The following is a 141,351-nucleotide window of genomic DNA, read 5'->3' on the forward strand; positions in this document are numbered from 1 at the left end:
CCAGGTCATGTGGCCAGCATGACAAAGCTGCTTCTGGCGAACCAGAGCAGCACATGGAAATGCCATTTACCTTCTCGCTGTAGTGGTACCTATTTATCTACTTGCACTTTGACGTGCTTTCGAACTGCTAGGTTGGCAGGAGCTGGGACCGAGCAATGGGAGTTCACCCCGTCACCGGGTTTTGAACCACCAACCTTCTGATCGGCAAGCCCTAGGCTCTGTGGTTTAACCCACAGCGCCATCCACGTCCCATGGGTGACCTTTAGGCTGGGGAAACTCAGGCACTGGTCCCTTTGGATGAGAAAGAATTAAGGTACTTCATTATCATTTTTATTTCCAATTGTGAAATGGTTTATAGGTGTGAGTGTGTTCATTTTTTTGTGTGTGTGGGTGTTTGTAACATAATGCTTACATCTTAGCACAGAGTTCTGTGTAATCTAGAATCAGGCACATGTTTTCTTCTTGCAAAACAAAAACACTGGTACTTTTTGTGCCAGCAGAATGAAGCCCGACTGATTCCTGGGCAAAACACTCTGTTGGAAGCATTAGTTGGTTGCTGGGGTGACCCCACCAGAGTCCAATTAGTATCTCTACTCATTTGGGATACACGAAGCCCCAGCGATGGAGTGTGCATCTCTCTCTGGGTTACTTTTTCTTTTTAAAATTATCTGGTGTGTTTATAAAAAGTTTCTCCCTAGCCCTGAGAGTGTCATTTGTCTTTATTTAAGACTTCTGTGAACTAAAATATAATTGTCTTTAACACAGGAGACAAAGGAAATGTGTGTGTGTGTGTGAGAGAGAGAGAGAGAGAGAGAGAGAATTGTATCCTAGAGATTATCAGAATGGCAGTGGTGTTTAGGGGCTTCTGTTGGGGTCAAGATTTTATTTAGAAGTGCATTATTTTCACTGTTACTGGGACTGTTTGCATTTTATTATTATACCTTATGAATTACAAGGGGATTGCTTAATTTTATTGTATATTTCTTAAGGAGCTGTTTTTGTTAACTTGTTTTTTATTGTTTACATTTTGTTATATTTTGTAACAGTGAATTATGTCATTTTTTCATGGTGTGGAAAGGCTGCACACAAATTATGATAGCCAATGCTAGTTGATGGACAGTAGATTATTATTAATAATAAGTAACTTTGTTGCTTTGCCCAGGGAAACCCAAAGATGAATTCATTTCAGTGGGTTTACTCTTAGTACAACTAGTTAGATACAACCCTGGGAGATTTAAGCTTCAACATGCCATACTCAAATCCCATGCATTATCTAGCTGCTGTCCTTACAACAGCTTTGTAAAGTAGGCTGTTGTTGTGCCCATATTGCAGATGGGGAACACTGAGGCTGAGTGTGTTTTGCTTAATGCCACCTCGTGAATCCTTGAACTTGATACCTCCTCTTGAGTCACACAGACACAGGTAGCTCTGAGCATTTTAAATTCTGATGTCTTATCAATCATGTTGTTGTTGTTGTTGTTGTTGTTGTTGTTGTTGTTGTTGTTTAGTCGTGTCCGACTCTTTGTGACCCCATGGACCAGAGCACGCCAGGCACTCCTGTCTTCCATTGCCTCCCACAGTTTGGTCAAACTCATGTTAGTAGTTTCGAGAACACTGTCCAACCATTTTGTCCTCTGTTGTCCCCTTCTCCTTGTGTCCTCAATCTTTCCCAGCATCAGGGTCTTCTCCAGGGAGTCTTCTCTTCTCATGAGGCGGCCAAAGTCTTGGAGCCTCAGCTTCAGGATCTGTCCTTCCAGTGAGCACTCAGGGCTGATTTCCTTCATAATGGATAGGTTTGATCTTCTTGCAGTCCATGGGACTCTCAAGAGTCTCCTCCAGCACCATAATTCAAAAGCATCAATTCTTCGGCGATCAGCCTTCTTTATTGTCCAGCTCTCACCTCCATACATCACTACTGGGAAAAACCATAGCTTTAACTATACGGACCTTTGTGAACGGGTAGTTCTGAGTATTTTAAATTCTGATGTCCATCAATCACTTATAAAAGCGCCCCAGGCCCCGCCCACCAGGCGGTGCGTGTAAGTAGGAATCGTTACAGAATGCTCAACGTTCCACTCGCCCCGCCTCCCCTTCCCTTGCAGCCGAGTCGTCCGAACTCTTACGTCATTGTCCCTATTAGCCAATCCTGGGCGGAGGGGAGGAGCCCTTAGCTCAGCTGCGGGGGACGAGAAGGAGAAAAAAAAAGAGGGGAGTGGATGCAACGTGCAGCCGTCAGAGTAAAGGGGCCGGACGTCGCCCGAAGACTAGGGGTGGGTGGTACACGTGTGTTTTGCGCTGGTGCGTTCGTGTGAACGCAGCCAGAGAGTGGAGTAGAGGACATATTGGTGTAGGAGGAGTCAATCGCTGTAAAACGAGGTGGGTCGGTCTGGAGTGTGTGTTTATTAGAGAGAAGAGCGAAATTATATCGATGGCAACTAAAGGAGGCCTCGATCTAGGTTTAAGGGGTGCGTTGTAGAACCGGTTGTGGGGTAACAGGAGGGCGAATTGAGTAAATTGTTCCAAGGGTAAGATATCGTGGGGGGGGGGTGCACGTTACAGACAGGAAGAGAAAAGTCATCAGATGACGGGTTGGGAGGCATACAGGTGAAACTCGGAAAATTTGAATATTGTTGAAAAGTGCATTTATTTCAGTAATGCAACTTAAAAGGTGAAACCAATGTATGAGATAGATGCATGACATGCAAAGCAAGATATGTCGAGCCTTTGTAATTACTTTGTAATTATTTGTCGTTAGGCGGGTCAATTATAAATGGAATGTAATTAATGAAATGTAATAGAGATGTTTATTTTTGCATTATTGTAACTATTTGTTTTATTACTGTGGAATTTCCAAAAGAATGCATTTGTAAAAAATAAAAGAAAAATTAAAAATAATAAGTTGCATTACTGAAATAAATGCACTTTTTGACGATATTCTAATTTTCCGAGTTCCACCTGTATTTGCTGGGGAGGTTCTGGGGCAGTTGGGAAGAGTTTCTGTGATGCATTTTACTCACCAATTACTGCATTTATATCCTCCAAGGAGCTGAAGTATGGTGTTCATGTTAAACTCGCAACAACCCTGCGAATTTTGTGGCAGAGTGGGGATTTGAACCCTGGACTCCCGGGTCATAGTCCAATACTTTAACCACTATGCCACTCAAGGCTTTCATTGTGATCACAAATAATCCCTGGTCTTTACAGGGGGCACTGGAGTGGGTGAGGTTGGCTAGGTGCAAATAATGCAGTAAAGTGAATGGGGGGAGGGAAGAGAGCAATCTCCAAATTAGGCAGGTGTGGTTGGTGGGGTGACCAGACAGGAGAATTGTGTGATCACTTGAACTCACCTTATATAGACTGCATGCAAACCATCCATTTAAAGCACACGCACATACACACACACACACACGCCAAAGAAATCGTGGGAACTGTAGTTTGATAATGTTGTTGAGAATTGTAGTTCTGTGAGAAGGCATACTAAATTTCCCAGGATTTTTTGGCTGAGTAAATGTGCTTTAAATATATTGTGTAGTCACAACCCCATTAAATGTTGGCTACTTTGCTGAGCGCCTCAGGTTGTGCAACAATTGGTTAGCAAGCCGCATTCATGAAGGCTTCCAGGCTGCGTTGTGTGGGCTGAAAAATGTATTATCATCTGTGTTAGTAATGGCAACCATGAAACCGGAAGTGGCTGCAGAGACTCATTTGGGAATGGGAAACTTTCAATTACAAGTAAATATATGAGCTGGGGAGGTATTTTGTGGGGACAACAATTTCAAGTGCAAGTAGATAAATAGCGGGAAGGTAAATGGCGTTTCCGAGGGCTGCTCTGGTTCTCCAGAAGCGGCTTTGTCATGCTGGCTACATGACCTGGAAGCTGTACGCCGGCTCCCTTGGCCAATAACGCGAGATGAGCGCCGCAACCCCAGAGTCGGTCACAACTGGACCTAATAGTCAGGGGTCCCTTTACCTTTACCTATTTATTATTTATTATATTTATATTAAATAAATCTAATTTATTTATTACACACACACGCCTCCCATCTTTTCTCTGAGGCGCTCAAAGTGTACACATTTCCCTCTCCAGTTTGACTGGGGTCACATCCATGCCTTGCCTTTAAAGAATCCTGGGAACTGTAGTTTATTAAGGATGCTGGGAATTGTAGCTCTGTGACGGGTAAACTACACTTCCTGGGATTCTCTTGGGGGAAGCCAAGTGCTTTAAATGTATGGGTGTTGGAGGTGCCATGGACTTGCTATCTTTTGGCCCAGCCAACCTCACAGGGTTGTTGTGAGAACTGAAGGAGGCTGTCATTATGGATGCCACTTGTGAGCTCCTTGGAGGAAGAGATGTAAACCGCTTTGAGGTTTTCATTGCAGCCAAGCAGTATATGAATGTTGTGGGATAATAAATGTAAAAATAATAATTTGGGGGGGGCATGGTGTTGTGGGTGACCCCCTGTACGTAATCGGATCCTTTGCCCCACTCTCTCTAGGATCCCAATGCAGAGGACCGTGGCTGTCCTTGGTGGGGGGGTGAGCGGCCTTGCAACCTGCTACTACCTCGCCAGAAGCCCCCAGGCACCCAAGGTGAGTGTGGGACTCTCTGTGAGGTACTGTTGCTTGCTGGAGGGTGAGGCCCGGAGGGAAACAGCACTGCATTTGCCGCTTAAGTTGGCTATTTTGTGTGTGCGGGGGACCAAGGCTACAGCTTTAGACAGGGGTAACGGATTGACACGGTTTTGAAATATTTTTTCCTGCCTGGCTGGAAAAGAGTTAATCTATCTCCAGCCTGACTGACATAACATTCTGGTGGGGGCGGGACTGTTCCCAGTTTAAAAGGAGGGAGCAGTGGGTTTTGTCAGTTGAGGAGAGGGAGTGGGTAGGTGTGAAGAAGAAAGTTGAGAGGCCAGGATAGTGGTGATGTAGATGAGGTTCAGGAAGGCTCGATGTTAAATGTTTGACAGAGATTATCTACAACCGAAACATAGCTTATAAACACATGAAATGTTAAAGAAACAACTATGTTCTAAGGTGAATAAAATTCTTCTCTTTTGTGCCGAGAAGTATTATTTTTCCAGCAAGGTATCGGGACTCACAGTAACTCATTAGAGGACAAAACTTACCTCAGGAAAAGAGGCGAAAGTTTGTGTCTTAGAGTAACACTGAGGAGGCTTAGAAAGATGACCTGGGGTGTCAACAAGTTGGGGTGTCATCAAGCCGAGTGAGACCCTTTACTGGTGGCAGGAGGTTATTCTATCAAACAGCCTCAAGTTTTGTTTTGTTTTTTATACCAGGCCACGTGAGCTGGAAGGAGAGTCTCTTTACTTATAAACCCACAAGAATAAAGGGGTTTATTTGGAGGCGGCGGGAGAAGAGGGTGGGTGGCTTCACCTCTGGATTCCTGTGTCGCATTTTAGTAATAGAGAGGGGGACATTCGTCGCAACAGGCATGGCTTCCCCCCAAAGGATTCTGGGAGCTGCCATTTGTTAAGAGTGCTGAGAGTTGTTAGGAGCTACAGTTCCCTAGCAAGAAGGGCTGAGCATTGAACTCAGAACTGCAGCTCTGTGAGGGGAATTGGGGATGTGCTAATAGTACCCTTAACAAACTCTCCTCCCCCTGGGTGCTGTTCTGGACTTTCTCTCAACACCTAATTTGGGGGATTCAAGGGGAGCAGAGCAGGGGGGGGAGCCCCATTGTACATTTCCGAGCACAATTCAAAGTGTTGGCGTGGACCTTTAAAGCCCTAAACAGCCTCAGCGCTGTATATCTGAAGGAGCGTCTCCACTCCCATCGTCCAGCCCGGACACTGAAGTCCATCTCCGAGGGACTTCCACCGGTTCCCTCACTGTGAGAAGGGAAGGGAAGCAGGCAGAGGGCCTTCTTGGTTGTGGCGCCCGCCCTGTGGAACGCCCTCCCGTCAGATGTCAAGGAAATAAAGAACTGTGTGACTTTTAGAAGACATCTGAAGGCAGCCCTGTGTCAGGAGGTTTTTAATAGTTAACGTTTTATTACGTTTTGGTATATGCTGGAAGCTGCCCAGGGTGGCCGGGGCAGCCCAGTCCGATGGGCAGGGTACAAATAATAAAATTGTTGTTGTTGTTGTTGTGGAAGCTCTTGTATGGGTTTTTATAGCAGAACCCATTTGTTGGATCTGGCCTATAGGAAACAAGGAAGATGGTTCCTGATTGCAAGGAATTGGAAAAACAAAAACTTACCCAGTACGACAGATTGGCAAGTTTTAATGAAGGAATACTCGCAGCTAGCAAAATTTACTGGAAGAATTAGAGGACAAATGAAACAAAAAATAAAAAAGGAATGGAGGATATTTATAGAGTACATAAAGAATGATGGTATATCTAAATTCTAATGGCAGACTAAGATTGAACCTAAATGGAATTTAAGGAGAGATTATAATAAATGGAAGATAAAAGTTGTGCGATACGATACAATAAGGTGAATATACATAGATTACAGAGAGAATAATTGGAAGTCAGTTAAAAGAAGATATAAATGAATGATTTTACTTTTTCTAATTTTTGTTTTTTGTTTGTTTGTTTTTTATTCTTTTTTGTGATTGCATTTTTGGTTATATGATTAGATCTTCAGAATGTATTGTTCTTTTTGTCTGTAAAAGTGTGTGCGTAAGTTGAGTGTTTATGTTTTTAAAGAGAGAAATTAATAAGGTTCATATTAAAAAACAAAAGGAAATAAGGAAGATGGTTCTGATAATAGTCAGCCCAGCATCCTGATAAACATGGGTCCCATTTGATGCTATTCGGTCACATTCTCATGCACACACTAGTGTTCAAAATTCCCCAAGCGCATTTTGCGACTGCGAACAGTCCACTTGCGACCAAATGGAGATGTCCTGTTGCCAACTTGGTGCCTGACATCTCCATCTTCTGGCTGGCACGTAGAAAAGTTTTCTGCTACCATACCACCTGCGCAGCAGCAAAATTGGTGAGAAAGTTGCTTTCCAGGGCAGAAGCAACAACAATAATGATAATAATAATGATAATAATGATTACATTGTAAAAATAATTGTGGTGACCGTAACCTAGATTTAAGGTGCCATTTGGCAATTAGCTTATATATCTGAGTTTTTTTAAAACACTGACACACACCCCACCCTTTCTCTGTCCAGGTAATCCTTTTAGAAAGCAGCAGCCGTCTCGGAGGATGGATCCATTCCACACGTACAGAAGACGGGGCAGTTTTTGAACATGGGCCCAGAGGGATCCGCCCTGCTGGGGCAGTGGGAAAGAACACCCTCCTTATGGTACGTATTTTGTAAATCAGGAGCCCTTTACAATCAAGCAGTATATCAGTTGTATGAAATAAAATAAATTGGTAAATTGAGGCCCTTGATAGCTCAGTCGGTAGAGCATGAGACTCTTAATTTCAGGGTCATCGGTTCCTGCATTGCAGGGGGTTGGAGTAGATGACCCTCGGGGTTCCCCTCCAACTCCACAATTCTATGATATATCCCTGGCAAGATCCTCCCAGCTATGCTAACCTGTCACTGAAAACGTGGCCACGACCCAGAGACAGATCATACTTAAATCCAGTGGACTACTACTGAAATCACCTGCTTGCCAATTCTCTCTTATTACTGGTTTTCCAAATTATTACAAATCAGTCCAAATTACTTTAATTTAATACAATTGCTTTTTTTAAAAAAAAAAAGGTTTCCCACTCCTGTTTCAAACATCTGTCCATTGCTTTCCCCCATGCAGCCAATTCATTCTTCTTTAATCTCCTCTTAATCCTTCTCTTGAATTCTCTTCCATTTTGAGAACTGGCAAGAGAAGAACCTGCTTGCCAATTCTCATAACAGAATTGGTTTGCCTCAAGCCATAAATCAGGTGCCAGAACCTTTTGGCTTTCCAGATGTTGCTGAACTACAGTTCCCATCAGCCCCCAGCAAGCATGGTGGAAATTGGGAGGCCACCGGGGTTTGGACCTGGGAGTGGATGCTCTGCTACTCAGCGATGACACTTCCCCAAAAGCATCTCCTGATCTGGACCACATTGGCTGCCCTGATGGATCCATGCATCATCGTCTACAAATGGTCATGGGTCGTTTTATCTTTAGAAAGTTCTGCGTCAACTTTCTAAGCCGAATGCTGTAGTGAAATCCCACAGATCTACTCTATTTATGTGTTGGAAATTTGTATCTCTGTTTTTTACGTCTGATTTATTTTTGTGGTGTCGGCTTATAGCCGAATAAAGATTTATCTATCTATCTATCAACTTTCTAAGCCCCACAGACTGCAAATCATTTCAGATCCACATTGCTCTGGGAGCGGAACAGACCCCCTAAGCAATCATGTTTGCTATAATATGCTATTTTGAAATCGAGCATCTGCACTGGGGTTAAGGGGGTTGTGATTCCTTTCTAGGTCTCTGAACTCGGCCTTGACGCAGATGTCCTTCCTGTCCCTGGGGACCACCCAGCAGCCAAGAACCGCTTCCTCTACGTCCGCGGAGCCCTCCATAAACTCCCTTCGAGTATCAGGTACTTTCCGGAAACCCTGGGGATGGCTCTCGGGAGCCCTGAGATCAACCCGTCCCTCCTATCTAAGCATGGAAGGTGATCATTTCTCTGCTGTGTTTTGTGGGTGGCGATTTCCAGTGGCGTCATGCGGACGGTTCCTCCTTTCACCCGTCCTCTGGTCTGGAGTGGCCTGAAAGAGCTCATGTCCCCCCGCGGCTCCGAAACAGACGAGACCATCCACGCCTTCGTGAGGCGTCGCTTTGGCCAGGAGGTACGTGCCCAGAGAGGAAATGTGGCAACGCTCATTTGGGGGAGTGAGCCAGGAAGGTTTTCTTATGGAGGGGCGTTTTGTTTTGGCTAGCACAGGGCAGGGGGGAAAGAAGAAGCGGACCAAGGGTGGGGCGGGGGCCGTCTATCTTATCAGCTCCACACAGGGCCCAAGAGAAGGGTGGGTCCCACTGCTCTCCCCTGCCCTGCCTATTTCTCTCACACAAAGCCTCCCAACAGGGTCAGGGTAAGCTGTTCTCAAAGATATCCTGTCCATAAAAGAACAGGGCTACTGTCTCCCACCACCCTTCAGGCAAAGGGCTACATTTGCTTCAGGAGAACCTTCTGGAGGCCACATGCCAGGGTTGAGCCAGGGCCAGAGGCAAAAGTGTGCAGAGCAGTAAATGTGAACTTTACCGTTGCGCAGAGAACTAGTTTGTACATAACACTCATTCCCCCCCTCTCTGTCCTGTATCGGGAAGTTTTTAATGTTTGCTGTTTCATTATGTTTTATATGTGTTGGAAGCCGCCCAAATGGGTGGGGTATTCTTATTATTCTTATTATTCTTATTATCATCAACCTCCATCCAGGCAAATAAGAGGCCTGATCCAAGTTGGAAGACACATTCCAGCCAGGCAAAAACACCCAAGGACCAGCGAGAGGGATGTGGCCTGTGGGAGATTCCAGAGGGCCAGATAGAAAGGTTTAGGGGGGCACATTTAGCCCCAGGGTCTGAGATACCCCACCCTTGATTTTAAAAAGCGCCGCACCCAACATCAGGGCGGGTGGCCGCTTTCTTGCTTTGAGTGCTGTGTCCTTGATCTCCACAGCTGGCCGACATCATCATTGACAGCCTTTGCCGGGGGGTGTTTGCCGGAGACTGCCGGACCCTCAGCGTGCGCTCCTGCTTCCCGGCGCTGTTCCAGGCCGAGCGGAGGCACCGTTCTGTCATCTTGGGCATGGCCCTTGGTGGAGGTGAGGTGCCAAGGGGAACCAGAGAAAAAGAAAGGAGCCTTTGGGGTTGCATGTTTTGCAGTTTCAGAAGGGAAGGAAACACAGAGAAGTTTCTGATATCAAACTTCCGTATCTTTTAGGGAAAGGCCCCCCTGTGGATTCTCCTCTGATCCGCAGAGCCCAGGACGAGCGATGGAGCCAGTGGTCGCTGCGTGGCGGCATGGAGACTCTCCCCGAAGCCTTGGAGGGTTTCGTGAAGCAGCGTGGGGTGGAGATTCACTGCGGTGCCCGTGTGAAGCATCTGGAGAGGGCGGCGTCTGGCTCCTGGAAGGTAAGAAAAGTGCCAGTGCGGAGTGAGAAAGGAGCATAGGGTAGCTTCCTCTCTAGAAATCTCCCCTCAGCCGCTCTGGAGGAATTTCGCCCCACTCCTCTTGCGATATTTCCGCAGAGTCCTGTTCAAGTCACGTGCGGCGCTGTGGTTAAAGTGTTGGGCTCAAAGACCTGGGAGATGTGGGTTCATATCCCTTTCTCAGCCATGAAGCTCACTGTGGGCCACTACCTTTCAGCTTAACCTGCCTCGCAAGGTTGTTGTGAGGAGGGCAAGATCCATGTGCTCCACTTTGAGAGACTTGGAAGAAAGGAGGGACTGAAGTGGGATGATGAACGATAATAAATCACAGTGATATGAATAAACCAGGCGCCATCTCCTTGCGGGAGCACCTGTAACCATGTGTAGGCCTTAGGCCAGGCATCCCCAAACTTCGGCCCTCCAGATGTTTTGGACTACAATTCCCATCTTCCCCGACCACTGGTCCTGTTAGCTAGGGATCATGGGAGTTGTAGGCCAAAACATCTGGAGGGCCACAGTTTGGGGATGCCTGAACTAAAGCATACTCAAGAGTCGACCTACTTTTTTATTATTGCATTTTATCTCGCCACTTCCACCAAGGAGCTCATGGAGGGTGGGGCATGCATGGCCCTCCCCTTCCATTTTAACCTCACAACAACCCTGTGAGGTAGGTCAGGCTGAGAGACAATGGTTGGCCAGAGATCACCCAGTGATCTTCGTGACCGAGTGGGGATTTGAACCCCAGTCTCCCAGGTCCTAGTCCAACGTGTTGGGTACTGCAGTAACCAGCGCTGGGCTAGGTGCCAAGGCTAAACTTGGGGACATCACCCACAGTTTTCTGAGTGGTCATTTGTAGTGGTGGTAGGAGGGTTGGACTTTCTGGCTGACCATACAGTAGATCGCTGCCCTTGTGTTAGAGACCCTTCTGCGGCTGGCGCAATGTTGACTGAGGCTGGCTCTACGCTTCTCCCTTAGATAGCGCTTGAAGATGGCATTGTGGAGGCAGATCACATCGTCAGCGCTTTGCCTGCCCAAGGTAGGAGAATCCTCTGTCCTGGAACAGGGACCCATTTTTGCCTAAGGACCATATTGCATCCTAGGCAACCTTAAATAGACTCAATCTGCCTCTTCTCTCTCTCCAGCGCTTGCTGAGTCGCTCCCCGGCTGGGCCGAACCGCTTGCCCGAGAGCTACTGGCCATCCGGGCTGTTTCTGTGGGGGTGGTGAACCTACAGTATAGAGATGTGCATCTCCCCGTCACGGTAAGAGGCTTTTTCAATGCCCCATGCTCAAAACGTGAAGCTTGCCGGTTCCCATTGCGAGAAGCTTTAAGGGGTAATGCAGGCAGGAATAATGTCTCTCATTTCTCTGGGGGGGGGGGTTCCCTGTTGTGTCGTACAGGAGAAAACCCGTACATGCCCATAGTAAAATCTATTGCTTTGGGAACTGGGAAGCTTTACCAGGTGAATTTCTACGTGTCACAGAGCGCAACAGCTTTGAAACCAAAGAAAAGGGGGAAATGTGGCAAAAATCTTCACATGCAGTTGGAGAAGGGGGTGGGGAGACCTTGCCAGCTAGAAATTCAGCAGGTAAAGTTGCCAGGGCGCTGTCACAGGAAAGATTTCTATATGTCCACAGAGAAATGAAGTGATGTGAGGGGCTTAAGTTTAGAATTAAGCCTTACATTTTGAGAACTCCTGAGTGTACGTTTGTAATGTTAACTTCAACTACAGCCAGTGGTCCTTGCATGTCCTTGCAAAAGGCTGTGATCAGCCCTCCCCCTATTTTCTCAAGGGGGTTTGCCCACCCATGTGCCCGCCTGCCCCTTGATCTGGTGAGATTGGCCAGGAACCCCAAGCAGGGCCTTCTTCAGAGTGGCCCTAACCATTAGGAATACGTTTAAATACTCTGTGTGTTTGTTTGAATGGGTTTCATTTGTGTTTTTGTTTTGTTTTTGAACAGTTCTTCTTCCCAGAACCTTTAGGGCAGAGTTGAAGTAGAAATCAAGAAACCTGCACTTTGTGTGATTGTGTGTATTTTCTGCCAATCTCTTTCTCCCAGGGATTTGGGCACTTGGTACCCTCCTTTGAGGACAGCTCATTGCTGGGCATCGTCTACGATTCTGTCGCCTTCCCCGGGCAGGATGGATCCAGCGGTCCTTGCGTGCGCCTGACAGTAAGAGCCGGTGGGATGCGAGGGGCTAACCTCCCACCCACACTGTAGGATCATGTTCTAAATACGGCTTAATGCAGGCTTCGTCATCCTGGTGCCCTTAGAGGCTACTCCATTAGGGCAGATGGGGCACTGCCCCACTAACCTCTGCTGGCTCTGAGCCAGCCCCTATTTCCTGGCTGTCTTACAAACAGTCCAGGGGGTGGCACTGCTTGGCAGCTTCCTCCTCCTTAGGCTCTGTGTTGCCCCTGTAATCGTGCTCATCGGGGGGGGGGGGAGCTCTAGGATGCTGGACGTGGGAACTGTCCTGCAGAAATTGACCCACCCTGGCCACTAAACCACCATCCAGCCTTCCCTCAGCCCAGCCAACACAGCCCTTTTGGACACTCCAGCTTCCATCAGCCTCAGGTACGCTGGGAGTTGCAGTTCAAAATGGGTGCTGTACCAATGAGCCACGGGTCCCAGAAGTCAGTGCAGCTTTCAGGATGGGAAACAAGCTTTTTAACGTTCCACTCCTTTTGCCCAGGTGATGCTGGGCGGTGCGTGGTTTACATCGGGGCTCGGAGATCCGGACACCGTGCCCCACGCTGTGCTGCTGAGCCGTGCCAAGGCAGCTGTTAAAGAACACCTGGGGGTCTCAGCCGAGCCCTTTCGCAGCATCGTCAAGGTGCAGAAGGTACAGACTCTGGAGCTGAGAGACAGAGAGATGGGGGGGGGAGTGTGTCAGTCTTAATTCCACAAATTAATTCTTCTATGTTCCAGCTGGATGCACAGCTCCCATTAAGTTCAAGAATCACAGAATCGGAAAGGGACCCTGAGGACATCTAGTCCAACCCCTTGCAATGCAGGAATATGCAGCTGTCATAATAATTATATTTATTTATTTATTTATTTATTTATTTATTTATTTATTTATTTATTTATACCCTGCCCATCTGGCTGGGTTTCCCCAGCCACTCTGGGCGGCTTCCAACAAATTATTAAAATACAATGGTCTGTTAAAGATTAAAAGCTTCCCTAAACGGGGCTGCCTTCAGATGTCTTCTAAAAGTCTGGCAGATGTTTTTCTCTTTGACATCTGGTGGGAGGGCGTTCCACAGGGCGGGTGCCACTACCGAGAAGGCCCTCTGCCTGGTTCCCTGTAGCTTTGCTTCTCGCACCGAGGGAACCGCCAGAAGGCCCTTGGCGCTGGACCTCAGTGTCCGGGCAGAACGATGGGGGTGGAGACGCTCCTTCAGGCATGATCCCATGCGGGGATCAAACCTGCAACCTTGACATTTTTCAGCACCATGCTCTAACCAGCTGAGAAAAGTGAACTGATTTATTACGATGACGTTGATTTCCTTTATTTCACAAAATGTATGCCCTGCTTGCAAAGAAGAAACCCTCAAAATGGTTGACAAACAGAATGAAAATGAAATTATCAGTGTGTGTGTTTTTTTAAAAAGTTAAAAACAACTATTTTTTTTAAATCATGAAAACCAACAACAAGGTTACATTCACTTTTCTGGTGGTGAATGGGCTGGGGAGCCTTAGACAAAGCTGCTGTTCTTTTTTGCTTCTGCAATTTGGGGAGGGTAGTGTTCCACCTCCCTTGCAGGGTCGTTGTGAGGATTGCCAAGATGGTGTGCACTACAGCATGATGTAAATGGAGAGCTTTAAAAAGGCAGAATTTGGGCAGAGGTTAAGACCCAGGGTGCTTTGATCCATCGTCCATGTTGCTTTCATAATGACACGGTTGCTGTGCTGGTTATTCCCATGGTTCAGATGGAGAATTGGTGGCTTGAGGAGGCTGTGAGGATTTGAACTCAGCTCTTTGCTGTCCAAGCCTCAATTTCTGTGTCTTGTGTGTGGAAGAAGCAGAGGAGAGGGCACTGCATTGGGTGGCAGAGAGACAAAGAGTCGGGGAGGGGTATTGAAGGGGAGAAGATAAAGGGGTACAGGATCTCTTTTTTATATATAACTCCAATTTGTTTGAAAACATTTTGAGTTGCTTAAGACCAGCTGCAAACCCCTTTGCCTCTTCCTATCTCTGTAGGCCTGCATTCCTCAGTATACACTCGGCCACTGGAAACACATAGGTAGGCCTTTCTTTTTTAACTATCAGAACAATTTAATTCAGCTATTTTCATGTTATGCAGCCTTCCAATATGTGTGTGTGTGAGTGTGAGAGAGAAAGCAGGAAAGAGAGTTAGGCGTCAGCTACATTGGTCAAAAAATAATGTTTTGAATTCGTTATTAAAAAATGCAACACCAGATGGCGCCAGAGAGCAAAAGAAATTCTAAGCGATTTTTGCATAGTGGTTTTTTCTTTCTTTCGTTAGAACGATTTAATTACTGTCTTATTTATGGCGTTTCCCCCCCTGTGTGTAGTTCCACAGAGAGAGAGAGAGAGCAGATACACAAACAGCCCAGCGCAGCAACACCTTTCATTTCTATGTATATAGGAGCACAGGTCTTCAGCCAGGGGGTCAGGACCCCCAGGTGGGTCGCAGCACAGCTCTTTCTGCTTGCCATGTTGAACTCCAGCTACAGCTGACCAAACCAAAGGAGCAGGGCATGCGGTGTCTGGGCCAGGATGCATCCTTCTGATGACACACACATTTTTGCCATTTCCACAGGTGATGCAAATTGAAAGGCTAGAGCCTTTTTCCATAAGAAGGATACTTCTGGCAAGCTGTATAGGCTCCCTGTAGTGAGGGAGCTCTCTGTGGAGCTGTGACGCTGTTCGCTTTCTGATCTCTGTGTGTGGCTCTCTCGACTTCTCCCAGAATAGTTGAATGATGGCGGAATAGTTGAATGCAGGAGGGTGGTAACTCAGCGGAAGGGATGGCATGCACCTGGCTGCAAGAAATGAGCTGGCAGAGGCTCCCACCTGGAACCCTGGACAACCGCTGCCAGTCAGTGCAGGCAGTACTGAGCTAGATGGACCAATGGCCTGACTTGGTATAAGAAGGCAGCGACATATGTTCCTTGCTAACCCTTTGCCCCTTCCTTTAGAGAGTGCAGCGGCTTACCTGGAGCAGCAGAAGCTGCCTCTCAGCCTGGTCGGGGCTTCCTACGAGGGTGTCTCAGTCAACGACTGCATCTCCAGCGCCCACACTGCCGCAGCCAAGCTTCTCGGCCATGTCTCCTGAGAAAGGCAGAGGGGACTTCGTCTTTCCTCGGCTTGTGGGACTCCTGCCCCAAAGTGCTGCTCTCCGCTGGCAGCCTTGGTTCTTACCCTGCTAACTGCCTGGAAGTGGGGTTGACGAATCTCTTGGCACAAGATCCAGGTCTCTTGCGTTGAAACACAGAAGGGGGCGATTGTGTTGGTTCAGCGTGGAATGGACTTGCTCCTCTGTGCTTATATCTATCTGGTCTGCAAGCACCACACACTCTGTGCTGAGCACCATCTAGAGAAGGCCTCACTGAGGACTAGGAGCATGCGCTGCTGCGATTGGAAAAGCAGGTGTCTAGCCCCTGGCCTTCCTCCTTCCTGTGCAATTTGAGGTTTCCCCTGGTGCTTGGAAGTGTTCCCTGCTTTGTCTGAAGATTATGGGGAAGGTGTCTGAGATGCTCTGTAGGCTGGCTTGGTCCTGCTGTTGGATGGTGGGGTTTGTGTCCCCTGCCTGCTTCCTTCCCACCACCCTTCAGTTCTTCATATAACTATTTCATAGATGTCTGCTAATAATAAAAAATATATCTATCAGCCCTACTGCTGGGGGTGGCTGGGCTTATTTCTCGCTCCCATTATTTGGGTACATAAAAGTGCAAAGCTTGAGGACTCAGGCCTGATTCAGGCAGTTGTGAAATCTACGTAGGTCTCCTCCTGTGCAGGAGATAAATATCAGGCATTCATTAGAATTCACTGTGCATTAAGACTGCCACTTACATGGGAGTTACGTTCTTGGGATCATGCCTGAAGCCTAAATCTCTGTGGTGGCCATACTTGGCCCTCTAGCTGTTTTTGGACAACAACTTCCATCATCCCTAGCTAACAGGACCAGTGGTCAAGGATTATGGGAATTGTAGTCCCAAAACAGCTGGAGGGCCAATTGCCAAAGTCACTTTTCCTTGAATCCTGCCCTCTCTTTAATTTTTTTAAAAATTGTTGCCATATGCATAAAGCTGAATGTGCACTAGTTAAATGTGTGTTAAGTTGTGGGTTTAACTTGCAATGCAATGGTATACATGTGCCTGCTCAGAAGTAGGTGTCCGTTTGCAACAGGGCTTCTAGGTACGGGACTGCGACATAAATTATTCTAGCAAATAAGATCAGCATCGGCTGCTGTTGCTGCTTTGTTTGCGAATGACACGTAGCTAGTTATCTCCCCCTGGATTGTGCTTCCTTTGCAATGAAATAAATGGACGAACTACTAACATAATGAATATGGAATTCAATATGTAAACTAAGACCACATGCAAACTTCCACTTAAAAGCGATATGGTGCGACTTTGAACAGTTGCGGCTTCCTTCAAAGAATGCTGGGAGATGTAGTTTGCGATCATAATAGGACACTAGTACTGGGAATTATTAGCCTTCCAAAGGACATAGGCATTCCACAACCAACTCTGTGCCCTTGCTTCTTTGGTGCAGGTAGAGGTTCACCAGGTGATTTCTGGCCCCTGGGGGGGTGGGAGCCACACCTATTCTACCTGTCCCACAGCTGATCTTTTTATTGGCTGAAGCCCACATTCCCTCATTGCAGCCTTCCAGGGGCTGCATATTGGGGGATTTGGTGTGGGGCAGAGGCATAAGTGGCTGAATTTGGAGGTTATATTCCAGCCACGCAAAAGCCAGAGGATTCTACCCCTACCCACACATCTCTCCACCCTCCTAGCAACATTGTTCAAGGGCAAGGGCACACAAGGAGAGTGGGCCTGGAAGAGACAGTCCCCAAGGGCCAACTAGAGGCGGCCTGGGGGGCACATGAGGGCTTTGGCCCGGAGGTTGGCCACTCCCTGCCTGCAGAGGGCCAGGGCAGCCGCTCTTAACCAGGGAAGACAGCTCACTCTTTTCCTCTTTAATCCACAGACCATGTTTTTATTTCATTAAAAAAATCGGTTTATCAAAAACTGAGGCAAGGGACAGCAGCTACAGCAAGAGAGAGAACGAGGACTCCATAAATAGAATAAATAACTACACACCACTGCCAACAGCTAGAGCGATTGTGAGACGCACACCTGCGGAGAGGGAGAGGAAAGGGCCTTTTCTGAGGCTGGGGGGGGCAGGGGGGGCGGGCACAGGTTGCAGGCTGGGACCAGCCCTGAGAAAAATGTGTGTGTGAGTGTGTAGAGCTGGAAGAGGGCATTGTGTAATGTCAACTATATCGCTATAACTTCCATTCACGTGAAGTTTTACGATCTATCCCCTTTCCAGCTTATTTTGATTTTAAAAACCACCATGATTCAGCAGCTACAGAAAGTACAGGGCTGATCAAACCCCATTTCTAATGGTCCACATAGGCCTTTTTTTCAGGCAAGGAAGGGGAGCCAAGGTGCTAGAAACAGCCTGGGAGGGCAGGCATCCAGCGGGCACCTCAGCCTATTTGGGGTGGGGATTAGGGTACCAAAATGGCACTACGCCATTAAAAGGGAACCCCTTGGGAAGGAATATATTGCACAACAGCCCAAAGTTGAGAAGAAGCTCCACTTTTGATCCAAAAATGAACCTAGGCCACCTTCACGCCATACATTTAAAGACCTATCGTACCATTTTAAACAGCTTCCCCCAAATAATCATGGGAACTATTAAGGTGCCGAGAGTTGTTGGGAGATGACCACCTGACCTTCCCCCTCACGGAGCTGAAATCCAGAGTTCCCTGTGAGGAGGGATTGAATGTTAAACCCCTTGTGAGGTGAACTAGGGACCCCACAGCAACCCTCAACACGCCAAACGAACCACAGCTCCTAGAATTCCAAAAGTGGCATTGTAATGCTTTCAATGCGTGGTGTGAACGTGGCCCTAATCCTTGGACATAAAAAACAGGATTTGTTGCTTGGCTCAGAATGAATAAATAGGTTCCAGCGTCCAGCTGTGTCCAGCTCCAGAAGACGTGAGAGGGGTTGGTTCAGAGAACTGCAGAGAGACTTCCAATTCCCTGCTAGGAGGTGGTTTGACTGGAGGGATGGACGGACGACGGACAGATCTCTCTCCTACCAAATGTTAGATTCACCACCAGCACCTCGAAAGCCTGGCTAAGCAGGAGATCCCCGCCTTTGCCAGCCTTTTGAAGAAGCCACTCAGCAGCGCCAGGCTGTGGAGTGCCCTCTTCTTCAAACCAGGCAGGGAAGAGGCCCCCATCTTTCCACCGGGACAACATGAGCCCAAGGGCTTTGGCAGGAACTGCCTTTGCTTCCGAGAGAGCCTGGCATCAGCGACAGGATGGAGCTCAGTGGATGTGCCCTCCTTCACTTCAACCATAGGCAGCCGCCTCTTCCCCCTGTTCTGTCGACTGCCTCCGACAAAATCCATTAGCACGCAAATGTCACATCACCTTAATGACCTCCTTTAACGGTACAGCACACCCCCGGGCCCCATAGAGCCAGCCCCAAAGCCAAGGGGGTGTGGCTGCGCAGCAGCAAGGCCTAACTCTTCTGCAGAAGGTGGGTGGCACCTCTGAGGTAGGGCCAAAGTCTTCGGGAGGAGACGACACCGCAGGTGGAACCAGGAGTCAAATCGCTAAGGGATCAGAATGTGGAGTGTATTCCCCCTCCCCAGTGGAAATTTAACTACCATTTCTTGCCCCTCTCAGGTCTCTCTCCATTGTCCAGTCCGGGTTTGTTGGGCCCTGCTGACCCAGCAGACACAGAGAAGGCAGCCCAATGGGCTCTAGGCCACAGCCTTATTATTATTGCAACTCCTACGATTGGTTCTAGAGGCTTGAGGCTTGGCTGTGGTGCCCACCGGCTTGGACTGCACCCGCCCTAGCCAGCGCTTCCTGGGCCAGTGTGATTGCTCATGGGCTTCTGGACCGGGGAGGCAGGGGTCTTGGAAGACTCTGCCTCCGCTTGCCCGGGTAGATGCTTCCCAGCATCCTCTGCTTCTCGCTTCGCAGCTTCCACGCTGGGTGCCTCTGCCAGGACGGCCGTTCTGAGGATTCCTGGCCTGGCGCTGCCAGCCACTGCATGGGGGGCTCCCACCTCCCGCTCCACTTTCCCCGCTGTGGGGCTGGTTTTCGTCTTCTCCAGTTTGGGAGCCCCCCGCTCTCCCGTGGCCGAATCCAGCAGGGCCTGGATGGTCCCAAAGGGCACTTCCCCCCAACCCATGGCCCGGGAGAGTTTGGCAAACGGAGTCTTGCGCAGCATCTCCTGGCGGAAGTCGTGGTTGCTGCCGCTCGGATAGTTCCTGCCGCCGAGGCTGGGGATCGAGCCCTTCCCGCCCCGGGTGGCCCGAGGGTTGGTGCCGATGTCGGCCGTGATGTTGGTGTAGAGAGGCTGCAGCTCCTTGGAAAGGAGCGTGTACGAGAGGGAGTTCATCCCGTCCTGCGTCCAAGCCCGGTGCGTCCTGATCAGCAGGTCAAACCTACAGGGTTGGGGAGAGAGAGAGTGAGTGTGTGCGCAAGGTCACATTTGTGCCATCCATTTAAAGCACTATTCTGCCCCCGGTCCTGAAAGACCTACGATGGCTCCCAGGACCATTTCTGAACGCAATTCAAATTGTCACTGCTGATGTTTGAAGTCCTAAACTGGCTCAGCACAGTATACCTGAAAGACCATCTCCCCTCCCATCGTTACAGAGAACCAGGCAGAGGGCCTTCTCGGTAGTGGCCCCCCCTACCTGTGGAAAGCCCTCCCATCAGATGTCAAGGAGATAAACAACTACAGAACATTTAGAAGACATCTGAAGGCATCCCTGTACAGGGAAGTTTTTGAAGTTTTATTATGTTTTTGTATATGATAGAAGCCGCCTAGAGTGGCTGGGCTCTAACTGCAGGGAATTGGGGGGGGGGGAGAGGAAGCAGCACACCTGTGTGGATTCTCTTCGTTGCCTTTATCTCCCTTATGCTTCACCATCTTGTAGTGGCCGACAGAGACAGGAGGGCGTGAGATCTTCATGCCGGCCAGGCGCACCCTGGAGACACAGAAGCAAGAAGGCCAAATCAGGATTTGCTAGCCCGGCCCTATCAATAGCCACAGCGGAGCAGGTGCCTCAGGCAACATGTTTAGGAGTGCGGGGAGTGGTGGCGACAACAGCATGTCCACCGCCAACCCCCCTTTGTTGGAGACCAGAGCTAGGTCTGCCTCAGGCCTGTCACACAGCAAGCCAAACTGCTCCCTGGGACAGACTGTCACTAACATGTTACACTATTGCTGGAAGCATGGGAGAGGCTGTCCATTAACTACCAACTACCCTGTCCACACCACACATTGAAAGCACCACGGCAACCCTTTCAGCAGCCATGGCTTCCCCCAAAGAATTATGGGAGCTGTAGTTTGTTAAGAGTGCTAAGCTCCCCCGGCAGAGCTACAGTTCTCAGGAGTTCCTTGTGAAGCGGGATTGGCTATTAAATCACTCTGGGAATTGTAGCAGTGGTCTCTTAACAACTCTCAGCACCCTTAACAAACTGCCGTTCGCAAGATCCTTTGTCAGGAGGGAAGCCATGACGGTTGACGTGGTATAAGAATGCTTGAAATTTATGGTCCAAGGTGCAGATGTGGCCAAATAAATGCACAGACAACATGCTGCCTTAGGAACAGTGGGTGATGCTGTCCCACTGACAATGTTTGATAAGAAGAGTCAACTGCTAGGCCTGCCAGATTCTGTACACAGAATGGGGAGTGCGAGAAGGAAGAGAAGGGGACACCATTTTGGTTTTTTGCCTCAGGGAGCAAAATATCTTGAACCAGCGCTGGGGATTTATAGTCAGATAGATTGGGCCTCTCCACAGAGACGTCAAACCTGCTGTGAGGTCATGGACTCCTGACCAATCAGGAGGTGGGTAATGTGCATTGCTGCGCTAAACATCCTCCCTCTCTTTTAATGCCAACACTTTTGTGCAGGGAATTTTCCAGAAGCAGAGCGTAGGCACGCCCTCACAGCCAATTCCCTCCTACCCCTACCCACTCGGGTCTCTCTCAAGCTTTTCCTTTATCTTCGCCCAAGGTTAAGCATTCCACTGCCGTTCCCTCGCAGCAGGAGGTGGAACAGTTGCCATGGCGACGCACAGTCCTAGTCAAATCCTTTGAAGAGAGGCACAATTTGGGAGCCAAAATGCTTCCCTGGGCGAGCCTGTTGGAACCAAGCACCAATTTTATTGATCCTTTGTTATCCATGTCTCTTAGTTCCACCTCCACCTCCTCCTTCTTGCCACCCCTCACTGGCAAATCTTAAGATTGTAACCTCTCTGGGGCTGGGATCCTGCCTCTTTCCCAGGGCTCAGGTGTTGTTGTTTTTGCAAAGCGCTGATAGCAAACCTCTGGCCCAGGGTGGTTGTGAATGTGGCCCTCCAGGCGTCTCTATTTGGCCCTCAGAACTCTCTCCACAGGTCGTACCTTGGCTGCAGTTACACTCTCTGAAGGAATAGGCCGTCAAGGCTCAAGTGGCCTTAGTGGCGCTGAGTGCCTTCTATTAGCTTCAGCTACTGGAATCTGTCTCTGGACAGGGACAGCCTAATTGGATAATTCTGTTGCCTGTGCTCTGGTAACCTCAGAGCTGGACTACTGCAATGTGTTACACATGGGGCTGCCTTTGAAGACCATTCGGAAACAGCAGCTGGTGCGGAATTCGGAGGCCAAAGTGCTGACTGGGGCAGGACAGTCTGAACAGATAGCGCCAGTTCTGGCACGATCGTCCTGGCTGCCAATTGGTTTCCATGCAAAATTGAAAGTGCAGGTTTTGACCTATAAAGACTTCTGTAGCTCAGGACCCCAATACCTCAAGGACCGCCTCTCTCTTCCCACGTGAACTGACCCGGACCCTGTGAACATCATCTGCAGTCCTTCTTCGTATGCCCCCTCCACAGGAGGTTCAGAAGATGGCAACACAATACTGAGCCTTTTTTGTGGTGGCCCCCTGCTTGCAGAATGCTCTTTCCAGAGAGGCATGGGTGCCAGGTACCCTGGCTTTTGGCCCTTAATTTGAAGAAGAGCATTGTGGCCTCTTTGCGTGAGGTGGGATCGCTAAGTCGTGGTCTGCTTTATCCATTTAATGGTACTTTTTGGATTTTTATTGGATGTTCCTAATCGGTTTTAATGTAAGTTGCTTTGGGTCCCCCTGTGATAAAAGCCACTAACAAATGAAATAAAGACTACACCTCATTGCCCTGCGCTACACCCTCCTTGAATGGAAAGCCACAATTTCCAAAGTTATTTTTAGCCATCCATCCGTCTTCTCAGGGAACTCTGGGAACTGTAGTTCTCTGAGAACAGGGCTCTCCTAACAACTCTCAGCTCCCTTAACAAACTACACTTCCCAGGATCCTTTGGGAATTGAATGTTTAAAGTGGTGTCATAGTGCTTTAAATGTATGGAGTGGATGTGGCTCAATTCCTAGTAAGTAGCTCACCAGGTTGGTGAGGTGTTAGGTACTCAGATTCTAATGTTTGCAGGGATAGATTAAGTTTATATTCTGGTGCCTCATTAGATAATTCTTTTAAAGGTAAAGGTAAAGGGACCCCTGACCATTAGGTCCAGTCGTGACCGACTCTGGGGCTGTGGCGCTCATCTCGCATTATTGGCCAAGGGAGCCGGCGTACAGCTTCCAGGTCATGTGGCCAGCATGACAAAGCCACTTCTGGCGAACCAGAGCAGCACACGGAAACACCGTTTACCTTCCCACTGGAGCAGTACCTATTTATCTACTTGCATTTTGACGTGCTTTCGAACTGCTAGGTTGGCAGGAGCTGGGACCAAGCAACGGGAGCTCACCCCGTCACAGGGATTCGAACCGCCGACCTTCTGATCAGCAAGCCCTAGGCTCAGTGGTTTAACCACAGCGCCTCAAAAATTCTGGACATGCATTCTTTGGGATCAAATACACAAAATTAAAGCTTCACATCTGTTCCGTACAAGAGCACAGATCTTTGGATTATAACCAAAGCTAGTTCTATTCAGAATAGCTCCATTGAAGTTTAAAAAATATGGATAATATGGGCACAACCCTCACAAAACATTTATAGCCCCCACCTTTCCATTTAAAACCTCATTGTTCTGTGCAGTTCCCCTTTCCACCTTCTCTCACCGTTGCTGAGCTGACCCAACAACATCTCACAAGAGGACCACCCCCCCCCAAGTGTTGGAGCATTTGTGAGCATCCCATGGCATCACAGACGTTCAATTTGCCAACAAGTTCAAACCCTAATGCGACAAACACATGGGATTACTGAGCTGGGCGCGTCAGCAGGCTTGCTGCAATTTCTCACCTTACCTGTCTGCTGCAGCCCAAACCGCCACAGCCTGCGTGGGAAAAATGAGCATGCAGGGATCCGACAGCGTGCACAAGGCGGGGTGGAAGAAAGAGATAAAAAAGAGATGATAATGAAGGCGATGAGAAGGAAAACAGCACTCCAGTTGCTGTTTGGGAAGTAGGGAGCGGAACAAACAGGGGCTGGGTGGGAAAATCAGTGCTCCAAACACCAGTCTTGCAACAGGCAGGGAAAACTACAATGCCAAAGAGTGCAAACCTATCAGCTGCAGCTACTCTTCCCACCGACCATTTTTAGCCTAAAAACCATGGCTACACTTATGCCACAGTTCTACACAATCGCAGGAAGAAAAAAAAGCACAAAGAATGATTATCTGGCCCGGAATTTAAGAATCTGAACTGCTTCTACCGCTTTTTATTTATTTCGCTTTCTCTCTCTCTCTCTTTTTTTTAAAAAAAGCCAACAAGTTTCTAGTCCTTTTTAAGTTTGGTAGAGTTGCCTCTGAAAAAATGCACAGGTCAATGCTTTCTTCACAGGCACTGTAAGATTGCCAAGAGGATAATCTGCCCATCTAGTCCAGCATCCTGTTCTCCCAGCAGCCAACCAATGCCAACAGGAAGCCTGCAAGCAGGAGCCGAGTACAACAGCAACTTTCCCTTTCCAGCAACTGGGATTCAGAAGCATTACTGCCTCCAACTGTGGAGGCAGAGCCTAGCCATCCTGGTTAGTAGCCATTGATAAGTCTTAACCCTTCCCCCCCCAATTAATTTTGTCCAATCCTATTTTGAAGCCACCGAGTTGGTGCTCATCACTGCCTCCTGCAGGAGAGAGCTCCATCATTTAACCATGCACTCCTGCGGTTTCCGGAGATTGGCGTGCAAGGTTACCAACAGGGTTTGAACCACAGAATCCTAGAATTGTAGAGTTGGGACCCTGAGGATCATCCAGTCTGACCCCCAGCAATGCCGAAATATATAGCGGTCCCATACAGGGGTCGAACCTGCAAACCTTGGCGTTATCAGCACCATGCTCTAAACAACTGAACGAACCACCGCCAACCCCTCAGCTACAGTTCCCGCTGAGTCAGGTGCCCAAAACAAAAAAGAGCAATGCATGTTCTAAGCGAGTGGGAGAAATGGTTGCAGGGCGGAAAGCAGAGGGAGAAGAGACAATGGCCACCACGGAAAGAGAGGGGTGAACGAGGGACACTCACCTAGTGGCGATGTCGTCGTCCTCGCCTCCCCAGCCCCAGTACTCGTTGGGGAAGCCATTGATCTTTAGGTACTGGTCCGGGGTAAGGGCCGACACACCACCAAAGTACTGCGAATATGGGAGGCTGGAGTGGGAAAGGGGCAGAAGAGGAAATGGAGAGAAAGGGCAGCATTGTTAGTAGTTTTAAGCGACACTATGAAACCCCTGCACTAGGTATTTCACAGACACAGGATGGGGGTGGGAAAGGATCTTGACAAAAATTTGCAAAGCATTTGCTGTTTCGCATGTGCTAGTGTACTGCATATAGATGGAAAGTCCTACCCCAAATCAAACTTAATTCATATTTGGTCCACTTGACAACGATGGTATTTAAGTTTTCGGGTGTTACCATCGAGCAGAGTATGACCTGGAGCGCAAATACCAGTGCTCTGGTGAAGAAGGCCCAGCAGAGAATATATTTCCTCAGACTTTTAAAAAAACAAGCTGAGTGAGAACAAGTTGGTGTCCTTCTACCGAGGCTCCATAGAGCGCGTTCTTACATACTGTATCTGTGCTTGGTTTTCCAGCTGCACAGTCATGGATAGGAAAGTGCTCCAGAAGGTCATAACCACAGCCCAAAAGATTATCAGTCATCCCCTCCCATCTCTGGAAGAACTATACAGTTCCCGTTGCCTCAAAAAAAGCAAATAATATTTTTCAGGATTCATCTCACCCTGGATATAGTCTTTTTGCACCATTGCCTTCGGGCAAGAGATACAGAACAATTAAATCAAGAACAAATGGATTTAAAACAGTTTTTATCCAAGAGCTATAGCCATCTTAAATGCTGCAACTAAATAATATGATCTTGGGGAGTTGTGATGGGTGTGTGTGTGTGTGTGTGTGTGTGTGGTTGTAATTGTGTTTTTTTTTGTTTTTTATGTGATGGCATTCAATTTCGTTGTAGTATGAACAATGACAATAAAGTATTCTATTCTATTCTATTCTGTTCTGTTCTGTTCTGTTCTATTCTATTCGAAATTACTTTTGGGTGTAGTTTGGATATTATTATTTTTAACTGATTCTATTAATTTAATGAAACGGAGTGAGCGCCCTCCAAGTGCTACCCTCAAAACACAAGAGCTTTTTGAGGAGGAGTGTCAGGACCTGATTATGTTTTCTGCTCATGTTTTGAAATAGCCCAGAAATGGTGAAAGCTAGAGCACTGAACATTTGGCACAGATTTCGGACAATTTCATTGTCTGGAAAAACCAGCCAGTGTGGTTAAAAAGACTCAAGGAAAGTCAAGGCAAGGATCATTTCCTTATTGATTGGTTTCCCTTTATTCAAAATATGTTAATAGTTCTAACAAGGAAACCACCTCACAAACATGGCCAGCTCTGAAGAGACAATAATTTCAGTATTTGGCATTCACTTTTTTTCTCTTTTTCTTTGGAAACCTGTTGGATTCTGCACTTGTTTTTTTACATTTTCTAATGTTGATACATTCGTTCTGCTCTTGGTTGTTATGTGATGTATAAAAATTAATACATATATTTTTTTCAAAAAATAGTAACACCACGGAGCCAGCCCTGAAGACAACCACCCATGGTGCTATCAGGGAAGTCCTGCCCTCCCCTATCCCTGCCTTCTCACTTGTAGCCAAACTTGTTCATGGCGACAGAGACGTGCTTGGGACTCCACGGGTCGCAGACGTAGAGATTGTGGTCGTTCTCCGGAATGAGGTCAACATCGTGGAGGAAGAGGCAGTTCCACTCCTCATCCTTTAGGGCTTCCTTCACGCCCACATTCAGCAGTTTGGCCCGGTTGAAAGTCGCATTCCCAGCCTACGGAGAAAGAAGCAGGGTTGAGCGGGAAGAGTTGGTGACAGGGCAAGGAGCAAGACTCATGAGGCCCTGCCCTGTCACAAGGCGGCTGCCTCAGTTGTCAGCAGTGCTAGAAACTCAAGAGATATGAGCTCAGTGCCAAATGGCTCCTTACGACAAGGTTACAGTCGCCAGAACAGGAGGTCTAGTTGCCATTTTGTGGGGGGAGACGGCTCTAAAGTCTTATTTTTCAAATGATGGACTGACTGTGTTTGATTCTCAGTTAAACATGTGGCTAGTTCAGACAGCAACCTTGAGCTAGGTTAAGAGCTCTGAGAACTTAAAGAAGAAAAGAAGTCCACGTATATATTGGCCTCTTCCGACCTTTTCTTAATGGTGACTGCTCCTGCTCAGGCTGCCCAGAAGAAGCATCTTGGTTCCCGAAATTCATTCCGATTGTGCAGATAAAATGTACAGTGGTGCCTCGCTTTATGAATGCCTCGCACAACGAAAAACTCGCTAGACGAAAGAGTTTTGCATTGCGCAAGGCATTCGTAAGACGACAAAATTTTCTATGACCGCCGCTTCGTCTTACGAAGCGCGGCCATAGAAAGCGGCAAAGGAAGATCAGCTGTCAGCGAGGGAAGCTGACAGCTAATCTTCCTTTGCCAGGGGGGACGGAGCCGAAACGCGGCGGTGCGGCGGCTGCCCCTGCCTGTCTTCCCCTCTTGCCTGCCTCCCCCGACACGGAACTCAACTTCGGAGGTCTCCGAAGTTGCACTCCGTGCCGGGGGTGCGGGGCGAGAGGCGGCAGCGGGGGAAGACCTTCTGGGGTGCGGGGCGAGGTGCGGGCCTGGGGTGCGGGGCGAGAGGTGGGGGCGGGGGAAGACCTATCTATCTATATCATATGATATTTTAGGGAGCAGGCTAGCAGGCGGGGCCCATTGCTTACATCATAGGAGCCTATACAACACAAAACACTGTTGCTGTACAGGTGAAACTCGGAAAATTATAATATCGTCAAAAAGTGCATTTATTTAAAAAAAACTTGTTTTTTATTTTTATTTTTATTTTTACAAATGCTTTCTTTTGGAAATTCCACAGTAATAAAACAAATAGTTACAATAATACAAAAATAAACATTGCTATTGCATTTCATTAATTCCATTCCATTTATACAGCAATTGGAATTTATAACAATTTATAACATTTATAACAATTACAACAAATAAAGGCTTGCCATATCTTGCTTTGCATGTCATGCATCTATCTCATATATTGGTTTCACCTTCCGTGTTTCTCATATTATAAGACACGTCTTATATTTATTTTTTCCTCAAAAAAACACACTATGGCTTATTTTCAAGGGATGTCTTATATTTTTCCTCCTCCTCCTGCCGCGGCCAGCATTGCTGCTGCGCCTATCACTATGTCTTATTTTCGGGGTATGGCTTATATTCCTTGAATGCTTAAAAATCCTGCTATGGCTTATTTTATGGGTATGTCTTAAAATATGAGAAACAGGGTTTTAAATTGCGTTCCTGAAATAAATGCACTTTTCGACGATATTCTAATTTTCCGAGTTTCACCTGTATGTAGGTTTTATTTTATTTGCTTTTTATCTTATATTTTGGAAATGTACATCCAGGTTTTCTTCCTTAATTTTTTTTGGGGGGCCCCAAGAGAGTGGGGCTCTAAGCTATAGCTTGTTTAGGTTATACGTAAATCCGGCACTTCCCCCACCCCTGGGTTGCATTGAATCCATCTCTCTTTCACACGCACACAAATCCCAAACAAACGCACGCACCTGATGAACCACATAGATCCCATATTGCAGCTGCTGGCGCTGGAGGAAGGGGTGCAAGTAGTAGAGCAAGTGGCGCAGGTGCATCTCCCGGTTGCGGTGCGGGATGATGACGGCTGTCCGGGAGCGTGGCTCGCAGGCGGAAGGGCGGTACCTGCCCCCGAGGCCCACCGCCGGGTTCTTCTCTTGGATCTGCTCCAGATTCGGCACCTGGCTGAAGCCCACTGTCAGGGGGCCAACTGAAATGAGAGTCGGTAGGGTGAGAGGAGAACAAGAACAGAGTAAAAAAAAAATCACATGCAGCCAGCTTCAAGGCTTTGGGCTCTTCCAGCGAGATCCGCTTGACTCATCTCTCTGGTGCAGCGTTCCAAAATCCCCAAAGAACCTGCCCAAGTTTCTAGTCTTCACGAGGAGGCATGCAGGAATACCCAAAACGAAGGCCTCTATCTAAATATCTCTTAGGCAGGGAGCTAAACTAACCTTTCCTTCCAGGACGCAAGGAGACTCTGTGCGTGTCAGGTGTGGCAATAAAGTTTTAAGCTATAAGCAGGATTTCCCAGGAAAAAAAATGGAACGAGAGATGTGCACGCAAAGACAAGGATAACAAGCTGTTAGGAGCAAATGTTGCTTTGTCCCCATGCCAAGGACATCTGGGTCAGGGATAATCCCACAAGACTGTAGAGAACACCCTCGGCATCTTTCCTTTATAATAAAATAAGTCGGAGCCATCTGGGTCGGGAGTTGCTGCTCTTAATATGACTGCAGCAGCCCCAGGTGGACAGCGCAACGAGTCAGGAGCATGGGAAGCGCACTTTAAACTGAGTCAGACCCATTGGTCCATCTAGCACAGTACTGCTTGCACTGGCTGGCAGCAGCTCTTTGGGGTTTCAGATGGGGGACATTTCCAGCCCTGTCTGGAGATGCTGGGGATTGAACCTGGCACCCTGCCACCGAGCTATGGCCCTTCTGGCTCCCTGCACCACTGGAGCTGCCATCACTAGAAGAGGTATCTGTGGGCATCTCAAGTCAAGGCACCATCACCACAGGCCAGCATCCTCCAGACCCAAAGAAGTCATGTGACACCAGACAGCCAATCCTGTGCCACTACCCACTATAAAAGGGTTCCAGGCCTGCCACCCTCTTCCTAATCCAGGTCGTTCTGCTGAGGGAGGTCCTCTCTCTTACATTCTGTTCCACATCCACACTGTAAATATGAAATATGACACCACTTTAACCAGTCACAGCTTGCCCCCAAAGAATCCTAAACAACCTGTAATTTGTTAAAAGTGCTGAAAGTTGTTACCAGACGCTCCCAAATCCCTCCAAAGCTACAATACCCTGAATTCCCAGGGGAAAGGAATTGGTTGTTAAACTACTCTTGGAACCGTAGCTCTGGGAGTGACTCAGAATTGTTTTATGTATGAGCATCCAGACTCGTTGAAATTCATGAAGCCCAGCTGGTAATCTCCATTAATTTCAACAGATCTAAACTCTTGAGTAGAACCTGGCTGTTTAGAGTTAAAAACACTTTGAGTTTTTTACCCTCAGGTGTATAAATTTTAGGAAATAAAAAAATAAGCTTCATACAACTCTACGTTCCTAGATCTTCACTACCCAAACACTGTTGCTATATATAATCACGCATGGTATCATTTTGGCGCTATTAACATTCTTACCGTTAGCTCTGTTTTTAACCTTAAAACTATTTTCCTGGATATTCTGGGCTTTTGCTTTAAGGCAGGGATGAAAAATACATCTTCCGCCTTTCACTTTTCTATCGACTTTTGGAAGTTGTGTGTTTCTTGAAACCAATCTGGCACAAGTGGATGGGTTGCTATATTATCTTCTTCCTATTAGACTGCACTGTCAGCTTAGATCTGAGGTACTGTAGCTAACATGGCACCCATTATGGTGCCCTCAAGTTCCCCCAACCTCACTCCCATTCTCTCTTTTTTTAAAAAATAATAATAATAAGGGAGGGTGGCCTGCTTATCTGTTGGCCTGCAGTCCATTTATTTTGCTGTGCCTGTAAGCATTTTGCCTCTTTGGATGTGTGCGAGAGACTCACCAGTTTTTCCATCTGTGAAATGGGTACCTTGCGGTGGCCAGAAGTTTCTTAAATTTCCAAATGTGCCCCTGGGCCCCTAAAAGTTGAGGATTCCTGACCTAAGTTAAAAATATAGATTGCGATCCTATACACACCCCAGGAGTAAAAGGTAAAGGGACCCCTGACCATTAGGTCCAGTCATGTCCGACTCTGGGGTTGCGGTGCTCATCTCGCGTTATTGGCCGAGGGAGCTGGCGTACAACTTCCAGGTCATGTGGCCAGCATGACAAAGCCGCTTCTGGCGAACCAGAGCAGTGCACGGGAATGCCGTTTACCTTCCCGCTTGGAGCGGTACCTATTTATCTACTTGCACTTTGATGTGCTTTCGAACTGCTAGGTTGGCAGGAGCTGGGACCAAGCAACGGGAGCTCACCCCGCCGCGGGGATTCGAACTGCCGACCTTCTGACCGGCAAAGCCCTAGGCTCTGTGTTTTTTTTAAAATAAATTTTTATTGATTTTGCATAATAAAGAAAAAAAATACACATAATATTATCCCCCTTCTTCCAACCCCCCTCCACGAGTCCCCTCCTGCCACGAGAGAGTCCCATGAAAAGTGGGCAGTCGAAGGTGGTCCATTTTATAATTGGGTTTGTCCCCCCCACCCTCCCTCCCCCCCAGAACCTCCTCCTGCCACCAAGAGGCTCTAGGATGACAGGGAGAGATGCAGGCGAGTGTCCACCCAACTATCTATCTAAACATACATTATTAATAAACAAAATAAACAAAATAATACACACTGAATACTAACACACATTAAACACTAACACCAAAAAATATATACCTTATCATTTTTCCTAAACATTATCTCAGGGGCTTCCCCAGCCCCCCCCTTATTGATTTTCATTTTCCAAATCACCTTTAACAGTTTACGTTTATAATTTTTACAAACTTTTCCAATCTCATTAAACTTATATTTATCTATTTAGCCAATTTATCTTATTAATTTTTATATTTATTATCCCTTTCCATTCCCTCCCTCCCGCCGCACCCCAGAACCCTCCCTGCCACTGAGAGTCCCCAGAATGCAGAAGACAGGCAGGGGGTGGTTCTTTTCCAGCTGAATCTTCCCCCCCGTCCCCCTGTCCCCCCCATTCCAGAACCCCCCCCCCCGCCACCAAGGGATCCCAGAACGAAGACGCCCAATAGGAGTGGAGAAAATACCCAGCTATCCCTATTACCAAACAATTTTCTGCATACTATGCTAATATTCCCATTTCTAATCTAAAAAACGCTTAAAACTTAATTATCATATAATTTTCCTCCCTTGCCTAATTTTTTCTCCAAGAATATCCATACATTTAAATATTCCCTTATTTATTTTCTTATTCCATTTTAAATCTTTTCTTTATAATTTAACCCCTTCTTCCCCTGTTCACAGCATTTCCCTTCTCGATTCAGCAAGCTCCAAGGTCGACTCACTAACCAGTTTCATGAACCATTTTAGCCATCCTTTATACATATCATCCTTTCCCATTCACGCCACTCCCTTTTTGTAATGCTTTACATGCCCAAATTTTCCATTCCCTCCCTGTTGCCCCTTTCTTATTCGAACGATCTGTTCCTTATGGTTGATCTTCTCCAACAATCTTTGTTCCTTATGGGAATTCTAAAGTCCAAACATAATTTGCACTCCCCCTTCCATGGGGGCACTGTTTCTCTGAAATACTTGATCGAAGACTTTTCCCTCTCTCTTTTTTCATAGTAAACTTCCTCCTGATGCAAAACTTGGCATACTTAGAATCATAGAATCATAGAGTTGGAAGAGACCACAAGGGCCATCCAGTCCAACCCCCTGCCAAGCAGGAAACACCATCAAAGCATTCTTGACATATGCCTGTCAAGCCTCTACTTAAAGACCTCCAAAGAAGGAGACTCCACCACACTCCTTGGCAGCAAATTCCACTGCCGAACAGCTCTTACTGTCAGGAAGTTCTTCCTAATGTTTAGGTGGAATCTTCTTGTTCTTGTTCTTCATTAGTTTCTTATTTAGACTCTTCATCCACCATTTTTTTTACCCTTGTCAACTTGAAGAAGTTGTTTCATCTCTTCTAATTGTACATTGTCTTCATACATTCCAATTTTAAGTTCCCATAAGAGTCTCGGAGTTCTTTCCTTGAATCCAGCTGCATACTCGTGTGTTGACATTTTTCATAATCCTCTCAAGGACACAGTGTTACACTAAAGAACAGGAAGTGGTTACATCTCCTCAATCCATCGCCATTTTCCAAACGGGCTACAATATATCCTCAGGTAGAAAAAATCAGTTACTGTACTTATTTCCAAATTGTTATTGACCGAAGGGAGCTTTCATAAATAATCCTTAAAGTTCAACTTGTCAACATTGTTTCAACTCTCCCTCCTTTCACAGAGTCCGGGCTGTTGATTCCAGCGGCAAAAGGAGACTTTTCTCTCCACAATTTTCCAAATCGCAGGGATTTTACTTGATTACGCGCTTCTCCCCCTTACCCTGCCACAAGAGGGGAGTTTTAGCTCGATTCTTGCAGGTACATACACACAAAGGATCCAACTCTATCCTGGCATCGGGCATTTTTAAAATGTTTCTTATGGCAATCATTAGAAGGAGATCGGCTTCTGTTTTTTATAACTTCTCTTCCGTGATCAAATTTCCCCAAATTTTAAATCCAAAAAGTCCAATTACTCATAGTCCAATCTTTACTGAGATTTTCTTAGAAGAATTGACCGCCTCCACCTTCCGGTCACGCAGCTTCGTGCTTTCAAAGTAGCGATCTGTGTCTGTCTGCTGCGGTTCCACCACCTCGCTCTCGGGGGGCTTAAACAAAGCCAATCCGGGGAGGGGAGAGCCCGCAAATGGCGCCCGCCAGACGATCTGTCCCCAAAAAGCTCAATTTGGGGCTTTTGAGGGGGGTTCGTTTCACTGGAACGATTCCCACCTCTGAAGTGCCGAGGTCCGCAGCCAACCGGAAGCCTAGGCTCTGTGGTTTAATCCACAGTGCTGCTGCTGAATCCAGTAGGACTGAGTTCTGGAAATTGTAATGCACTGTGCTAAATGATGCATTTTGGCTGACATGCCGGGGACCACCTGACTGATGCTCGCAGCCCACTGGCAATCTGTGGACCACAGTTTCAGAACCCCGGCCTTAAATCACGTCTAGGGAACCTGTGGGCCCTCCAGATGTTGCTGGACTCCAGCTCCCATCAGCCCAAGCCAGCATGGCCAAAGGTGAGGGATGGTGGGACTCCTAGCTCAGCAACATCCAGAGGGCCACAGGGTCTTCACCCCACCTTGAAGGAGTGATAACTTTGGTTTGCTCAAGTCACTGTTGTAATTAGTACACAATTATACTATGTAATGGCGGGGCTGTCAGTTTGCATGCCATTTTTACAGAGTGCAGAAGGACAAGCCCCTGCCCCAAGGAGCTTACAGTCTCAACGTCTAACAAAGGGGAAAGAGAAGCAATGAGTAGCAGGGAAATCACAGACAGTTGACAGGTACTGCTTGGAAATCCTGCACACGCATCCCTGGAAGATCAGCCCCACTGCACTCAATGGACTTACATGTGAGTAGACATACACAGGGTTAAACTGTTCGTTGCAACTGGGAAGGGAGTGGGGGACATTTCCCAGCCCAATGACTACATTCTGTTCTTGGCCAACTCTTGAGGGCCGCATGCCAGTGGTGGGTGGAGCAACACACATTAATTCCATCCTTGTGCAATAGGCTAGCTTCTGCACCTGCTCTCTCAAGCCCTTCTCCATCCACCCTCCAGATAAGAAAGAGGCAGAGTTCAGCCGGACCAAAACTGCAAGGAAGGTGCAAAGCAGGGTGGGTGAGGAGTGTGGCCTGGGGAGAGTTCCAAGGGCCGTTCAGAGAGGCCCAAAGGGCCGTATTTGGCCTCTGAGTGTGGGATTTCTGCCCTGCAATAGGGATTCCACAGGAAAAGTGATCAAGCTCATACACAGCAATATGAAGCTGCTCCTTCAGCAACTTTGAAAAGGCTCAACCACTTAATGGGGTGCCATGTGATCTACTAATTAAACATTTACCCAGGCCCAAGCAGCAGACAAAGAGACTGCCAGGCATAAAGCTGTGATAACCGCCTTATCTTATTTATTTTTAAAGTGGCTTTGCCAGACTTTGTAATCTCCCATACCCCCACCCCACCCACATTTTGTGCCTGGGTTTTAATCCGGCAATATTGAGGTTTCATGGGAATAATTTTCTCTGCGGCCTTAGAGAACATAAAATATTTTGGAAAACAAAGCAGAGGACTTTTTCCAGCCTGAGGGCCACGCTCCCTCGTGGGTAATCTTCTGGAGGCCACATGCCAGTGGAGGACAGAGCTAGAGTCAAAAGTGTCAGGGCAACAGATGCAGCTCTTAATTTTCTACTGTTGGCTTCATTGCAGCCATGCAAAAGGCCTCATCTGCACTACGGATTTAAAGCAGCAAAATACAACTTGGAAACTGCCGTTTGTTAAGGGTGCCGAGAGTTGTTAGCGGACCCCTGTTCCCCACCCAGAGCTACAATTTCCAGAGTGTTTTAACAGTTAATCCCTGTTCCCAGGAAACTCTAGGAACTGCGAGGGGAATAGGAGGGGTTCCTAACAATTCTTAGCTCGCTTAGCAAATGGCAGATCCCAGGATGCAATGGGGGAAGCCATGACTGTTTAAAGTGGCATAACAGTGCCTTCCATGTATAGCACAGAAGCGGTCAAAGTCAGCATTTTTCCTCACACACACACACACACACAAACCCCTCTCCATCCAGGCAAGCAGAAGGCGTTATCACAATCCAAGAGCGAACGCACACAAGGAGGGCATGGAGCAGGCAGGGCTGGTGTGATGTGCAACTTGGAGAGAGTAGCAAGGGCCAGACAGAGACACATGGAGGGCCACAATCAGTCCCTGGGTGCAACATTCCCCATCACCGTTTTAAAGCCGATTGTGATTCTCTGTACAGCGGTACCTCGGGTTACAGACGCTTCAGGTTACAGACTCCGCTAACCCAGAAATAGTACCTCAGGTTAAGAACTTTGCTTCAGGGTGAGAACAGAAATTGCACGGCGGCGGCACGGTGGCAGCGGGAGGCCCCATTAGCTAAAGTGGTACCCCAGGTTAAGAACAGTTTCAGGTTAAGAACAGACCTCCAGAACAAATTAAGTTCTTAACCCGAGGTACCACTGTATTCTAGGACAGGCATCCCCAAACTTCGGCCCTCCAGATGTTTTGGACTACAATTCCCATCATCCCTGACCACTGGTCCTGTTAGCTAGGGATCGTGGGAGTTGTAGGCCAAAACATCTGGAGGGCCGCAGTTTGGGGATGCCTGTTCTAGGACAAGGGAGACTCTCAAGCCCCTCGTCTGTAGGAACCTACATTTAACCACCCCTCACCCTGTAGTTTTGATCTCCACACTGAGCAATGTGGTCATAGGCCTGACTCACTGAGGTACGGCGACCGCTCCGGGCAGTAGGGCAGAGACTGAGTGGGGCTCCCATAGCGGGGCTGCTGAGGCAGGAGGCTGAGGTTGGTGTAGACGTCGTGGGTCCGGGAGTAGTCGAAGGACGGGTTGGCGTCGTGCCCAAATATCGAGGCCAAGTTCCGGAATCCACCAAAGGAGAAATAAGCCATGAAGGCAAACTGGAAGCCAATGAGGAGAGCCAAAGTGCAGGGCCGATCCAGGAGCCTTCGGAGCATGGTGGGGTGGGGGGCAAGGTCTTCTCCCTGGGCCTCAGAAGGACGGCAGTCGCACCTGCAAGAAGGTAGGAGAGCACATCTCTGAAGACCCGTTCCTGCGGAGCAACAGGGGGAGAGGGATGAAGCTCAGGGGCAGGTCATCTGCTGGGCATGCAGAAGGTCCCAGGTCCTTGCCTCTCTTCCTTGCCTTCAGGTTCTTGGCCTGCTGAAGATGATGGAAACAAAGTAGGGAGGGTAGGCATGGTGGAGTGGTTAGAATGTCACACTCAGCCATGAAGTTCACTGGGTGACCTTGAGGTCGGTCACCATCTCTCAGCCATAACTTACCTCACGGGGTTGTTGTGAGCTTAAGATGGGGAGAGGGAGAACCATGTACACCCCCCTTGAAGGAGAGGTGAGACAAAAAAATTGAAATAAATAAATAGAGTTGGAAGAGACCCCCCAAGGGTCACTTAGTCCAACTTCTTGCATTGCAGGGGTTGGACTGGATGACCCTTGGGGTCCCCTTCCAACTCTACAATTATTTGATTCTATGAAATAACATTATGGACTAGCAACCTGTTGGCAAGGCTGAATGAAAAAAAAAATGATTAACCAACCTCAGAAATCTTCAATGAACTGACAGCCTTGCTGTTACTTTATACGTAATTTGCTATTGTTATAATTTTTGGTTATAACAATAGTAACTGGCAACAAGGCGTCAGGTTTCCTTTTCGCCCCCTTACAGGCAGCGCCGAGAGGCGGCTTTGCAGCGGGACAAAAGAGAAGTGGCGAGCACACACACACACACACACACGTCAGCTTTCCCAAAGAGGCACCGTGCTGCCCAAACCTGTCTCAGTTTCCTGCAAACTGAAACCTACGACTTTTACCGGTTAGGGGAAGCAGATAAAGTGCACAGGCCCAAAAAATTGATATTTCGCCCCATTCCTCTCTGGGAGCCCCAGAAGCTTGGGGCAGTGCACATGGTTCACCCATCACCCCCCCATTTTATCCTCACCGTGACCTTGTGAAGGCGGTTACCGTGTTTCCCCCTTTTTAAGGCGTAGTCATAAAATAAGCCATAGCAGCATTTCTAAGCATTTGAGAAATATAAACCGTACCCCGAAAATAAGCCATAGTGATAGGCGCTGTGCGGAAGAGATCACTGAGCTCCCCGAGTCAGCAGCAGCAACGCCGGCCGCAGCAGTGTTTGCTGAGTCCTTTCTTGCTTTTGGGACTTGGTTACTGTGCTGGCTTGGGATGGTGTGTGTGCAATTGCTGTTGCTGCTTCGTGTTTTTCAGCTGGATTCTCTGGGTTCTAAGCACTTTCCCCCGTTTGTTTGTGAAGCAGCACTCGGCTGCAGCCCCTGCCTCTCCCGACGGCTGCATGAATGCGAGGCTGGATTTGATCGCTATCTCCTTTTCCATTTCTTTTGTCTTTGAGCACCCGGCCCCGCCCCCTCTCCCCTTCGTGGAATGAAGAACGGAGTTTTAGCAGCATTTCCTCATTATAAAAAAAAGGTCAGGAACTTTTACTTTAACCTCAAAAATGGGATATTTCCTCTCTCTAAAAACAACTCTGACCTGAACACCAATATAACGGGGGTAGATCACCTCCAGTTTATAAATCCGCAAGTAGATCGCAGTCTCCTAGAAGTTGGGCTCTATACTTTGGCTGATTGCAAGCCTTTGCATCTTTAAAAAACAAAAACCATGCGCTTCTCAGTCTTAATTTTCCTTTAATTCATCCCCCTATACCCTCCTCCAACCATTGCCTCCTTCCATTCCTTACCCCCCTCCCTCTCTCCCCACTTCCCTCACTCCTGTGCGATCTCATTTAGTCATATACTTGCTTTTTCTGTTGTGTTGTCTATTTTATATTTAATATTATTACCCTTTATGATGTTATTTTTCCCCTTGCGATAATTATTTATTTTTTATCTTTAACTAACTTTCCTTTCCATATTTTTCCATATATAACTCAACACTTTCCCATTCCTTCTTAACTCTTTGGATAGAGTGCCCCCCCATTATTGTTGTTAATTTTACAATTCCTGGATTTTTTATGGAACCGAACAGCTCGGGTGCTTCAGAATGTGCCTTCTGTTGCTACAGGGCTATGGGGCTTCACTATTTGACCCCCCCCCCCAGGTTGGGATTTTTAAAGTAGTTCTGTGGGTCCCAGGGCACAGAATCACCCCCGATCCTTTCCTTTGTCTAAACAGACCTATTCCCCCCTGACTTTGGAAGGCTGTGCTTCAAGGGTGATACCAGGGGTTTTTTAAGACCTGCGCCTCTTAAGGATTGTTACAGTCCATAACTTCCATTGCTTTCTACAGGGTTGGGGGTTTAAAGCACTGCCACCCCCACCCCACCCTGCAGGCGCTCGGAACTGGCAGCGCCAACAACGCGCCCAGCAATGTGCAGAAGAGAGCACCGAGCATCCTGAGCCAGTGGGTCCCAGTTGTACCAGCACTTTTTTTTTAAAAAAAAGACACCCCCTGAAAATAAGCCACTGTGTGTTTTTTTGAGGGAAAAAAGTTATAAGACGGTGTCTTAAAAAAGGGGAAACACGGTAGGCAGCGAGAGAGAGAATCTGAATGTTGTGCAACTGGTTCAATGTCACCCAGTGTGGTTGGTGGGTTGTGGTGTTCAGCCGTCCCTGGTCCAAGTCCAACCTCTATATTTATGAATATGAAGGTTTGCATAGGAACGTGAGAACCACCTGGTAGATCAGGCCAATGGCCCACCTGGTCGAGCATCCTTTTAAAGCCACTAGGGTTAGTAGCCTTCAATATCTGCTGAGGGAGCAGTTCCATAGTTTAACTACGTACCACATCCTGCATTTTGGCACTAAGGAATAAACTGGACTCTCACATGCAATGTTCCTGAGCAATTCACACACCGAAGGGTTAGTTTAAGGTTAAAACAGTTGCATGCAAAGCTACACGGATATCACAATTCCACACAGGCACGTAACGGTTTGGGGGTGCAAAATCCAATTCCAAAAAGGGGTGTTTGTGTGTTAAGAAACTAAGATTCTAGACCTCATGTTTCCAGAGATAGGCTAGAAGAGCACTTTGGGAAATGTCCAAAAGCTGGCAAAATAAGGTTCGCAGTGGCAGAGCACAGGGCTTCCATTCCCTGCATAATCTCCAGATTATCGGAAGCATAATATGTCATACGTCATCTTCAAAGTGTCAGAATAAGCTGTGCAACAAAGACACAGTTTCATCTGTGTTTGGTCCTAGGAAACTGGCTGAGGGAGGAGAGAACAGAGGAACCCTCTGGGAGCAGCATAAACTAGGCACGGCAACATTTTAGCACTCTCTGTTTTAACCCACCACCTCCACCACCTTTTCTTATCTACCCTCCCTCCCTGTTACTTGAACAGAAAGGAATAGACCTGTGTAACTCAAAAGCTGGCGCAGTTCATTCTGAACGCAGCAGGTTCAAGTAAGAACTCTCCATCTTGGGGCTGCCTGGCTCCCCCTGCTCCTTTTCCCGTCCCTGCCTTTTACTCGGACATCCCGCAGAAAATTAAAGAGCCCTGAATAACTCAAAAGGTAGCACACTTCCCTTTGAACACAGCTGGATCCAACAACTTTCCTTTCCTTTCCTCCCCTCTCTGACCTGCTTTCACCTGTATACATCCTGGCGTGATCGACTCACCTGTCCTCCACCGGGTCCCTTCCCAATCTCTGCTCTAAGCAACTACCTCCTTATAAAGCCTCGCCTTTTAAATCCCAGCGGGATACAGGTATGGATATCACACACACATCTCTAAATTATTTCGCAACGGAAGCACCAGTTTCATCCTGCTGCTAAAAAATCTGGGATGATCTCTACACAGAACACAGCTAAAGCTCAGTTGGCAAGGGAGGGGGGAAGGAGCCCAAGCCGAGCCCCTCCCCCACCCTCTCCCCTTCAGGATCCCCTTCCCAATCCAATCCCCATAGAAACGCCGGGGGAAAGGAGGGCGCGGGGATTTGCAAGAGGCGCCCCCCGTCGTCTCCCTCGCCCAGGTGCAAGGCTCAGCGCCACCCTGGAGCCCAGGTGTCCGTGTGGTAGAGCCTCTTCCAGCGGCGCCCACCCTTCCTGCAAAGAGCGCACCCACCTCGGCACCCAAGGGCGCGCGCCTGCCCTCTCGCACCTCCTGCCCCGCCCTTGCTCACCTGGGTGCTGGGAGCCCTCCGCGCCAGGAACGCCCGGCTCTTAACCCCACCCCAGAATCAGAAACACCACCGCCGCCGCCATCTTCAGTAGGTAAAAGGAAAAAAAGGGAAAAAATGGAATTAAGGGGCGGGATGCTTTGGGGAGGGGGGTAAGAGAAGGGCCGGTGACGTCGAATAACAGGGCAGGCCGGATACTCCTCCCTTTAAAGCGCCCTGCGCGCGGAGGCAGATGCAGGAAGCAGAAAGTCCGGGGGGAAGAGGGCACGGTTGCAGAGATTTTGATCCGATTTGATTTTTTTTGCAGTATCCCCCCCCCCCCCCGCGCGGCGGAAGTTCCAGGATTTGGTTGACCTTGGACGTTTGAAGCACGGCGGCGTCCGAAAGGCGAGAGAAGACCTGAGCATGCACAGAGTGCCTGTTTTCCTCCTCGCCTGCTGCCACCGCGCTAGCAGGAATCGGACCCTACTGCATGACAACACTGGCAACATAGGAAGGGACAGTTATAGATGCACACTCTCTTTGGATAAAATACAATGATATTTGGAATGTATTTACACATTGACAATTATGTGCGTATTAGGATAAGAATTTATGCAAGTAAGGTAATACGGTATAACAGTATTTTTTTCATCATCACTCATTTTTTACTTTCCCCCCTCTGTCTTTTTATAAATGAAATTCTAATATTATTATTAATAAAAAAAGGAATCAGACCCTACTGACAGGGTGGGGCTTTTTTTTGGGGGGGGAATACATAAGGACCATTCTTGAAGAAAAATGCTCCATTTGCTGCATGTTACTCAGAAGTACGGTAACTCCTTCTGGCATCAACAGGTTTTAAACCCAGGGTAAGAGGGCGATAGGACTGCAGCCTATAATCCTTGAACAGAACAGCCAGAAATGTCAGGAGCATCACACCCACACCCACAGAGTTTCTTCTTTATATCAACTTATGCCAACCTGATGCCCTCCTACTCCCTTCAGCCACAGCCAGCTCAGCCAATGGTCAGCGATTATGGGAGCAACAGCTGGATGACCCCACGGGTTCCCTTTCCTGCAGGTTAGGGGTGGTCCCATTGACAATACTTTTTTCTGTTCTCCAGCCCAGAATGGATCATCTTTGTCTTTTTCTAATATGCAATTATATTTATGGGTTTTCAAAAAAATACAACATTTCATTCCCCCCACCCCGCACCACGTGAGTTAGTCAAAGCATGTGTAATTGATAACACATCATGGTCAGTGAAGGATTATACAAAAGTATAGTTACTTGTGTTCCTGGGAGTCTTGGAAGTTTATAAACATTTTTTTAAAACAGCAGCTCAAGAAATAAAATTAAGCCAAGTAGCATAAAATTTATTCAGTTTCTCATTGTGTTTTTTTCCTCCAACAATTGGTCAGCTTTTCTATCAAAACCAGTTCCTAAATTTGTGCAAACTAAGCTTCAATAAGTCCATATCCAATGATCTCCAGTATCTGGTTATTGTGATGTGTGCAGGGATCATGAGAAGGAACAAAAAAGTCTATCTTTAAGGTCTTGTGTATCTTCTGTAAAGATGGAAAATAGAGCTATTTTAGGATCTGTGGTGGACTAGATGACCCTCAGGTTCCCTTCATGACAATTCTGATTCTATGGTTACTGATCAGGCCAACTTTGTGGAGTATATTTGTCCAGAAGGAGTAAACACATGGACAGGTTCTCCACAAGTATATAAATGATCCTATGCCATATCTCCAACGATGATGATGATAATTTATAGCTTATGATGTCTATGTTTAATTTACTTAAGAAATATGGATGCATATGCCAATCATCTTTGTTTTTGATTGATTTTACATCAAAAAGTTTAAGTTGGACCAAAATGGGGAATTCTCACCAGCCCCAGGCAGCACAGCTAATAATCAGGTGTGCAATAGTTGGGTGGCTGATATTGGCCATATTCACACCATGCCTTTAAAGCACTATGATACAACAGTCCTGGTTCCCCACCCCCACCCCTAAAATTATGGGAGCTGGCTTTGTCAAGAGTGCTGATAGTTGTTGTTGTTGTTTAGTAGTGTCTGACTCTTCGTGACCTCATGGACCAGAGCACGCCAGGCACTCCTGTCTTCCACTGTCTCCCGCAGTTTGGTCAGACTCATGTTGGTGGCTTCGAGAACACTGTCCAACCATCTCATCCTCTGTTGTCCACTTCTCCTTGTGCCCTCCATATTTCCCAACATCAGGGTCTTTTCCAGGGAGTCTTCTCTTCTCATTAGGTGGCCAAAGTATTGGAGCCTCAGCTTTAGGATCTGTCCTTCCAGTAAGCACTCAGGGTTGATTTCCTTCAGAATGGTTATGTTTGATCTTCTTGCAGTCCATGGGACTCTCAAGAGTCTCCTCCAGCACCATAATTCAAAAGCATCAATTCTTTGGCGATCAGCCTTCTTTATGGTCCAGCTCTCACTTCCATACATCACTACTGGGAAAACCATAGCTTTAACTATACGGACCTTTGTCAGCAAGGTGATGTCTCTGCTTTTTAAGAGGCTGTCTAGGTTTGTCATTGCTTTTCTCCCAAGAAGCAGGCGTCTTTTAATTTTGTGACTGCTGTCACCATCTGCAGTGTTCATGAAGCCCAAGAAAGTAAAATCTCTCACTACCTCCATTTCTTCTACTTCTATTTGCCAGGAGGTGATGGGATAGTTGTTAGGAGACCCCTATTTGCCTTATAGAGCTACAATTATCAGAGTTCCTCTTCCCTGGGAACATTGAGCACAAATAATCATGAATGCACAATAAAAAGGACGCCTGGATGGGCTCTTAGCAAATCGAACTCTTCCTGGACCAGAGTCCACTTCAGTAGATGTGTGAAGGTTTATATGAAGGTTGGCAGATGTAGATACTGTATATAGGCTACTGAGACGCGAGCAGATGAATATGATGGGTTTCAATCTGCACTTTTCCTTAATTAAAGCCAGCATCTCTGATCTCTCCAAGCAGATTCTCAAGGTATCCATTCCCTGAGGGATAGAGTGGGACAGGAGAGAACATGAGAAGAAACATTTGTAAGCCTGTTGAACAAGTTTACATTTTGTAAGTGAACAAAATAAAAAAATTCCTTCCAGCAGCGCACCTTAAAGACCAACTAACTTTTTATTTTGGTATAAGCTTTCGTGTGCATGCATACTTCTTCAGATACACTGAAGCAGAAGTCCCCAGGCGCTTATGTAGGGAAAGGGTGGGGGGGGTATCACTCAGAAGGGTGGTGGAAATGGGTGATTCACTGACTGATAGCTGTTGACGACTGTGAATGACTGCAAATGGTCTTGCATGAAAAAGCAAGGGTTGGGATGGCTGAAGATCGCTTTATCATGTATAATGAGATAATAATCCTATGTCTCTGTTCAAACCAGGTCCCTCCATGGTTTTGAGCTTGGTGATAAGTTCCAATTCAGCAACTTCTCTTTCCAGTCTATTTCTGAAATTCTTTTGTAGTAAGACAGCTACTTTGAGATCTTGTATAGAATGTCCTGGGAGATTGAAGTGTTCTCCTACTGGTTTCTCTGTCTTGTAATTCCTGATTTATGTCCATTTATCATTTGGCGTAGGGTTTGGCCCGTTTGTCCAATATAGAGAGCTGAAGGGCACTGTTGGCATTTGATGGCATACACAATGTTAGAGTTAGAGAACAAGCAATTAAATAGTCCTGAGATGGTATGTTGTATGTTGTTGGGGCCAGTAATGGTATTGTCCGGGTGTATGTGGCAGCAAAGTTGGCATCTGGGTTTATTGCAGGCTCTGGTACCAGTGTCCATGTTAAGTCTGGTGGTTGTATTATTGTGGGTGAGGAGTTGTTTAAGATTGGGTGGCTGTCTGTAGGCAATGAAAGGTCTTCCTCCCAGAGTTTGAGAAAGAGAGCTGTCATTGTCCAGGGGAGGTTGTAGATCTCTGATGATGCATTGTACTGTTTTAACTTGGGAGCTGTATGTGATAACTAGTGGTGTTCTGTTATTTTCTTTTTTGGGTCTGTCTTGCAGCAGGTTCTCTCTAGGTATCAGTCTGGCTCTGTTGATCTGTTGTTTAACTTCATCAGGTGGATATTTTAGTTCTAAAAAGGTTTGCTGTAGATCTCTTAGGTGAAATTCTCTGTCTGTAGAGTTGGAACAGATGCGGTTGTAATGTAGGGCCTGGCTGTATACGATGGATTGTTTGGTATGTTTGGGATGGTAGCTAGAAGCATGTAGATATGTTTGTCGGTCAGTTGGTTTTTGGTATAAGGTGGTGTCTATACGTCCATCCTGTATTTTTATAGTAGTGTCCAAAAAATGTATTTTTTGCATAGATTGGTTCATTGTTAGGTTGATGGTGGGGTGAAAGTAATTGAATGTCTGGTGGAAAGTTTCCAGGGTCTGTTGACCATGTGTCCAGATAATAAAAATATCGTCAATGTATCCCAGGTACAAGAGAGGTTTGAGTGGGTAGGAGTTTAGGAAACGTTGTTCTAAATCTGCCATGAAGATGTTGGCATACTGTGGGGCCATGCGGGTGCCCACTGCTGTGCCGCTGATCTGGAGGAACAGGTCCAGAACAGGTTGTGGGTAAGGACAAAGTGGCAGAGTTTGGTAGCAAAGTCCGCTGTGGTTTTATCTGAAATGGTGTTCCTTATGGCTTGTAGAAGGGAGGGAGGGGGCTAGCCTTATGGGAGACCCTTAGGTCCTGATTGACATCAGAGCTCCAGGCGTCCATATCTATTGACAAAAGCCACTGTTGTTGTTTTTTTTTATAATAATTTTTATTGATTTTAATATAAACAAAACAAGGCAAAGCATAATATGTATACTCCGTCCTTCTACACTGTTTGAACTGGCTTGGGGTCATATACACACAATACATTTTAAACAAGTTGCTTCCCTCCCAAGAACCCTGAGAACTGATAGACTGGGAACAGTAGCTCTGTGAAGGGTGAACTACAGTTCCCAGGATTCCTATGAGGAAGATGTGCTTTAAGTATACACGGTTTGCGTGTGACCAATATTACGTCTGTCTCCCACCCAGGCCCCATCTGCACTATACATTTAAAATAGTATCACACCACTTAAAGTAATTGTGGCTTCCCCCATGGAATCCTGGCTACAGTAGTTTGTGATAGAGGATAAGCTACAGTTCCCAGGATCCCTTGGGGGGGGAAGCTTGTGGTTTAAACTGTGTAGATATGACCACATTTGGGATGCAGAGAGTTTTGTTTCAGTTTGCTTTCAAAGGCTAACCTAATTAATTAATGCTTTCCAACACTATATGAGCACTGAAAAATGGTCATCCTCCAAAATCACAACTTCTCTGAAGTTTGCGATGCAGTTCTCAAGCCAAGCATTGTGTACAAAAATGCTTAAATGCAAAAGGCATCTCTCTAAGAGACATTCATATGACAAGCCCTTGGGGAACCTTCCTCCCAGGGAAACTGAAAATTGGAAATTCCTACAAGCTGCAAAAAAATGCTATAAAATGGAGGCCTCTGCAATCAATATATGTGGGGGAAAGTGACATCAGCCACAATCTGGACGCCATGGCACACTGCATACCCTCCAACAATTCTCTGTTGAAAATGGGGACATCCTATTCCATCATCATCACCATCATCATCCTTTTATTATTTATACCCCACCCATCTGTCTCCTAAAGGTTGCATAGTTACTTATCCCCTTGGCTCAGGGGTCACATAACTCCATACCCTCCAACACCATTGTTTTTTCTTCTTAGAGACTTGTAGAGTTGAAAGGGATCCCAGAGGTCATCTAGTCCAACCCCCTGCAATGCAGGAATCTCAGCTGAAGCATCCATGACAGATGGACACCCAACCTCTGCTTGTTGTTGTTGTGGTTGATTTCATTTCCCAGATTTTTTGAACTCAAAGGGCTGCTCGGCCTTGGGTGCCCCTCCGCACGCCATGCACCCGTCCCCAAACCATAGCTGTCAAGTTTTCCCTTTTCTCGCGAGGAGGCCTATTCAGCATAAGGGAATTTCCCTTAAGAAAAGGGAGAATTTGACAGCTATGCCCCAAACTGAGGAGCGGGCGGGGCCCCGCAGCTGAGCCCCTCCGGGCGCAAAAGAAAAGGCTCGAGGGCTGCTGCCAGGCCGCGTCTCCATGGCGACAGGAGCGCGAGGGAGACGCTCGCCCGGCGGCGCCCTCGGCTTCCGCGCCCCCTCCCTTCTCCTGATCTGCGATTGGCTGGCGGGCAGTGATGAGGCGGAGCCGGAAGTGCCCGCCGGGGGTTGCCATGGGTGCGGCGGTGGCGGCCGGGGGTCGGTGCCGGTGCTGGTGCTGCGGGAAGGGGCGGTGTCGGGCGGACCCGTGCGGGATCCTTTGCCTGCTGCTTACGTACCTCAGTGTGGGCTACGCCGACTACGTCATCCTGGAGCATGTCCTGCTCCAGCCGGGCTTCCGGGGCAGGTAGGGCGCGCCAGTCCCGCAGAGAAGCCCCCCCCCATTCGCTCTGCACACGCTCAGGGGCACGGTGCCCTTGGGATGGCTCGGTATTGTTACTTCCCCTGTCAGCGGTTTCCTTGCCCCACGGTGTTGGGGGAAAGGAAAGAAGCGAAGCCGGAGAAGGGCCCGTAGCTCAGGGGCAGGAGGAGGTCGCAGGTTCTGTGTTTCTATACTCTGCACATGCTCAGAGCTGCTTTCTCAGAGTTTGCTTGAAAGGGGGGTGGGGAGTTTCGGAATCTACCTCGAGTTGCTGCTGCTGTTATTGGACGTGTTTCCTGCCCTTCATCAGTATTTTGCTTAGGATCAACCCAGCCGACACAAAATGCCAGTGAGCAAAGCTTCAGCTTCTCCAGGGCTCTGCATTGGTTTGGGTGATTCCAGGTTTGGGGCAGTGAATAACTACAAAAATGAGGTTGGATACTCATGGAGCCAACATCCAACCCAATTGCCTTGTTTTGGTTTTCTCTCTTACTCCCCATGTTCTGCTTTGTGCAACAACTGGCCTGATGAAGAGGTTTGGTGGGCTAAAAGCTTGCTCACTCTTTTGTGACATTTTGGTTGATTCTAATATAAGTACTGTACTGTATTGTCTTTTAGTGTATTCTGGATTCCTCCCCCCCCCCATTTGTGTGTGTGTATATATGGACTGTTTTCTCCTTGGGTAGGAGGAATGAACTCTGTACATGCTTGTGGGCCCCGTGCCCTTAAACTGTTTTTGGGAGCATTCATTCACTCATAGTAGAGCACGTAGAACTTGTGGGCACTGTGCTCTTAGGTCCCTTTTGGAAAGCTTTATTCCCTCTTGAAAGGGAACATAAAACTTTGCATATGCTCAGAGGCATTGTGCTTGGGTCCTTTTGGAAGGCCTTTCATTTGTGGGTCACTGAACTCTAGACATGCCCTGAGATCTGTTTTATAATACAGTGCTGTTCTTATCTGCGAGAGGCAGGGAATGAACTTTTTTACATGCTTTTAATGGCACTCAATCTTAGCTGACAAACTCCATGGAAAACAATAAATAATAATAATAATAATAATAATAATAATAATAATAATAATAATAATAATAATATACCCCACCCTCCCCAGTCAAAACCGGGCTCAGGGCGGCTAACACCAATAAAATTACAATAAGACATAAAAGAAAAGAAAACAATTAATTAAAATACAGATTAAAATACAGTATTAAAATTTAAAATGCAGCCTCATTTTAAGTAGCCCATAAATCAAAACCATGAGGGAGGAAAACACAGGGGTCAGACTGAATCCAACCCAAAGGCCAGGCGGAACAGCTCTGTCTTGCAGGCCCTGCGGAAAGATGGCAAATCCCGCAGGGCCCTGGTCTCCTGTGAAAGGGCGTTCCACCAAGTCGGGGCCAGTACTGAAAAGCCCCTGGCCCTCACCAATCTAACCACCTTATGGCTCGGAATCTCCAGAATGTTGTTATTTGTGGACCTTAAGGTCCTCCGCGGGGCATACCAGGAGAGGCGGTCCCGTTGGTACGAGGGTCCTAAGCCGCATAGGGCTTAAAAGAGGATCCTGGCATCAGAGCTTGGGGAGCTGTGGAAGGAGGTCTTGAAGGTGTGTGTGGCTGGGGAGGGGGCAGGATTGAGAGAAGGATCAAAGGTTGTCAGTATGAAATAAAGTTCATGGCGGGGATGGGGAGTGGGTTTTTTGGGGGATGAATATAACAATGACTTAAATACTGCTTTATGGACTTTACTGCCATGAGATGTGATAGGGGATAGTTTAGTACAGTACAGGGCTTTAAAAGATTTGACAAACTTATGTGCAGACCATTTCTACATAGAAAGTTGTACTATGGCCTCTGATCCCAGCCATTTGGAGGTACACACACTGTGCCCCCCAGGAAGAACCTGGGCTGTGTACACACCATACATTCAAAGGACATTGCCCCCCCCCCAAGAATCGTGGGAATTGTGGTATGCAAAGGGTGCTGGGAATTGAGGCTCTGTGAAGGGTAAGCTACTGTTCCCATAATTCTTTGATCGGAGGGTGGGGGTGGGATGTGATTTAAATGTCTTATATATACCCTGCTGTTATAGCAAGCAGAAGATCAGACTGTTCCTATCCATCAGCCAGTGAAGGAGCAGCTCGCTGCTCCAGTTCTTGTTTCCTCTTCCCTTCCCATTCCTCTTTTCTCCTGTATCACGTCTATAAGGCAGTAAGCCTGGAGAAGCCTGTTTGGGCAGTAAATGGTGTGTGCATTAGTAAATAATAATAATAATGCACAGTGTTTAGAAAATTGTAGGTGATTTGTAAGTGTTGAATAATATATCTACTCAGAAGGCAGCCCTGCTCTAATGGGACTTGCTCCTGGATAAGTACCAGGTAGAAGACTATAGCCTTACTTTTTGTTGTTGTTAATAGATGTACATTCTTCCCTTTAGGGCAGGGATCCCCAAACTAAGGCCCGGGGCCCGGATGTGGCCCAATCGCCTTCTCAATCCGGTCCGCAGACGGTCCGTGAATCAGCATGTTTTTACATGAGTAGAATGTGTCCTTTTATTTAAAATGCATCTCTGGGTTATTTGTGGGGCATAGGAATTCATTCATATATTTTTTCAAAATATAGTCCAGCCCCCCACAAGGGCTGAGGGACAGTGGACCAGCCCCCTGCTGAAAAAGTTTGCTGACCCCTGCTTTAGTGCATATGTTTTCAAGGCGCCAGCACAGGGCACAGTCATGGAGGAGGAGTCCTTTAATTTCTGTTAGTTATAATAGCCACAATAATGGCTATGCAGAACCTGTATGTTTAGAAGAAGTCTACCAGTGAATACCTGTCACTGGGAGATTACAACAGAGAAAAGACTGTATCCTTCAAACCTTGGTGGTGGTCTTTCATGAAGCATTTACCTGGCTGGTAAATGGATGTTGGGCTAGACATACACCTGGTCCAGTTCAGCATGTCTGCTATGTTTGGGTACATGGATTTTCTTACAGGTCCTGAGCATGCCTTTTTTTCTTACCTTTCTTCTTACATTTTATCTCCCGCAGTTTAGCTAATTTTGGCTGTGACCCTAAACACACACACTAAGGAGTAAAGATTGAAAAACATGGGCTTTTACTTCCAAGAAACCATGGAGAGTCAGTTATTTATAGGCCAGGATCAGTAGTAACATTTGACTTTAGAATTCTAAAACAGTGTTTTCCTTCCCCTTTACACCCCCAATGCCACCCTTTGAAAGTGAGGAGTATCAAAAACACAACAATATAAAAAACATCCACTGAGTATGTCCAATCATTGGGGGGGGGGCCCTTTGGGTCCCAGCCATAATAAAATGTGAATATGCTCCCTTTCATGCACAAAGTAATCCAAGACTTGCTGCATTAGTAAGATGATCCCTGCTTGGCTGTCAGAATGCATTGTTTGCAACCGGATAATAACGAGTTTTTGGGGATGATTATGATGACGCAGGGATAGAACGGGCTCTCGCATTTCACTGAGTTAGCCTCCTGGAAAAGCTGTTGGGAAAGGGGAAGTGGGGAGTGGGGAGAGAAAGAAAGAAAACTTGCAAGATGCTGATGACCTCACTGCTTCCAATTGTCACAGCCTCTGGTGTCCGTTCCATGCGGTGGCGTTCAACTTCATTGTCGTGATGCTCTTGGCCTGCCACACACGGGCTGTCTTTGCCGACCCAGGTAAGCCACCTTCACCCCTTACATGGGCCCTGTCTGTGTCATCAGCTTCCATGCTTTGCTCTCTCTCAGTGGAGGTTGGTAGGAGAAAAGGCAGAGGGTCCCACAACAGCCAGAGTCAGTGACAGGCAGAGCCAGCCCTAGTTTTCTCCCATCCTCCTCCTCCTTCCTGCTGAGTTCTTGAAGGGGAACATTGAGGCTAAGGAGGAGAGGGCTGACCGGCCGCGTTGGACTGCAAATAGGCAGGTCGGTGGGAGCTGGCCGAGGACAGGCTGAGGCTAGTGGGGCCTTGAGGAGCAATCCATACCTGCTGCCTTGCAGGACATCTTTGTGAAAGGAAAAGGCTGAGGAGTAAACCCTACACAATTCCAGAGTGGAGTTCCTCATACTGTTGGATGGTGTATTGCAATGTTTCCCAACCTTGTGCCTCCAGATATTTTGGGACTACAACTCCCATCATCCCTAGCTAGCAAGACCAGTGGTCAGGAATGATGGGAATTGTAGTCCGAAAACAGCTGGAGGCACAAGGTTGGGAAACACTGGTGTATTGTATGCCTCCTTCTGGCAACTCCTGCAGTCAAGCTGGGGCCAAATGTTTTGCTTTGCTTTGGACCACATCAGCGAGGCCGAGAGGGGGGTCTTGTCTGTTGTCCCAATTGCCCTGGATGGACCGGCCTCCACTGTGCACACTTTCTCTAACCAGTACACAGTTACCTTATGGGATTCGCTATCCCAAGATGGGGTAATATCGGCCACAAGCTTAAACCGCATTTAAAAAATGATTTGAAGTACAATCCTGTGTGCTTGGAAATATGCCCCACTATGGCTAATAGGAATTCCTCACAAGTATATGTGCACTTTCAGCTTCAGACAAATAACACAGGGAGGAAATAGATTTATTTATTTTTAAAAAATTAAGCTGCCCTTCATCCAGAATCAGATTTTGGAGCAGTATGCAAATAAAAAAAGAAAATGAAAGCAGTCGACGATGCAATAGGATTAAGAGGAATAAAATCACCCAACTAGCTAAGAACAAAATCATTTAAAATACCTGTGCAAATGAAAAGCCTGGTCTGAAAAGAATGCAGTGTCTACATGACATAGAAGGAATTTCATAAACGGGCAACTTCTCAGCAGTGCAAGAATGCCCTGTGGCTCAGGAGTCACTGTGCTTGTTTGCCTTTGCCATTCTACAATTCCATAGCAGGACCAGAGCCTCAATCAAAGCGCCAGCCATGTCCGGAAAATCCCTCTGAGCCTTCAGGAATCCCTTGGATTCCATAGTAACTGGGGACAGGCACACCCTCCTAAGGGGGGAATGTCAGTCACAGTCAAGCCAAATCTCACTAGAGACTGATGCGTCCATGTCAGCCTGGACACTCCCCCCCAGCTTCATTCCCAATCCACTCTAGCAAAGACCAGATCGACAGTACGATTTGCAAGATACACTGGCTGCGTCATGTTTTGAGGCATCTCGTGGTTGCCATGGCAGCCATGAATTCCTGAGCTGGACCAGATAAGGCGGCTGCAGCATTGACATCGAGGCTCCCCAGAATTACTATCTGGAGGTGAAAGATCGTACTGGCTCAGACAAGGAGGTTGCTGGGCTTCAGGAGATCTTTCTTCTGTCTCTGCAGCCCAGCATCACTTCCCAGGTTTCCGATTTTTATGACTGCAACCCCACCCTGACCCTCCAGTCTGTGTTGCTGCTGTGCTGAGTACCCAGGCAGGCAAAGCGCAACAGGCCGGCACCCCTGAATGAGAATGTAGAACCTTCCGTTTAGGTCCTTGGGGGCAGGATGAAGGGAACATCTCTTCACCTAAGCAGCCGGGCAGCTTCCTGGTGGCAGACGACACCGATGAAGGCTGCAGGGCAAGTGCAGTGATGGGAACTGTGTGCTCTCCTGGCCTCAGATGTCAGCCGCAACAGGACACCAGCAGCACCTCTGATCTGATACTGGGAACAAAGCAAGGGATGAAGGGATGGGCTTCCTCTTCCGAATACCAGTTGCTAGAAGCCCCAGGAGAGGAGAGGAGCCTTGTGCTCAGGTCCTGCTACAGGCTTCCCAGTGGAATCTGGTTGGCCGCTGTGGGAACAGGGTGCTGGACTAGATGGGGCACTTTTTTATTGTGCTGTTTATGAGTTGGGTGGCCTCTGTGAAAGAGAGTATGCTGGACTAGGCGGACCCATGTCTGATTCAACAATGCGTTCTTTTTGCCATTAGGTGCCACCTTCCCCAGCCCCTCCTTCCTCTTTCAGTACCTTTTGCAGAATAATAAACAAATGCTTGGTGTCCCCCACTCTTGCAAACAGAAGGGCTTTAGAGCCATTATTTTTGAAACCATGAAAGTGGAGATTCCTGGGTCGCTGTGTTAGGAGCTGTATGCTAATCCTCAGTGGGGCACACTTTAGGCCACACCTATTGCCAGGCCACCCTCACCCCCCTCCCAATCTGTGATGCTGCTTTTTCAGCATATCCAAGCAAAGCAGCTGCAGAAACTGGAGCTGCCCAGCTTTCCTTCGTCGGGTGTTGTTTTTCCGCAACTGCTTGCCCGGATCCTGCTGAAGGTCGTTGCCTTGGCTTCCTTGGAGGTGTCATCTTACCCTGGAAGAGGGCCCTTGGGCCTGTGGATCTTTGCAAGTGTTTATTATGGGATCAGCAAAAGCGAAGTCCTTGATCATCTTTTGCCAGTGGCATTTGGGACAGAAAGCTGAAGTGGCATATTTGAAATTAATCAGCCTGCTCTGCACATTTCATCTTTTCTCTCTCTGTCTCTCCAAATGCAAAATCAAAATATTTATTGAGCAAATGTGCCTTTGTTGGCGTCACTGAGAGCTGGAACATCTCGATTGAGTAATGTGTGTGCATCATTGTTAGAAGTTCATTCTGTTCCCGTTTGTTGGAGTTTATTTAGTTCATGATATACTTTTGCCGGGAGGGAGGGAGAACGAGAACAGCTCTGTTCTCTTGATCCTTCCACGCACATTCAGATTTGTTTGCTTAAAAATAAAAGAATTTCCTTGCCAGGTCAAAACTAAGATCTGTTCTAGTCCATCGCTCCAGTAGTGAGCAATCATTCACTCCAGGAAAACTCATAAGCAGGGCATGAGGGATGAAAGCCACTTTTGCCTGTTTGTCCCAAACACCAGATGCTCAGAGGAGAACCTGGAGGTTCTATTCCTAAATATCGCTGCTATTAAAAGGATAAAAAAGGAGCCAATGATTGATGCAAACTTGCTCACCTGGCAAAAGCTTGTTTTTTGGACATTTAAAACGGAGCTTTTTGTTGCTGAGATAAGAACTGCAAAAACTGAAACGAGGAAGTTAACTTTTTTTCTCTGCAGAAAAAAAATCCATGCTGGAAGTAATTAATACGCCAGGGCTGGGAACCTGGACTCCAACTCCCATCAGCCCCAGCCAACATGATGGGAACTGGAGTCCAGCAACACCTCGAAGGCTGCAGGCTCCCCAGTCCTGCAGCAGAACTCAGTGGAATCCCCTTGAGGCCTATTGGTGGGTAAATGTGATTAGTGCATGCATGTACTTACACCCACTAAACAAAGACGAAAGGAAGGGTAGATAACACGGGGAGGTTGGAGGACGAGCATAAGTAAATGTGTGTGAAGCTAATTTCTTAATTTCTTCATCAGACTGTCTCCTGTCTGTCTGTTCTGAGCCTTTTTTAAAAAAATCATTCTTTCATTACTTTTTAATCTGTTCTTTTCCCCAAGGAGTTCAGGGTGGCACATTTGGTCCCCCACACCTTGTATCCTCACAGCAACAATGTTAGCCTGAGACCATATCCACACCTTGCACTTAAAGCACTCTTATACCACTTTAACAGTCACAACTCCCTAACAGCCGGTGTGTGGGGTAGCGCAGCAGCCGCAGCAGCTTTCCTTTGCAGCATCCTGCCGACCCCTGAACTTCAGTTCTCCTTGTGGATATTTTTGGACACAGTATTTTTGGTCTGGATTGAAGAGAAAGCAGCAGAAAGGGCATTTAAAGGGTGTTTAGAGGACACTCCCCACTTTACATGATGTCACTTACGTGTGCGGGGTCCAGAACGTAACCCTTGTGTAAGGGGCGGGGATGATACCTCTACTGTCTCTAACAGTGAGGGGAGAACATAGCCATCAAGACTAGTAGCCACTAATAGCCTTGTCCTTTATGAAACAGCTCCCCACCATTAAAAACAAAACAAAAAAATCGATTAGATTTGACATGCTCGCAACCAGTCTTGCCTGTGGCTCTCTTTTAGGCATGGTCCCGCTCCCAGATACAGCCATTGACTTCTCTGACTTGCGGAGTAGCGGCAGTGGCGGATCGCACAAGAACAGTCGGGTGAGTTGTTGCAAGGAGTCTGTACCCGGGGAGAGGGGACTGTGAAGCTGCCTTGCCCATAGCCTATGGGTGGGGAAACTGTGACCCTCCAGATGGGGGCTGGATTCCCAATTCCCACCAACCTCAACCAGCATGACCAGAGTCTGGAATGGCAGGAGTTATGGACCAGTAATGCTGTGGTCCAGCTACACGCTCCTCACACCTGCCTTAGCCCAGTGATCCGTCAAGCTCAACACCGTCTAGCTGCAGCACTGTGTTCAAAGCACAACCCAACCACTTTAAACTATCACAGCTTCCCTCAAGGAATCCTGGGGGGTTGTAGTTTGTTAAGGGAACTGCGCTGTGGGTTAAGCCACAGAGCCTAGGGCTTGCTGATCAGAAGATCGGCGGTTCGAATCCCTGCGACGGGGTGAGCTCCCGTTGCTCGGTCCCAGCTCCTGCCAACCTAGCAGTTTGAAAGCACGTCAAAATGCAAGTAGATAAATAGGTACCGCTCCGGTGGGAAGGTAAACGCCGTTTCCATGTGCTGCTCTGATTCGCCAGAAGCGGCTTAGTCATGCTGGCCACATGACCTGGAAGCTGTACGCCGGCTCCCTCAGTCAGGAAAGCAAGATAAGCGCCGCAACGCCAGAGTCGTCCGCGACTGGACCTAATGGTCAGGGGTCCCTTTACCTTTACTTCTGCTCACAGAGCTACAATTCCCAGAGTTCCTTGGGAAGAGGGATTGACTGTTAAGCCACTCCAGGAAGGGTAGCTCTGCGAGGGGGACAGGGGCCTCGTAACAACTCGCAGCATCCTGAACAAACCACAGCTCCCAGGATTCTTTGTTGGAAATTCAAAATGGCGATGCCCCCAAGGGCATTGTGGGAATCACAAAATGGTGGCTCACAGACCCAGGGCAAGGTCTCCTGTAATATACAGAGCAGTTTACAGTGGAAAAACAACATCAACAACAAATATAAAATTACTGAAATAACATCTTCAATAGAATGGCACCAAAGAGCAACAGTAATAGATTCCAGCTGCTTCTCTTGTGGTCTCCCAACAGAGCACAGTTTCTGGCACTCTGACTCAGATCACCCCTCCATCCCACAGTCTTGCTTTATATATGCAGCTCCTGTGTTTATGCTTTATATATACAACTCACAGGGTTGCTTTCTAGAGACAATTGCAAACAGTGCAGGGAGGCTGTGGCTTGCTGACCTTTTAAATTTCCCACAATGCCCCAGGTGTAGCTTTTGCTCTGGGGCATGGTGTGAAATTAAAAGGGTGGCTGAGTCCAGCCTCCTGGTGCTTCTTGGAGCAATGATAGGTTCTTACGACGTGCAGTCTGAAGCAGTCCAGTCTAGACAAAGGTTTACTCCAGGCATCCCCAAACTGCGGCCCTCCAGATGGTTTGGCCTACAACTCCAATGATCCCTAGCTAACAGGACCAGTGGTTGGGGAAGGTGGGAATTGTAGTCCAAAAAATCTGGAGGGCCGAAGTTTGGGGATGCCTGGTTTACTCTCTCAGAACTTAGGCCCCCATGTGGGCAGATGAACTGTAGTCTGAGGGAGGCGGTGTTAATTCCATTTGATGGTTTCTTGCATTTGCACCCCATAAGGGTCTCTGAGCAGCTTACAAAAATCAGCACGAAGGTGGGCCCTGCCCTTGGGCTTCTGTCCGAAAAGGCTATGTCAGGCAAGGAAAAATGGAATGGGAGGGAGGAGGTGAAAGCAAGCTCAAGCACCACCAGAATCAGAAACAGGAGCAGAGCAGGTGACAAACACCCTTTGGTTCCTCTGCCATCCTCTTCTTTGCCTCCCTAGAACAATGAGGACTGGACAGTGTGTAACCGCTGTGAGACATACCGGCCGCCCCGGGCGCACCACTGCCGTGTCTGCCACCGCTGCGTGCGCCGCATGGACCACCACTGCCCTTGGTGAGGATCCTGCTATGGAGGGCCTGCCTTGATCTGTGTGTGTCAGGGTTTGTTGGTGCCTTTCACTCCCCTTGCTTCCTCCCCAGGGAAGAGGGCTTTCCCATCTCAGTAAGTGTGGTATGACAGACCCCGTGAGACAGAACCAGCCTCCCTACCCCCATCTCATCTTTGGGGACTGGAAGAACCACCCTTTTTAATTTTGACGTGAGCTGTTGTCCCTAGGGAGTGGGGGGAGGAATGTGGTTCAGTTTGCATATGAAGGCAAACCTCCCCAATTCCCATTTTCTGAAATGATTTGTGAACCAAAACACAACCATCCTTCGAAATTCACACTAAAACAAAACAAAACAATAAAAAAGAAATTCACACTTCTCAAAATTTTGCATGCAGGTAAATTACCTATTTGTTAGAAATATATTTATCTACCACTATTCAATAAAAGCAACAACAGTAGAGTGGTTTATGACAATTGTCCATGAAACCATACAATAAAACCCATTAAAAAATTTAAAATGAGAAATTGGCTGGCTGTTGTGGAAAGATAGATTCTCAATCGCCCACCTAAGCTGAACAGAATGGAAAAGTGTCCAGCAGGCATTTAAAGTTCTCTCGCCTGGGTAACGTGAATGTACTAATGTGTGCCTGCAAATACACGTATTAGCGAAAATTACATACAGAATGCATTATATTAGTCAATATTGCTTTGCAGAAATGACTGTAATAGGGGGAAGTTGCATATACAAATGTGTATGGTAGGAGAAATTCACAGAAAAACGCTGATGAATTTCCATGAGAATTTTTTTTTAAAATTGCAAACTGATGTGGGAATGTAGAGAGCTGAACTGAAGATTGGAGAAACTTGAGAGAAGCCAGAATTGACAGCTTCATCTCGTTCCTAGTTGTCCAGTTTTCTTTCTAACATGCACGAATGTTCTCTTGGTTAGGATCAACAACTGCGTGGGGGAACTGAACCAGAAATACTTCATCCAGTTTCTCTTCTATACAGGTGTGTTGGGAACGTGCCACCAGGCCATGGTTTGGGGGAGGAGTTCCTGTGGAGGGTGGGGTGGGTCCCAGGGCATTGTGGGTAGCAATTTACCTCCCTGCTTAATGCCCCACTGCCCCATGGGTCCCTTCTTTGCCTCCCTAGAACAAAAATAAAATGAGGGTTTAAGGTTGCGTTTGTTGGTTGAGCTGCCCTCGTTCCTGTCCGAAGAGCACTGTGAGCTGAGGGATTGCACTGATCTCTGCTGACTGAAGTTGATCCAGCCCAGTTTATTAGATGCCCCCTCTGGTTAATCTCTGAAATCAAGGCAGCGGTCTCCGTCTTTCCCCACTAGGGGCTGCTCTTGTCCCAGGCACGCAGTCTTCCTCTTCCTCCTCACTGTAAAACTTGGAATTGTTCTCAGCTTCTGACAAGTTTCTTTGTCTCTTTGAGGGTTGAGAGTCCTTGTTTGCTTGTTTACCTGCTTAACTTTGGTGGCAGGTGAGTTGGGAGCAACGAAGGACATTAAAAGTTAAGCAGGTAAGCAAGCAAGCAAACAAACAAGGACTTTCAACCCTCAAAGAGACAAGGAAACTTGCCAGAAGCTGAGAACAATTCCAAGTTTTACAGTGAATTCATAGAGTCACATAATCATAGAAGAGTTGGAAGGGACTCCCAAGGCTCGTCTAGGTTTGTTGCTTCCTGACTTCCCCATCTAGGTCTACAGCTCCTTTCCAAGACAAAATAACACTTTCCTCTCTTGAGGGACCCAGGTGGTGCTGTGGGTTAAACCACAGAGTCTAGGGCTTGCTGTTCAGACGGTCGGCGGTTCGAATCCCCGCAAAGGGGTGAGCTCCCGTTGCTCGGTCCCTGCTCCTGCTCACCTGGCAGTTCGAAAGCACATCAAAGTACAATTAGATAAATAGGGACCGCTCCAGCGGGAAGGTAAACGGTGTTTCCATGCGCTGCTCTGGTTCGCCAGAAGCAGCTTTGTCATGCTGGACACATGACCTGGAACCTGTCTGCAGACAAACGCCGGCTCCCTCGGCCTATAGAGCGAGATGAGCGCCGCAACCCCAGAGTCGGACACGACTGGACCTGATGGCCAGGGGCCCCTTTACCTTTACCTCTTGACTTATCAAAACTTAACATTTTTGGTAGAGCAGGGGTAAGCAGTCTTGGACCAGAGCAACCTTGCCCCTTGGCCTGATGTCAGGAGCCCTCTTCAAAGGATCAGTTCATACCTCTGGCAATAGCAGCCTGTTCCTCCCTGGTAGCCTTCTGGCTGGGGAGGAAGAGCATGGTGTCAAGCGAGGGTGGGGAGATGGGTGTCAGGAGAAGGAGACAGGGGAGTCAGGGGGAGAGGACATTTCTAACTTTTGTTGTTTCATTGCGTTTTTAATATTTTGTTGGGAGCCACCCAGAGTGGCTGGGGCAACCCAATCAGATGGGCGGCATAGAATAAAAATGTTATTAAGTTGGAGTGGTCCCACCCACCACCAGAATGCAGCCCCTGACGGATTGCTCCCAAGAGAATGTCACTCTTGAGCAAAATAAAATGAACCCCCACTCCCCACCCCTGCTGCAAAGGATTTGGCTCAACCCCTCATTCCTATTCACTGTCTCCTTTATCTCCTGTTCTTTGCAAGCTAGAAGTTTGTTGAAAGTTGGTCTTCTAAGGCATCTGAAAGTTGAGCAGAAAGCCTGTCTCCCCACCCAAAAAAACTATTTCAAGCTTCAGCTCTGTCCTGACCATACTTGGGGATTTATGGCATGTATCCCCGAGGGAATGATGAAATGCACGATGCCTGCGTTGATAACCCTTTTTTTCTTTTCGTGTTTCCTCTTCCTCTTGGCCTTCGCTGACCTGGTTCTCTTGGCCGCAGGCTTGGCCAGCCTTTACGCCATGGGGCTGGTCTTGACCACCTGGCTTTGGCCCACGGACAAGAGCTCAGCCGGGAAGGCTGAAGGAGCTGAAGGAGGCGTTTCCAACAATCGCATCCAAATGTGAGTCCCGCTTCTTCTTCCTCCTGCCACCAAGCTAAGGATTCCCCCCACCCCACCCACACATACACACCCGTTGCTGGGGCAGAGAGAGTTCTAGAGACCCTGTAGATGCCTCAGTTCAGCCTTTTGCAAAAACAAAAAAAAATTAATAAGAAAGACAAACGAAAGAAAAGAAATTGCCATGTCACACAGTTCTTGCCAAGAACAGCTGGAGCTCCAGAGCGTTGGCTCAATGCCAAGGGCAGGGGAGGAGGCTCCATGCTGGCTTTTCTGTAAATGAGCAGCACACCCTCCCTCTCCCCCTCTCTCTTTGGAAAATGGGAGCAGCTGAGGGTAGGGCGTTGTCCCTTTGTCCAGCCCCCGCAGCCTCCTTGCCTGCTTCCTCCTGCTTAGGGTCTCTCTGTCCACACTCATGGGTGGTGGGGGTGGGGGAAGGCTCCCCCCTCCCACTGAGGGCCGCATTCCCCTGCTACCACGGGTTATTTATTTATTTCACTTCTCAATCGCTTCCTGCGAACATGACCTCGAAGCGATTTCAACAGCGAAGGCATCAACGTCAAAACAATTTCACACGAAGAAGAAATGGAAAGAATGGGTTATACCCCGTTCGAGTTCTCCACTTAATTAGGCATGCCTAACATAGGCCCCATCTGCACTCTGCATTTAGAGCAGTATCATACCACTTTAAATAGTCATGCCCCCCCCCGCCAAGAATCCTGGGAACTCAATTGTTACGAGATTTGGAGGCCCCACCCCACCCCTCACAGAGCTACAATTCCCAGAATGGATTAACAAGCAATCCCTCTTCCCGTGGAACTCTGAGAATTATAGCTCTGTGAGGGGAATAGCCGTTTAGAGGTGCCTGGTACACATGTGAAGCACAGCTCAGCCCTATTTTAAAAAATAGTCCAGTGCCCTTTGCTGCCCCTCCGGAAACACAAGTTGGAGTCGTAGTGTTCCTAGTTAACAGACTGACTGCACTTTTCCCTTTTCTCCTTCTAGCGCTCACCGCATCATCTTGCTGGTGGAATCCATCCTCTTTGGCCTCTTTGTCACAGTCATATTTTATGACCAGGTTGGTTTTAAGGCTTGCAGCGGGGGACGGGACTTGGTTTTTTAATTGTTTGGCAACCTTTTCAATTTGTCAGCCATTTATTAAAAACAACAGCAACGCACCCCCCCTTTTTGTTTTTTTTACAAATTGTTCCAAATCAATAGATTTTAAAAAAAATAGTTTATTTATATGTCGCCTTTCCACACTGAGCTGGGCCCAGTGTGGCTACAACAGACACCCACTTATTAGCAAAACGCAACACTTTGTAGGGTGGGGGAGAAAGCTGTTGACAAAATGCACCCATAAATTGAAGCAAGTTTAAAGAAAGCAGCAATTTAGCAAGATTGGAATGGATTCAATACTAGAAATAATCTAGACTTGAATGTGCCAGTACAGAGCAATTTTTTAATATTTTATTTTACAAGCAATTAAGTTTCAGCTGCTGGCGCTGGGCTGATTCCACTCCAAAGAGCCACAGCAGCCTGACTAAGACACAATTCAGAGAGGGAGGGGTCTTCTCACTAGGCGTACAGCTGGCTCCCTCATCTCTCCTCTGGAGAAGATTTAGCGGCAGCAAAAGGAGATGCTGGGGGGGGGGCATCAATGACAAGTGCTTTTCCCCAGCCTCCTTCCAGTTGCTGGTGCTGGTTTTCCTGCAGAAGACTAGAAGAGAAACTGTGTCCACGGCACAGACACTATCAAATATCAACAGCTGCATGGAGCTGCCTTGTAAAGTGTCCAATCAGTGGGCTGCGCAGCCCAGGGTGGCCTCTTTTAATTGGCAGTGGCTCTCTGCGGTCTTGGCAGGGGTTGTTGCTGTACGTTGGAACTGGGGAGGGTGGGGCGACTTCTGCATGCCAAGCAGTGTGCTGTACCATTGAGCTATGAGCCCCACTGAGTATAGGGTGCAGCTTTTAGCAGGTTGGGTCCTCTCTGCTGTGATCAGCAGTGGTTTTCCAAGGTCTTGTTAGATCTTACTGTGAATCATGTACAGTGGTACCTCTACTTACGAATTTAATGCGTTCCGAACACACATTTGTAAGTCGAAAAATTTTGTGAGTCGAATCCCATAGGAATGCATTGGGAGAAAAAAATCGTAAGTAGAAGCAACCCTATCTAAAAATTCGTAAGTAGAAAAAATCCTATCTAAACCGCATCCAAGATGGCGGACGGAGCTCCGTTCATAAGTAGAAATATTCGTAAGTAGAGTTATTCGTAAGTAGAGGTACCACTGTACATCAGGCTTGCATATTTATTGAGATGTTTCCGTTGGCTGAATTTTGTTACGTTTTGGTAACTGTTAGAGTGAATTATGTTAGTTTTTTGAGGTTGCAAGTAGGGCTGGGCGATACCTGGTTTTCAGCATTGTGATATATCACCAGCTAAACATCGCAAGGATACATCACAATGTCTGAAATTAGGGTGGAGGTATGCAGAGGCATTGGCTGGCTTCACAATCTTTCCTGCATCGTGATTTTTGCATGGCACCCACACACAAATCGAGATTTGCGATATATTGCCAGGTCAAAAATTATGAAAGTCACATAGGTGTAGCGTTTATGTTTGTCTTTTTGTATTGTCGGTATTTGAGTTGGTGTAATTGTGTGGTTGTATGTGCCTTGTAAATAATAAAAAATTAATTCAAAAAAAATAAAAATTATGAAACTGTTATCACAATATGGACTTCAAACTGGTTTTGGACGATATATTGATATCTCATCCAGCCCTAGTTGTAAGCCATGAGGTCTAACTGTGGGAAGGCGGCATACAAATAGAGAGCAATGAAGCGTCATGGCTATCACAGGGTGTTGTTCAGGGACTAGGAGGGACAGGTGGGCAAGGTTTCAGATCTTGCCCAGCACCTCCTGAGGTACAGTGGTGCCTCGACGTACGAATTTAATCCGTTCCGAAGGCACCTTTGTAAGTCGAAAAATTCGTAAGTCGACAAACGCCATTGGAAACGCGATTTCCCATAGGAATGCAATGGAAACAGAAAAATCCATAAGTCGAAGCAACCCTATCTAAAAATTCGTAAGTCGAAAAAATCCCTATCAAAAACCACCGCGGTTTTATTTCGGATGTCGAGACATTCGTAAGCGCACGGCCATTACCCCCATTCGTAAGTCGGAAAATTCGGTTGCCGAGTCGTTCGTAAGTCGAGGTACCACTGTGCCAAGGAAAATCTTCCCCCAAAAAAGATGCACCGGTGGTGCTATTAGGAGAAAGGGAATGTTAGTATTGCAGGGAGCAAAAGACAGACGCAAGTGCTTGTGTGTGTGTGTGTGTGTGTGTGTGTGTGTGTGTGCGTGTGCCTCTCAGAACATATCCTGCCCACCCTCTAACTGCCTAATGTGCATCACTTCTCCCAGCTGGTCTCCATTATCACAGACGAGACCCCAATTGAGCAGCTGCGCAACCGGCTCCTGAAAGAGGCGCGGCGGGAAGTCTCACATACGCGGAAGCCCAAGATCGCCCTCCTGCGGGAAGTCTTTGGCCGAGGTAGGTCTGGGGTGGTGGTGATGACTGGCACATGTCCTTGCTGGTCCGTTAAAGTAGTGCCGGGAAGCCAGCAGCCCTCTAGATTAGGCCGGGAGAACCTCCATATGTTGCTGTGCTACATCCCATCATCCCCAGCCGGGCATGGCCAGCGATGCTGGGAGCTGTAAATCAGCAACATCTGGGGGACCAGACACACATGCTGAACTCCAGCTCCCATCATTCTGTGCCATCGACCATGTTGGTTGGGGCTGATACGGGCCGGGGGTTCATCCTCTGCCAGAGGGCGCTGGATTCCCTGTCCTGGCATTAGAGGCAAGCGTCCACGATGAGCTGTGTGCATCGAACCCTCCTTCCCTCTCTCACCCCCTAGGTCTCGTCATCTGCTGGTTCTTCCCGTGCAACTGCAGCTCTCCGTCAGCCAGCGGGCCCTCCTACAGCTACTTGCCCAACTACGACGTGTGACTTCCTCAGGCTGCTCTCTCTTTCTATTGGTGGAAGCAGAGGTTCTGTTCAGTTTCATTGGCCACCTTCTGTGGAGGCAACGGTGGCTGCAGTTTCTAACGTTTTCCCCCGGGCGGGGAAACGTTTTCCTCGGGAGGGGAGTGTGTGTGTGTTTGTGTTTGTGTGTGTGTATGTGTTATAGGTGTTGATGCTCCGCATCCCAATGGGAACAGAGCACGCTCTCCCTTGAAGTGGAGCTCAGCAGGAGGTCCTTGTATTTCGAACTCTTGGCTCAACCTGTGTAACACTCAGAATTGGGGTGCTGCGCACAGCAGAGATCACTCTCAGAAGCGGCCCTTAATGCGTCCTGGGCCCTGGTGTGAAGCATGTGAATTTGAGCCCCTTCCTTCCTTCCTTTCTGCCTCACCCTGCCTGTGAAGGCCGTATTTAAGCCCTGCGTCCTTTTACCAGGGTGCCCAAAGAGATCAAGCTCTGGCCTATCAAATAATAATAATAATAATAATAATAATAATAATAATAATGCTGGCATTAGCCTCCTACTCTGGAGAGCAGTGACCTCTGCCCACTAGGGAACCCAGCCCTGCTTTTGCTCACCTGATTTCAACCCTGGGGGTGATACATGCTTCCACTTCCAGCTTGCATCAGCCTCTGATGCTCTGCTGCAGACTGGAAGCACGCCGGAGGCTGATGGTGAACAGCTGTCCCAGAGGAGGGAGTACCTTGTATTAGCAACCCCCTTGGGGTTTCCTTTTTCAGAGAGCGGGGGCTGGCTGCCCTCCAGTGGATGTGACAATGGATAGCTCAGGTGGGTGTTAAGAGCACGCAGCCGCACCTCCCCACACAGCACCAGCCTCATCCCGGATCTCTGCTTATCCTTCTGGTTTGCTGTGAGCGTTGTGTGTATATTGCCTTTCAGCACATTCCCAGCAGTTCCTTGAGCTTTCTTGAAACATAAGAGTCGGAACATCATGCTTTGTGGTGCGCAGGGACTTGCCGCATCCTCCGCTTGGGGAGGTGCTCAGGAGGTTTCTGTCATTTTTGTGTCTAATCGCGAGGGGATTCCTTGTTTCCTTTGCTGGGATGGCCCCCACCCCAAGGTTCCCCAGAGGCCTTGAAATTAAGAGGCTGGGATTCCAGCATCATTTGAGCTGCTCATTAACTGGAGAAAAGGGAGGCCCAGTGCTTTTTTTTCAGCCAGAGCACACCGGAGCGCAGTTCCGGCAGCTCTCAGGTGGGTGACATTGCAGGCCAGCACCCTCCCACCCGCTTCTTGCCTTTACGTACTTCCGAGAAGCCCAAAATGAACATTTCAAGTCAAAAGCGAAGCCGGCCAGCGTGTGAGTCTACACTTTTTTTAGATCTATGTCTCCACCTAGCTGCAATTGGTCAAGCTATGGGGTAGGGCCAATTCTTATTTCCATTTCTTCAATCCATTTCCCGTATAGCGGCAGCAAGCTTTAAGCTTTCCAGCCAGGCCTTTACCGTTGCACGTGGGCGTGTTTCCACGAGGGTCCTTCCAAGCTGCCCTAACCATCCGCCTGAACCTAAAAGAATGCGGGGGGCTGGGGCACATTTATTTGACCTGTACCAGAACCAGGGGCAACCCTCAAACCAAACAGCTTGCCGTAGTTTTTATCACCTCCGTGGATGGTGAACACTGCTGTTGTCAACAGGCATCTATCTATTCAAGGCTTCCCCGAGTCGCCTGGCGACTTACTGTAACAACTTCATGGTGAGTTCCGGCACCTATTTTTCTTGGGGGGGGGGAGGACCGGAGAAGCCCTTTTTAGTAGGGGGCAGATTCTCCTGCCCCTAGTACTTCAGCAGAGGGCAGCGGCCTCCTCTGAAATAATTACTCCCTGAAAATCATCTTAAAATGGTGGCTGGTATCCATTAGAGCTTGTAGGGCAGAATCTGGGAGCCCTGCAGGAGACGGAGCCAGAGGCAGTGACAGGCAGAGCTGTCAAGCAATGAGTGGCAGAGCCAATGGAGTCTAGTTTTGTCCCCATCCTTCTCCTGAGACTGAGGAAGAGGAAGGTGACAGGCAGGGCCACCCCTTGGACCGGCTGTAAGTAAGAAGGCAAGCAGGCTGGGGATGGCTGAGAGCGGACTAAGGGTTGTGGGGCAGTGCCCTATTCCCCTGAATGGAGCAACCTCCACTGCCTTTCAAAGCACAAGAAGTGTGTCCCATTTTATACCCGTTGTGTCATGTGTTTCTCCCCCACCCCCGACTTCCTAATCCTACACTGCTGCCCTTGGGTTGGGTGGTACTTATCTATTTATTATGTCGCCTTATAGCCCAGGCTTTGATTCTGCTTCTCAAGGCGGCTAAAAATATATCATGTTATAATAGAGTATTATTTTAAGTATGCTAAACGGGTAAAGCAACTAAGCAGGAGCAGCATTGCAACCAAAAGCAGAGAGGAAGGCCTCTTCTAACACTGTGTGTGTGCATTGTCTGAAAACAAAGCATGCCTTCTGTTTCAGAAGTGTTTTTACCCATGTGCAAGTTTAATTGGCAAACTAATCCAGCCAGGCTCATACAACGTAATTGGGTTTTTGTTTTTTTGTGAGACATCCTCCCCCAGATGTTGCTGGTTTCCATATCCTATCTACTCCAACCAGCATGCTTCACGGTCAAGGGATAATGAGGGCAGTAGTCCAGCCACATCCCTATACTGTAGCATTCTCATTCCCCCACTCCTTTCTACACGCTGTGTTAATTCCCTGTGCTCTGGTCTGTGCTGGAATGAGGCTTTTTCCTACCACTGTCTCCCTGATGCCTGACCCTGCTATCCATCCAACTTTTTAAAAAAGCGGGGTGGTTTTCGCTCAGACTTGGCAAACAAGTTTTGAGCTACGAACCTCACTGTGGTGCGATTGGGGGGGGAGGAGGTGTGGGGAGGAGGGAAAGAATGTCTCTGGGATTTAATTGGGATAATTTCCTACCCTCTAATGAAAGTCTAGACAGCCCCAGATGCAAGTGTCAGGAACTGGAGGGTGAGCGATTGATTGCCCCCGGTGCCCTGCGGACAAAGCAGCTCTGGCTGTGGATTAAGTCTTAAGTGTTCTGCCACTTACTTTATTTTCTCAGGATGTGTTTGCACTGATGCTTCGTTTAATAACAGGATGCCACTTGTTCTCTTTGAACCAAATGTGATGCCCGCCCATCTCAAAGATGAGCAGCTTCTTTTGCAAACCCCGCAGACGATGGGTCTTGGCATCTTCACGCTCGAGAAGGTGCAATGAATCCGGCAACTGGAGCATATTTTGCTGCCGCTTTTTTTTAAAGCAAGGTTCCGGTCCTCATTGCTGCAGAGAATAGCCAAATTTCTGACTTAAAAGAAAGAGAGAGAGAAAATATTTATCACTCGGGATTCCAGTGCTCTGAAGGAGAGTCTCCTCATTTCTTTGCACAGTTATCGGGCTCCCAAAGTTAAGACTCTGCTAACCCTACTCTCAGAATAGGCTCATTGGAATTAATGAACATAACTGACTTATATCTATTAATTTCAGTGGGTCTGTCTTGAGTAAAATTTAGTCTGTCTGTTCTCAGCAGGGGCGCAGAAGGCAGAGTTGTGGCACTACTGCACACTGGGGCAAGGCAGCAGCGGGCTTTGCCACCATCCCAGCAAGGACGGTGCCACTGCCAGGAGATCACTGGCTGTTTTTCTGCCCCCTTTGCATGCCTTTGCTGCCTGCCCCACTTTTGGTCATCTGCCCTAGTACTGCTGTTTGTGTTTAGCAGCGTTACTCTTCCAGTCTCTCCACCACTCACTGCCCAGATAAAAACCTGTGCAATGACTCCCTCCGAAAAAGAGATAAAGTATTGCTGTTCCGAACATTTAGTTGAGATTCCTGCATTGCAGGCGGTCGGGCTAGATAACCCTCAAGGCCCCTTCCAACTCTTACGATTCTAGGAGTCTAAATTATTGTAGCTCATTTCATTCCAGTTACATCATTTCATTCCAGTCACACAGTTTGGGATCTTCTGTTTTGTTAGTGCAAAACTCCGGGCTCTCATCACCGAGCTCTCTTCTGCTGGATGGCACAGAGGAAAAGCTGGCTCCAGTTGCCTGTATAAGATTCAGCCCCCCTCCCCCCATCTTAATGATATTTATTTTGCTTATTGCTACAAATTTATTGAGAAGTGACTCGGGAGGATTTGGTGGACAGTGCACAGAAGAAACCAGCTTTTTGAGGTGTTGTCTTTATACTCAGTATTGTAGCCACATACTGGCGTCATTTCACACATAGGAATTAGAAATATAATTTCCCAAAGGAAACAAATTGCTTACATTGATATTTTCTCATTGTGGCAAGATGCTCTGTGCTTTTAACACCGATCCTAGGCCAACTGCACTGGCTACCAATAGGTTTCTGGGCCCAGTTTAAAATGCTGGTTTTGATATTTAAAGTATTATGCTTCTCAGAATCCCAGTAGCCCAAGGACCAGTCCTTCCCATATGAACCAACACAGTCCCTGCAATTGTCATCTGAGGCCCTTCTTCTTGTGCTCCACCCATGGGAGCTCCTGAAGTTGGCAACATGAGAACAGGGCCTTCTCAATGTGACTCTTTCTTGTGGGATTCTCCTCCCTGGGAGGCAGACCTGGTGCCATTGTTATATATCTTCAGTGTCGGGCAAAATTTTTGCTTTCCAACCAGGCCGCTATCTGTGATCGTTTAAAGCAGGCATCCCCAAACCTCGCCCCCCCCAGATGCCCCGGACCACAACTCCCACCCGCAGGTTTGACATGCCTGCACTACAGCCTGCCCATTATTTGCACCAGCAGCACCCCCTGCTTCACCCTCCATATTACGGGTCACAATCAAGTCTTCACGGTCTGCACTGTGTCCTGGAACAGCTGCTGTTTCACGACCCTCCATAGCACCACGAGCCTGTGGGCGGCTGTTCTTTGGAGGAGGGGCTTCTGAAGCATCATTCTGAGATCTTTTCCTTTGGGCATCCAGCCTGCCCTTTTCAGACATCCAATTCACAATGAATGGGAGGATCTGAGATAAGACATGCTGCTGCTGATTGTCCTCCTTTTGCAGAGAGGCCATTCCCTTTATAAGAGATGTGCTGCCCCTTCCCATGGTATCCAGCTTGAGGCCTATGTTATTATGTTATGTTATGTTCTCTCATTGCCCGGAATTCGGAGAGCATTGCCTGCAGGTCTTTTGAGCTGGCTGTGGGCTCCTTGGGTGTAGGCACCTTCCGTTGGATGTTCACCAGCAGTTCAGGTTTCGCTTGTATGAAATGTGGGTGCTGAAACTCCATGGGAGAGTTGTTGACAGCGGCCATTGTTCCATTCTTTGTTGACATCACCTCCTTGAAGCCATTCAAGTAGAGCTGACGAACGAAGCTGGGCAAGTTGCAGTGTTTGAAGTATTTTGGGAGCAGCTGATACACAAACCTTTTATCACCCATGTGCTGGTCCCAGGGGCAATCCGAGAAGCGAGGTCCAAGTCTGGTCCACAGTCCAAAGTGTCCACATAGAGGCAGTCCAATGTAGCCAAAGCAGGGTGCGGGGCAGGAAGCCAGGCGAGGTCAGGAACAGGAACACAGGCAGGATCTGGCAAACAGCAATGTTGCTCCCGCAACCTGGGGCGGGGTCTGACTGCCTTTTATCTCTGACGGGGTAATGGCCTGTCCCGATCCCCCGACAACTCACCACCCTGTCTCGCCCGAAGGCGAGCACTCCTCCTCTGAGTACTCAGCTCTCTCCTCTCAGACCCGAGTCTCTGCAGCTCGGAAGACGCTGGTGGGTTACTAGACCCAGGAGCCGCCTCAGCCTCTCCTGACTCAGCCGGTAGTGGGTCAGCTGTCAGTGATGACCTAGCTGACGGCAACGGGGTATTCCCTGCATCTGGGGCCAGGACAGGCTCAGGCCCCTGACTCGGCCCAGGTGGTGCTTGTTGCAGGGGAATCTGTGCAGACCGAGGCTCCTCAGAATCAGGCCCCAGACTTTGTTCAGCCCATGCCCGAGGCAGAGGATCCGATGCAGACTGAGACTTCTCTGGTTCCGAGTCTGAGCCTGAGACCCAGGCCATCACGATCCAAGATGCAAACTTTTTGCCCATCCGCGCTCGAGGCAGTTCTCCTCACAGCCAGTTTGCACTGGCTCCACAGGGTCTGGTCCTGCTCGCCTGCCGCCTGGCTTTCTTCAGGGCCATCGTGGAGGTTGGCGAGGGTTGCCCTGCCGGTGGGGCTGGAGGGCGGCGGCTCCTCCAGCAGGGAGGAGACGCCGTGGAGGAGCCGGGCTCGGGACAAGATCCAGGCTTTTGCATCCCTTTGTTTTTTTCTGCTAGGCCTAGTCTTCAACCAACCACCCAATGCCCTGAAGTTCTGATAGATGACAGGTGTGAGACTTTGGCAGGCAAAGCCCTCCCTGTCCTCCCCCTGCTGTCTTTAAGGTCTAGAAACGTCTTGTTGTTTTTCTAAAAGAGCATGTATCTTCAGGATATAGAATCCTTTGCTTGTGTCTTGCAGTGGTGTTGGAATCTTAACACAGCTCTTGTGGCCCCAGTCTCTTAAATACACACAGCTTGAACGGCATCTTATATGGAGGCCGAGCACAACTGGGAGATGGGCAGAAAGTAGACTGGGATCAGCGGGTAGCTCTCTGGGTGACATTGATTTGGCAAGGGCTTCAGATTCCTGACTGTTTAACAATGACAACAACTGAGAAGTCTCTTCTCCCTTCCCAAATTAAGCTGCTGAAACAAAGAAGGGGAGACTAGGAGTGGATTGGGGGGGAGGGGTGCTGTGAGCTCAGTCTTGATGTCAAAAACAGATTCCCAGGAGCAGCAGAGTGTGCGTTCACGCTCGGTGCCCTGTTCCTGAAGTCCCTGCCTCCCCATCTGTAGAGGAGCAGTTTGCTTTCTTAAGAAGTCATCTTAGCGCTCTCAGTTGTGAATGTGAACATTGCACTCAGGTCCTGTTTGCAGGCTTCCCTTCGAGGTGTCTGGCTGGCCACTGTAAGAGCAGGCCGCTGGCAAGGAAACCTTTGAGTTGATCCAGCGGCCTGTCTCTTCTTATTTTGCTGGTCTCTCTGTAGGAAAGGGGAGGTGGGCCGACCTTGCCCTAGTCGCTGATGCCATAGACTTGCTCATCCATGCATGCTCAGCAACCATAGCGCCCCAGCGCTCACTGACATGTATGAATGAGCCATCGCAGGTCTAACTCGACAACTGGAGGGTCCATAACACCTCCAGTGCAGTGTTAGCTAGCTGGAGTCCAGCTGCCTGTTGAGTATGCAGTCATTTAAGGGATGCTCATGAACGTGAGCTGATCCACAGAAATTTATGCTTGAGGGGAGGGGGGTTGGCGACAGACAGGGGCCGTTGCCACACTCCAAAAATGTGTGTTTTGGGCTTGGGGGCCCAATGGGGGTGCTGCTATGAAGCCTGACCCTGTTGCAGCCTAGCAGTATTATAACATAACGGGTCATCTCTGTATGTATTTGCTCTTTGTATTTACTGCAAGGATTTTTTATATATATATAAAAACATCCCCCTCCTCATTGAATTCTGTTTGAAGGCTCTTCTTTATTTGTGGCTCGGTCGTTCCCCCACAGCAGGCACAATCAGTTCCCCTGGCCCTCATCCGATCTTAATTTTAAAATCTCAGCTGGAGAGGCTAACCGTTTCTGCGTTCCTCCCCGTCCCACACACCCAGATTCCCCACCCCCTTCTAAGACCAGGAGTGGAAATTGCAGCCTCTGTGCGGGCCCTGGAATCCGAGCCGGCAGCTCCTTGGCCTTGGGAGATTTGAGGAGTTGGAGATGGGCCCAGGAACCTTTCAGCGCCTGGGTGAGTCAGAGAAAAGCGACGGAGGAGGTGAACGTCTGGAAAGAAGATTTGAAGAGGCAGCAGGAAAACATGGAGGAGGAGATGTAGCGATGATCCTTCTTCTGGACCTCGCCTTTGGGGACTCCTTCCTTTTTTATTCTAAAGCCTGGAACTCCAATTTTTGCTCTGCCCGTAGGCCCAAGTAACAAAAACAGCTGCCATGCAGGCGTTGGGAGGCTACGCCTTAAAGGAAGAGGAGTTTGCCATTAGGAGGTGACGGGAATGGCCAACTTGTGAACATTGGGAAATTCAGGACAGACAAAAGCATTTCTTTACACAACACGTAATGAAACCATGCAATTTGCTCCCTTAAGAAGTGATGGCCACCAACTTGGATGGCTTTAAGAAGAGGATTAGACACAATCTTGCAGGATCAGGCTGTTGATGGCTTCCAACCACTGTGGCTGTGTTCTGCCACTACCGTTGGAGACAATATGCCTCTTGAGTACCAGTTGCCAGGAATCACAAATGGGGAGAGAGCTGCTGTTGCACTCGGGTCATGCTTGTGGGTATCCTGCTTGTGGTTGGCTGCTGTGAGAACAGGATGCTGGTCTGGATGTGCCACTGGCCTGATCCAGCTGGATTCTGCTGCTATTCTTGAGTATTTGGCTGGGCACCACTGCCGATGCCAGCCCTGTCCCCACCATGTCAGGTAGCCCCAGGTACCTGTATCTAGTCACTCTTTCTGATTTCCCATAATATCCCCTGCTTAGTATTGCTGCCTTGCGAGACATCTTCATGAGAAGAAAAAGCGTCAAGCCTACACAAATCCATAGTGGAGTCCCTAAGACGGTTGGAGGGTACCTGGCATGCCTCCTTCTGGCAACTCCTGCAGCCAAGCTGGTGCCAAACATGTTGCTCTGCTTTCCTTTGAACCACATTGGCAAGGATGAGAGGGGGGATGTCTTGTCATCTGGGTAGCTCAGGACCCCTATAACACACTGCTCAGATTTGCGCCCCAAATAGGTCACTTTGGTGCTACAAATGCAGCAAAAAAATTGGGAGGCAGCAGTTATAACCTTGTTGGGAGAGATACCATACACCTTCATCTGCCCCAGCTGCAACAAAACATGTCTCTCCCATATGAGTCTTTGCAGTCACAGCAGGTGCTGCAACCTTCCAGCAGTTTGACTTCACTTCTCCATTGGTGCATTTTGGGAAATTTAAAGGCTGGTCCAATCCATCTGCCTGGAAAGTGGCCTCCATAACCAAGTAAGCTCAGCAAAGTCATTAACAGATGAAAGAGTTGCCTTCTCAAACTTTGGATGGTTGTGGGGGGCCACAGCCTGTTCTCCGCACAGTGGTCCATAGACAACAGTCTGCCACATGATCTCATCCCCTTACAGATAGTAGGGGTGTCATAACGTTCATATAATTTTGAAGTGTGTGTCCTCCGGAACTCCTGAGCATTGCACACCAAGCCCAAAGCAAGATCTAACAAGGCAATATTGTTGCACTCTCCTCTCCCAGCAGGCCGTGGTCAGCTTGGCCAGTGGCCAAGGGTGTCTGGTTCCCCCACCCCAAAAGTATAGAATGTTCCCTCTCTCATTTACAGCTTGAAAGCTTTTCTTTCCCTGGCGAGGGAAGCCGAGGTCCGGCTCTTCACTGCTTCTTGATGAAACTGCCTTAAAGATACAGATGATATTGCTTCAGGGTCACATCTGGCCAACAGGCTGCGTTTTGGCCAGCTGAGCTCATGGGGTCAGAGACAAGACTTTGTAACAGGAAGCTGCCTTATACAGAGTCAAGCCATTGCACCATGTAGCTCAGTGTAGCTGACAGGCTGTAGGTCTCCCAGGATTTGGGGGCAGGAATCTTTCTCCACTATCTGGGGATGCTGGGGATTGAACCTGGAACCTTCTGCTTCAGGAAGTGGACACCCTACCACTGAGCTATGTGCCACCAAGTGAAACTGAAGTGCTGCCTAGGACAGATAACTCAGTCCTGGGCAGAAAACCCAATTCAGGGATAGGGGAAATACCCCCAGAGGGCCAGATCTGAATCTGCCCTGCCCCTTGCAGGCTGAGTTTGGGCGGTGGGCAGGGGCGTGGCCTAGAGAGGGGGAGTGGCTTGGGGAGAGTTCCCAGGACCCAGCTAGAAAGATCTGGAAAGTTGCATTTGGCCACTGGGCCTGAGGTTCCTCACCCCCTCTTAATTCTTTCTCCAAAGCCACTGCTAAATACCAGGGGTAGCAGTATAACAGCACCCACCAAAAGAGTCACACCAAGACACCGGGTTTATAAATAGCATTAAATAACCTGGCGGAGATTTTATTATTTCAAAACGAAAAAAATAACCCCAGATCCCCAACAATAGTTATTAAGATCAAACACACTGTTCTATACAAAACGAATATAAAACCCAACCTCATGACCCCTGGGGACTTGCCCCGGGGCCAGTTAAGGCTTTTGCTGCTATTCTCATCGATTTATAATTTATAGTTTAATTAAATAATTAACTATCAGTGTCAGTCCCTGTGGTTGAGGGAAAGGGCCATCGCTGACAAAACTGGGGAGTTGTTTTTTTGGGGGGTTCCCCTCTGGTTCTACAGAGGTTTTAAATATAATTCACCCCCTCCAGGGGGAAACTTAGCCTCGGTATGGGCATAGCTCATGTTGCTCAACTACAACTCCCATCAGCCCCAGCAAGCAGGGCCAATGGCCAGAGATGATGGGAATTGCAGTTCAAGAAGAGCATCTGGAGGGCCCAATGTTCCCTACCCCTGTTGTAAGGGCTGGTGCTTCTGGCACAGCAATGTGCAGAATGAGTTTCTTGTTCCCTTTTGCTGCCTCTTGGCCCATGTGCTTCTACTCCTCAGGTGTTTGGGGAGGGGAGAGACAATGGGAAGACCCTGGCTTGGCATCCTTTCGCATCTCAGAGCTGGTGGAGTCCCATTGTTTCCCACCTTCGCCCTACTTCACCGCTGCAACTGCTAACCCCTGCTCTCATTTTAGAAGAATTGAACGTCAGCGTCTAGGGACGATGGCCAACTGACTTTTACTCAGAGTAGCCCCAGAGTGGACCTAAGCGAGTCCGAACCATTGATTCCACTGGGTTTGCTGTATGACAGGCATTGGATGTGGCCTTCTCTCTCCCTGCCACCTCAATGAAATCACCTGCTTCCCCTCACTTTTTTTTTTACGTTGGGAAAAATAATTCCCTTTTAACGGCCTCCTCATGCTAAGCTACTGCTTATTCCCTTGCTACTCACTCGGCAGTGCCTCCTAGCCCATAATGTTAGGGCCGTCAGCTCCCCTCGCAACCTGTGATAATTGGGAACCAGCCCAGACACAACATTATTTTCTGGGCTGAGGGGAGGGAATTCTTCACCGAGGCCTCTTCTGCAGGCCGCAACAGTGAGAGAGGCACAAAGGCCTGGTCCCTTCACCCCTCCCTTGACAAGATATAAGAAGGGAGGTCTGTCTGAGGTCGGCCTGCTATGGGGAAAAAGCCCCGAGAGCCTGACCACTACGGGAACGGCTTTCCCCCCCAAACCAAGGCCTGTAATTTCTCTGGTGCCTTGTCATTGCCGCAAGAAAAAGGAGAAAGGCACGTGCTGCCAAAAAAATAAGAGAGGCTCGCCTGTCCTGGCAGAAGAGTCTGTCCAAAGCCAGAGACAGCTGTGGGGTGGGCCAAAAAAAAAAGCCCATTTGAGAGCAGAGAGTGGGGGAAGAAGGAGGCGCTAAGAGGCTGAGGTAGACGCCGCTGATTCGAGCACATTTTCTGGCTCCCCCAGAAAAAACGTGTGGTGTAAACTTGCCAAGTTTTGGTGAGGCTGAGGAACATTGCTGCCTCCTTTGTTTTGTTTTTTAAAAAAGCAGCAGCAGCAGCAACAACAACAAATATATATATATAAACCCTCCCCACAATGAATACTCCAGGCATCCCCAAACTGCGGCCCTCCAGATGTTTTGGTCTACAACCCCCATGATCCCTAGCTAACAGGACCAGTGGTCAGGGATGATGGGAATTGTAGTCCAAAACATCTGGAGGGCCGAAGTTTGGGGATGCCTGTAATACTCTTTATGCATCCAGAGTAGTGAATAAATAAAAAGGATAATAAATACAGTACACGAGCGGACAGGAATAAAAAAAAAAATTGAGGGAACAAGCACAATGGAGAATAGGCCCGTTGACGGCCTCGGCTAAGCCAGATGTTGTTTTTGCAGAATTGATGCCTGTTCTCTTCAGTTAGCTCCGTTGCTTCTCCCTGTCGCTCATTCCCCCCTCAAAAGAAAACAGCAAGAGGCTTTTCTTCATCTCCTCCTCCCCACCCTGGATGCCATTTTGTAGCCCGGCTGACCCTCGCCCCATAACTTATCAGATCCCTCCCAGGGAGGAGGAAACAGCTTGGCTTGACAAACCCACACTTGAGGTCAAGCCCTTTCAGGCACACAAGGCCTTAAGCCTCTGGGTGCTTGCCCCTTTCCCCCACAACTTGGTTTGTGTCCTGAGTCTTCAAATGTCCAGGCTGAGCCAAGAAAGAGAGTCCACGACACGCTGCAGAGGAAGGTCCTGGAAGGTCCCTGAGCCATCGAGCAGGGACCAAAACCTGGTACTGTACCTGCTTTTTTGCTAACAGCTTTTGCTGCTTAGGGTCTCTTGTTTGTGGGGTTGGTGGGGAAGGTTTGGTGCAGTTTGGACATCTTCGGGAAAGCAACATTAAGAAGACGTGCCTTTTGAGCCCCCTCCGCACGCAGACGCCTGCCTCCATTGTGGGTTGCAGGGGCCAGAGCAAGTCAGGAGGCCTGGCCAGGAACCACCTCTCCGCGAGAGGTGCGCATGTCTATTTGCGGCCTCTCCGGTTCCTTAGGACCTCCAAGATGCGAGCCTTCTGCTTCAGCCACTGGCTCGACAACCTCTTTGGAGCCTTGGGGACGAAGAAGGTGTACTTGAGGCGGGGGGTCTTCTGGTCGGTCACCACCAAGGCTTGCAAGGTAAGCGGTTCTTTCAGGGGCCCACGCCCCACGATCGTCTCCATGGCCTTGGTGGCCCCGCTGTAGCGCAGGTTCACCCCGCCTGGCAGGTGAACGTCCTGCTCAGAAGGTGCCAGGATGTAGTTGCCGTTGAGGGCGTAAGTGCTGTCCCGCCGGCGGAGAGCCAGGTAGATCCCGTCGCTGGAGGATGATGGACCGCTGCTCTGGCGGATCAGGATGTTGGTGGCTCCCGCCGGGATGATAACCACATCGTTGTAACCGTACCTGATTGGGCGGAAGGACAAGAAACATCAGGGATCAGCTAAGATGGAGAGCGGCAAAGGCCTGCCTCTGAGGGGCAGGGTGGCCAGGCCTCCACAAGACTCAGGGCTCATTCACACTTCTGTTTTCCTTGCCACTCCCCTTCCCCCAGGGGGAAACCTGCATTTTAGCGCTGAATCAGAACAAAGGGCAATCTGGTTTTTCTGCAGATTGCTGTTCTGATTGCACGCGGAAGAACAAATTTTCCAGAGGAAAGCGGTGGAAAACTGCTTGGAGCCGTGATAAGGTTACCAGATTTTCTTCACTGAATCCGGGGACACTTTTCAACTTCCTACTAAATAGATGGATTTTGTCAGGGGACTGATTTGTCAATCCGGGGACTGTCCCCGGGAAACGGGGATGTCTGGTAACCTTATTCCAGGCATGGGACAAGCTGCAGAAGTGTGGCTGAGCACCCAAATTTTCTGAGTGGTTCTCAGAGAACTTTGGGAATTACAAGGGGAATAAGGGGCTCCTGATGACTCTTAGCATACTTGACAGACTACCTCTCCCAGGGTTCTTTGGGGGATGCCATGACTGCTTAAGGTGCTGTGCTATGGCTTTAAATGAATGGTGTGAATGCGGCCCTAGGAAGCTGGGAATAGGAGCCAATCTCTTGGTCCGAGAAAGGCCAGGTCTTAGGGCCGGATGGGATTTAGGGCTGGGTGGGGTTGGAGTGAGAGGTCCCACCCTTTCCACATCATTTATTTGTTTCAACACTTTGTATACTGCTTAATCCCAGTCATACAGGAGCTGTGTCCCCATGGACATGATTCCTTGCAGACAGCAGTCCACGGTCTTCTAGGAATCAGGGGCTGTTAAAAATCACCCAGTTGTTTGGTTGGAATTAACTTATGTGCATTTGTTATTCTGTACTCAACTGCATGCAGGGGAAGCCACTTTATAGCTTTCCCTTCAAAATACATGAAAGTTCTTACACCTTTTTTGTTAGGAATGGGAACAGGATGGTGTTATAATTGGAGCAAATCATGTAAGTATGAATATATATGTATGTGTACCCAGTGCTTTTTTTCTTTAAAAAATGTTTAGGGGTACTCTCATTTTGACTCAAGAAAATAACCATTTTATAGTTCAAATCGGGGAAAATAAATACAGTAAATGGACAATAGTACAAAGATTCACAAAATGTTTAGGGCTATGCGTACCCCTGCGTACCCCCAGAAAAAAAGCACTGTTTGTATCCATCTATGTTATACTCGGCCCCTTCATGGATCAATGCCTTGCCGTGGCGAAGGGGCTTGAATAACTCAGAGAAGCTATGAGCTATGCCATGCAGGGCCACCCAAGATGGACAGGTCATAGTGGAGAGTTTTGACTAAACGTGATCCACCTGGAGAAGGAACTGGCAAGCCACTCCAGTATCCCTACCAAGAAAACTCCATGGACAAAGACAACTGAGAAGAGAAGAATCCTTGGAAAAGAACCTGATGTTGGGAAAGATTGAGGGCACTAGGAGAAGGGGACGACAGAGGACAAGATGGTTGGACAGTGTTCTCGAAGCTACGAACATGAGTTTGACCAAACTGCGGGAGGCAGTGGAAGACAGGAGTGCCTGGCGTGCTATGGTCCATGGGGTCACGAAGAGTCGGACACGACTAAACGACTAAGCAACAACATGTTATACTCGGAGCCCAGAGTCAACTCCATTCATTTCAATGGATCTGCTCCATGTAGGATTACTCTTGGATACAACCTGAAATTCATGAATGCAAGAACTATTCATTTATATCTGAGCTCTTGAATTAGGGTTCCTATGGATACTTTTGGCGTAGGCCTATATTTAACTGTTGAAGTAATGACATCAGCAAGGTCTCTAACTATCTGTAAAGAAATGCTTGGGGTTGGGAAGGAGGGAAACACATTGTTCATTCCAAATGTCTTATTGCCACACAAAGCAGCGCCTGCAAAAAAAAAATCACTCACTGAGGGTTGGTGAAAGAACCATAGATCTTGGTGCATCCAGAGTTGTCCCCTCCACATGCCATGCATTTGTCAAACTTCTTCTTCGAGCCAATGACACGATCGCAACCAGCGTGGACGCAGCGCCCCTGGACACAGACTGAAGTGGAGTCGGGGGAGCAAGGTGTTCCATCATCCACCTAGAACCAAACAATTCAGTTTGCTGCCCCAAGGGCTTATGGGAAAACCACTTTCCTCTTCGGTCCTCCGCTTCCTCCCCCACGACACCTTCCAGATTCCCCATCTCCCGCCTACACACTCTCAGATAGCTGTCCGTTGATTTGCGTTTTGTTTCCGAAAGCCTGTTAAGTGTAAAATAACCTCAGGGTCTCCTGAGGGACGGGAGGCCCACGTTGCCGTGGTAACACTTACCTTCGGTTCCAGGACATAGTAGTAGCCCAGGGCATGGGATTGGCAGGTCAACTTGCACTGATCACGCTCAGCCACACCGCTGTAGCGGGGCACCCAGTCCATGGGGGCAGGGTAGTCCTTGAACATGTCCGTGCGGTGATTGTAGACAGCACACTGCTGTTCCCGGTAGGTCAGTGCTGGAGGGGAATTCACACACAGGGGTTAAGACCTGCAACTAGTGCTGGATGGCAAGGCTAAAACGGCCCCAGGTGCATTTGGGGTGTGAAATGGGCATCAACATTCATGTTAAGCCTGTTGACAATTGCTTCCATCTCATGTTTTCTCTACCATATTGAACAATTAAGCAAGACCCCTGTGCGCCACTTGGAATAATGAACCCAGTTAGCACACAGGAACATAGGAAGCTGCCTTATGTGGAGTCAGACAATTGCTCTCTCTTGCTCTCTATTGCCTGCACTCGCTGGCTGTTGGCTAGCTATGGTTTCAGCCTGTAAGAAATACAGGCGCGGAAGCACCAGGGCAGGCTGTGGCAATCAGGTCCGCCTGAGAAACGCTGTTTGAAAGCGACGGAAATGGTCTTACCGTTCCCATCGTGGCAATTCTGGACGTTGCAGGAGCGGTACTGGGTGCGTTTCCCCTCGCAGTACTTGCCACCATTGCGTGGGACAGGCTTGTTGCACTCGCGGGTGGAGTAATGCACTCCCCCTCCACAGCTGCGGGAGCAGTCGCCCCACGGGCCCCAACGTCCCCAGCCACCATGGGTGGGAATCTGCAAAAAGGATAAAAGGGAAGAGAGAGTGAAAAAGTGCTTTGTGTGAGACAATTGATACGTCATACGGTGTTTTCAAGTGTACTAAGCACTTCACAAGCACTACGGTAGGGACAGGTGAATCTGTCAGTATCTGTTTCTCCTTTTTCTAAACTTAAGTTTAGTTCCCTACATTTCCGCATCAGTTTACGTGCTCTGTGTGTGCCTCTTGTGTTCTTGGGTTTCCAAGGCTTGTATCCAGTGTAGTGCCGAGCAATTCGATCCACTAGCGTAAGAACTGGTGCTTGTGCAGCAGATCTTCTCCCCTCCTTCCCCCTGTGCACCCCTTAAATCTGTCCTGATGCTTCCCCCAACCCTCAGGAGCAGATTTGGGAGGGCATAATGTCCATTCTGGGAGAGGACAAGAGGGAAAGCACCATTACGCACGCACAATTCCCTGTGCTAACGGAACAAGTGCATTCAGTACCACCCAATGGGTCCTCCCCAGCTCAAAAAGTGAGACCTGTGTCCTTCATGTCTACCTCGGGAATGCAGAGACACTGCTGGCAGGTCTACTCACATTGTACGCCTTCAAGTCGACTTTGCTGATGCACTGGCCGCTCATGCAACTCTTGCCTTCACCGCAAGGTGTCCCGTCGGCCCAGGGGAAGTATTTCGTCTGGCACATGTATTGCCCGTTGATCTGCCCCGTGCACCACAATGAGGAACAAGGGGGACGCATGCTGGGGCAGTGGCGCGAGTCGGGCCCAAAGCTCAGCTGGCACTGCTGGTCCACGTCGTAATCACTACCAGGGAAGGCAGCTGGGAGGTGCAGGGGTTCGCGTGGTTTGTCTAAGAGGCAGCGGCCTGCAGGGCAAGGGGCAAGGAAGGGGGAACCAGAAGATTGGTTAATTCTAGGCCTAGGAATGGGCAGATCTGTCAGTTTTGAGTATACAGTTCTGCAAAGCAATGTTCCCTAATAAAATTTCCTTTTTGGTATGCCCTATTCACCATTACTGCATATGCATTTTAATACATGCTTTACCCCATATATATGTTTCTTTGCACATCACTTGGCCGGAGAATGGCACTACAACGTTTAGAGATGTGTGAATTTCAAAAAAATGGCTGCTTTCCGTCTATGCATTGTTTTGGTTCTCCTTTCAATGCAAACCGAATTGAATTGCTGCCCCTTCTCCCTAGGTGCTTAAGTTGTCACATGAGGGTAGGACGGTGAGGAAGGAAGCTCGACCACCGGGGCAGAAAAAATCCAAGGGGATGCACAGGGAATGCACAGATCGGAAGGCGAAGTCTTACCGTGGTCGTTGTCTAGGAAGTCAGTGATGAAGCGGGCACTGCAAGGGGACCACATCTCTTCGGGGTCCACGGGTGACATGATGGAGGCCATCATGTGGCGCGAGTTTGAGTGGCGGTTCATCTCTCTGCAGTGCTTGTCATCATCATGGAGCATGTTGAAGACATGGCCTATACAAGGGGGAAAGGAGAGAGAGAGAGAATTCAGCTCCAGCTCCCCATATACTTGTGAAGCTGCAGGATATTTTGCATTAATTACTCGGCCATTCAAGAACAGAATCTGCTATCTAATGTGAAGTTTAGGGTTCCAGGATTAGTTATTATTTATTAAGCTTATATCTTGCCCTTCCTCCCAAATGAGCCCAGGGAACCAAACACATCGAACGATAAATAACGACTGTTATTCAGAGGCATTCCGCTTCCGAGAGTCAAGGCAGAGCATAGCCCTGATGATTAGTCATTGATACATTATCTTTCATGAAACTCATTTTGCTGACTAGACAAGCCTAGGCTTGCGCTCCACACCTCTGTCTTTCTTGGGAATAGACCACCTGGCTTTTCGGCAGGGGTGGATCCATGGGAATGCCCCCAGGGGTGGTTGGTTGAGTGCAAGGTGCCAGTCCCCACTTACCAAGCTCATGCGCTGCGGTGAAAGCAGACTGGAGCCCGTCGTCCTCCACGATGGAGCAGCTGCGTTCTGGGTCACACACAGTGCCCACATCCGCCATGCCCAGAGTGCCACAGCTAGAGCGCCCGCAAAGATTCTGCCAGGGAAAGACGAGTGCATATTGTAAAGGCCACCAATGCACAGTGGGGCAGAAACAGCCATTAAAGGAGCCTCCAAGGTGGCCCTGGCCACATCTGGATGGCACCCTCGGCAGGACTCAGCAGGCAAAATGTACAGTATCTTTCTGGAGGAGAATGCACCCATTGGCCACCAAATCAGCTCTCCTTGCAAGTCAGTAGGTGGAGAGATGGTCAGACACTTGCGTTCAGACCAAGCTAGAACTGATAGAATCAGAAAGCTGTAGGGTTGGAAGGTTCTAGTTACCTATGATTCCCTGCAACACACGAATCATAGCTAACAAATTCCTGATGGAAGGCCATCCAACATCTCTTTCAAAACCTCCAGTCAACAAGAGTTTGTAGGTAGTAGGTTCTTAAAATGTTTTCTTCCTTCTTCCAATTTTCTTTTTGTTGGCATCTATCTATCTATCTATCTTGGGACGCGGGTGGCACTGTGGGTTAAACCACTGCGCCTAGGGCTTGCCGATCAGAAGGTCAGCGGTTCGAATCCACGCAACAGGGTGAGCTCCCGTTGCTGGGTCCCAGCTCCTGCCAACCTAGCAGCTCAAAAACATTTCAAAGTGCTAGTAGATAAATAGGTACCGCTACAGCAGGAAGGTAAACAGCGTTTCCGTGTGCTGCTCTGGTTCACCAGAAGCCGCTTTGTCATGCTGGCCACATGACCTGGAAGCTGTACACCGGCTCCCTCGGCCAATAACATGAGATGAGCGCCGCAACCCCAGAGTCGGTCACGACTGGACCTAATGATCATGGGTCCCTTTACCTTTATCTATCTATCTATCTATCTATCTATCTATCTATCTATCCATCCATCCATTCATCCCTGGGGTTTTTTTGTGAGCTTCATGGCTGAATAGGGAATTTGAACCCAGAACATCCTGGTCCTAGTCTTATCTACCCTCCGGCTCTCAACTGGCTACTTATTGCAAATACCCCTTAAGCCTCTGGGGGCTCTCTTTCACCCAAAGGAAACCAAACCTGAGTTTTGCTGCAATCCCTGGAACTTTTCACAGGTTAGGAAATCAAGGAGAATATCGCTAAATGCCAATGTGACCAATCTGCAGAATTTATGCAGATTGCAGAATTGGCCACTTTCCTTGGTGCAGAATTTTAGTTGTGCGGGTTCGTTGTGCAGCATATAGGGGGATACCGAGCGGCAGTTCACTTACCTCCCTGGTGAAAAGAATGGCCGTGTCGAAATGCTCAGGGTCCTCGTCACTCTCCTTGTTGAGGCCTTTCTGCCACGTGCAGAAATTCCGCAGCGTCTCAGCAGCATTGGAAGACACCCGCAACCCATCCTCGGATTGTCCAATCACAACCAGCCTGGTCACAACTAAGTTGACTGGATTCTTCAGGCTGGGGTGTCGGAAGAACTTGGCGGCGGCTGCCATGATGGTGAGGAGGTAACGCTTGAGGCCTGCGCCGTGGAAATGTGCCATCTCTTCGTCAGCCACCACCAGAGTCTCCACATAGCGTGGGATGGAAGCAAACCGCTGCAGGGAACAGAAGGGATGAAGAGAGGTGAGTTGGAAAGAGGGCATGTAAACCTCATTCTGCCCCCCCCCACACCATGGGGGAGCAAGCATTACCCTAAGTGCCTAGGCAGGAACAAAACACTGGGTGGGGATACATGAAATGACAGATCCATCAATTTAATTAATGTTATCTGCTATATGTTTTGAGAAGCTGTTTGCTGTCTATGCATTTTGACACCTCTTACGATACCACAACAGGTTTTTGCATGGCAGTTCCTGAAATTGAGGAGCAGGTATATTTGTCTTATCTTTGGAGACATTTGGACGCCATTTTGAATCAAGATGGCAGACCATTCCGTTCAAAACTGCACTGATTTTAACCAAGTTTTTCATGGTGGTTCCTGAGATTGAGGAGCAGGTTTTTGTCTGTCTTTGGATACAATTGGACACCATTTTGAATCAAGATGGCAGAACAAACCTTTCAAAACTACACTGATTTTAAGCACTGATTTCAAGACTGTGCTGCTTTTTCTGTTTCTTAGAATTCCTGAGCAGCATCAGGTACAATTCTGCTAGCCAGTTATATTTGAAGAAGGATTGTAGTTCAATGGCAAAGCACCTGCTTTGAATGCAGGAGATTCCCCGCTGTTTCATGTTAGAAGTACCATGTACGTCAGGCTACAGAAAACCTAATTTTCAGCCTGGGGGCTGCATTTCTTCCAGGGGGGCACATACCGGGGGGATGCAGAAGTGGGTGAAGCAATGGATATGACTCTTATCTTTGTATGGTAAATTCCATTCCAGCCATGCAAAACCCAGGAACAAAGGAAGCTGTCTTATACTGAGCCACACCATTTGTCCATCTATCTCGGTATTGTCACTCTACCCTGATTGGCAGTTGCTCTCCAGGGTCCTGTATCTGGAGATGCTGGGGATTGAACCAGTGACCTTCTGCAAGCAAAGCAGTCGTTTTACCATGAAGCTATTGCACTTCCCCAAGGGTTTCTACACACACAGAGAGATTTCACCATCTTCCTTCCAGCCAAGCAAGAAGTACTATCACAGTTCAAGGACACATTCAGCCAGGCAAAAGCACTTGAGGATATGGTTTGTGGGATGGGCTGTGTGCGGCCTGCCACATTTCGCCCCTGGTATTAGATTCCCCAACCCTGCCACAGAAAGTGATGTGAAAGACTCTTCTCTACCTGAGATTCTTGAGAGCTGATGCCAGTCAGAGTGGACAATACTGGGCTATACTAGGCTGCTTCCTAGATTCCTGTTAATAATAGGCAGGGCAGGGAACACTTAAAAAAAAAACTTTTAAAATCAAATAGATTTTATTGAAACGATTGCATGCAAAGGATGTGTACCAAGTAAAATACCTGACACCAAAATGGATTTAGGGCTTGGGGAATTTGAAACTAAGCAATTTAGGTGGGGAAACAGTTCTTTAGCTGGAGATGGTCAGGGAGCTTAGATGACAAGGCCCAACAGTTCTGACAGATGGAGTAATCAACCCTGGGCTTCTGTTGATTAATCTGTCAGGCCCCATTTGAGCAAATAAACAACATATGTGCCTGAATGCCTTGATGTCTCCAGCCAGGCAGCGTGGAAGAAGATGAGTAGCAGAGAGCATGTGGGGTAACTTTCTTGACTGGCTGCTGGACAAAATTCCAGAGGGAGGGAGTCTTTGAGGGCTGTCTCTGCTGTTGGCTCAGAGCCTTAAGCGTCGACTCCTTCGGTGCAGCAGGAGACCAGGCACCAGTGCCTGCCTACCGCTAACTAGGGGGCGAGGTCTCTTGGGGCCTGTGTGGTGCTGAGACATCCCCGCCACCATGTGAGGTCAGAGCTTGCCACAGCTTCGCTGCATTACATACATTACGTCAGGAAGACCCGGAGGTGAAGGGTTAGGGTGACAAAATACGAACGGGGTTGATGTCAGATTTGATGGGGACAGACCTTCACCAGGACATAGCACTGGTGCTCAAAAGCTTGCGCTGGTTGCTCTTACTCTGCCAGGGCCAGGTTCAAGGTTCTGGCACTCATTGCCAAGGCTTAATTGGCGACAACTTGAGCCAAGGATACCTGATCCCTTATATCCCTGCCCAATCATAGAGGTATTTGGGGTAGTCACTTTCAGACGCTCCCCCCCCCTTGTCTCAGAGGCACAGTGTTACACACCACCCCAATCTCCAAGTGGTGTGAGATTCCAGGGGTTCCAGGTGCTTGCCCAGGTTTTTTTGCTTCCGTTGGGAAGATTGGGGCACAGTGGATGCTAGTGGCTTTAAGAAATATATTACTTATAATATAAATGGCTCGTATCCATTAGGAGCAGTGTGTTCAGTATTGAGGACCCAGTTTTATGGAACTCCCTTCCAGCTGAGGTCAGACTTTTATTCTAGCAGGCATTTCAAAGGAATTCTGATTTTATAGCTTTAAATCGTTTTTATTTTCATTGTGTCTAGGTTCTGGAACAAATGCTTAGAGACTATTGTAATTAAGTGGTCTGTAAATGGTTGAAATAAATAATAAAACAACACCTCTGCTTCATGGAGGGAGTTGTTGAAAACTCACGACTTGCTTGTGGGCTTCCCAGAGTGGTATCTGGTTCACCACTGTGAGAACAGGATGACAGATAGATGGGCTTCTGGCCTGATCCAGCAGAGCTTTTCTTATGCTCTCTGCCATAATCTTTTTGAGACCTGAAAGCGCTCTCTCTCTCTCTCTCTCTCTCTCTCTCTCTCTCTCTCTCTCCCCTAAACTTTGCTCTCTCTCTCTCTCTCTCTCCTAATCTGTGCTTGCTTACTCAGCGGTACAGAGGAAGAGGAACTCTGCACATGCCTCGAGGAGCTCTCCTCTTGCTTCAAGGGCTGGTGTGTATCATCCACTGTTCAAATCATGGGGCGGTGGTGGTGGGGGGTGGCTCTCATTGAAATCCACAACCTTCCACCCTGACAATCCCAATGGGTCACCAGCCACCACTATATATTACCTCCAGGACTAGAGGCGGGAACAAAAGCAGGAGAGGGCTCTTTGATTGGCCTTCCTTCTCTTTAGTCTCAGTGTTGTCTTTGTAGAACAGGGAAGAGGATGGGTTCAAAACTAGAGTCACTTGGCTCTGCCTGCTGTTGGCTGTGGTGCCACCTGCTGTTAGCCTCCTTCTCTTCTGCCCTACCGGTCCCAATGGGCACCAGCCACTGCCAGGAGCCTCTCCCTTTCTCTTTGAAAGCAAACTTTCTTGCAAACATCCTGAAAACCCAACAGTCACTAGGCATATTTCCATCCTGACAGTAGAGATGTGTACAGGTTGGCTGGTGGCACTGAATGAGCTTAAGCTGGTGTGCAAAGGCAGAGCCTCAATCAGACTTAGGGGGCCAACTGTGCATCTCAAAAGAAAGAAAGAGGAAAACCTCCCCCAAAAAGAAAGAAGATGATGACATAGATTTGCACCAAAAAATGCACATGATAATCTATGTGCATAGCTGCCATCACGGGTTCTTGGTGACCATTGGGAATAGAAGGGCAAAAGGCAAGGAGGCCAACAGTAGGTGGCGCCAGAGCCAATCCCAGGGAGAGCCACCATGTCCAGGTAAGGCTGGGAGAAACCTTGGTGAGCCACTGGTAGTTGCTAAGCTAAATGGACCAGTCGTCTAACTTGGCATAAGGCAGCTTCCTGCGTTCTTATGACAGGAGCCTTCACTGTCCTCCTTTGCGTTCAGCCTCCCGTCCTCTAACCACTGGCCTGCTTTCTCAAGACATCCTGGCAGCTGTTCCAAGATGGCATCCAAACATGGCTTGCAACTGCATTGGAGCTGCTTTCTCTCCCCAGCCTCCCCTGATGGCTTTCTACAGCTCTGCCAATATTTTTCATGTCTCTTTCCCAACCCCAACTGATGACACCTCACAGCCAGGGCAAAGAGCAGTCAGAAGAGGGAAGGGTTGTGGTGGGTGGTGGGTACAAGTGTGGAATCACTGCCTGGGGGTTGGGCGTTCCCTGCTTCACTCTGTTCCATTATTAACTCTCAGACTTGGCCCCAAGGAAAAATCTGAAGGATGCAGACATTGCATCCAGATTCCCCACCTGCCACTGAGTGGGAGTGACAGATATATCATAATTAACATGCCTTTAGAAAATATGACCCAAACAAAATGAAAACATGAAAAAGAAGACTTCTTTCTTAACAATGGGTTTGGGTAGAAACAGCGTGCTAAGTGCTGTATGGATAGGGATGGGCCAATATGTTAATTTCAACTTCTCTCAGTGTCTCGTTTTTCCAACCATACATTTGGCTTTCTGTATTTTCACATCAGTTTGAAGATTTCTTTGGGGTGGTGGCTGGGGAGGGAAGTCCTCATGAAAATTCATTGACGCTTTAGTGCAAATCTCCCCTAATGTCCATATCTCTGTATGCAGTTTTGCCTAGTGTCTGTGGTTCTTACCAACGACACTTTGGTGTATCTGTGATCTTGCCAGGAATCATGACAGCCTTTCCTAACCCCCTGTAGATGCTTTAGGTCTACAGCTCCCATCATGCCTGAGCAATAGCCATGCTGGCTGGGGCTGATGGGAGTTGGTGTTCAGTGACACTTGGAGGGCATGAGGTCGGGGAAGGTTGAATCACAATAAGGAAACAGGAACCATTCATAACTTGTCTGGCAAGACCAGGTGCCATTGGCTCAAGAGTACCTGTACACAGTCAATGTCAGGGATCAACCACATCCCAAAAGGGGCCCTACTTTTTTTACCCCAGAGCCTCCTGGCTCTGCTCCTCCTTCTCCTCACCATTGCTGTTCACTTGCTTTCTCCAAGCTAGTCAGGAGAAGCAGCAACAGCAGTAACCTCTCTTGGTCCAACTAAGAGTGCATTCAGACATGGAGTTTATTGCGGTAGATTGCCTGGCTATAATGCAGGCTCTTCTGTTCTGGTTCCTAAAGTTCCTTTTCCACCGCATCGCCTGTTGCATTATGGAACAGTGGCTTTTATATCAGCATCTTGTCGCGCCGTACTAGATTTCATTCATACCAGTGGGCGTGGTGTGACCTGACCTATCATTGGACACGTCGCCAGACTTTAGGCGCATGCGTGCTTCTGTTCCCCCATGATTCACCAATGGAAATGACAGAAAATAACCGTATGCCGGAATACCGCCCCAATTTCACGTGAGTGGTGGTGGCATGATGCATGAAAACTGTGGGAAGTACAGTGCAAAAGCCCCACAATTTCCCGGGTTTACCGGGTTGGAAATGGATTCCCCCCCCCCCCCGGAAGCAATTAACACGGAAGTGAGCACCAAACCTCTGTTGGATACCTGATACTGCTACGGGCTCCCAGGAAAATGGGGATATAGTGGGCAGGTTGAGAACATTCCCACCAGGAACCTCTAAAGAACCTTTTGGGTGGGAAGAAGGGCCGTACCAAAATGGATGTAGATGGACCCAGGTTCAATCGCAATCACCTTCGGTCAGGTTGTTCATATCCCATGCCTGAAACCCTGCAGAGCTACCACCGGCCAACGTGGACAATACTGAACGAGATGTACAAGTGGTCTGACCCTGTATCTTGCAGCTTCCTTAAAGAGCAAGACAGAAATGCTTAAACAAGGACTCAAAAGCCGGCACCGAGTGCAACGTGGAACTAAATGGCGTGTGCAAAGTATTCCCGGTAAGTGTTTTTGACAGCCGCATCCCCCCCCCTCATGCTCCCGCTCTTACCTTTGCTCTTCTGGGAGATGCTTCGTCCTTGGGCAATGGTTTGCCTGCAGGGGCTGTCGCGCTCTCGGGCGCCTGGGACCCGACGCCACACATTGGCCTGTCCGTTTTCTCTGGCATCTTCTTCCTCACCACGTGGGCGCCAGCTCCTCCTGCCGTGTTTGGGGCTCCCCCTTCCAGGGGCTGCATGTGGTACTCAGTGCCACGGTACTGAAGCACTCCCAGCAGCGACGCCCCATCGTAATTGACCGCCACAATCGATTCCGGATCAGAGTTCACCGTGCCAGTGAAGTAGGTCCCTTGCTCGGCCAAGCCGTCCACTGCTTGTGCCGACCGTCCCAAATACTGGACCGTCAAGCCCTCTGCGACGAAGCTAGGGTCTTTCTCTAAATTTAAGAGCAGTTCTTCACCGAACACGCGAAGGCGGTAGGAGAGCCGCTCATCTGAGCTGCCGCTGCTATCCAGGCCGTTGCCTAGCATGCCACTCTCATCCCAACCCACAAGATGGAATGTGGCATTGAGTCTCTCGGGGAAAATTATTTCTTCTTGATACTGGCCGAAACGGGCCCGTTCGTCCACAGCGAGGACCAGGTGGCAGCAGGTGATAAACCAAAGAAGAAACATTTGGAACATTTTGTTTTGTTTTGCTAAAAGTAACCTTGCGGGGAGAAAGGGCAACAAATTTTTTTTTTTTTAAAAAAAGCTTGGTGATCTTTGAGGGAGAACGAAGATTCTTTTAAGGAAAAAGAGGAGCCCCTGAGATTAGCAAAAAATAAAAACAAAAACAAATCAACAACTCAGCTGATGCACACAAAGGATGTGGGCAGTAAACAGAGGCAATTGAGCTCACTCCTTCTGTCTTATCTGTGGCTCACAGCACCTAAGCAAGGAGCATCATCCACTCTCCTTTGGGTTTTGAAATCCACCTCGTCACCACCTCAAACACCCCAGCATGAAGTCCCTCACTGCCTATTTAAATTTCTTTAAAATGGACCATCAAGAAGTCCCTTTTCCAGAATTGTGGGGTTTCTCTCTCTCTCTCTCTCTTTCCCCACCTCAATGCCAAGTCTTTTTGAGCTGTCTTCTTTTCAGCGCATACACACTCTTTTTTAAAACAAAAAAACCCGGCAGCGATCTGGAAGCCTGTGCAACAGGATGGAGCTGAGGTTTTCCTTTCCTTTTGTTCCAAATTTTTAAAGAAATACAAATATATAAATATACCTCTCTCTTCAAAAAGGGGGCTTCCTTCCTTCTGAATAAAGGAGCTTGAATGAAAAGCCGGTGGAAGAGGAAAAAAGAAAGAAAAGAAACCACAAAAAAATCAATGTCAATTCCAGTTGGCGTTTTCTCTTTTCTTCGCGTCTGTCTAAGAATCCTTGGGAACTTTTTGAGTTTGAAAGAGCGCAAGAGAGAGAGAGAGAAAATGTGTGTATGTGATATATATATATTTATGTGTGTATTAATCTCTCCTCCTTTATTAAATTGCGCTATAGTTGCTCTTCCAAGCATCCAGCTCCTTTTAACAGCTGTTTTTGGCTTCTGCTGATTGGCTGAAGCAAGGTATTTTTTTATAGCCTTCCTTGGCCCCCCCTCCAATTTTGCTGAAGTACAAAAGACGCAAGCAGGCAGTCGTTTGATGAGATCATAAATTACAACAGTTTGTATGTGGGTTCTTTTCTTTTCTTTTCCGTCCAAAGTAAGGGGGGAGTGGGTTGCAGAGGGAAATGATAGTTCAGCCGTTGGCTAGAAGCCAATTTAAGGGTGGGAATTGCAGTTGTGACTCAACAGATTGCCAATTTCTGACACAGCTTTTTTCTTCTCTTTAAACACAATGTCCGGACCTTCTCTTTTATAGATTCCCTTTTGCTATATCTGGCTGTGTACAGGATTTTATCATTATTATTACAGATGTTGCTACAGTGAGTGAAAGCATGCTGGCTGTTTCAGAGTTGAAATCACCCAAAATCCACACCTACTTTTAAGTGGAGGGTGGGAGACTTCCCTGTTCTGATTGCTACTAGTCCACGTGGTTTGAACCCTGAATGCTTTTTTAAAGTGTGGGAAATGGCATCATAGAAACTTCAGGTGTTTCTATTGGACACGACTGGCTGGGGCTGATGGGAGCTGGAGTTCAACAACATCTGGAGGGCCACACATTCCTCAACACCTGTCCTAATCCTAGAAACACTTACCTGGAAGTAAGTTCCATTGAACTGTGTGGGACTCATTTCCAAGTCAGTTCTCAAGCCCATAACTGTCAAGGTTTCCCCTTTCTTGTGAGGAAGCCTATTCAGCATAAGCGAATTTCCCTTTAAAAAGGGGAGAACTTTGACAGCTATGCTCAAGCCAATGGCACAGTCTTTGGCTGGCAAAGGAAGCAGGTGGAGGTTACAGGACATACCAAAAGTTAAGAAATGGAAGAGCTTTGATGTCAAAACTGCTGTATTTTATAAGGACAATAGAAACAACAAAATATATTGAGGGAAAACTGGTCCCTCCATTGAGTAAAGTAATATTTTAACATTCCCAATCAAAAGCTGTTTTTATATTATACTAGCTGGCCCGGGCACGCATTGCTGTGGCAATTTTGAGAAAATGGAAAAAGAAATTGGACGTTGTAAGGTTTTATAATATTACGTATATATAATCTATGTATATCCAAACACTACGACATCCGCACGGAATGTTGTGTCAAAATTTCAATGCAATCAGTCAAGTGGTTTCCGAGAAAAGTGGAAAGCCCCAAACATGGACCTTTTACATTTTTATATATTTGAGGCAGCACTTCCCTCTGCTCAACGGTAGACCCAGGCCTGGCCAAGACCCCCTGTGCCCATCTAAGTAATCCCCATAGCAAAATGGCAGGCCTCTGACTTGGCCTCTGGGACAGTCAGCTTTGCATTCGTTCATGACATCCCAGATGATTTTGCCATTTGTGGTGGTGGTGGTGGTGTCTTTGTACAAGATAAGTCTCTCACCCTTCGAGGTAGTCAGACAAGGGCTGCCATTTTACAGCAGCCTCCCTACCCTTCCCAGACCAAGAGAGTTCTTCTGAGAACATGTTGTCCAGCTTTCCCACAGTCCCTTGGGTCTCCTTTGGGAAAGCCAGGAGAGAGGCCAAACAGAGCAAGACGTAGCAGGGGTTAAGGCCTTGGAAAACTCAGCGCTTTTGAAAGAAGGGGGAAATCGGGCTTAGTTCCAGAGAGAGAAATCTTTCTCGTGGCTTGGCAGCCGAGCACTACAATTATACTTTCCTTAGCCAGTGGCGGTGATCTCTCTCTCTCTCTCTTTCCCTCTTTCTCTCTATCTCTCCTTCCTTCCTTCCATAAAAGAAGGAGCTCTTTCTTCTATTGATTATGAATTTTAATGTGGTTTTTAAAATTATATATATAGACACCAGCCACATTTGTACCATACATTTAAAGCACTATGATACCAGCCACAGCTTCTCCCAACTAATCCTGGGAACTGTAGTTTGTTTAGGGTGCTAGCTCGGTGAGGGGTTTCTCCTAACAACTCTCAGCAGCACTCCTAACAAACTACAATGGGGGAAAGCCCTGGCTGTTAATGAGTGGTGCTTTAAATGCATGATGTGGGTGTGATCTTTTAAAAAAAGAGCAACTGACTTTTTGCGGTTTGGAAAGTGATGGGGGATGACTAAACGGACAACCTATATACACCCTGGAAGCAGATCAGAATGCAGGCTGGACAAACACTCATTGTCATATGACCAGCCCTGCAAACAAATCAGAACTAACGCAGCTCAGAATAGATCGGATGCAGTCTAATGCTGGTGTTCTGCAAACTTGGGCCCCCAGAAGTCATTTGACTACGACTCCCATCATCCCCGACCCATTGGCTAAAGTGGCTAGGGATTATGGGAGTTGTAGTCCAACAAAAATGTGGGGACTCAGGGTTGAAGAACATTGGTCTAACCTCCACGTAAGCTTTCTGCAAGTCAGTCACCACTGAACGTTCATTAAACAGGTCATCTGCAAGGACCCACGGTTTCAAAAATAAGTAGAATGGATTCTTTGTTGTATTTTTATAATACAAAAAACAAACCAAGAGACCTACTTGGTATCTTGTCACAGTCTATACAATGTTATGACCACAATGAACAAATTATACGGTATCTGATTCTCTCACTTGCTCGCTTTTCCTCCCTCCCCTCTCTTATTTTTTCTTTGTCCTGCTCTAACCCCATCTCTCAGCCTCTCTCTCTCTCTCTCTCTCTTTCTCTTAGATTCAGGTTTCCTTGGATCGACTCCCCTCCAGCTCCGCCAAAGTAGCAAGGGGAGATCCTTCTGGCTCACTAGGCCCTCTGCTGAAACCTAAGCAACACCTTTATGGAAAAACTCAGTTACTAAAAAAAAAACCAACTGATTAATAAAACACCCATTATTTACCCCCACCTCCTATAACTGCATTGTACATTCATCCCCCTCCTTTAACTGCCTGCCTCTTGTCTTTCTTTCCAACCTCCTAGCATTATTTTCATTCTTTCATCACATTTATTCACCCTCTCTGTAGGTCTTGAATTTAAGTTAGTCTGGTTTGTTCCATTTCCCCCCTCCCCCTTTTCACATCTGTTCCACCCCCCTCCAACACACACACACACACACACACACACACACACACACACCGCCCCATGTGCAGAAGCCTTTTGCAGCCAAAAATATACTCTCATCTTTTCCTTTTCTCTCCCAGTCCCTTCTTATACCCCCTCTCCCCCACCTGGAGCACTGAGCTGCAGGAGATGAAAAAGTCTGCAGCTCCAACCTGGAAATGGCCACAACTATTGTAGGTCAGGAGCAAAACAAAAAACAAAACAAAAAAACCTGGGGGGAATTTTTAGCTACTCTGGCAAACCCATCACCGGTGGCAAAACAAACACAAACCCTCGCCCAGTCTTAGTTCTTTCAAAGTGGCGACAAAATCTACCCTCATCCTCTGGTTAATTTTCTTGGTTGCGTGCCATCTTTACCACCACCTTGGCATCATGGAAACGGTAGAACTTAAAATGTACAAAGCAAGTTTGGGAAGGCTGTGGTTTCTTTTTCTGAATATCCCTCCCACCCACCTTTTCCTGAATCAAATGTTCCATCTCCTGATATCACGGTCCCAGCCCTTCTTCACACGGGGGCCAAATATCAAGGCGAAGAAACTAGGTCAGGTATTTTAAATTGCCTCCATTCATTAAAGCTTTTCAAAAGGTATATGGGAAGCCATTCGCCGTGCTCCTCAGAGCTGGCCTGAGGGGTGGACAAGTGGCTGGGCTTTGTATTCCTCTGACTGTCATTTGTATTAACTGTTTTTAATTTCTGAATTTTAAAATATTGTAACCTGCCCTGGCACCTGCGGGTGGAGGGTAGGTAGTAATAATAGTGCTTCAGCAAGGAAGAACTACATACATTGAATATAATGCATTGGCTATGTTTTGCATTACTGCAAGCCCACAATTTATGGACATTTAAGTTGTTCGCATTCAGATTTATGTGCTTGGCAAAATAAATAAATGATAAAAAAGCGGGCAGGTGTCCAGGAAAAAAGACTTTGGCAAGGCCACTCGCCATCAAACCCCATATGGTTTGACAATACACGACTTTGCCCTTAGGTGCGATTCCTGGAACATAGTCCTCGCGTAAATTGCTGGTTTACGGGACATAGCTTGCGTTAGGCACTTGCCGTTTTGGGAGATTTTCCAGCAGGTGTAGGGACTACAAACATATGTGAGGTTGTTTTGTCCTTTGAGGAAACCAAGATTACCTGAAACCCAAATTCTGGGCCAGACGGCAAATCTAAGGGCACAGCAACCTCATAAAAGTGCAGAGTTGGGGTTTTGTTTTCTGGCCAAGCTGCCTTTCACAACAAGTTGCTTTATAGTACCCCAGGTCAGGCTACTTGTGACCATCCTGCCCAATATTATGAACTCTGACTGGCAGTACCTCTCCAGGGTCTCAGGCAAAGAAGGGTCTTTCATCTTGCCTGACCCTTTTGACTGGAGGTGCCCAGGATTTAACCTGAGAACTTCTGCCTGCAAAGCAGCAGCACTCTGCAGCAGACCTTTCCCCTCCCGTTTAGAAGCTGGAATGTTTGTGAGCATTCTGTGGCATCACAGTGGCTTAGCCATCCTGCAGCTGGGCTCATTTTGTTTGAACCAAATAATATGCTAACTAGTGCACTGGAATGTATGAGTTCATCATGTGTGAGAGAGGGGTTTTTTTCATCGGCAAACGGCACCACACAGCTCTGAACTGTTGCCACTCTGTGTTCAGTTGAGGTTTCTGGCCGACTGGCTCAATGAGTTGAACTCGTCATCCACCATACCTCTTTATTGGCCTATATTTGGAACGGGAGCCTGGTCAAGGAAACCAGACCTGGAACTGGAAGAGCCATTTCCCACCCTCTTTCATGCTGGGTGTTTGACTCAGTAGTAGGAAGGGGAAGGATGGGGCAAGGGGAAGGGGAGGGGGCTGATTGCTCAGGCAGCTGTGGAAGGAAGTGCTCTCCATCCGCTTGCAGAACAAAGCCTCGCTTCCGTCCATTTCCACCCCCAGCACCACACACACGCTGCGGCTGTTACCTTTTTCGCTCCTTAGAAAGGCATACAGGAAAGCATGACTCAGATGAGTCCAGCAGAAGAGAAAGAGAGTTGCTCACTCTTAAGAGGCATGGAGAAAAACATCGAAATAACTAGTGGATGCTGCAGCAAAATGTTGCAGCGTGAAGTGATCTTGGCTCAGGTTTCCAGCCGACCAGACGGGCCTCCTTCAAGGCTATTCCATTCCATCACCCACCCTGTTTTTTCTGTGTCCTACACCAAGAGTTGTAAGACCATAAGAAAAGCCGACTTAATCAAGCGAATGGCACATCTAGACCAGCATCCTATTCTCACAGTGGCTCCCCAGATGCCACAATGGGAAGCCCACAAGAAGGACCCGAGCCTGAGAGCATTCTCCCCTCCTGTAGTTTCCAGCAACTGGTATTCAGAAGCATCACTGCTTCCCACTATGGAGGCAGAGCACAGCTATTGTGGTTAGCCACCATTAACACTCTCATCTCCATGAATTTGTCCCATGCTCTTTTAAAGCTAGGCAAGTTGGTGGCCATGACTTGTGGGAGCGAGTTCCATACACGTCCATGAGAGCAGAAGGAGACCTTTATCCACTTTCTCCATGCATACTTTTATAAACGTCTCTCATGTCACCTCTTACTTGCCTTTTCGCTGCTCTAAAGGTAAAGGACCCCTGACAGTTAAGTCCAGTCGCGAACGACTCTGGGCTTGCGGCGTTCATCTCGCTTTACTGGCCGAGGGAGCTGGCGTTTGTCTGCAAACAGTTTTTCTGGGTTATGTGCCCAGCATGACTAAGCCGCTTCTGGCGAAACCAGAGCAGCACATGGAAACGCCATTTACCTTCCCGCCGGAGCGGTACCTGTTTATCTATTTGCAATTTGACATGCTTTCAAGCTGGTAGGTTGGCAGGAGCAGGGACCGAGCAACGGAAGCTCACCCCATCGTGGGAATTTGAACCGCCGACCTTCCAATCGGCAAGTCCTAGGCTCAGTGGTTTAGACCACAGCACCACCTGCGTCCTGCTGGTCTAAGGAGTCCCAAACGCTGCAGCCTTTCCTCGTAGGGGTGTCGCTCCATTCCCTTGATCATTTTGATTTCCCTTTTCTGAATCTTTTCCAACTCTGCAGCCACCCAGCCAACCAGTATGCTGTGCCCACTGAGCATGCTCAGTCTTCTGTGGCCTGTTTTGGGGGTCCTTCCCTACATCCTGTGCTTTTCTTCTAGATAAAAAAAGGTGCCGGTACTCACCATGAAGATGTTACAGTAAAGTGCCACACTTTTAACCAGTGGTTTTCTTCTAGGGAAAAAAATTGCTGGTACTGCGTACCTTTGAGTGCCCCCCAACAGATTTCAGCACCATTAACAAACCACAGTTCCAAGGATTCTTTGTGGAGGGAGCCAGGGTGGGGGTGGAATTATTGCCTAGGAGTTTTGTAGTGGTCCTCCTACTATTTAGGAATCTGCAACATTGGTCCAACCCTGCTTATGAGGGCCGCCTCTTAAAAATAATCAATACCAGCTCTCAAAACCTTGAAATATTTTACCCAGGCCTGATTAATGGTCTGTGTTTATTTGTCTGCCCCTTCACCCCTTTTATTGTTTTTTTTTTTAATATTTTGTCTCTGTTGGAAGCAGATGGAGGTTGGGGGGGGGGGGAGAAGTCTATAGGAAGGTCTAGCCAGCTTTGCAATTTATTTATGCTCTGGGAAAGCCAGACAGACCTTCGAGCGTCTTTCTAAGAATACATCCAGCCATGATTTGTGAGTTGCCTCTGGATTTGATCTGAGAGTTTGCCTCATTGACACAATAGTTTAGGCTTATGTGGACACTTAAAACAACAACAACCAAGCACTTTTCTGCATACAAAATGCTGAATAGCTTGCATGTGCTATGTTTTAAATATGTATGCTGAAACAGCCAAATGCATTACTATCTCGTCTGCGAATGCCTTCACATATAAAGTGGTACCTCGGGTTGCAGACCCAATCCGTTCCAGGATGCCATTTGCACCCCAAAAAGTCCGCAACCCGAGCAGCGATTCTGCGCATGCGCGCAGAACGCTTCTGCACCTGCACCTGCAGTGAAACCCAGATGTAAGCACTTCCAGGTCCGCCACATTCGTATCATGAAAAAACACAACCCACAGCGGACGCAACATGAGGTATGACTGTATTGGCTTAGCTGCTGTGAGCTACAGTTCCCAGAGTTTCCTGGGGAAAGAGATGGATTGTTAAACTGCTTAGGGAATTGTAGCTCTGTGAGGGGAATAGGGACATCTCCTATTAGAACTCTCCTCACCCATAACTGAGTAAACCCATGACTGTTTAAAGTAGCACAATACTGCTTTAAATGTATAGAGCAGATGGGGCCTAACTTAGAGCAGGGCTTTCAGTGTGGCTGACCCTGTTCTGTGGGAAAGCATTACTGTTGCAATAACAATTTGGATTTTCAGGAAACATTACATTTTTGTTCCAACAAGCCTTCCCAGCTGGATGGATGGGTATCTACCATGGGTGTCAACTTGGCATTGTTTTTAAATTTGTCTTCTCTTGTTTTCTTAACTATTTTAAAGTAGTCTTTATTGCATTTTGTACAAAGCGTTTGTGAAAATAAACACTCAGAACAGATACTCAATTTTATTTGTGGGGCTGTTATATGACCATGAGCATTCATGAGCTCCATGCTTGCTAGAGCTGATGGAAGTTGTATCCCAAAACATATGGGCAACTCCAGGTTGGTGAAAGCTGTCCTAGAGGAAATGGTGATTCCCTCTTGCCTTCTTTCCCCTCCATTTCCTGCTGGGATATGATGATCACCTTGCTTCCAATTTTCCTGCCTCAGCCCTGATAACCAGTTTCCAGACTTTTGGTAACCAGTCAGAAAAGCAAACAGATGCAGGGCTTGGACTGCAGCAGGAGGAAGCGAAAAACTTCCTGCTTTAATAGGTTCGGTTTCCGCGCTGTCGGGAATTACTCTTCCTCACCTACAGAGAGACAAAGAAAGGTGGCTTCTCACTGTTACTGTGACACATCAGTTGCTCTGCTATGCCAGGAATTCCTCCGCAAAACACCTTCGGGGTGCTTCCTCTCCATTTCCCTTGAAATCCCTCCTCCAAACACACCTTTTTCCGTGAGCCTTTGAGTACAATCCTAATCCTGTATGGAAAAGAGGACTAAGTCGAGGGCAACCAAAATGGTCAAAGGCCTGGAAACCATGCCTTATGAGGGACGTCTTAGGGAGCTGGTATATTTAGCCTGGAGAAGAGAAGGTTAAGGGGTGATATGATAGCCATGTTCAAATATATAAAAGGATGTCATATAGAGGAGGGAGAAAGGTTGTTTTCTGCTGCTCCAGAGAAGCGGACACGGAGCAATGGATTCAAACTACAAGAAAGAAGATTCCACCTAAACATTAGGAAGAACTTCCTGACAGTAAGAGCTGTTCGGCAGTGGAATTTGCTACCAAGGAGTGTGGTGGAGCCTCCTTCTTTGGAGGTCTTTAAGCAGAGGCTTGACAGGCATATGTCAAGAATGCTTTGATGGTGTTTCCTGCTTGGCAGGGGGTTGGACTGGATGGCCCTTGTGGTCTCTTCCAACTCTACGATTCTATGATTCTAAGTATGTATATCAGTTTCCTATCTATTTCCAATGTTCAGGCTGTGCATGCTGTTGGTTATGTAACCTCCTTGGGAGGAGGAATTGATTACTAAACTGCTCTGGGAATTGCAGTCCTGTGAGGGCAATAGGGGGGTCTCCTTACAACCCTCAGCACCCTTATCTAAGTACATCATGGCTCCTAATAAACATATCCCCTTCCTCATTCTGTTCTCCTCAAGTGCCTGTCCATGCCACACACTCTTTCACCAATGCGTTTTCTAAAGAGGGAAGAAAGAAAGGACTAAGCTAAGGCCCCATCTATCCCATACATGTAATGACCCATGATTACACAGCTTTAAAGCACCATGGCTTCCCCCAGATAATCCTGGGAACTCAACTGTTGGTTGTCAAGTGTGCAGAGAGTTGTTAAGGAGATGCCCTATTCCCCATGCAAAGCTACAACTTCCAGAGTTCCCAGTGAAGAGGGATTGGTAGTTAAACCACTCTTGAGAACTGTGAGGCAAATTGGGGTTTCTTAACATCTCTCAGAACCCTTAACAAGCTACATCTCACAATTCTTCGGGGGGAAGCTGTGACTGACAAAGGTGGTATAATAGTGCTTTGGATGTACGGTGCGGATGTGGCCTGACAGAATGAATGCCTTCTGCCATAAGCCCGTTTCGTCATCTCCCATCGTGCACTTCTTCCTCTGCACTCCAGCCCCCACACCAGCTACACTGCCTGCTTGCAGGGGATGAAGGCCTTGCCCAGAGAGGTGAAGAGGAGCAAAGGCAGGACGTATCTAGAGGAGACATCGCTAAACCCGCAGGGCTGAGGACACATGAAAAACAAACCTCGGCCCCCTCAAGAGGAAAACAAAGGAGGCTACGAGATCTCACAACAAAAAGACCTCAGTGCCTGCCTGGGGGCCTGCTACTGAGCAGTGCAAGCTAAAGATGTTCCCAGACAAAGCTTCCCTCAGTGTGTTGCTGGCACAAGAAGTGAAGCTAGGCTGCTAAGCCCGTAGGGGGCCCAGCTGCACATTTCAGCTTCCCACCTGATGTGGAATCAGAGTAAGCTTTGGACCACAGCTCATATTATCACAGTTGAGGGAACAAGCAGCAGGGCTCACCAGGACACCAGCTAGTAGCCCTCCAGATATTGTAGACTACAACTCCCATCATCCCTGACCACTGGCAGTACTGGCTGAGGCTGATGGGAGTTGGAGTCTAAGAACATCTCTAGGACCACAGGTTCTCCAGCCTTCTCTGACCTAGACCTTCTGTTACAAGCAGAATCAAAGTCAAAAATGATCTACATGTATTCTCAACATGATCACCCTGTACTTCAGGGATGAGGACCAGGGAACTCTGGGAACTGTAGCACTGCAAGGGTCTTCTAACAGCTCTCAGCATCCTTAAAAAAATCCCAAGAGTCCATGGTGGAAGCCATGACTGTTCACAGTGCTATGGCTTCTTGTGTTTATTGATGTCAAGACTCGGAGCAGATGGACTTAAACTGGAAGAAGGAACGTTCTTGGAGAAGTTTCAGCACCAATGTTCTAACCATAGCTGCAGCAGGAGCGATGGAGCAGATTAAGCCAAGGAGGTCCTTGTGGGTTTTGTAATTTTTTGAAGAAAACAGAAGTGAGATAAGTATCTGCCGGGGTGGCTTAGCGCAGATGGACTGTACTGAAAGGATGGTTGGTGGCCCACATTTCCTTATAAGGTGCCTTTCACTCCAACATTTCAGGAAATCGGTCAAGCAGCCTGTGGAGAATTCAGGCTAGCGGCTCTTTTGGATTGGAGGCCCTAACTCTTAGCAAGAACGTGTGTGAATCAGCCTGAGGAGATTGTGACGGAGCGCCTTCCGAGTGAGCCAAGAGGAAACTCACTGGTTTCGTTGAAAAGCAACCGCAGTTTTCAGTAGAGTACACAAATTATGAAAAACGGGACGTCCTAACTGTAAGGACAGTTGGGTAACACAACAGGGTTGTACTGTGGTAAATCCTCTTCCCCTAGAGGGACATAAAGAAGGGACTCTTCTTGGCAAATGTCCATGGGCCAAGGAATACTTCGCACAGGCTGTGCTCACTGTTGACAGCTGGGCTCCAGATATGCTTCGCAACAAGCGGGAGGAGGAGTTGGACGAGCTGGGACCCACAGAAGAACGAATAATCCTGCCTTAGATTTAGGCCGCATTCACACCCATAAATGTAAAGTCCTACATGGCTTCCCCCAAAGGATTCTGGGAGCTGTCGTTTGCGAAGGGTGCTTATAGAGCTGTTGGGAGAGCAGCCTATTCCCCTCAGGGCATTACAGTTCCATCCTCTTTTCCTTGTTTGTTTTTAGGCCCCATCTGCACTATATATTTAAAGTATCACCATACTTTAAAAATAATGGCTCCCCCACCCCCCAAATAACAATCCTGTGGCTTATTATCGGTGCCGAGATCTGTTTGGAAAACCAAACACACCCCGACTCCCCTCAGATAACTACAATGCTCAGAGTAGATTAACAACCAGTGCCTCTTCCCAGGGAACTCTGGGAATTGTGGTTCTGTGAGGGGAATAGCAGAGTCTCCTCACAAATCTCAGCACCCTTAACAAACAATGCTACCCAAGATTCTTGGGGGGGGGGAGCCATGACTGTTGAAACTGTCCTGATACTGGTTTAAATGTATAGCAGAAATGGGGGCCCTCGTGAGTGTGTGTAGAAAGCAGGCTACAAAGTAAAAGTCACACACATTGCTCCACCCCCTTTTGCCTATGGCCACACTGACCCCCCGGAAGGTTTTCTGGAAACCTGGAGGAGAACCCTACAGGCACACTGCACATTGATATCCCTTTAACAGTCATGGCTTCCCTCAAAGGAATTGTAGTTTTCCCCTCACAGCACCCTTAACAAGGGAGAGTTCCCAGGATTCTTTGGGGGAAGCTGTGTGCTTTCAGTTAATGGTGCGGCTGTGACCTTACGCCAATTCTGCCCAGAGATTCTCACTCCCTATCTTCTCCCTTCCTCTGTTTCCTCCTCAAATTGTAAAACAAGCAATAACCTCCTCTCCCCGCCCACCGGCCACTCCAAGATTCATATTTATTGTATTTAGGTTACTGTGTTTCCGTCCAAAGTGGAAGCTCAGAGCAGATTAGTATCTAAGATCCATATGGATGTGCTAGGAACAAAAGAACAACAATAAAGAAGTCTTCTGCAAAATGAAACGAAACGTAAGGAGAGAGATGTCCCGGTTCAATCCAGTTCTTCAGCCAGCGATGATGTTCTTCTGAGCAATTTAAGACAGGCCTTCTGAATACTTCAGTCTTCCCCCTTGTCATTAAAATAGAAGACGTTCTGTTGATCTCCATGGGAAAGGAATTCCATATTGTGGTGCCAACACAAAGAATGTCCTGCTGTGATTTAACCTTGAGGAGGGTGACCCCCAGCTGCAGCGCTGCCAACCCTGGCATAGAAAACAGTTTCCAGGCCTTATCCCTGGCTCATGTTGAATCCCATTCTAAGGCTCTGCTGTATCTTGGGGGGATGTTGGACAGTTTACTGCATACCGTTCTCATCGCCTCACCTCAGAAAGGATATTGCAGAGTTGGAAAAGCTTCAGAAAAGGGCAAGCAAAATGATTGGGGTGGTGCAGCAACCCCCCTATGAAGAAAGAAACGTTTGGGACTTTTCAGTTTAGAGAAAAAGAGAGCAAGAGGTGACACAATAGAAGCTTACAAAATCGTGTGTGGAATAGAAAAAGTAGATAAAAGTTTTTCTCCTCTTATAACTTGAGACATCTAATGAAGATGAATGTTGGAAGATTCAGGACAGATGAAAGATAGAATCGTAGGGTTGGAAGGGACACCGAGGATCATTTAGTCCAACCCACTGCAATGCAGGAATATGCAGCGGTCCAATATGGGAATCAAACCTGCAACCTTGGCGTTATCAGCACCACGTTCCAACCAACGGAGCTATCCAGTCCAGAAACGTACTTTTTCACACAATACATAGTAAAACTACGGCACTCACTCCCACAGGAGGCAGGGATGGCCAACAACTTGGATGGCTTTAGAAGAGGACTAGAACAATTTGTGGAGATCAGCTGTATTCTGCCTCCACCGTGGTTGGAGGCAGAAAGGCTTCTGAATACCAGTTGTGGTGGAAACCACAGGAGGGGAGAGTGTTCTTGTGCTCAAATCTTGCTTGCTGGTTTCCTACAGGCATCTGTTTGGCCACTGTGAGAACAGGATGCTGAACTAGATGGGCCTTTGGCCTGATCCAGCTGTTCTTCTTCTGCTCTTACATTAATCCTGTCAGAAACAGAAACAGGGGAAGAAATGGCCACGATTTGACTGCTTGTCCAAGGTCAGGAATGGAGAACATGCAAGCAATAAGTTCGGGGCTCAATATTGCTGTTCTTTTTTTCTTTTTCTTTTTAGCCCACAAATATTACGTAAAACAATTACATCAACTTCTGCTTTGTTTTTGATGTTTTCCTTCCACAGAAATGAACTGAGATTCAACTTCATATTATTTCCGTTAGTTTACGACGCCGCATAGAGTGAGTCAGATGATATGGATTTTGGCAGAAGCCAAACTCTACCCCAGGGGTCAGCAAACTTTTTCTGCAGGGGGCCGGTCCACTGTCCCTCAGACCTTGTGGGGGGCAGGACTATATTTTGAAAAAAAATGAACGAATTCCTATGCCCCATAAATAACCCAGAGATACATTTTAAATAAAAAGACACATTCTACTCATGTAAAAACACTAGGCAGGCCCCACAAATAACCCAGAGGTGCATTTTAAATAAAAGGACACATTCTACTCATGTAAAAACATGCTGATTCCTGGACCATCCGCGGGCCGGATTTAGAAGGTGATTGGGACGCATCCGGCCCCCAGGCCTTAGTTTGGGAACCCCTGCTCTAGCAGAACTGAAACAGCACAGATTGCAAGGATGGAGTGAAGATTGCTGATTTCTTGTATCCCTACTTTAAGTGTTTTGGAGGATACACAATATACTCAATGTATGGGCGAAGTCAGGATTTTTTTAGGGGGACAGGCTTTATGTGGGGGGGGGGGCAGAACTGAGTTATCTGCGACACAATTGGTCAGTTTGTTAAGTATTTTCCTTTATTTTCTTTGTTTAGGGGGGAAAGCTGCCCCCCTGCACTCCCCTGGCTATGCCCATGACTCAACATGTTCAGTGGGGAGGGAAGGAAATGTGCTTCTCCCCCTTCCCATGTCAGGTAACACATCCATCCTCAGTGCAACTGAATCATTGGGTACCTTTATGAAGACAAGAAACATAGGAAGCTGCTGCATATTGAGACAGACCATTGGTCCATCCATTCTAGCTCATCCTTGCCTACCCTGGCTGGCAGCAGCTCTCCAGGATTTCAACCAGGGTTGTCTCCCAACCATCGCTGGTGATGTCATGGGGATTAGGACCTTCTGCATGCAGGGCAGATGCTCTCCCACTGATCTATGGGCCCTTCCCCACCCATGACACCCTCCTCCCGAATACAAAATCCTTAAACTGAAACCGTGCATTTATTAAGACATTTCCCTCCCACCCTTCTGTTAAACAAGCTTTGGAGACGTCTTGCAAAATATACGAGATGGCAAAAAAGGCAGTAAAAATCTTGCATAATAAAAGAGGGGCTTTAACAATAAAAGTGTCAAAACTTGCTTGGTTAACCCAGCACAAAGTGTAGATAAAAATCCAGGCATTTAAGCATTTCAATCCCATTTGTCCCACTCCCCAAAATCTCTGTAATAGGCATCCACTAACCAGTTCAGTCAGTTTTCCCCACTCCTCAAAAGACCCTATAACAGCCATCTGCTCACCAAGGGCTCTTGTTTGACAACCCAACTTCTCCATAAGATCACACTTTTGGTAAAAGAAAAAGAAAAAAAAGATAGGGCCAACACAGTGGAAAGTGTTCACTGACACATCGTCTAGCCTCCCTGCAAACTAATTGGAGCAAATGCTAAACATTGTCTAATCTCCGTGCCAACAAATCAGGATGATAATAAATTGGGATGAGGGAATGCCTCAGTTCAAGTCAATTTGGCTCTTCCCAAATGTCTCGGTAATGCCTATCTAAAAGCACAGGAATCATCTGTTGGAAAGGGGCAAGAATTGTCCTGCTTTTATATTTTAGGGTGAAGGCACTCTGCATATGCTCAGAGACACTCTGTCCAGGCTGCCAGCACTGCTAAAATAAAAATAAAAAATGGCAAGCTCTAAACTACACTGCAAGAGAGGGAGCTGTCAGCCAGAGGTCTGAGATGTGTTTGGCTCGTTCTGCTCTCCTTTTGCTCCTGCTAAGCGTTCCAAGAACTTGGATATAACATTTCCAGCTTGGCAGGCACAAAGCCTGGGAAGGAATGCTCACTTTTTCTCCCCAGCCTAACACTTAACCGTTTCTCCATCTGCAGTGCTAGAGGAAAGCTGATTTTGGCTCTTTTAAAACATAGAGGTGTGTGGAGCATATTAGAGGCATCAGACTAGGTGACCCCAGTTAGTATCCTAATTCACAAACAACTGGGGGACCTTGGATCAGCCTCTGTCTAACCTACCTCACAAGGTGTTGTGAGGACAACATTTCTTATTTTATTTATTGCATTTATATACCCGCTTTCCTCCAGGGAGCTCAAGGTGGTATACATGATTACCCACCCCACCCCATTTTATCCTCACAGCAACCCTGTGAGGTAGGTTCCACTGAGAGACTATGATTGGCTGAAGGTCACCCAGTGAGATTCATGGCTAAACAAGGATAAACTCTGGACTCCCAGGTCCTAGTCCAGGCTTCCTCAACCTCGGCCCTCCATATGTTTTTGGCCTACAATTCCCATGATCCCTAGCTAGCAGGACCAGTGGTCAGGGATGATGGGAATTGTAGTCTCAAAACATCTGAAGGGCCAAGGTTGAGGAAGCCTGTCCTAGTCCCACAGCCCTTATATACACAGCCTTGAGTTCTTTGGAGGAAGTGTGACAATTATACTGGGTGGCATGCAACTAGACCCACTGATGCCAATAGAACCAACTTAGCATGCAATCCTGAGCACATTTACCTGTGAGTAGGCTCCACTAAACACAATGAAATGTAGCTTTTGGGTAAACATGCATAGGACTGTGCTGTTCATCATGCTCATTTATTCCAATGGTAGGACTGCCATACGTCCAGAATTTCCGCGTCCGTCCCCGGAATTATTCGTCCATCGAAAATTGCATCTGGGCGGAATTTCCGAAAATGGATGATGATGTTGCAGGGGTTGAGGTGGCGCAGACACTGACGTAGCCAGGGGGGAAACTGCCCCCCTAGATCAAGTAAAACAATAGAAATAGTTACAGGTAGGTAGCCGTGTTGGTCTGGATCGAAGTAAAATAAAAAAAATCCTTCAGTAGCACCTTAAAGACCAACTAAGTTTTTATTTTGGTATGAGCTTTCGTGTGCATGCACACTTCTTCATAGAAAACCAAATAGAAATACTTAACTAACTGACCAATTATGTTGGTTCTGCCCCCCTAAACAAATCCTGTCCCCCCCCAACAAAAATCCTGGCTACGCCCATGGGCGCAGTCATAACAGAAGTCATCCCAGAGAGCAAATCTAGATCTTCTCATAGGAGACCAGCCACCCCACAGCTTGTATGCAGTTGGCCAGTGGCACTGGGAGGCCAGCAGTAGGTGGCGCCAGAGCCAATGGCTGGCAGAGCCACCCCTTGATGGTTGGTTGGAAGAAAGAAGGCAGGCAGGTGAAGGCAGGCTGAGGGTGATGGGGCAGCGACCCCATTTGCCCTCCTGGGCCAGACCCCACTGCCTGTATGCTTCCCCCAAATTTGCTACCAATACTGCTGTAGTTAGGAAATTTTAGACTCTGGACTTAATGGTCTTAAGGAGGCCTTCCTTAGATGCTACTGTGAAATTCTTTGCTTGCTTCCAACCCTGTATCTCCGAGTTGAGCTGGAAACTCCTGTTCATCTTGCCAAGTGGGGCACTGCCCCCCAAATTCTGCCCTGGCAGCACCACTGCTTGGAATCCTATACCTCAAAATTTCTTAGCTCCATATGCTTGCAAATCATTTCCAGGCATGTTCATAGGTTAGTTATAATTCCGTACCTGGGCAAGGTACTCTGTGCATGCTCAGGAACTCTCTTAACATTCACACAACTGATCCTCCAGAGTCCAGGCAATGAAAAGAGGGTTTGGGGAAGGCGAGAGGCGAGCTCAGATTAACCCCTCCCCCAGGCACTTGGTTTTCAAATGGCTTGCTCTTCTGGATAAGTAATTGGGCAAATCATGCCAGACCTTTTTGGCAGACGCACACGTCTGGGGAGACCCCCTTATTCAGCCCCCATGGGCTAGCCTCAGGCTGTTTTAACGACAGTAAGTAGAGGCTTAATTTGGAAATGGCCATCTGGATTTGTTTTGAGTCAAGATTCCTGACATGGCTTCCTTGTGGGGAACATCTGGATCCACCACATGGACTGAAGAAGGCAGAGCAGCAAGGAGCTTTGGGGATCACAAAGCCAGGACTTGTATGTGCTTTGAATGAATAAAACAGAACAAACCCAACTATCTGCTCCCAAATTTCTACTTCGAAGAAATCTGGATTCTGTAACCTGCACGCATTATGCAAATTTATTTATTTATTGCATTTATATCCCACCTATTTCCTCCATGGAACTCAAGGTGGCTTACATGGTTCTCTCCCTCCTCATTGAATCCCCACAACAACCCTGCAAGGTAGGTTAGGCTGAGAGGCAGTGACTGGCTCAAGATCACCTAGTGAGCTTCATGGCCAAGTAGAGATTTGAACCCTGGCCTCTCCCAAGTCCTAGTAGTCCAACACTACATCACACTGGATTCTGGATTCTGCGGCCTGAATGCATTGCAAAGATTCTGGATCTCGTGAAGTGAATGTGTTGTGCAAATTCCTTGTTCTGTGGCCTGAACGCTTTATGCCAGTTCCGGATTTTACAACCCGATTGGCAAATTCTGAATTGTGCTGTCTGAAGGTTTGAGTGGGGCATCAGTCATGATGGGAAGGTAAGCGAGGTTGTGCCTAAACCCATCTTGTGATAGCTTGAAGCAGTGATGCTTCTGAATGCCAGTTACGGGAAACTGTAGGAGAGCAGAGTGCACTTGGGTCCTGCTTGCAGGTTTTGCAAAGGCATCTTGTTGCCCCTGTGAGATCAGGATGCTGGACTAGATGCAGAGGCAGATGTCTGCAATGAAACTACAGTGGTACCTCGGTTTAAGTATACACTTGGTTCCGGAAGTCTGTACTTAACCTGAAGCGTACATAACCAGAAGCGAACTTTCCCATTGAAAGTAATGGAAAGTGGATTAATCCGTTCCAGACGGGTCCACGGAGTACTTTAACTGAAAGTACTCAAACTGAAGCGTACTTATACCGAGGTATGACTGTGATGAAGCTTAAGCTTCAGAGCCCCTGATCCTGGAGGGGCCCCAGAAGTGAATTTAGTCCACATTGCTTTTTTTAAAAGTTGGTCGAGTAGACCCAATTTGAGTTGCACGACTCAAATTGATTATTTTTGTTGTATCTATTTAACAATCCCAAAGCTTGAGAGTCAGTAGCATAGATGTTGTAAAAGTTATTGTAAACAATCCCATTGAAGAAGATAACAAGGGTTACCACCCAGACCTCATGGCTGGTTGTGAAGGGGCTCCCATAACAGCCTGAGCTTCAGGGTCCCCAAAATGTAGGTCTGCCACTGACTAGATGGGCTACTGGCCTGATCCTTCAGGCCTCTTACTGAGTAGAGCAGCTGTGTCCAAAGTTCATTTCAGGGGCTTAATCCGGCCCGCAGGTCGATTTAATCCAGCCCCTGTGGCAGTATATGTCCTGGGGTCAGCCCTCACGCATGTTCACTTCATCAAATCTGGCCCTCCTTGAAAAAGGTTTGGGCACCCCTGGAGTAGAAGATACACACCGATTCAAAATAAAGCTCTCTGTCTGCCCTGAAGCTTCGGCAGGCACATTTTTTTTTTGAAATCGGGATCACATATAGCCGCCCCAATGCCACCTGGAGCACAAATCGGCATGAAGGCATCACAAGGAGGCCCAGAGCGGCTCACAGTGTGAGTTTCTGTCTCAGGCACCCAAACATCTTGGGTCATCCTGCCAGCTAGTTAGGCTTCCTCAAGGCTGGCCAAATTCGGAACGGGGATGATGGAGGCTTGAGTCAGAAAGATCCTGAAGTGTTTCTGTCAGAAGTTCTGCCTAGCTGGGGATTTATTATTTCTTCCCGGCACAGCTGCTGTGGATCGTGGCGCACAGAACTGAACCAGAAGGATGTGGGGAGGGATGATAGGCCCGGGAATGACCGAGATTTCACAGGGCCTGACATGGGGAAATGGGGGACTTCCTTCTTTTCTCAGGGCTGGGCTCCAGAAGAGAATCCCTTCTTCGCAATTCCCTTCCGAGAATCTCCCAGGCCCTGTTCTTGGCGGGGCTTGGGAGACGTCACGGCCCCTCTAGGCCACGCAGGCGCTGGCTGGCCCTGACCCAGGGGATCTGTCAATCTGCCATGCCGCTGCCAAAAGGCTGTGGGAGCAGGGTGGGGCAGAGGGGGGAGAGAGAGAGATCAGCTGTAAATCATCAGGGACACAGAAAACGGCTGTTGTCAGTGGGCAACCTGAGCGCCCACTGCAAAGCGGTGAGCACTCGGTGAGCAGGGGAACCACAAGAGAAGGGCAGGTGAAACAGGCAGCATAAGAGGCCAGAAAAGATGAGGAAGAGGCGACAGGATAAAAGCATGTAAAATCCATGCAGGCTGTGGAGAAAGTCAGCAGAGGTTTGTCCCTTCCCCCCATAACTCTAGAGCTCGTGGACATCCAAGGACGTCCAAGGAAAAATAAAGTACTTAGCACACACTGCATAGCTGAACTATGGAACTCACTGCTGCAGGATGCAGTGATGGCTACCAACCTAGATGGCTTTAAAAGAGGGTGGAACAACGTCATGGGGGAGAAGGTTATCAGTGGCTGCTGGCTGGGGTAGCTGTGCTCTACTTCCTTGAAGACTGAATGCTTCGGAATATCAGTTGCTGGAAACGGCAGGAGGGGAGGGTGATCTTGTGTTCGAGTCCTGCTTTCAGGTTTCCCTCAGGTATCTGGTTGGCCAGTGGATGCTGGACTAAATGGGACACTGGCCTGTTCCAGCAAGGATGTTTGCACATACTTACTGAATCAGACCGTTGGTCCATTTAGCAAGGGGTTGTCAACACTGACTGGCTGCAGCTCTCAGGGATTTCAGAGTCTCTCCCAACCCTACCTTGAGACATTGTGGATTGAACTTGGGACCTTCTGTGTGCAAAGCGGATGCTCCGTCACTGAGCTATGACCTGTTCCCTGATGCGTGAGGAGCCATAGCCCCTCACATGCCAGCAGACCTTGTGTTGTACGTTGCACCTCTTCTCACAGTAAGAATTGCTGCCCAGAGCATGGAAAGTTCATTTGTAAAAGGAACGAGTTCGAGTTCAACAAGTCCAGAAAGGAACTAATTTTGAGTTTATGTTTGTCCCGTTATGAAACAAAACTAGTTCAGGTCACAGTTCAGTTCAAGTTCATCCAAGTGATCCTCTGTAACTCTGCTCCCCTGGCAGCATTCAGAATGTTACAAGCTTCTGTGCTGAAGTATAAAAGATACTTAAGATGACTAAGAGAACATCAAAACACACAGCGGGATGCAAATCATTTATGTTTCCCCAGCAATTATGATTGTTAAGCCACGGGAAAGCCATGGAAGGGAATGGATTTGAAGATGAAGTAGAAATTGCTCCAACTTATACCCCCCAAAACAAACTTGATTCACGTTTGCTTTGCTCAACAATGATGGGAACTGCTGTCAGGTGTAGCTCAAAGATTGCTGAACTAAGCAGGGAACTTTGTGAAGTTTTACTACTGTAGTTTGTTGCAAACCGCTTGACCTTCCCTCTGCCGCTCCTTTGTAGATTTCATAAGCTTTTTTCTCTGCCTGCTGTGCATTAAAATCATCACAATGGTTTATTAAAGCACGCATGCACATAAACACAAAAAGTGCTTTAATACACTGATGGAAGACCTGTGGCCCTCCAGATGTTGTTGGACTCCAGCTCCCATCAGCCCCAGCCAGTATGGTCAGTGGTGAAGGATGATGGGAGTTGCAGTTCAGCAACACAAGGAGGGGGCACACCAGAGAGCCCTATGCCCAGTCCCTAGCCCCTGAAACCTGGAGCCATGTCAGGATGTGTTTGTCCCATTTCGCTGGATGGATCCAAGGCCATGTGAATAGGGTTGTGGATGACGCCCTGTCGAAAACCAACGGAACAAAGTTCCCCCAACTAACCTAAGTCCTGCTGCTCTCTCTCTCGCTCTCTCTTAGCTGAGACAGGGCCAGCTCTTTCCAGCGCTGCAGAACTGGAGGCACCCTTTTTTCTTACCGAGCATTTGTGCTGATTTTTAAAAACTGCTGACTGAAATTTGGAGGACGGAACTTGAGGGTGGAAAAACAAAAGAAGCTGAAATGGACAGGTTCGCCCTGATCAGAGGGCAGAAGGCAAGGTTGACCAACAGTAGGGGGAACTAGAGCCCATGACAGACAGTGCCACCTACAGAAAGGCTGTAAGTAAAATGGCAGGGCCCCATCTGCCTTAATCAGAGGTCCCCAAACTAAGGCCCGGGGGCCAGATGCGGCCCAATCACCTTCTAAATCCGGCCCGCGGCCGGTCCGGGAATCATCGTGTTTTTACATGAGTAGAATGTGCCCTTGTATTTAAAATGCATCTCTGGGTTATTTGTGGGGCCTGCCTGGTGTTTTTACATGAGTAGAATGTGCCCTTGTATTTAAAATGCATCTCTGGGTTATTTGTGGGGCCTGCCTGGTGTTTTTACATGAGTAGAATGTGCCCTTGTATTTAAAATGCATCTCTGGGTTATTTGTGGGGCATAGGAATTTGTTCATATTTTCCCCCAAAATATAGTCCGGCCCCCCACAAGGTCTGAGGGTCAGTGGACCGGCCCCCTGCTGAAAAAGTTTGCTGACCCCTGGCCTTAATGAACCAGCCTCCGCTGGAGCTTATCAGGCCCAACCCTCCCATGAGGCAGTGTGAAGAAGCCACCTCAGGTGGCGGGAGCCTCCATGGATGCCATACTTGCCCCATTGTCGGAGAACCTCTGTCAGCAGTGTCCCCAGAAACCACTGTCATTGTTGTTGCTTTGTGGGCACTGCTATGCAACCCAGGAAAGGGTGGCATTGGTGGTGGCGGCGTGCAGCACGTTCCCGTCTTCCTCAGGCGGCAAAACGGGATGCACAGCCCCTGGAGCTTTGACATATGTTAAGCGATTTGTTCTGCACCAGCAATAAGGGGTTGAGGCAAGATCGACACATACACACAAAACCCCATCAAGATGTACCAGAATTTGCTCTCTCTCGCTGTGAGACTTGATGGATGTTTCCATAATTGACTCCGATTGCAGGATCTGAGGCAAAGCAATGAAGAGGAGGGAAAGCATTGGTATTTGGGTTGTTTTTGTGCAATTTGTCACCATTAGAATGACTGTAAAAAGCCTGTTGTTAATTAACAGTAGCGCTACTGATTGGATGGGGCCAGTCAGGACAAATGCCTCCCGGGGCTTTCCAAACCCAGCTGCTGCAAGTTAATGCCTGGAGTGAGAGGGTGGGGAAGAAATCCCAATCGCTTCCAGTTTTTATTTCTGTAATACAAGTTTCCTAATTTGCCCTTCCTGAAAGAATATGCACCAAAAACACGCAGCTGTCCTTTGAAATTCACACTTCTCCAGATTTCGCAGCGCAGTTCTCAAGTAATGGGTATGATGAAAATGCATAAGTTAAGGAAATTGTGTGTAAGAAAATAACTTACAAAAATGCACCATATGTGGGGAAACAGCTTCTACCTTAAGGGCTGCCTCTCCCCACATGAACTGACCCAGGCCCTGCAGCCATCATCTGAGATGAATACGGGTTCTCCTAACAACTCAAGCCCGCAACAAACTACAGATCCTGGTTCTTTGGGGAAACCATGATGGCTATTTAAAGTGGCATGATAAGATCTCTCCTCTTCAGGGAGGGGAGACTTTGCAGGCGGGACCCGCTCTACGCGCCAAGCAGGGGGGCGTGTTCGGCCCCCTGCTTCACCTATACCTGCTGCCGCTCTCAGGCCCCTGGCTGGCCAATAGGGCCAGCTTGTGGGCGGGGTTTTATCTGCTTTAAAACAGCGCGGCATCTTCCGTATCTCCCCTTCTGCTGCTGCTTCTCAACGGATCTCCCGCCCACCCTCCCTCCCTTTAGGTCTTCCCTTAATGTGTTTGCTTTGACCTTGCTATGGACTTTGGTTGGTCGCCTTTGGTTGCCCAAGGGGCCTGGTAGGAGTTTTTTATCCGATTGGCTAATCGGCACCGGCCTCTTGGTTTTTTCGCCTACCTCGTAGCAATTCGTCACAACTTTCTTTCGGTATTTGGCGGTAGGCATTGGAATATGGAGTTGTCTGGTGTGTTCGAGGACTGGTTGTGGCCATCATCCAACCCTCCTCTTCTAGGGGTATCCCCTTAAGGGATCCGGCAGTCATGGATCCTGTCCGATGCCCTGCTGGGGGCTAGGGCCATGGCATGACCCCCAGTGACACCAGGGGGAGCTTTCAGTTGTACAGTACAGGTATTTGCATCAACAGGCTCCTTCCTCTGGGTTTTAACCTAATTTGACCCCCCGCGGAGCATGAAGGTTTATCCAAACCTTCATGCTTGCTAGGGAGTCCAATGCCTAAGCCAATACCTCTCACTTGCTCTAAACAATAAAGTTGTGGCCTTATTTTACCCATTAACTCAAATACCATGTGTCACTGTGTCTTTATTTCTCGTGGAGGGCGGGTCCTCGAACCGCAAATTGATGTTTTAAATGTATTAGTGCAGGTGCAGACTTAGATTACAAGCCTGGGGCCAGGAACCTTTTTAGAGGTGGTTTTTGTAAACTGAGGGCCTTTTCGGCTGAAGATTGGGGTATAACTACTCGTAAACAAGCAAACAAAGAAGGCTGCCTTTTCTTTCCTGCAGTTTTATAAGCCAAGGTTTTTTTGCGACCCACTGTGTGGTCTAGCAGCTGCAGTAATGCCTAGCTGGGATTACTCAGCGGAGTTTGGACAGACAGGTTAGAAAGACCCCAAGTTTTTGAATCCCCTCCCATACAGTAATCGTTTTTGTCCCTTTGATATAAACAATGAAGTCTCTGTTCCACAAGGAATTGCACAGGGCTTGGAATGGAAAGGAAAACTGCAGAGGGGATTGAACTGTCGCAGTGTTGCATCCTGTTAGTGGTTCATCTGTAAGAACAGGCAGCCCTCTGTTCATTCCCGCCTTCAGAAAATTGTGATGGAGGCATGGCATTCCCTTCGCTCCATCATGGACAGTGTTTTGTGGCACTCTGTGCTAGAGATGTCAAGGCTGGTGGGAGCGGGGAATGAGGAGAAAACCAGTCCCCCCTTCCTTTTTTCTTTGGTCCCTCCCACTTGTTTCTGCAAAATTGGAGAAGGGACAGAAAACATAGAGGTGGGAATAGTCTCTCCCCATTTTTATGCAAACCTTTAGATCTCTACTCTGTGGTGGTGAAGGGCACCGCTTCTCCCCAAACCTGTGCCTTGAACTCGACACTTTGTCACAGGTTTTCAAAGCTACACTATGGAATTCCCTGCCTCTTGACATCAAGCTGTGACTTTCGCTAGGCTGTCAGCAGTCCCTGCTAAAAAGATGTTAGTTCAGGCAAGTCTATCCAGGCATGTAGAAGTCGACAGGTGTTTTATTTTGGTTATTAACTGTTTGAGATTTTGATTTCTTTAAAAAAAACAAGAAAAAGAAACAAAAAAGCCAAACACCTGCTTTTAACGTTGTGTTTTATCCATCATTTTAATGTTTGTTTTGTTTTCTTGTAAACTGTTTGGGGTCTGGCTTGCATCCAAGGTGGCGTTGAGTAACCGTCACGTCAGCACAAGGATTTCCACTTGCACAACACGGCTTCCCCCTACCTCACCTCCTCAGGAACATGCCCCACACCCTCCACAGAGGTTGGGGGTACCTCCAAGACAAATTTCAAGGGGGAAGTGGGGTGAGCCCCATTTGCGCAAGCTTGAGGGCTCCTGGAAGGCATCCGAGTTGCCACTGCGAGAATAGGATGCTGGGCTTGATGGGCCATTGGCCTGATCCAGCTGCAGCAGTCTTCATGTTCTTAGGGTGCCCATGTGCCCATAGAGGGCAGCCCTTGCTTGGAAGGCATCTGTCTAGTTTAAAAATCAAGAACCTGGCCATCAAGGCTACAAGGAACTGCTAACCCCGGTGGTGAAGCTCTATCTCCATGGTTGTAGGCAGTAGGCTTCTGAATATCTGTTGCTAAAAACTGCAGGATAGGAGTCGGATAGGAAACTTGGGGGGGGGGTCACATTTGGCAATCAATGTGCCCCTATGGTTTCAAATAGTACATGGGTAGATGAGTCTGAAAAGCCCGGGAGACCAATTTTCACAGCCCTCTAATGACTATGGTGGCTCATTTGCCAGAAGTAATATATTTCGTGTTAATTCTGGAAGTGTATAATTGGTTCTGACCAAACTAAGCCTGAAAATCATAGAACTGTAGAGTTAGAAGGGACCACAAAGGTCATCTACTCCAGCCCCTGGAATGCAATGAATATTTTGCCCACCATGGGGCTCAAACCAACGACCCTGAGATCAAGAGTCTTTTGCTCTTCAGACTGAGCTACCAAGTGTACATTTTGCTCTAGGAGGCTTAGTTTGGTCAGAATCAGAGTTGACGCTAAAATGCATTACTTCTGGTAAATGAGCCACTAAAGGACTGAAACCAAAGGGGTGTTTTGGTTGCCAGATGCGGAACATATTGGCATTATTTTCAGCTCTCCTACCCCACTAGAGTGTTCTTGGGCTCAGATCCTCCTTTTGATTTCCCACAAGCATCTACAGTGGTACCTCGGTTTATGAACACAATTGGTTCCGGAAGTCTGTTCATAAACTGAAGCGTTCATAAACTGAAGCGAACTTTCCCATTGAAAGTAATGGAAAGTGGATTAATCCGTTCCAGACGGTCCGCGGAGTAACCGTTCATAAACTGAAGCGAACTTTTCCATTGAAAGTAATGGAAAGTGGATTAATCCGTTCCAGACGGGTCCGCGAAGTACTTAAACTGAAGCGTTCATAAACTGAAACATGGGTGTAATTGGTTCCGGAAGTCTGTTCATAAACTGAAGCGTTCATAAACTGAAGCGAACTTTCCCATTAAAAGTAATGGAAAGTGAATTAATCCGTTCCAGATGGGTCTGCGGCGTTCATAAACCGAAAATTCATAAACCGAGGTGTTCATAAACCGAGGTTCCACTGTATTTGGCCACTGGGAGAGCAGGATGCCCAGCTAGATGGATCACTGGCCTGATCTAGAGGGCTCTTGGAGAGCAGGCAGGGGCCTCCACTGTGAGCCCCAGGACTGCAAGACTGAGCAGTCACACAGGTCACTTGGTAACAGCTTACTCCAGTCTGGTAAGAAGTGCTGGATTTCTTATTCGCTGGGTGAGCCAGTGGTCTGACTCAGTAGAAGGCAGATTCCTTCATTCTCCTTAAATTATAGCAATCATTTCTAAATTTGCACCTCTGTGTATAAATTAGCCCGTGCAAATTTTATACCAATCTGTCTCCTCTTTTGCACTCTGTTATTTTGATGACACATGTCCTCCTTTTTTGGGTGACATAGAAGTGGCCACCTCATTCTTCTTCTTAACTACTTATTGAAAGGGAAGCAAACAAATGTAGGAATGATCAACTAAACAAAAAAAGGCCACAATTGGCACTACAGAGGACATACGCCACTTCCAGTGCCCTTATTTCATCACAGGGCATATTCATAAATAGACATATTCCATAGTCTATATATGTCATGCCTGGCCCTGACCTGTGCCACATTTTCGGAATGGGAGCTTCCTAACAACTCTCAGAACCCTTAACAGACTACATCTCCCAGAATTCTTTTTTTTTTTTTGGAGGGGGCTGTGTGACTGTTTAAAGTGGTATCATCGTGCTCTAAATGCATGGTGTGAATGTGGCCCTGGAACTGGGCATGGAGTCTTCAGAGGGAGAAGTGGACACCCCACAGTTTGGAGACGTTGAGGATCAGGATCAAAAAAATCCATCAACATCACAGTGTGTGTTGATGGACCCTGAGTCATCAGTCTACCTTAGACTAAGCAATTCCTGATACTCCTTCACTGCTAGCAGCTGGGATTAGGGTGCAGTTTAGGAGGCCAGAGTGATGTTATGGGTTCTTGGGTACCAAAGTTTTGGGGTGTCTTGATTTAGTAAGTGCTAAAATTTAATCAATGCTTGGAGTATTGAGATGGGCTGCCAGTTGCCTATATAGGTAGTGCCAGACAGCAAGGGGTTGGAGTTAGCAAAAACAAAGCAATTGAGTTTAGGATTGCAGTGCAGATTAGGCAACCTAGGAAAAAAGAGGTTGAAGTCTGTTAAATGTGGCAAACCTCAATGGGCGGGAGAATCAGAGCACAATGTAGGCTGAGAGTTTGAATCCAGGACCGTGGCCATGAGAGAAACAGGAGCTTCTTGGAGTCTAATGCTTTGAAACCCCTCCATTGTAAGCCCAGGTTGTATATATGTGTAAATAAGCCATTTATTGCAAAGACACCACAGTCTCCGCAGCTCCTCATTTCCAAAGGAAACACCTGGACCTGGATTCAAACACCTGGACCCCTGGAATCTCACACTGCTGTGGAGATTGTGGCAGTATGTGACAGCATATAGGGTGTAGAGCAGGCACCCCCAAACTCGGCCCTCCAGCTGTTTTGGGACTACAATTCCCATCATCCCTGACCACTGGTCCTGTTAGCTAGGAATGACGGGAGTTGTAGTCCCAAAACAGCTGGAGGGCCGAATTTGGGGGTGCCTGGTGTAGAGGATATAAGCTGTGATTTACAAAGCCCAGAGTACTGAGTGTTTCCTCCTTGAGCCTTCTTGTTGCTGAAAATGTCACAGATCTCTGGGTGCTAGATATGAAACACAGGCCTCTCTGCCTATCAGACTCTGTCTTGTTGCCTTTGTAGAATTGTGCAGAGAGGAGGACTGGAACTAGCTGGCTCTGCCTATCATGGAGGAGAATGCTATCAATGGCCACCAGCCAGGATGGTCATGCTCTGCCTCCACAGTTGGAGGCAGCAATGCTTCTGAATACCAGTTGCTGGAAACCACAGGAAGGCAGAGGGCTCTTGGGCTCAGGTCCCGATTGCTGGTTTCCCACAGGCCTCTGGTTGGCCACTGTGAGAACAGGATGCTGGACTGGATAGGCCATTGGCCTAATCCACCAGGCTGTTCTTATGTTCTTATTGTCTTTGGCTCTGCTTGCAGTTGGGCTCCTTGCCTTTTGCCCTATCAATCCCAATGGGCACCAGTGCCCCTAATTATTTCTTTTGTGGCGGTGAAGTCCTCATCTTTCTGGTTAAGAAGCCAATATATTAGATAGGAAACATTTGCGGGTTCAGCTCTGTTCTGGTGGTTTGGTTTGCCCTCGGAAAGCCACTTTGAATTGGTCTTCCTCGATTAGAGATCTGGAGTGTCCTCTAGCAGTAATTGTAGGGTGGGCCCCGGCTGTAAAACCTACAATAGCAACTTCAAATTTCCGTGGGTTTAAGAGCATTCCCTTGTCTTAGTAGTGAAGCATTGTTTGGGCACGCGTTTCCTTGTGTTGGTTTGGCAACACCGTCTGTAGACCAGTGGGGGAAAGTGGTAGGTTGTGGTGCTAAGTTCAAACCATCAGTTCGCCCTTGAAATTGTTTTTCCTAGATGGGCATCTGCTCAATGACTGTAGCCCAGTGGGAAAAGCATACGGGGTGAAAGTCTAGCCACTGACATGTTCAAATCACAGCTTCTTTCTTAATTTTCTTCTTTTTGTTACCGTATTACATTTCCTCCAAGGAGCTCAAAGTGGCATACACAGTCGCCGTCGCCGTCATCCTTATTTAATTCCCACAACAACCTCGTGAGGTAGACTAGGCAGTAACTAGTGATCCAGTCAGCTTCTTGGTCAATTGGGGATTTGAACCTTGGTCTCCCAGAGTTGATAGGCGAGCTCTACATATTCCCCTCCCAGAGCTCCAATTACATTCAAGAGGAACTCAATGTTAAGCCACTCTGAAAATTGTAGCTCTTTGAGGGGAATAGGAGCTCTCAGTACCCTTAACAAATGACAGATCCCGGTATTCTTTGGGGGAAGCTGTGACTATTTAAAGTGGTAGTATCATGGTGCTTTAAATGTATGGAGCAAATGCAGTCTGAGTGGATCTTTTGGTGGATTTTCCCTACAGTGATTGGGGTTTAGATTCTTTCCCTACAATAATTGGAGTTTAGATTCTTTCTTTTTTTAAAAAAAAGCTGCTTGAAAAAAGTTTTTTGTGATTTTAAGGCTATAGTGCTTATAGCTGGATTCTCTTGCTGCTTTCTGATGTTTTATGGTGTGTTAATATGTTTGAGTGCAACGAGGTGTTGTGTTCTATTTCTTGGAAACTTCCGAATGTGAGCATGGCCTTAGAAGTCAGCCCAGAAATCTCTTAAAGAAACAAAATAAAGCTTGCTTTCATCCTGACAGTCCTGCTGTGGTCTATGTATCTCATTATTATTATTTTTAAAAATCCATTTGTAGTGGAGGCTGGCCTACTAGGGCAAATGGGGCACTGCCGCAATAACCTCAGCCAACCTCCACCTGTCTGCTTTCTTACAAGTAGTCCAAGGGGATCCATGCCTGTCAGCTTCCTCCTCCTTAGTCTTGACCTAAAACTCAGCAAGGAAGAGGAGGAGGACAAAACTAGTATGAGTTGGCTCAGCCTGTCTGTCCTTGGCTCTGGGATAGCACACGCGGCAGAACATGAGACTCTTAATCTCAGGGGTGTGGGTTCAAGCAACCTTTTGGGCAAAAGATTCCTGCATTGTAGGGCGCTTAACTAAATGATCCTTCCAACTCTACAACTCTATGATTCTATCCAGCTATTGGGTGTGGCGAGGGTACAGCCTCAGGCAGCGGAAACCTCCATGGCGGCACCCCTGCAGGCGCCCCTTCTGCCCTGCCGCCTCCAAGATCTTGTCCAAAATCACCGCTTCTCCATCAGCAGCGGAGGCGACAGTGGCAGCGGCAGGTATGGTGATGCAGGCGGCAACAGCACAGGGCAGCACTTCCTGTTTCACCTCAAGGTGCCAAAAAGGGATGTCTGCACCTATCATTGGCTCTGGCTCCACCTACTGTTGGGTTCCCTGCCTTCTGCCCCACCAGTTTCAATGAGTGCCAGCCAGCATTTGTTCTGTTTGTCCTATGAAGGGACTTTTGCTGTGTTGCTTCAGCAACAAATCCCTGTGACGGGGTGAGCTCCCGTTGCTTGGTCCCAGCTCCTGCCAACCTAGCAGTTCGAAAGCACGTCAAAATGCAAGTAGATAAATAGAAATCGCTACAGCGGGAAGGTAAACGGCGTTTCCGTGTGCTGCTCTGGTTTGCCAGAAGCGGCTTTGTCATGCTGGCCACATGACCTGGAAGCTATACGCCAGCTCCCTCGGCCAATAATGCAAGATGAGCGCGCAACCCCAGAGTCGGTCACGACTGGACCTAATGGTCAGGGGTCCCTTTACCTTTACCTTACATACTTGACTTGAATATAATGATGGGAGCCTTGTCATGGGATGACCCAGAGCCCCAGATCTCTTGCTCTTTCTCCCCTTTCCCCCCCAACAGGGTGGCTGGGCACACTCCTAGGTGCAGTTCTGATGAGATCCCAGCCACCCAACAGCAGAACTTTCCAACACCCTTCACAAACTGCAAATCACAAGATTCTTTGGAGTTTCAAATTGTGCTTCAACTGCGCGGTGCGTTGGCAGCCTGAGATGGTCAGATTTCACCCAATGCCAGGCGCAGCCAATCTAGCAGGGTGATGCAACCAGAAATGCAGAATGCGTTATGAGCAACTGTGTGACCTGCCAGCTGAAGAAGAGCAGTGACCCCAATGCTTAGAAGCAACGTGAGCAGCTGCCGGCCATCCTGAGCGCCGCTTGCCATGTTGGATGCCGCAGAAGCCAACGCTTCCTATTCCGGGGTCATTGAAAAACCACAGGCATTACAGCCGGACAGATGCTTTCAGAGCCCTTCCTTCCTACTTGGAAGTCGCCTGTTCCTGTCCATGTGCAATTTCGTGCTGCGCTGCATCAAAGACGGATGGAGCTGGCCCGGATCCCTGCCACACCTACGCTCCTGCAACGAGGCTTCTGTCCGGAAGGTGCTGAGAGTCGCAACCGCCCTGCCTGCTAATCGTCTCTAACGGGATTGTCCCAAGAGATTGACCTCATCTGCCAATGTAAACAGGGCCGTGTGTAGGCTGTTACACGCAACCCCAGTCTCTGAGTGGGTTCCAACGCTTACTCAGGGTTCTGTTTCCTTTGGAAGGAAAGCCAGCAGAAGCTGTGGTTTTATAAGGCTTTATTTACACATATACATGAGTCTCTCTCTCCCCACTTAACACGTGTTCGACTCGCGTGCCTGAAAATAATTAAATAAATTGACTTAAACCCTGGTTGTTCCATTTCTTATTTTATTTGACTCAATATCTAGCCTGAAGAAAAATTCTGAGGAACCCAGAAGCTCGCTCGCTCACTCCTTTGGGGCTTCAGTTGGAGCTGATGAGGTGTTGCATTAAATGAAATAAACTCCCGGTTCAATCGACCAACAATTCCCAAATGGGATGGTCAATTTCTGGGATCCCTCGTGAGTCATTATTGGGGGGGGTGTCTGTGGGCAAAAGAAGCACTTCCCAGAACCCACTTTATGTGGCCTGCTGACCTCCCCCCCCCCATCCAGACAAAAGCGCAGCTGGAGGACAACTCACGCGCCAAGTCCCTGGTGAGTCAGCAGCTCACCCCAAGCGGCTTTATTTTTTAAAAAAACTGACACAGGAAATTCCTGCACTCTTCCTTTGTGTCCCATGGGGAAGTGGGGGAGAATTCTGTGGGAGAGGAGGGCAGACAGGCTATCTCTCTGCTTGGAGGCCACAGGAGGCCTTGTGTTCTGGTCAACGGTGCAAGATCCTGGCCTGCCAACAAGCCAAACATGAGTCAAAAGTCTGGATGGAACTCAGAAGCCGTTAAAAAGCAAAAAAATTATAAAAATCCCAGAGTGAGGGAAAAACGTCTCCCAATCTTAGGCCACATTTGCCCCATACATATACTGTAAAGCTCTACAATAGCGCTTTCCAAAGGCATGGCTTCCCCCAGAGAATTCTGGGAGCTGTAGTTTACGAAAGGTGCTGGGAGTTATGAAGAAGACCGCCTATTCCCCTCTCAGAGCTGCAATTCCCAAAGCGGATTAACAATCCCTTCCTCTCCACAGGGAACTTTGGCAACTGTAGCTCCGTGAGGGGAATAAAGAGCAGGGAAGCTAGGAAATGGAAGGAAACCGAAAATGACAGATTTGCCTATTGTCTAACCCTCTCAGTTCCCTTAAACTACATCTCCCAGAATTCTTTGGGGGAGCCATGACTGTTTAAAGTGGCATCGCAGTGATCTCAGTCTATGGCGCGGATGTGCCCTTGGTCCCCCCCTTAAAAAGACATATTTGTAAAAGAGTGTGTGGAGAACAGAGGGAGCACATTGATATTTTGGGCGGGGAACAGTGGCGTTTTTGAGCCTCCACACCTATTTAGGCAGTAATGTCTATTACTTAGGAACATAGGAAGCTGTCTTATACTAAATCAGTGTTCTCTGCACTGACTGGCAGCAGCTCTCTGGCATTTTGGGAAAGGGTCTCTCCCATCTTTACCTGGAGATACCAGGTGTGAACCCGGGACCTTTTGCATGCAAAGCAGGTGCTCTGAGCCACAGCCTCTCACTTAGGTACTTCAGAACTGGGTAAGCCATTCCGACTGGTTTCAAAGGGACCCACCCTGTTCATTTTGCTGTGGGAAAACAACAGCAGCAATCTGTTTTTAGAAGCCCACAAAGAACGCCGCCGACAACAACAGAACAATGCCTTCTGGCACATAAATGCCAGCATATCCAGTTGCCTTTCAATAATAATTCCAAGCAAAGCATTTTGAAAACATGGGCAGGGATTTCTAAACGTAATAATGATCACAATAATTTGGTTTTTGCTCATACAGTAACCTTTAAACGCTCGCTTGATTTGGGGGTGGGGTGGGGTGAGATGACATACCATAGAGAGGCGGCAGCTGTGGTGAGTGGAGAGGCAAAGTTTCCTCCTCGCAGCAGGGGGCTATCTTGAGCCTACCTCCTTCTTGCTCACCTCCCACCCCCAATGTTCAGGCTGTGTGGGGCAAACTTATCTCTCCTGGGTTTGCAGGCTCCACAGGGGGCGAGAGAGGGCTTTTGACAGCCTATGTGTTCATGCCAGACCCTGACAATGAAAAATGAAAAGATCTAAATGTATATTTAGCTGTGTCAGGAAATAGTTGGCTGGTGTGTGTGCCCCTGCCCCACCTCGGAGGGTTCATTCCCACCCACCCACTTGTCTTTGTGGAGGGAGGGCCAGGCAGTGGCCGCAGCAGCTGAAATTGGGACGGGGTCAGACTGTGGGGTGCCAGAAGGACCAGCCAACCACAAAAGTGCACACAGCTCAGGGGGATCTGAAGGGGGGCTATTACCCTACATCTCACAGACTAACGCACAGCAACGCGTGCAGGGCCAGCTAGTTTTAAATAAAAGGATACATTCTACTCATGTAAAAACGCACTGATTGGGCCAGATTGAGAAGGCGATTGGGCTGCATCCGGCCCCTGGGCCTTAGTTTGCCTATCCATGGTCTATATGTAGGGATGGATTTCCAGTACAGTCATACCTCTCGATATGAATGCTGTGGGTTGTGTATAACACGGGTTACGAACGCACCAAACCCAGAAGTAACGGAACGGGTTACTCCTGGGTTCGGCGTTTCGCACATGCACAGACGCGCTGAATGACGTCATGTGCATGTGCAGAAGCACTGAAGCGAGCATGTGCAGATTTGGCGCTTCAGGTTGAGTACTGCTCTGGTTGTGTACGGGGCTCCGGAATTTATCCCGTTCACAGCCAGAGGTACCACTATAGATGGGATTTGGGGTTTGGTGGCTTTCCCCCCACCTCACTCCCAACACATAAATTGGGGGAAATTTGATTGATGGTATTGTAATTTTGTGGGGGGCGGGATTTTGCAGCTGTTTGCACTTAAAGGCAGACAGACCTATGGTAATTTGCACTTTTGGAAACAATATGTGAACCGAAACACCTTTTGAAATTGGCGCATTGAAACTCCTTTAAAGGACCCTGAGTGTCCCAATGCAGTTCTCTAGCCCAGAAATGTTTGGGGAAATGCATATGCTGGGGTAAAGTGCAAAAAGTTTTTTTTGGGGGGGGGCTTGTGAAAATAACTTGCAAGAATTACTTTGCAAAAATGCGTGCATTTGGCAAATTGCTTACAGGAATGTGTGTTTTAGGAGAACTTGGCACTAAATCACCGGTGCATTTTCATGAGGAAGGACTTCGAAAGATAATAATTGCATACTGATATGGAGATGCAGAGAAGTGAAGTTTTAAAAGTGGGGAAAACAAGAAATGGAGGGAAACTAAAATGGACAGGTTGAGAGCAGGAGAATGAGAGGGACAGCTACAAAATTGGCGCATTGAAACTCCTTTAAAGGACCCTGAGTGTCCCAATGCAGTTCTCTAGCCCAGAAATGTTTGGGGAAATGCATATGCTGGGGTAAAGTGCAAAAAGTTTTTTTGGGGGGGGGGGCTTGTGAAAATAACTAGCAAGAATTACTTTGCAAAAATGTGTGCATTTGGCAAATTGCTTACAGGAATGTGTGTTTTAGGAGAACTTGGCACTAAATCACCGGTGCATTTTCATGAGGAAGGACTTCGAAAGATAATAATTGCATACTGATATGGAGATGCAGAGAAGTGAAGTTTTAAAAGTGGGGAAAACAAGAAATGGAGGGAAACTAAAATGGACAGGTTGAGAGCAGGAGAATGAGAGGGACAGCTACAACCTTACTGGGGGGGTGTATAATTCAGCGTGGTGCAGTGCCAGACTAGGACTAGGGATGCCAGGGTTCAAATGTCCACTCGGCCATGAAGCTCATTGGTTGGCCATTGCCTCTCCATCTAACCCACCTCACAGGGTTGTTGTGGAGATTAAAGGAGGAGGAGGAGAATCATGTACACAACCTTGAACTCCTTGGAGAAAAAGGTGGGGTATAAATGCAATTCATTAATTCATTTAATTAAACTTTTCCACAAGCCCTGCTGAAACCAGCAATCCACTTTTCATGGAAGAATTTCCTCAGTGATCGTGTCACATGTCAAGAGTGCTGCTTGGGTTTCCCATCCTGGACCCCAAAATACTTTGGTTTAGCTCAGCTGCTTCAGTGGCACAATGGGTGAGTGCGTCTGGCTGTTAACCAGAAGGTTGGTGGTTCGAGTCCACCCAAGGATGGCTGTGGGCAGGATTCCTGCATTGTAGGGGGTTGGACTAGATGACCCTTGGGGGTACCTTCCAACTCTGTGATTCTTTTGCCAAGTGGCAAAAGTTGACTGTATAAACCTGTTCAGCATGTATGTATAAATCAGTAAGTAAAACGATAAAACAGGTGTGTGATTAAAAAGCAGAGGGTGTGGGAATGTAAAGCCATCTATTAAAATCTATTCACTTTTGCATACTTAACTCCGTTTCCAGAAGCAGGCACAGGGGACAGATGCAGTCTGATTTGCATTTAAAGCCTAAACTACCTAATCCATATTCTTTGAAACAATGCAGGAGCCAAAATGCAGCCACCCTTTGAAATCTGCGTGTCTCAGAAATTTGCAGTGCAGTTCTCCAGCCAAGTAATGTTCTCCCCAACTTGCATACTCTGGGATGAAGTGTGCATAAGAAAACATAGATTAGTGAAAATAACGTGCAAAATGCATTGTATTAGGGAGAAATTACTTTGCAAAAATGCATCTATTTTGCAAAATTGCATTAAAAGTGTATATATTAGAGAAATCTTCACTAAAAAGCTGGTGAATCTTCAGCAGTTTCTTGTTGTTTTAATTGCAAACTGATGTGAACGTGCTGATGAACTGACAGTTTTGCCCCATCTCTCCCCAGATGTTAGGTCAGGCATCCCCAAACTGCGGCCCTCCAGATGTTTTGGCCTACAACTCCCATGATCCCTAGCTAACAGGACCAGTGGTCTGGGATGATGGGAATTGTAGTCCAAAACATCTGGAGGGCCGAAGTTTGGGGATGCCTGTGTTAGGTCCTTCCTGGTGACAGCATTTGAGCTGGCTAGCACACCATTTTTCCAATAACACTGGGACTGGTCTTCCCTGAATTTTGTTTTATTCTATCGCTCTCCATTTGTGCAGCACCTCACCTTCCGTACCTTAATAGCCTGTTACTTTTTTTATTTTCTTTATAGGGACAGGGGGACAGGGGAAGAGGCTGTAATCTAACACCCGATCTCCTCCGCTGAAGCATGCAGAGTAGCAAACTCTGCGCTGTGCACTGCACATCTCAGCCACTGCCAAACACCCGGGGTGTTGAACTCCTAACCGGAATGCGTTGGCAGGTAACACTTGGATATAAATTAGGAGAGAGAGAGAACTTGGAAAGGCCCAGCATAGCTGAGGAGAGGGCACAATTTGAATAGGTCAGATCAGATTATGGAGAGGGAGATATAAAGAAAGATCTCTGGGAGAGGACACATCACGCGCACACACACACACACACACACATACACATACAAAAATGCCCAGGGCTCTGGAACACTTTGTCCTTCTCTAGGACATTGAATGTCCTCTGCAGGGAGTTCAAATCCTGTTTCAACAACAACAATAGCATCAAGCCATATAGGATGGTGATTCTCTTTTCCACACATGGACTACTTAGAAATTGCTAGTGGTGGAGCACTTAATAACTTTCCCTACATTGCAATTGTACTGTGCAAGATCATAGAATTGTAGAGTTGGAAGGGGCCACAAAGGTCTTCTCATCCAACCCCTACAATGCAAGAATCTTTTGCCCAACATGGGGCTCAAACCCACATCCCTTAGATTAAGAGTCTCATGGTCTGCCATCTGAGCTTTCCCACTTCTATTATTTTCACCTGTATTTTTACAAACGCACTGCGGTCCGTCTGAATTGGATGGTCACTTGTTCCCTACCATTTACCCCTTGGATTGCATCTAGGGATGCAGGAGAAATTCAATTTTGTGTGCATTTTCATGAAATCGCACTTCTCTGACCAATTCACGATCCAAAATGCTGCTGTTCTTTGATATTTGCTCTTCTCTGTATTTTGCATGACATTTCCCCAGCCCAACAATACGTGGATAAATGCATCTCTTTGGAGTAAATGTGCATATATCCACATATCTGAAGAAGTGTGCATGCACACGAAAGCTCATACCAAAATAAAAACTTAGTTGGTCTTTAAGGTGCTACTGAAGGAATTTTTTTTATTTTACTTCGATCCAGACCAACACAGCTACCTACCTATATCCACATATATTAGTGAAAATAACATTTAGGAAATCCACTTGCAAAGTTGTTGGTATTAGTCAGGACTGCATATAGAAATACATTTATTTGGAGAAACTTGCGCTAAAATTGCTGATGAGTTCTCATTAGGATTTTTGCCTAAAGCAAAATATAATCACAAATGGCTGTGGAAATGTGGAGAAGTGGATTTAACATTTGCATAATGCATAGGTGTAGTAGTCTGGGGTTGCAGGAGGTCAAAGACCCATTTACTGTTTCTGCAACAGGGACCTTACCTCCAGGATTCTAGAGCAGGGGACGGCAACCTAAGGCCTATGGGCCACAAGTGGCCCACGGGGGTCATTTAACCGGCCTACGAGCCGCCCCTGAACCGAGCCGCCTGCTCGGTGAGTCCCCACGTGCTGTGCTAAACCGGTGCAGCACAGCGCGGGGACTCGCTTCTGTGGCACCGGAAGTTGCATCTGCGCAGACGCTGGATATCGCAGGTGCGCTCGCTCCCACACGCGCACGATCCAGCCCACGGAGGTGTCTCCGCTGGAGTGAACCGGCCCAGGCAAGGTAAAACTTGCCGACCCCTGTCCTAGAGCCACCCTAGAGCATGAAAGGGGAGCCTTTAAGCCGCTGAGCAGATCTTTCCATCCCTTGCACTGTTTGGAGTCAAGCAGAGTGAAAACGGATGAATTGGCCACCGAGGACCGGCTCCCAGGGTTGTTCTGGAGAAGGTGGGCAGGAACAACAGCAAGGAGCTATTGTTCTGTACTCTCCAAAGCGAAGCATTTCGGAACACTGAAATCTCAAAGGTGCTTCAGCATCAAGAGTGTGGCACGAGAGCTCCGTTACGTACAATGGGAGTGCAACTTAAGCCATTCCGAAAGAAAGATATTGGAGCACTCCAAATCATTTGCCCATGTACGTGCACTGAAAACAGTAGATCTTGCCGAAAGGCAACAAATGGAGGTCTGCGGTGATCTGCTACAGAAGCAAAAACAGCAAATTTGCCCATCCCTAGTTGCATCCTGTGTTTGTCAGTGGTGGGTGGGATGCCATTTGGGGCTTTTCCATCTTGAGCACCAGAATTATTCCCATGCCAATTTTTTGATCATGAATTACCCTTCTGGGGTCAGGCCCTGTGGTTCCCCCCCCCCCCAACCCGCAATCTTCCAAGAACAAAGCCCGTCTCTCCACTTTCGCTGGAGCGTGTCTTCCATTTCCCACCTCCCACCATCGTTCCTCTTTATAGGTCTCTGTTGCTCTGGCAGAGAATGGCCTAATTTTCTCCCCATTGTTACAGTCTCCACTTTCCAGACCAACTGGGTTTTTGACACTCCTCTGCCCTCCCCCTCTCCTTTTCTTTTCCCTTCTTTTTATTTTATTTTTTTGCTGACACAGGTTTGGGCTCCCATCTGGAAGCAATCAGGACTGTAAATAGAGCTGAGCTCCAACTTTCCACAAGAGCAATGTTGCGGGTGGACGGAGGGCTGGCAGCGGGTCCAAAAATGCAGTCTGGCTTTTGTTGCTCTTCCCCCCCACCCCCACCCCCACCCCAAATACACACACACACACCAATTTCCCAATCGCTCATGTAGAAATCAGCAGGAAAAAATGAGCGGGGAAACTACCCTGAACTTGTCTCCTCCAACCACCCCCACCCCGTGACTCTCGATCTGGGTCAACTTCAGAAGAGCCTAAATTCCCAGTGATTCATCCCCAGATGTACGCCAGCCTGACACAGCTGCGCTATGTCACCCGCAGGAGCTGGGTTCACAAGGAGAGAAGGGATGGTTCCAGCTGAATTATCTCTAGATGCTCCTGCAATGGACAGGACATCCTCTGGGCAGCCCCAGGCTTTGGGACAAAGGAAGAAAGACACGACAGAGAGAGATCAACCCTCCTGGAACTGAGGAGTGAGGAGAGCTTGGGATCTGGGAGGCCAAATGTCCATTAGGAAACAGTGTCCATTAAGGCAAATGGGGGCACAGCCCCACTAACCTCACCTTGCCCTCTGACATACCCCACCTGCTTGCCTCCTTACCTATATCCAGTCCAGGGGGTGGACCTGCCTGCCAGCTGAGCTTCCTCCTCAGTCTCAGGGTTGTACAAGTCAGCAGGGAGAAGGAGAAGGATGGAGACAGAACTAGAATGAGTTGGCTCTGCCTGTTACTAGCTCTGGCGCCATCTACTGTTGGGCTCCACTGACATGAGTCAGCAGTGTGATGCAGCAGCTAAAAAAGCCAATGCAATTCTGGGCTGCATCAATAGGAGTATAGCATCTAGATCTAGGGAAGTAATAGTACCATTGTATTCTGCTCTGGTCAGACCTCACCTGGAGTACTGTGTCCAGTTCTGGGCACCACAGTTCAAGAAGGATACTGACAAGCTGGAACGTGTCCAGAAGAGGGCAAGCAAAATGGTCAAAGGCCTGGAAACGATGCCTTATGAGGAACGGCTTAGGGAGTTGGGTATGTTTAGCCTGGAGAAGAGAAGGTTAAGGGGTGATATGGTAGCCATGTTCAAATATATGAAAGGATGTCATATAGAGGAGGGAGAAAGATTGTTTTCTGTTGCTCCAGAGAAGCGGACACGGAGCAATGGATTCAAACTTCAAGAAAGAAGATTCTACCTAAACATTAGGAAGAACTTCCTGACAGTAAGAGCTGTTCAGCAGTGGAATTTGCTACCAAGGAGTGTGGTGGAGTCTCCTTCTTTGGAGGTCTTTAAGCAGAGGCTTGACAGGCATATGTCAAGAATGCTTTGATGGTGTTCCTGCTTGGCAGGGGGTTGGACTGGATGGCCCTTGTGGTCTCTTCCAACTCTATGATTCTATGATTCCCTGCCTTCTGCCCAACCAGTCCCCAATGAGCACCACCAGCCAACACTAAGTAGGATGAAGATTGCACGCACGCACGCACGCGCACGCCTGAAGGCAAGCAACCGAGGATCTGGCTGAGGGAAAGCAGAGGTTGCTGGGGCAGTGCCGCCTTCTCCCCAATGAACCAGCTGCTCTAAAATGTGCATTTAATACTGGGCAGAATGTGCAATGGGATACAGTGAAAAGAGAGAGGAGGCCTGATGAAAAGTGAAGCATAAAGTCTCAAAACACCCAGAATGCTGAGCATCGTCAATTCGTACTTTGGTGATGTTCAGATTCCATTACAGCAAGGAGATATACTGTATGGGTTGTGGGTTCTGAGAGGTGGAGCTATCAGAAGTTCCAAAACTCCCAGCTAGCTTCTCTCATGAGTTTTGCATGCTGTTTGCTGTGGCATTTTGTATTGGTTTTTTAAAAAATCTGGTTATTGGTGTCTTGATGCTGTACACAGTGGAAAGATTGGAGGGGTGTCTTAAAAGAAACCCTTTAAAAAACTTTTAAAAAGGAAAGAAACATAATGTTTGGGCCATAGTTGTTTGCATGGAGTTGCTGGGAGGTTTACTGAGCACTTATTCTGATTTGTTGGCGGAGAGGTTAGTAGATGATGATCGTAGAGTTGGAAGGGACACCGGGGGTCATCTAGTCCAACCCCCCCTGCAACATACAGGAATCGAACCTGCAACCTTGGTGTTATCAGCACCACACTCTAACCAACTGAGCTATCCAGGCTGTTGCTTCAAAACAGCCTATACTTTCCGGGGCATTTTGCTGTCAGTTCCCTTTTCACAAAAAGTCCAATCTCTCTCTTTTAAAAATAAAAAAATAATTTTTTTTATTAATTTCCCAAACACAACAAAAATAAAAACAACAATACATATTCAAACATAAAAAATTAAAAATAAAAAGAGTTGACTTTCCCCTATTCCCTTCCCTGGTTCCATTGTTTATCATCATACCGCATGTTCATTTTAATCAAAAAGTTCAGTCTCAAGGGGTCAGTTCTGCACGGCCTCCTAATCAGCTTTCATTGTGCGACCTTCCTGCCTTTGCCAATGTGTGATCGAATCCCATCCCAAAATAGCGAGCGTTTCACTCTCAGAACTTGTAAGGTTGCAGGTGCAGGTTTCTGCCGCAAGGGGGGAGCAACGAGCCTTCCAACGATGTTCCTCTTTTTACATTGCTGGGTATCTGCTGCGATTTTATTCAGTGTACAATGCAGAAGACAAGTGGAGCGTCCCTGTTCAGGGTGCCTGCCAGCCAGCCACGCCCTTTCCTAGGATAGTCCATTCCACATTTCCAGTCCTCCATTCCCCAGTAAACTGTTTTATGTTTTAACCCCTGATTAGGAAATAAAAGCTGAATGCTGATTGATTGATTGATTGATTGATTGATTACAGTTCTTGACCAGCACACAAAGCTGAATGCTTTTTAGACTTTTAATCTTGAGACGTGGATGGCATTAGACTGGATACAGAGGAATTCAACACCCTTTAATGCTCTTTTTTTCCCCAGCCTGAGAAAGGCTACAACCCCTGGTGGATTTCTGCCTGTTGGGCAAACTTGGACCAGAATATACTGTGATTCTAATGACTGTACAGGTTTTAGCAGCTCTGAAATCCACCTTGTGAGGCAGGAAAACAGCAAGCATCTAGATCAGTGTCATGGACTGGTTGGACGCAGAGGCATGGTTGGAAGAACCAGATGAGGAAACCCCCAAGGGAAGAAGGCTCAGGGAGTCCAGGGAGTGGAGGTCAGTGGGAGAAGAGGAAGAAGACTTTGGGTAGGAGATGTCCAAAGATGAACAGGGAACAGGGTTTAGTGAGCAGCAAAAAAGGCTGTGGCAGAGAGCAGTTCAGAAGCGGAGGCAGAAGCGGAGGCTGGAGAGGAGGGAGGCCAAGAGGCAGAGATGGATCAGGCTTGTGAAGGGGCACGGTGTCTTTCTCTCCTGCTGCAAAATTTTCTCTCTCCTCCCAGATCTCCCAGAACCAGGAGAGGCATGAAAGCGGGAGGAGCGAAAACAGGCACACTGGCATAGTCTCCAGTTGTTTGGAAATAACACTGGAAAGGAGGAGACATGGGAGGCGGGGACCTTTAGTCTCAGCAGCAGCTTCATGGAGGCAAGTTCTGAGTTGCTGTGCTCTCATTGGGCCTGACACTCCTGCGCAGATCCTGTTTTGCTAATAGGGAACCCCCAGCTTGCTCAGTGTGATTTACGGCTGGCTTGCTCCCGTCCGTGAGGGAGGTTTGTGTCTGGTCTACGAGTGAAGATGGCGCACCCACAAAAGAGCAGCGTCCTGTTTCCAAAGCGACATTTGTTGTTGTTGTTCCATTTATGCATTGCTCCCTATGAAGCACCTCAAAGTGATTTCACAACTCAATAAAAACATATGCAAAACACTAATGTTATATAAAAACGATTAAATTGCAGATATAGAAACAAGACCAAAGTCAACTGGGATAAAAATACCCACTGAGGACTTGTCCATGTTTCTGCTTTCTAGGCATGGGCCCGAGCATTTTGGCTTTCTCCTGGGAAACGCACTGTTTGCCGCTGAATCAGAACAAATGTCAGTCTGCACAAAACTCAATTGCTGTTTGCTCTGATTCAGAAGTAAAGAACAGATTTCTCTATGGGAAACGGAGGTGTGGATGAGCCCTTGGAAGAGCTACGGTAAGTGAGAGTAAGTTAAAAATGTTAAACTGCACATGCTTGGAATGTTTTCACTTTTGTTTATCAAGGTTGCCACAGTGTCTTCGTGTGAGAGTATCTTTTGTAGCCCACGAAAGCTAACACCGTAAATTAGTCTTGAGATACCACAAGACTCACTTTGTTACCTTACTTTATGCGTGCCTTTTGGGCAGAAGGAGGTCCTATTCTGGGAACTTCAACAGGGCTGCCTTACAACCAGCTGTAGGACAGCAACTTTTTTAAAAAAAAGAAAATGCAGACTACATATTGGCTGATAGTTTTGGGGCCACCAATATGTCTCAGATTGAGACATAAAATATTGGTGCAAAATGTTAAAACAGCTGCTATTGAATGAATGAATTTATTAATACGGTCGCAGACCAGCATCAACACACACAGTATCACAGATCATAAAACATAATTCAGTTATGTGTTTTGCTATTTTGCTGTTCAGACTAGTTAATATCTTCCAAAAAAGAAACAGCAGAATTACATTAGAATCATAGAATTGTAATAATAATAATAATAATAATAATAATAATAATAATAATAATTTACTATTTATACCCCGTCCATCTGGAAGTTGTAAGGTACACCAAGGGTCATCTAGTCCAACCCCCTGCAATGCAGGAATAAAATTGTCCCTCTGTTAAAAGGCCAGTGTGGTGTAATTGTTCAACGGTGTTGGACCTAGTCCTGGGAGGGTACAGTGGACCCTCTGGATACAAATTTAATTTGTTCCGGGGGTCCGCGCGCATCCTGAAATATCTGTATCCAGAGGCGCTGCTTCTGCGCATGCGTGCGGTGCGATGGAGCGCTTCTGCGCATGCACGAGCGGCAAAACCCGGAAAAATACTCGAGAGTAACCTAACTTGAAGCTCTACTGTACCTCTATGCAAGCACAAAGCTTTCATTGTGATCTTGACCCAGCCACCAACTCTTTGCGTAGCCTACCTGGGGGGGGGGCACTGTTTTGAGGAAGTCTGAGCACTCCAGGGGAAAGCATTGAGGAGTAGGGGTGAAGGATGCCTAAGTAGCACTGCTATATTTTCAGTTGAAAATGCACAGTTTAGGATGGCGATCTTAAAATGAAATATTCTGCTATCTTTCTTCCTGTGGCCCACATTTTGTCCACTAAGAAATACACTTTGCCCCTCTGGGCTCCCTCCATGGGTGTAGGAGGGGGGGAGCTGCCCCCCTCAAATCAAGCAAATAAATAAGAATACTTAACTAACTGACCAATTGCATTACAGATAACTCAGTTCTGCCCCCCCCAATAAAGCCTGCCCCCATCTAAAATAAATCCTAGCTGCGTACATGGCTCCTCCCACTCGATTTTTTTTTTCTGGTGATGCCGCTGGTTCTAATCAACCAGACTCTGATTACAAAGTTACAAAGAGAATGAGAACGGAGATACATTTTCTCCAGCCCTTACATTTCTTTACAGCATTACTGTACAATGTTTTACAGGAAACATTTGCCCTGCAAGGACCCCTTTGCTAATGAGCGTCAGCACGGATGTGTCTTTTGCACAGCTGTTTTTTTGCAGGATGCTCTCGAAGCATAGTTGCCAAGTTATCCCTTTTTTACAGGGATTTTCCCTTATGCTGAATAGGCTTCCTCACGAGAAAAGGGAAAACTTGGCAGCTATGTCTCGAAGGAGCAGGAAGTTATAAGGGAAACTTTTGGGACCTCTGCTGGCACGCAGCGAGTTAAATTATGCAGCACCTGGGCGATTGAATGGGCGGGATTATGTAGATTTAGCACCAATGGCCATCGAGCAACCAGGCAGACGGCTGAGAAATTGACAAGGTGGATGGAATACACTATTTTTGAGATTAAACTGTCTATCAAGAGGCAGCTGAGTTGGACAACAGAAGCAGAAACGTTGCCGAAGCATGTTTTGTGGAATTGGAAACGGTGCTGAGTCCAATGAGGCGGTGAGCGCTTTGCAACACCACTTGCCCTCCGACAGCTCAAAATCCGTCCGGAAAGCGGTCGTGCGTAACTTTTGTTGTGCTTTGTATCGCTTCTCGGCCTTTTGGCTAAGATCAAGTGTAGTATCTGTTCTTATCAGTTTAATATCTGATATGTCCTCTATTTGAGGACTATATATTAAATGGATTTTTGGAGCTGGGAGATGGAATAGGGGCTTGCTCCGTCCACTCCATGCATCGACCTGGTATTGCAGTACCTCCAGGAACGGTGCACCTCCCTTTGGGGGGAATATTACTGGTGCAAAAAACAGAATTGACTCTATGGCTGTAGTGCTACTGCTTAGAGAAATCACATATGTTATATACAGTCTCTTCTCCCCCCCTCCCCCAAGCTTGCATTTCCACCGTTCAAGAGGTAAAGGGACCCGTGACCGTCTTTGGGGTTGCGCGCTCATCTCGCATTATTGGCCGAGGGAGCCGGCATACAGCTTCCAGATCATGTAGCCAGCATGGAGCGGTACCTATTTATCTACTTGCACTTTGACTGGCTTTTGAACTGCTAAGTTGGCAGGAGCTGGGACCGAGCAACGGGAGCTCACCCCGTCCTACTGATCAGCAAGCCCTAGGCTCTGTGGTGTAACCTACAGCGCCACCTGCATTGCACCGTTAAGGGCTCGCAAATGATGGTGGGGAAATGTTTCCATTTGCATGTAAAACTGAATTTATCAAACTTGTGTACATATTCTGAAACACAAACACCCTTCAAAATCCAGTTATCTGAAAAGCTCTGTATAGTTCCCTTAAAGGTAAAGGGAGGGATGTGGGTGGTGCTGGAGTCTTAACCACTGAGCCTAGAGCTTGCCGATCAGAAGGTTGGCGTTTTGGATCCCGGCGATGGGGTGAGCTCCTGCCAACCTACCTTAGCAGTTCGAAAGCATGTCAAAGTGCAAGTAGATAAATAGGTACCGCTCCGGTGGGAAGGTAAACGGCGTTTCCGTGCGCTGCTCTGGTTCGCCAGAAGCGGCTTAGTCATGCTGGCCCCATGACCTGGAAAGTTGTCTGCAGACAAACGCCGGCTCCCTCGGCCAGTAAAGTAAGATGAGCGCCGCAACCCCAGAGTCGGTCCTCTACCTTTATGTTTAAAGGTAAAGGGACCCCTGACCGTTAGGTCCAGTCGCAGACGACTCAGGGTTGTGGCGCTCATCTCGCTTTACTAGCCTAGCAAACAATATTTACGAAAATGCCTACGAGGGGCAAGTGCGCGTGAAAATATAGTGGTGAAAATGGCACACAAAAGTCCATTATATTAAAAGAAATTACTTACAGAAATGTGCGTGTTAACCAAAAATTGATTTATTAAGCACTAAAGCACATGAATTTCCATGAGGATTTTTTAGACATGAAAACTCACAAAATGCTGCAGAAATGTGGAAAACCAAATTTAAGATGGGGGAGGGGGAGGATAGAAACTAAGGAGGCTAATCTCCATGAATCTATCTAATGGTGGTGATTACTGCTATTCAGGAAAGCGTGCCTTGCTTCTGCAGCACGGTGTGGAAATGGTGTGTGTGCGCTTGTGCATGGCATGTGGCCCCTGGAAAGTTACCCAGGAGGGGATGTGGCTCCCTGACTTTGTACAGTGAGCCGCAAAAAAGTCACGGGTTTCTTTACACACACACACACACACACACACACACACACACACACACACACACACCTCCAAGAGGCATTGGCACACTTCTATGACACATTTCAACAAGGGGGGGGGGCGTAGCACTGCCAGCCTGGCAAGGAGAATGGTCCGGGGAGGGTCCCATGAGCCAAACAGAGAGACCTGGGGGGCCACGTCTGGTCCCTTGAGGTCTGAGACTCCGCACAACTAGGGCCAGTCACTTTCCAACCTGGAGACGTTGGTATCAGAGGCCACAGGACGGAGATGCTTCTCTGTTGCCTCTCTTTGGGGAGGGCAAATTGGGAGGGAGGGGGAAGGAAAATCCTTGTTAGATCACTTTGAGTGCCTTCCTGCTGGCTAGCAGATTAGAGTCCTCGTATCAGACACTCGCCTTGATACCAAGAGTGATCTTAGTCACAGAGATTATTCGCGGGTAAAAGATTAAGCACACTAAATATGTCTGGGGCCAACCTGGAGATGAGGGAAACATCTCCCATGTGGCTGGGGGGGGATGGGGAATGGGGAGGCACAAATGCCCTCCAAGGCACAGAGCCAAGATGGAGCAGTGGCGTGGGGGGTGGGGAGAAAAGGGGGGGATGCTGGCTCCTTTGCAACCTCAGCAGGCTCAAATGCTGAGCAAAGGTTCCAGAAAATGAAAGAGCAAAATATTGGGGTCAGGTGAAGGATTGTAGAATCATAGCATTGTAGAACTGGAAGGGACCCCGAGGGTCACCTAGTTCAACCAATCTTTTGCCCAGTGTGGGGCTCAAATCCATGACCCTGAGATTAAGAGTCTCGCTCCGGGCGAATTTCTGAACAAAAGTTGGCATTTCTGTAGTTGGAAATTTTGCATGTAGATTTCCCCCTCTTTGTCAGCTGCTCACTTACCTGCATCCCAAAATGCCCTGTAGGTGAAAAGTATTTCATTGGATGGAGGATGGAGCACCCAGGGGAGTGCTTTCAATGGTTGGAAGCTAGTAACTAGCTCAGAGCACACCTGCTCAGGTGAGGGAGAGTCTGGAATGTAAAGGAGGGAGCGGTTCTTTCAGACAGATAGGTAATACAAGACAATACAATACAGTACTGTACAATAAGAAAACTGATGCTCCTTTAAGGCAAGTGGCCCATATGGGGATCAAACACAAGACCTTGGAGTCCTCAGCACCATGGTCTAACCAGCTGAGCTAACTGCCACTAGTCAGACTCCAACTGCTGCCAGGCCCTAGACAGGATGCCCAACGGTCAGGGATGAAGGGAGTTGTAGGCCAAAACAAGGACAGCCAACACAGCATCCTCTAGCTGTTGTTGGACTCCGATTCCCATCAGCTGCAGCCAGCCAAGGCCAATGGTCAGGGTTGATAGAAGATGTAGTCCAGCGAAATATGCCTGGAGAGTCTGAACAGGTTTCCCGCACCTGTTTTAATGGCTAGCCTGAAGCTTCCTACAACTGAGGAAAGTCAGAAATCCAGGAATCATCCTACAGGCTCAGGCCATCATTTATTTTTCCAGCGTTGTAAGGTCACCAGAAATGTAATATGGATGATTGGCTTCCCAAATTGACCAGACGAAATCTCAGGCAGTTGTACATATTATAAAACAGATTTATTAAAACATTTATTGCAATAAATGGTGGCAGTGAGAATGAGTTTCTCATTCTGCCCGACCCATGGGCATACACAGAGTGCTTTTATAACAAAACTTACCCACCGCCACCCCCATGTAAATTACAAAGCTTATACAGGATGTGCTCTTGTGGTTTATGCTAGACAGGATGGAACAAAGGAACAAAATGTGGTGTAGCTAGAATTTCTTAGAAGTGCCTGTGTGCAAAGTGCTGTCTGGTTTACTTATCAGAGACAGAAAGATTTTGAAAATGGAGTTCCTCTGGCTACTTAGGGCCTGTGCGGCCTGACCAGGATTATTCTGGCCCTGGTCATTGCCACCCTATATTGTCAGCCAGCCAAATGTCTGAAGATGCCTACATGTAGAATTGATAACCATCCTGGTTTGTATGTTTTTCCTGACCGTCAAAGGTATACTGCCTTTGACCAGGGAGGCTCCATTCCTCACTTCTATCAACGAGTCCCATCGCTGGTGCTTTGACCTACCCCTTGTGGAAAACGCAGCCTAAACCAGGGTTTCCCCAAACCTCTCCGTCCACAGACCCCTTGATGAGCTTCTAAAGTTGCCATCGACCTCAACCCAGATTCTTCGGAATGTAAACGAAATAAAGTCTGGCCTAGCGCCTTTGAAAAGCTTTGAAGCCTTAAAAAAAAAAAACTTCACTGAAGTTTCTCAAAAGGCAATTCGCCTTTATAGGTTTGCATCTTTGCAGGAGGGAAAGAAAGGTGCAAGACTTATTCCTCTGACACCATAAGAAATAATTGTTCCAAAGTGAAACTTTGTATACAGGTTTCTTTTTTAAGCAATAAAGCAACATGGTGTGAGAATCCTGCTGCATTGCGGAATAATCTCATTAAGTGCAGAGGAGTCCTCACTGGCAAGAGGGGTGCACTCTGCACATGCTCGTTCCACTTGATTTTTGATACCCCTTGTCCCTATTTAAATTTTGTGCACCATACCTTAGAAACCCCTTTTCAAACAGGTATTGGAACCCACCCCAGAACTGGCCCCGTTAAATGTTTTCCAATACAATAATGTTCACGCCATGAAGAGCTTATTATTATCTACTCTCTGCAGCCAAAAATGTCATAGTTAGGCACTGGATAGGCTTGTTGGGAGTAAGCGTGGACCATTGGGACCAAACTGTATGGGAAATGGCCTTATTAGAAAAGTTAACTAAAGTAAACTAAAACTGACATGAGGACAAAAGGAAGAAGACACCTTCACCCCAGTATGGCTCCCTTTTATTACACACACAGCTCAAACGGACAAGAATGATAGCAGGGATCTACCAACACCATACAAATCAATATGGCTAACCTGACCTAATGCAAATGCAAACAAATCTCACTGCAGTTGATCAAAGGCAAACAAACACACCCTGCCACCCCTCATATTCTCTCATTGTCTATGTAAACCATGGGTCGGCAAACTTAGGACCGTGAGCCGGATCGGGCCCAATTGCCTTCTAAATCCGGCCCACGGATGGTCCAGGAATCGCCATGTGGATTGCCAGCACGTCGGATCGCTAGTGTGCACGTTCGTTCCCTCTCCCTCTCCCTGACATGGCGGCGGTGCCTCCTCCCTCCCTCCTCCTGACTTCTCCCCGCCCTGTCTAGAGGAGGAAGTGGGCTGGGCTTTGTTGGTGCCAGCCCCTCTCTGGAGCCCTTTTGTGCGCCGCTCATCACCCCTCTGCTGCTGCCGCCACCGCCAGCCCCTGCCGCTCGCAAGACACAGGGGCCGCAGTTGGCTGAGCGCCCCTCTCGAGCTAGCGTCATTTAAAGCAGCCCCTCTCCGGAGCCCTTTTGCGCTCCGCTCATCATCCCTCATTCTCCCCCCCCCAAATATAGTCCATCCCCCCACAAGGTCTGAGGGACAGTGGACCCCCTGCTGGAAAAGTTTGAGGACCCCTGATGTAAACCAATAAATATATACTCAACTGACAATTGACACTGACAATTGACACTGGCATAAAAACCCCACATACCTATCAAATTGGCAAAACGACAACCTTCTAACCTGTTCCTTGGATATCATATTGTTTTACATTTTGCATTGAACATAACTAGAAGACTTTATAATTTGATCAAGGAGAGAGAGAGAGAGAGAGAGAGAGAGAGAGAGAGAGAGAGAGAGAGAGAGAGAGAGAGAGAGAGAGAGAGAGATATCACACATTCTTTGTAGTTCATGAAAACCTTTAATAAAAATTATTTCCAAAAAGAAGTAAATAAACCCCTTTTCGACCCCAGGAAGGGGTCAGTATCGACCACTTTGAGAAATCCTGGTGAAAACGTTTTCTCCTCTGAGTGGGTCGGCTGCTTTTCTTCCCCCCCACCCACCTGCCCACCCCAAAAAAGGGGGACATCATGCCTAGGCTGTGGGGCTGGCTGAGGCCTGGCCACAATCTATTTCAAGGTAGGCCTGGTGAGGTACAATCCAGCTTATGTCCCCAGGCTGTGGCTAAGCCGCTAACCGTGGGAGATCTGGGCGCTTAATGACAAAGTCAATTAGACTCTGCTCCCTGTTGTGCACTAACAC

The 141,351-nt window shown here is 47.7% G+C and overlaps 4 protein-coding genes and 1 non-coding gene across 13 annotated transcripts; 3 read left to right on the forward strand and 2 right to left on the reverse strand.

Annotated features, from left to right (window-relative positions):
* Nucleotides 1-2,155: 2,155 nt before the first annotated feature.
* PPOX (protoporphyrinogen oxidase) lies at nt 2,156-15,970 on the forward strand. 4 transcript variants are annotated; one of them, XM_088660053.1, is made up of 13 exons: nt 2,156-2,270; nt 4,497-4,590; nt 7,149-7,283; nt 8,406-8,521; nt 8,639-8,771; nt 9,599-9,743; nt 9,863-10,053; nt 11,047-11,107; nt 11,214-11,332; nt 12,132-12,245; nt 12,769-12,918; nt 14,281-14,323; nt 15,243-15,970. In XM_088660053.1, exons 2-13 carry the CDS (start codon nt 4,504-4,506, stop codon nt 15,377-15,379), a joined length of 1,431 nt encoding a protein of 476 aa, XP_088516179.1. In that variant the 5' UTR covers nt 2,156-2,270; nt 4,497-4,503; the 3' UTR covers nt 15,380-15,970. The 4 variants fall into 4 exon arrangements, with proteins under 4 accessions (XP_088516179.1, XP_034954088.1, XP_088516180.1 ...); XM_035098197.3 differs by having other exon boundaries at nt 2,169-2,376; XM_035098198.3 differs by lacking the exon at nt 2,156-2,270 and adding an exon at nt 2,367-2,465.
* A 1,269-nt stretch (nt 15,971-17,239) lies between these two features.
* Nucleotides 17,240-40,488, reverse strand: B4GALT3 (beta-1,4-galactosyltransferase 3). 5 transcript variants are annotated; one of them, XM_035098195.3, is made up of 7 exons: nt 40,356-40,488; nt 35,946-36,253; nt 28,415-28,650; nt 26,438-26,628; nt 24,804-24,926; nt 20,194-20,298; nt 17,240-19,749 (listed from the first exon to the last, which is right to left on the reverse strand). In XM_035098195.3, exons 2-7 carry the CDS (start codon nt 36,196-36,198, stop codon nt 19,152-19,154), a joined length of 1,506 nt encoding a protein of 501 aa, XP_034954086.1. In that variant the 5' UTR covers nt 36,199-36,253; nt 40,356-40,488; the 3' UTR covers nt 17,240-19,151. The 5 variants fall into 5 exon arrangements, with proteins under 5 accessions (XP_034954086.1, XP_034954084.1, XP_060125781.1 ...); XM_035098193.3 differs by having other exon boundaries at nt 35,946-36,403; nt 40,356-40,470; XM_060269798.2 differs by having other exon boundaries at nt 35,946-36,400; nt 40,356-40,448.
* A 6,094-nt stretch (nt 40,489-46,582) lies between these two features.
* LOC118076240 (palmitoyltransferase ZDHHC3-like) lies at nt 46,583-71,290 on the forward strand. Its single transcript, XM_035098867.3, has 9 exons — nt 46,583-46,786; nt 50,397-50,485; nt 54,746-54,828; nt 56,638-56,750; nt 57,695-57,756; nt 59,622-59,742; nt 60,745-60,817; nt 63,166-63,295; nt 63,666-71,290. The coding sequence occupies exons 1-9, from the start codon at nt 46,614-46,616 to the stop codon at nt 63,755-63,757; spliced, it is 936 nt and encodes a 311-aa protein (XP_034954758.2). The 5' UTR covers nt 46,583-46,613; the 3' UTR covers nt 63,758-71,290.
* Nucleotides 71,291-73,849: 2,559 nt separating this feature from the next.
* On the reverse strand, nt 73,850-90,843 carry ADAMTS4 (ADAM metallopeptidase with thrombospondin type 1 motif 4). 2 transcript variants are annotated; one of them, XM_088660179.1, is made up of 10 exons: nt 90,477-90,843; nt 89,259-90,011; nt 83,241-83,564; nt 81,896-82,028; nt 81,268-81,435; nt 80,531-80,817; nt 79,785-79,971; nt 79,203-79,378; nt 78,795-78,970; nt 73,850-76,814 (listed from the first exon to the last, which is right to left on the reverse strand). In XM_088660179.1, exons 2-10 carry the CDS (start codon nt 89,886-89,888, stop codon nt 76,400-76,402), a joined length of 2,496 nt encoding a protein of 831 aa, XP_088516305.1. In that variant the 5' UTR covers nt 89,889-90,011; nt 90,477-90,843; the 3' UTR covers nt 73,850-76,399. The 2 variants fall into 2 exon arrangements, with proteins under 2 accessions (XP_088516305.1, XP_034954030.3); XM_035098139.3 differs by having other exon boundaries at nt 89,259-90,843.
* A 44,763-nt stretch (nt 90,844-135,606) lies between these two features.
* LOC118076613 (U2 spliceosomal RNA) lies at nt 135,607-135,797 on the forward strand. Its single transcript, XR_004691521.1, has one exon. It is a non-coding gene; the product is annotated as a U2 spliceosomal RNA (small nuclear RNA).
* Nucleotides 135,798-141,351: the final 5,554 nt, after the last annotated feature.

The sequence above is a fragment of the Zootoca vivipara genome, chromosome 16, assembly GCF_965207765.1.
Source record: "Zootoca vivipara chromosome 16, rZooViv2.hap1.1, whole genome shotgun sequence".
Classification (NCBI taxonomy): domain Eukaryota; kingdom Metazoa; phylum Chordata; class Lepidosauria; order Squamata; family Lacertidae; genus Zootoca; species Zootoca vivipara.

What these genes read in the sequence shown, in the direction of transcription:
- PPOX (XM_088660053.1), top strand. Translation starts at nt 4,504, where the DNA reads ATGCAGAGGACCGTGGCTGTCCTTGGTGGGGGGGTGAGCGGCCTTGCA. An exon ending in ATGTGCATCTCCCCGTCACG is followed by an intron (nt 11,333 to 12,131) that starts GTAAGAGGCTTT and finishes TCTTTCTCCCAG; the next exon opens with GGATTTGGGCACTTGGTACC. An exon ending in GCATCGTCAAGGTGCAGAAG is followed by an intron (nt 12,919 to 14,280) that starts GTACAGACTCTG and finishes CTATCTCTGTAG; the next exon opens with GCCTGCATTCCTCAGTATAC.
- B4GALT3 (XM_035098195.3), bottom strand. Translation starts at nt 36,198, where the DNA reads ATGCTCCGAAGGCTCCTGGATCGGCCCTGCACTTTGGCTCTCCTCATT. An exon ending in GGATCTATGTGGTTCATCAG is followed by an intron (nt 26,629 to 28,414) that starts GTGCGTGCGTTT and finishes CTTTCTCCGTAG; the next exon opens with GCTGGGAATGCGACTTTCAA. An exon ending in AACGAAGAGAATCCACACAG is followed by an intron (nt 19,750 to 20,193) that starts GTGTGCTGCTTC and finishes CCAACCCTGTAG; the next exon opens with GTTTGACCTGCTGATCAGGA.
- LOC118076240 (XM_035098867.3), top strand. Translation starts at nt 46,614, where the DNA reads ATGGGTGCGGCGGTGGCGGCCGGGGGTCGGTGCCGGTGCTGGTGCTGC. An exon ending in CCAGTTTCTCTTCTATACAG is followed by an intron (nt 57,757 to 59,621) that starts GTGTGTTGGGAA and finishes TCTTGGCCGCAG; the next exon opens with GCTTGGCCAGCCTTTACGCC. An exon ending in GCGGGAAGTCTTTGGCCGAG is followed by an intron (nt 63,296 to 63,665) that starts GTAGGTCTGGGG and finishes CTCACCCCCTAG; the next exon opens with GTCTCGTCATCTGCTGGTTC.
- ADAMTS4 (XM_088660179.1), bottom strand. Translation starts at nt 89,888, where the DNA reads ATGTTCCAAATGTTTCTTCTTTGGTTTATCACCTGCTGCCACCTGGTC. An exon ending in CATCTCCCAGAAGAGCAAAG is followed by an intron (nt 83,565 to 89,258) that starts GTAAGAGCGGGA and finishes TGTTCCCTGCAG; the next exon opens with CGGTTTGCTTCCATCCCACG. An exon ending in CACCGCAGCGCATGAGCTTG is followed by an intron (nt 81,436 to 81,895) that starts GTAAGTGGGGAC and finishes CCCCTTGTATAG; the next exon opens with GCCATGTCTTCAACATGCTC.